The sequence below is a fragment of the Temnothorax nylanderi genome, unplaced genomic scaffold, assembly GCF_030848795.1.
Source record: "Temnothorax nylanderi isolate EJ_2023f unplaced genomic scaffold, tnyl_v1.0 TNYL_tig0033_pilon, whole genome shotgun sequence".
Taxonomy (NCBI): Eukaryota; Metazoa; Arthropoda; class Insecta; order Hymenoptera; family Formicidae; genus Temnothorax; species Temnothorax nylanderi.
This window is the reverse complement of record NW_027249095.1, coordinates 113,670-245,245: the sequence shown is the minus strand read 5'-3', so window position 1 is coordinate 245,245 and position 131,576 is coordinate 113,670. Positions and strand designations below refer to the sequence as shown.

General features: G+C 33.9%; 6 protein-coding genes across 13 annotated transcripts; 2 read left to right on the top strand and 4 right to left on the bottom strand.

Annotated features, from left to right (window-relative positions):
• Positions 1 to 14,163: 14,163 nt before the first annotated feature.
• On the bottom strand, positions 14,164 to 90,680 carry LOC139770786 (trissin receptor-like). Of its 2 annotated transcripts, none has more exons than XM_071702977.1 (5): positions 90,495 to 90,680; positions 88,458 to 89,337; positions 42,849 to 43,024; positions 16,511 to 17,168; positions 14,164 to 15,951 (listed from the first exon to the last, which is right to left on the bottom strand). In XM_071702977.1, exons 2-5 carry the CDS (start codon positions 88,574 to 88,576, stop codon positions 15,540 to 15,542), a joined length of 1,365 nt encoding a protein of 454 aa, XP_071559078.1. In that variant the 5' UTR covers positions 88,577 to 89,337; positions 90,495 to 90,680; the 3' UTR covers positions 14,164 to 15,539. The 2 variants fall into 2 exon arrangements, with proteins under 2 accessions (XP_071559078.1, XP_071559079.1); XM_071702978.1 differs by having other exon boundaries at positions 88,458 to 89,124.
• On the top strand, positions 67,333 to 73,960 carry LOC139770868 (uncharacterized). 2 transcript variants are annotated; one of them, XM_071703129.1, is made up of 3 exons: positions 67,333 to 67,445; positions 67,529 to 67,600; positions 70,433 to 73,960. In XM_071703129.1, exon 3 carries the CDS (start codon positions 70,441 to 70,443, stop codon positions 72,289 to 72,291), a length of 1,851 nt encoding a protein of 616 aa, XP_071559230.1. In that variant the 5' UTR covers positions 67,333 to 67,445; positions 67,529 to 67,600; positions 70,433 to 70,440; the 3' UTR covers positions 72,292 to 73,960. The 2 variants fall into 2 exon arrangements, with proteins under 2 accessions (XP_071559230.1, XP_071559229.1); XM_071703128.1 differs by having other exon boundaries at positions 67,346 to 67,600.
• A 541-nt stretch (positions 90,681 to 91,221) lies between the features above and the next one.
• On the top strand, positions 91,222 to 100,925 carry LOC139770785 (sodium-independent sulfate anion transporter). 5 transcript variants are annotated; one of them, XM_071702973.1, is made up of 13 exons: positions 91,228 to 92,162; positions 92,272 to 92,336; positions 92,986 to 93,303; positions 93,999 to 94,183; positions 94,607 to 94,802; positions 94,925 to 95,145; positions 95,302 to 95,446; positions 96,056 to 96,220; positions 96,624 to 96,785; positions 97,104 to 97,244; positions 97,891 to 98,036; positions 98,865 to 99,026; positions 100,015 to 100,925. In XM_071702973.1, exons 3-13 carry the CDS (start codon positions 93,300 to 93,302, stop codon positions 100,156 to 100,158), a joined length of 1,671 nt encoding a protein of 556 aa, XP_071559074.1. In that variant the 5' UTR covers positions 91,228 to 92,162; positions 92,272 to 92,336; positions 92,986 to 93,299; the 3' UTR covers positions 100,159 to 100,925. The 5 variants fall into 5 exon arrangements, with proteins under 5 accessions (XP_071559077.1, XP_071559074.1, XP_071559073.1 ...); XM_071702972.1 differs by having other exon boundaries at positions 92,272 to 92,497; XM_071702974.1 differs by lacking the exons at positions 91,228 to 92,162; positions 92,272 to 92,336 and adding an exon at positions 92,534 to 92,675.
• Positions 100,926 to 102,672: 1,747 nt separating this feature from the next.
• On the bottom strand, positions 102,673 to 105,141 carry LOC139770784 (uncharacterized). The gene is made up of 3 exons (XM_071702971.1): positions 104,773 to 105,141; positions 104,490 to 104,615; positions 102,673 to 102,963 (listed from the first exon to the last, which is right to left on the bottom strand). Exons 1-3 carry the CDS (start codon positions 104,920 to 104,922, stop codon positions 102,763 to 102,765), a joined length of 477 nt encoding a protein of 158 aa, XP_071559072.1. The 5' UTR covers positions 104,923 to 105,141; the 3' UTR covers positions 102,673 to 102,762.
• A 56-nt stretch (positions 105,142 to 105,197) lies between these two features.
• Positions 105,198 to 111,494, bottom strand: Atg9 (autophagy-related protein 9). Its single transcript, XM_071702969.1, has 8 exons — positions 111,237 to 111,494; positions 109,912 to 110,020; positions 109,428 to 109,747; positions 108,882 to 109,342; positions 108,617 to 108,801; positions 107,564 to 108,523; positions 107,100 to 107,468; positions 105,198 to 106,975 (listed from the first exon to the last, which is right to left on the bottom strand). Exons 2-8 carry the CDS (start codon positions 109,963 to 109,965, stop codon positions 106,823 to 106,825), a joined length of 2,502 nt encoding a protein of 833 aa, XP_071559070.1. The 5' UTR covers positions 109,966 to 110,020; positions 111,237 to 111,494; the 3' UTR covers positions 105,198 to 106,822.
• A 2,439-nt stretch (positions 111,495 to 113,933) lies between these two features.
• On the bottom strand, positions 113,934 to 126,377 carry LOC139770782 (uncharacterized). Of its 2 annotated transcripts, XM_071702968.1 has the most exons (10): positions 125,800 to 126,377; positions 120,351 to 120,481; positions 119,766 to 120,117; positions 119,196 to 119,394; positions 118,833 to 118,870; positions 118,548 to 118,742; positions 118,053 to 118,353; positions 117,142 to 117,683; positions 116,395 to 117,016; positions 113,934 to 115,374 (listed from the first exon to the last, which is right to left on the bottom strand). In XM_071702968.1, exons 1-10 carry the CDS (start codon positions 125,820 to 125,822, stop codon positions 115,000 to 115,002), a joined length of 2,778 nt encoding a protein of 925 aa, XP_071559069.1. In that variant the 5' UTR covers positions 125,823 to 126,377; the 3' UTR covers positions 113,934 to 114,999. The 2 variants fall into 2 exon arrangements, with proteins under 2 accessions (XP_071559069.1, XP_071559068.1); XM_071702967.1 differs by having other exon boundaries at positions 118,548 to 118,870.
• Positions 126,378 to 131,576: the final 5,199 nt, after the last annotated feature.

The window sequence follows — 131,576 nt, the reverse complement described above, 5'->3', positions numbered from 1 at the left end:
GAAGAAACCCAGACAGCACGTCCAAAATCGAGACATAAAACGTCTTGTGTCCCGATTTTGGACATGGTGCTGTTTGGGAAAGTATTTGTACAGCATATCTCGTTCGGAATATTTCTATAAGAAACAGGAAAATATTACTGTAAAATATTTCCAATAGAATACTCTGTTTTTATTCGTATTAGGCCTGTCCATATGCTGTATGTCGAGCATGTGCGTGTTGCATTGTCGGTTGTCGTTTAAAATTGTCGCAAGTCGGATGTCGGTGTCGCAACCAAAGATGATTAACTTCCATCTTTTACGACTTTTAAGACTTACGATTAACGACAAGAGTTTATTACCTTTGTTTTATATTTTATTTGCATCACAAATGTTATTGTCTTTGTTGACGTCTTCTTCGTAAAAGTGATCTAATTCATGTGTAATTTGAGAGTCCAAATTAATAATATCATAAATTGGAATAAATTACTAAGTACATTATCTATTATTATTTATGCTTAATGTGTGCGACTCAATTGTAGAATAGCTGTCGTATTAAAATCCGACAAATAACAAGCGACATCCGACTTACTGTGTAGAATGGACTTTAATTAAATACGAACTGTATATTAAATTGTGGCACATTGAGTAAAGCAATAAACGCATATGTTTCCTCTTTGTGCAAAACTATTCTACAAAAGATAGTGTGCAAATAATCCTTCTATATCGGTGTGGAAATTATTTAGGAAATGCACTGTTATATTTAAGCTCGAAAACAAAATTAAAGTTACTTTTTCGAATTATTATCATATTTAAGTATTATTTTATTTTTAAATATTAATTTTATACTTTTTGTTCTGCATTTTGATAATTCTAATAAACTGAGATATATTTAATTTGCGTTCAGTTTTCAAATTTTAATCTGGAATGCAACTTGAGTTCATACGTGATTCGAACGAAACGTGATCTCATAAAAGTTGTGCTCAGGGAACGAACCGGATTGTATAAATAGAAAACGCTGTAAAAATTTTTGGACGAAAAAATATAGTTTACTTGAAGTTAAATGAGAAAAGACGTTATCGTTTTGTCATTTAGTTGCGTGAATTTGCGTGAGTTTGCATATTCGTTCAAACATTTCAATTTTTTTTATCAAATGCCTTTATCTATTCTTCCGGATGTATTTACTTTATTTTACTTTACGTAAACGCGCATAGTAAAAATTGTATTATCCCTAAAAAAATCTGGTACATTATCGTTTGCAAAATCTCATGTAGATATCAGCCTTGAAAACAATATCTGAGAAACTATCGTAAAAATAATGAGATATAGTTTAAGTTGGTTTAAGTACGAAATGTTTCTAATGGACGAATTTTTGGATTACTAAAGAACAAGATTTATGTAACGATTATCGAACACATATGAACAGACGTGCAGATTATATTAATAATATAAGTAATTATAATATATGAGTAATAAAATGTTATTAATATAAGTGATTATATTAATAATATAAGTATAAATAATATGTTTCTACCATACAAGCAGGTATAAGCTTTTGTGCAGGGTATTTGTTATAATGTTATATTGTTACCTCCATTAAATTTCTTGTGCTTTATAGAATTCATAGGATCATCTTACCCATTGCAACGAAAGATAAATTTTGCACGCAGTCGTTAGATCTAGATAATTTAATGAGCATGTTATCTGATGCAAGTCGGATATCCCTGGATATCCTTATGCGAGATATGAGATGTGCTATTTTGCAAACGTTATAATTAATATCATAAAAATATAGCTTACAACGAACTTAAACTGCTCGCAGAGAGAAGCAAAAATTCTATTTAATTAATTAAATAGATTTAAGTGAGAAAGTGATTACTGTTAATAATTTTGAGAAATCTACGAACTATGTGTCTTATATCTATATGTTTCTAACTTCGCAATAACTTTACAATATTTATAAAAATTATTACAATATGTACGTATATTGTATATTTTGTACGAGGAAAATTATTAATTGTATAAGATATTCCATTCTATTCTGTTAGAATTGTTATACTCTGCCACGTGTTAATCTTAATCTTTCGAAATCGATTGACATATAAAAATTGCAATTATTTTTTTACGACACGCGTTTGTATCGTAAAAACGTAAAAAACTTTTAATTCAGTAGACATGTGAAGAGTCGATAGTTAATTGAGGGCTCTAATTGGTATCAAGTACCGAAGTACACGTTATCGTATACGAGAAGGTCAAGTAATACATTATCACATCGCGTGCTTTGTGTCTGAACCTTGGCATGACGACTCATAAAGAAATAACTTCGAATCTATAAGTCGCTCGGAAACGTGCGTAAATTATAATTATCTGTCTGTCTCGTGAGATAAAGAATGTAATGTGGAAAAATTTGTAATGCTTGTATATCGAAGTTTCACTTCTGTCGGATCAATTGTTGGTCAGGCAGATCAACAATTCGACGAGTCTAGAGATTCGATTCTTTCTAACGAGGAATGTCGAAGGAGAATTCTGCACTATTTTCAAAGTTAAATATCTTTAAAATTAATAAAGTTTAAAATTAAACCAAAGACTTTAAAATTATTTTTAAATAATATATAGATAAAACTAGATCATTTATTTATGTTTTTAGATCCTTGTTAGTGAAAAATTTTACTTTTAATTGTACATAAAATTGATGATACTGCGATATTTTTATTAATAAAAATGTAAATTTAACTTGTCAAACATTTTGTCACCGACAATTGATTTATTATAAAACGGAACAGTCTGTATCTCATAAATCAGAATATCTAAAAAATCGCGGAAAATATTTTTTCCCGAGGCAGATTTGAATAAACCGGAAATATACATTCTGATTAATGTAAAAAAATAAAGAGATTGGATTTAGGAAGGCAAGCTTTGTAAACGCTCGTTTTCAAGTCGATTTAATTCAGGACTCAATTGACAAGGTACTGCACGTCGCGACTTCGAAATATATGATCGGTATTCAAGTTTCATTCTAAGAAAATCGACTGCAAATCTCGAAGGAATCTCTGTTTTCAAGAGAAACTCCCTTGGAGCAGTTTCATATGTGGGAAATGAAGCGAGGAGTTATTCGCAAAGACGCTCTTAGAAATGATCGTACTTTGCACGAGAATATAAAACGAAACGTGTATTGAACTACACGTGCTCTCATATCTTTTCTTACTGATCTTAATAATGACTCTAATCTTATGGCAATCAAGATCCGTTAAATTTGACAGCGTTCCTGCAATAAGGATGTAAACTGCAATTTGAGGCAGATGATTACGGAAAAATATAAGAGTACACTTACCCTAGATTGCGAAATTGCATTAAAATATATAATAAAATATAATAGATTAAAATACTAATTTTCCGAGCATATTTAACTTCAATTTCTGTAATATACGATATTTCATACGACAACAAGCGCCTTGAAATTTTTGGTAATCGAAATTTTATAGATACTGATGTTATTATCTTAATATTTTTCGATAATAAATCGTTATTTATTAATTTATTAATTACTATACTAATATTGCTTGGAAAAAATAATTATTTTAATATAATTAATGTATGCTACACTTTCGAAATAAGCTTAAAATCAATGCGCCTTCACTGATGGTATTATACTAAATAAAAGAGAAATATTTATATAACAGTTATTTTATCCTATTTTGTTTATGAATACTCGCCTCGTAATTGAGTTAACTGAAAATTAAATTCCGATATCGCAAAATGACCGGCAGCTCGATATTGACGATATTCAATTAATAGCGATATCAACCGAAGGCAGAATGTGTAAAAGCTTTCTCGAATGCAAAAGGATCTAACAAGTAGATATTAGGCGCGCTTATACTTGCCTCGAAATAATTGGATCGGTATCGGAAAGGATATGCTATACATTCCTAGCAAGCAAATTTGAGGAATCAATTTTTTCTTAGCAAAAATTTTAGACGCCATTGTCTTAGTTTTTAACTTTAACCGTTTTGGAAAATCCTAAATAAAAGTTCAGTTAAACCTAAAATCAAATATAAAATAAATATAATTGTCAAATCTTTCTATTCTTGACGTTTAATGCGGAAAAATTCTCATTTTTGACTGTTTATAAATCAAAAACTCATCAAGACTAGCGATGAGTTGATATTCGTTAAATTAATTCAAAATTGATTAAAAAATAAAAATTCTGAAAAATTTAACAATTTAATTTAAAATCATTTTATAAACAAGGTATCATATTGTATCGACGCATAAATTATTAATAAAAAAAATTACAGAAGTGGTCAAAATATTTTATGCTAAAATGCACACTAAACGAAACTATAATACATAAGACAGCGAAAAATATGAAGCGCAAGCTCAAAAGATACACGATTTAAGTCTGATCTCGCAATTCTCGATTGTATCACGAAGATACTAAGAAGTGATTCAGTCTAGATGTTTGATTGCTTCTTCATCCTGAATACGAAACATCCGGAGGGATGCGGAACATCTCGCGCATACAGATATGCATTTGATTTAGGATTGAAACGAAATGAATTGGGAGTAAAAGAACGAAAATTTGACGCGGTCATCTTTCGTCAAATTTTTGTATTTTTATATTTTTGTAATTTTGTATTTTGTAGACTCCTATTCCAGAAAGAAATGCTTTATTATACATATGGTCGTAGAAATAACGTTGCAGGCATCTATAATAAAAATCTAATAATCGGAATTTTACACGTACATATATTTTACAGAAAATTATTAAAACCAAAAGAGCTCTCGCAATTTACCGTCGGTGATCCGTAAAGATAAACGAGATCGAATCTTTATTTGAAGTTGCAAACGTGATCTGGGGAATGTAATGCGATGCGATGGAGCGCGGTGTAAACCGAATCTTCTACTGCAGCGGGTTTCGAGAGAAAATTCGTGGCACGAATACGCTATTTGTCAGTTTGGTGTGATTTTAATTTCCGGACTGCGGGTAGTTGATTAAAAAAATTGTGGTCTGCGACCGCGTTTCAAGGCCGACGCACCACAACGCGGTCGCATCATGGACATAAATTTTTATTGATCGCATATGCAGCACGCGACCTCTCTATAGCGGAAAGATATCTCGATAATGATTTCGTTGAGATGCATTCGCGTAATATTTTTTTAATTTGCTTATTTGTAATATCTTTTTCACTGTTTTTCTACGACAATTGATTATTTCAAACGTAAGAGAAATTGAAGGACAAATTTTTGTTTGTCATATTATAAAATTATGCTTACGGTAAAATCAATGAGAGTGGCCGTTGTGTTCAGAATAAAAGGACTAGATATCAAATAAGATAGGCTTTACTTTCTGAAGAAAATTCTTTTCCAATCCTTCTTAAGTTATAAGACATAAGAAAATCTTTTCAAACCTCTTCTTTTATTAAGTCAATTTTACAAATTTTAAAATAATAAATAAAAGTAATCCGCGATATAAAATGTATAAATTGCGCTATTTATTCGGAATCGATTAGCTGCACAAACTAGTCCGATCCCGGGTAAATTAATTACTTAAATGTACTGACCTAAAAATAAATACCATATATATAATCTAGCTTTTATGACAATATTCTATATTAAACCAAACAGGAAAACACCAACGGCGGAAAGTAACTCGAGATAAGCCAGATTAACTTCTATTCAGGTTTATCTTCGTTCTGTGTGTTAAATATTAATTAATTAAATAAATACATATAAGAGATAAATATTTTCCTTCAGAGAAGATTACAGAAATGTTTAAGTTTACTCACATTAAGACAGATGTTTAATTAGTTACGGAGTTAATTACGTCTTAATTATCTCCGCGGGCTATTGCTTTATGTGAAACAAACTACCGTAATGCACGATAATGACTTTATAATTATAACTTTTTAATATTCCTTTCAACAGTAAGTTTTTATAGTGAAATGATTTGCAGCATGTTGTATAGAAGTTGCAGAAACAAAAACAAACTTTCTTTTATTATAATTTATAAACTTTCTTTTACTATAAATTTATAATATAATTAAATGCTTTTTTCTGTGTACTTATAATTTTTCATTTTTTAAATATAGATGTCAATTAGTCAATTAAAGTAGACAAAATGAATATGAAGAAAAAGTGTGGAAACAATTCTTAAAACAAAGCAATATAAATTATTTTATGTACGAATAATTTTAGTATCATTCGTATTATTGATGTACAACATACGAATCAAAAGTGATAAATTTATAACATTTGTAAAGCATTTTTCTCGAGATTAAAATACAATCTCTGGAAAAGAGGTTTTCTGTCGAAATCTGCAGAAATTTAATAAAAAATTAAAGTAATATTAAAAATAGGAAATAAACTTCTGTGACAATTCCTTGCTGTGACAAATAGAGACAGTAAAGAAAATCTTTATTAAATTTTTTATTAAATTTTTTATTAAAATTTTTATTAAATTCTTTAATATTTATTGACGTTTCAAGATCAAATTCGCATGTTTTATCTTCTTAAAATTAAAAAAATAAATAAATTTCAAATTATATGTACTTTGCGTATCCTCTTCTTCTTTGAGTGCGACTAACGTCGTACGAATTTGTTGACACGTTATACGAATGAAAAATGAAATAGGGCAAGAGGAGTAAATAATGGGCCACCGCGGGAAATTTACTTTTGTATCTCTTGCCTTGGAGAACATGCGGCCCACATTTCACCGCTTTTCCGGTCTGTTTCCTCACATAAAATCGACGGCGTTTTCGTTCGTCGAGAGAATTGCCTGTAGATAGGAAGTCGAACTTTTCTCGATCTTAGACGATGTTCTTATATAAATATTTGCGTTAAAAGTTTAAAGAGAAGAAAATTACGTTTATTACAAAAGCCATTCTAAGGAAGTCTTCGTTGCATATTTTACTCATTTTTGTATTTTTTATTCAATTAAGTTGATTTAGACAAAGTAAAAAAATAAGACAAATATAAGTTCTCTCTTTTTTTTGCTGATATTATATTCGTATAAATGAATGTATCTTTTAATTTAATAGATAATGTCCCAAAAAGGTGACCGATATACAAATTAAATACCAGATAAAACGAAATTCTGAAAGAAATTCTCCTTTCCTAAAGTTACAAGAGATCAAAAATCCTTCCAAAATAATAATGGAATCTTGAATATAAATAATACCAATTAAATTCGAGATAAACGACCCGAATTATAAAATAATTAATAAAAGTGATTCCTAATAAAACTTATAAATGCGTTATTTATTTTGGAATCAATCAATGCATAAACAAGTTTGATCCCAGGTAAAATATTTAAATGTATTGATCCAAAAACGGACAGCTTAATTTTTTCGAATTAAGACATGAGACATAAATCATATTTATTAATAAACTTTGGATGCGATCATTTATATATAGAATTCCAAACGCTAAAGATAAACAAAAATCGCAATTTGCAATCTCGCTTCGAAATATAAAGACACATAGCTATAAATCTCTCTCGCTTTATTCCTATGGAGAATTATATCTCGCCGCAAGAACAGGGACAAACGAGCCGACGCATTAGAACCTAAAGGAAAAAAAACCCCCCTCAACGGAAGGCTATGTAACGAGAGATTAAAACGAAGCAAGAAGAGAGGCAAACAATAAAAAAAAAAAAGAAAAAAAAACAGAATCTCGATGAAGTGTCCCCACGCGAACAGTCCGCACGAAGCAACCCCATGCGAATTAAGCAAACCGATGATGCAGTTTGGCGTCGTTAGAACTACACATCGAACTGCATACAGTTATACGTGACTGCGGCATTTAAACGCGGATTATATACCTAGTCTCCCTCTTTCGTCCTCCATTAATCTAATTTCCCGGAATCCATGTGTTTAACCGTTCCTCGAAAAGACGTTAATGTTTCGCTTTGTCGCCGTCACCATTACCAACGTAAATACAAATTGTATCTATTTAATCCGCATTACAGATCAAGTCTCTGTCCAATTTATTATCTGGACCAAAAGGTCAAATTTGAATCTAAATATTCAGCGCGATATTTGCCTCTCCAAGACGAGAGATGCGTCAAAATGAGTTAGACTTATTTTTTTTACACAAAGTGGTCGTAAATAGACGACGCGGTATCAAGTATATATATTTGTGGGATGCACTTTTAAAATGAAACCTTCCTTGACGACTTTGCGACCTAGCTTTGCGTGGGTGTTTATAACTTCCGCCTCAGTTGCGGTTGCATCAGGATGCACCGACGCGGTTCCGTGGTTATCATCATTCAAGCGTTATCGCCCAGCGTTTTTGCAGTTGTCGTAATTGCGCCAATAAAACTTTATTCATCGAGGAGGCGTTAAAACTTAAAAAAAACTGCTGATGGTTAATTTGCCAGTAAAGTTGTTTGCCTATTTTCTTTATGCAATAACTCGTTTGAAATAAATGTAATATTGCACAAATAAGAAATAAATATTGTATTAAAAAAGGCTATTCATTTTCTAAAACCTTTCATTACAAGTGCTTGCAACTTCGTGTTCTTTAATTCGAGACTTTCTATAAATTTGACGTTAAAATATGATTATTCAACGCGCGTTTCGATTTTAATCTGGAAGGCTGAAATGGAATTGAAAATATCGAGGATATTGTTATTTCGAATATCTCTCAAATATTTATATTTATATTTTAATAATTTGTTATATCAAATACCATGTATACGTATCATTCAATTCAATTTCCTCTGGAGCCCGTAAGCGTATCCAATTAGTTCGGAATATTGTTCTCTGCAATGAGAGAGCTGCCCGAATTGACAGGTTCCAATAAGTTTCGCTGTTAATGTCACGCGATGTAGTAACTTCATCTAAGAACTATATACCGGCTGTGCTATAACCATTGCGTATTGTATTTACTACCTTCCGAAATGTTCGGAAACGTCTGCGTTAGTCAGTTGCTGAATCATTCGCGGAAACCATAGGTTTCTAAGCAGCGAAGTTTTGCGTCGTGAAAGACGATTCGATTAAGGATTAATCGTTAAAATAATAAGGGACGGTAGAGAGCGAATGAGTGTAGGAAGTGTAGCATTTTCTCTTCAATTTTACTCTAGTCGTCTATTAATGGAAAAATATAATCGGGACCAATTTAGTAAATGGACCAACGTAGTGGGGTGAGTTGTGGCGTTGTACTGGGAATTGGGAATTCATTGACTCCGACAGGTTTCACGATCGGGCGAGATTTGGCCATGTTCAACCGATATATAATTTAAACCGAGCTTCGGCTACGGCAACATTTAGTCCTGCTCGACGTTCAGTTTACGTCTTCATCTTCAAAGGATCGTCCGTCTCTGCGTTCCGTTTTCCGTCGCGTGTTTCGTGTCAGTTCCCGTAAATACGTCCATAGGTCCGTAAATTTGTTTTACGTAATGAACGAAAAAGCGACAGAGTTTCGTATAAATCTCTTATGCGGGAGCACGCAAAATGTGCTTTTACATTATCACATGTTCCGTTGACTTTTGTACGCTAGAATAATTATAAAATGATTGAGTAGTTTACTGCTTTCTCCGAGCCATTTTAAATTTATTTTCTTGAAAAATGAAGCGATAATAATCCAAATCTCTCGAAATTTCCCAAAATTTTCACGTTAAACGTCATCAACGTATCTTGCTTAAAAGTTAACAAAATAATTTTGTCGATAACGTTTTGTTAAGTCATCTAGCGACGAACTATTTTCAAAATTTTAATTACCGACGAAATTTTTCTTTGAGGCGAAATTCAATTTATCAAGATCACTGGTATATACAGTTGGCGAATGCTTTCCTGAGTACCAAGGTGATCGATCAATATCGTTCGAGAGACGACAACTGAGGGAGACTCTTCTGCGTTCTTTTCAGCGTCGCGAAGCGCCTTGACGCTCGCAACGCCTGTCTTCTCGCGATTGCACTTTATTCGGGTCGATGCCTTTGAGAAAGGGACAGCGATGAGAAACGAAAGGAGGAGAGACGCGGATCTGGGTCCTGGAGCCGGACGCAAAATCACGCTATCAGAAAAACGGAGCACTTTTCCGCTTTATCTTTTGCAATCCTCCTCCGAGCGACTTTTATGCGTCCGCCGCGACAGATGGAATCGCCGTCACGCCTCTCCCGACTCTTGTCGTTCGTAAAGTTCAAACTGCTTTACTCTTCGCATAGACAAACATATTTCTGTATTCGTACGAAACAACATACACTTTAACGTTCACTGGACGCATTTTCTACAGATGCTTTTTAGACATTGCTTGAAAATCCCGGTAAAAGAAACGGATTCCAACTATACGCACAAGAATTGAAAACAATACGCTTAAGTTTATATGTCATCAGCGGATATTCTAATACTAAATGTTTAAACATAATTTAATAGTATTATTTAAAATTATAAAAGAGAATGTAAATTTTAAAGTATAATTACGTTTTCGTTATTGATTAGTGGTACGACGTGGCTCGACGGACAGCTCAAGTTTTTGCGTTAAAATCAATAAGTGTAATATATCTATGAAACTGTGACAAATATTGGTCCCCATTAAAATTTTTATTAAGAAAAAATTCAATTTGGTTAAATAACACGGCTATGAAGTTTCTAACGGCTTAATTTAATATCATTCGCGTAGATAATTATGTTGTTTTAAAAAATGTGACACGATGTCATTTTTCTATCGATTTTCGCGACTTTCCAGTTTAATCATTAAACATCTGGGCGATTAAAGGGGTTTAATGACACAGGCACGTATCTGAAAAATTAAACTTTGTTAGTTAGTAGCTTAATGCACCGTAATCCTTTAATTTTCGATACCGGGTAACTTTGTAATTATCGTTCGACTTAAACTTCCACTCTTACAATTAAACGATTACAAACGATTAGATCAAGATAATGACTAGCGCATTTTTCTATACTTTCTTCTTCCGAATATTTGCCTGATATTGCGTAATAGTATAAATATTGAAGAAAAATGTTTTATAAAAAGTCGCATCCAAAAATATTCTGTTTATTCGCAGAGAAGGTAAATGACGTTCATAATCGGTACATTTCGAGACAATTATTTTTCCCTGTGAAAAACAAACATGCCATTTTCTCGAAATGTGTCGTTTAATAGCGTTTTCTTGTAACAATTTTATACTTATGTAGCATGATAATGTTCTCAGATGGAGATGTTGCTCACTGGGATATAAATTGTTACGCGAGAAACTTGTAAAATTACAAATACTTTCAAGGTTCAGCGTGACAGGAGCGGTAGAAAGGAGTATGATTAATGACGCGTTGCGGCTACCAGCCCGTAGCGATAATCGCAAAATTTATAGTAAACAGAAACGCGTGTTCGAAATGATCGAATACCATTTGCAATTTCAAGTAACAAGTTGACAAAAATGTCTCGTAGATTGCAGCTGAGATAAATTTCTCTCATACTTCCTGCAAATCTCAGCGTTACAATGCAAACATTACGGAAAATATTCTAATAGCACAAAACACGAAATAAAATGTATAGCGTGATCCTGACTGCGCAATTGTTCTTTTTCTTAAATAGATGTTTTTCGATAAATCTAAAAAGTTGAATTTTTATAAAAATTTAATAAAAACTACATATCGCAACTTGTATCTATTTTAATATTCAATATTTTTGTGTCTATTTTAATATATATTCATAATTTCGATTATTAAATTTCAACAATAAATTCGTTAAAATTGAACTTTTCGAAAACCGTGGAATATCTTACTGTTTATTTAGTAGTAGTACTTTCGCAGTTAAAGTTATTATTATATTTTCAGTTATTATCTTCATCAATGTTACACAAATTTCTTCGCAATTTCGAAAAATGTTATCAACTGTAGATTAATTATGTAGCAAACGTTCTATCAGTCAAATGGAAAAAAGTGAAACATTTCGCTATCTCTCCGCGTCGTCATTTTTAGACCAATCCGGAAATTTCTTGTATCACTGCCAAACATCCATAGCGTCTCCACATTAATGCAAAATCCGTGTTATCTGTAAAGCAACGGCGAACCCTTCCGGACGAAAATAGCGTGAAACGTATGCATCGCAGTTTTTTTCATTCTCTCGCTAGACCAACGCGTTTTCGTTTTCAATCATCCTTTCGCGCGTCGTAGCTAAAGTTCGTCCTAGAATGCAATTAATCTTGAAGAAAAAAAAAAAACATTCTTCGATGACAGAATATTTCACGGAAGAGATTCTTTATGTCTCTACATAAGTCGTTCTACAAAACTACTTATTATCACTAAAAAAATTTCTTATTAGGAGTTATACATAATGTTTATATTCTTATCCCAAAAGTTTCATCACACACAAAATGTATAATATTACATTAGTTCTTATTGCTCCTCACGAATACTAGAGCAAACCATTTTAGCCAATAATTACGCTGTACACATATTTCCGTTTTATTTACATTGAGCTAATATTCTTGATGGTTTCGGATAAAATATCAGCGGCTCAAATAACTGGCGCGTAACTGTATATAATACAAAACCAGATTTATATTTGCTATTAGTTCAAATGACATGCAAAATGAGCATTCGACATATGCAGCTAATCTTTATCGATGACTGAAATAATATTTTTTTTCTGACAAAAATGTAGAAAATTTAAAATTTTATTACAAAGATATACATAATGTTAAAAATTGCAACGCGACATAATCGTGATAAAATATGACTTTGCTCTATATTCTCATTTTGAGAAAAAAATTATTTCTAAATAGATCAAAAGGAAGCTGTGTGTGTAATTAAAATGACATTCAGTGGTTTCAAGACACCTTGCTGGAAAATTACATTTATTAAAGTCATTTATTTAAATCGTTGTTATTTTACCTCAAATCAGAATTTTAGCTTATTGTGAGTATTGCGTGAGTAAAAGAAAGATATACAAGTACAATAAAATTTCCCTGCAAATTTTCAGTATATCACGAAAAGCACACGTTAACAACACGTTCGAGGGATGTGATAATCGCGAGGAACGACGCAGAAAGACAATGAGGACGCTTGCTTGTCGTGAATGTAGATTTGAAATTTGCCTTTGGGAGTGCACAGTTGAAAGTGTGTCGGGAAATAATATATATACTCAGTCAAGAGAAACTTTTCTTCTCGAACAAATTACTGGTGCTGCGTGGTGCTGCGTCGAAGCGGCATGCGGCACTGCTCTTATACTCTTCTAAAGTATTTTACTTTAGAAACCGTTCCGGACTTTTGCCACTTACAAAGCCGTGGTTCAGCACTTCGCGTATACGCGGTATTTCACGAATTGACTTGCTACATAATACAGACCTTCTAATAAAACGAGGTTGAATACTACACAGAATGTTTCGGAATCACTGGACATTTTTTCATTACAGACAAGACTCATTAAGAATGTGTTTAAAATATAACTAATTATTTTGTAATTACCTCAACAATTGACATATTAAAATTCTAGTAATATAAGATTTAGAGACTTTGTCTCATTGTTCATAAATAAAATAAATAAAATCTAAAACAATTATCACAATTTATACTCGCCAATCTTGAAATTGATAATAAATAAGAAATTAAAACATTATCATTTTTCTGGAATTTAAATTTGTTTGAGAAGTGAATTATTATTAGAATTTGTAATTAAACTTTTCAGGTAAGTTCTACTTATTCTCTATATTACACGTAAATTAAGAATATTTATATTTGTTTTAATTCCATTTTATGTAGCGTGCATTTAATGCGAGCATTAGCAAGTGCCAGAAATTGAAGGCGGTAATGCCAACTGGCTATTCCAACAGGTCAGATAAATTATCCTCTTCAATGAATTCTGGTCTCTATTAAGATTGCATCTCACGTCGGACCAATTAATTTCTATCAATGCAAATGAATTGTCGCTGTATTTCTATTGGTCAATTATTACTGCTCTATATTCTTCGTTCAGAAAGTATTAGTACTCATTTAATTAATTTAAACACAAATATAGTATTTTTTCAAAATAAGCTTCTTAATATTATAATAATTCGAGTATATCCCGATTTTTAAAATAAAGTTTTTTGAGAGTTTCAACGGTATAATAATATCTTAAACACATTAAGATTTTAATGCGCACTTGATATGTTGGCGTGATAAATATATACAAATAAAATACAAAATTTCTAATGTATTTGATGTTTAAAAATAAACCTCCCAACAAAAAATGCAGTGTAAAAAATTCCACTTGCTTTTTATGATCTTCTTTTTATTTGTCAATTACTTAAGATTAATATAATTTGATAATAAGTCCTCAATAGCTTACGATATTCATTCATACCATTCGATTCTCCCTTTTCACGCACTTTTTCGACAAGTATATATGAATCTCTCAGTAAGTACTGTTGCCATTTTGTTAAATGACGCGCGTAATTCGAGCGAGCTTCTTCCTGGAGAAGTAATTTTGTGATAAGTAGCAATTGCGAGATCTCTCGTTTGGGACTTAAAAGACATTACCAAATAGTTGAGGCATAATTTTGCAAAAGAATTATGTCAACATGACACTCGTATGCAATAAATAACAGACACAAAGAAAATGTACATTTTATGAAAAATTCTACGATATTCAAGCTCGGAAAATTCAATATGCGACGTAATCATAAATACAGATATTGACCGTGACTTGTATAATGTAGTTTCTTCTTGCGTTAAACCGAGCGCGTACGAAACCCACAATAGTTTCAGTCTGTATTATTTATGCGCCTGGGGACAAAGACTGGGAGTGGAAATGGGAGTACGTAATATGCTCTGAATAAGCTCCGATTAAGCTCGCCGTACTCAGCTATGTCGTTCACACACGCGTCGCACACACCCTGCCTAAGTTGCATGCCACTGACACCATCTGACCGCGATCGAAACTCGTCCCCTCTCTTTCTCTCCCTCTCCCCCTCTCTCTCTTTCTTTCTCTTGTACAATAAAAACTATCACTAACAAGGTATATTGTTCCCGAAACATGGCAATTCCTGCGATTGAGTAATGTGAGTGAGTGGTCGGCATAATTCGAGATTGTGTAAAATTATAACGTCACGCACAAGAAATTGAGCTGTGAGTTTTCCGCCCTTTAAAACAATACGGTTAGCGATTCGAAAATCGAAGAGCTGATTTTCAAAGTGAGTCAGATCTGAATTTTCTAAGAAGTCTATTTTTTGTAATCAAGATTCTGAAATTTATTTTGATATTGGGGTACTTCGAGAATAAACTCTTTAATTATACCGGGTTAAACAACAAGAGCTGAAAAGAGAATAGTTTATTATCACTACAAAACGTTCACCTCGTTTGAGCTATACAGAATGCTCCAAACTTCGTTCTCTCTAATATCCGCAGCAAACTCCTCGGCTAAATCGAATTCACAGTCTCGCGACACGTAGGTGTCCTTGTAGCAACGCGACACGCGACGCTTCGTTCACGTACTCGTTAATATAAACTACGAGTCAAAATAGAAAAAGATTCCGCAGGCGCTCGCGCACCTCCCCGAGAGGGATTCTGCTAGCTCGCGTCCTGGAATACCCTGTAAAGAATCGCCTGGCGATTTACACTCGTCGCACGGACGACGGTAATAATTCATTAAGTTCTCCTGGCGTAAGTGTTCTGCCGAGTGATGGTCGGCCGGGTGGTGGAGAGACTATTCTGAATGGAATTCAGCCGGATGACCGAGCTCTGAGGCAGATGGGTGCTGACGCCGTTCTCGTGACGGTTGTGGTCGCCGCTGGCGCACATCGCCAAGGCACCGCCGTCGTTCCTCGTCCCCCTACAGTGCAGCAACTCGCGCATACCCTTGCGGAAGTTGCGCGACAGGAAGGCGTACAGCAACGGATTCAGGCAGGAGTTCATGTACGAGATGAGAAAAGTCGACACGGTCAGCAGAGTGCTGAAGTCCGACGTGTGATCGTAGCTCGAGCCCCAGTGTCGCCAGAGAATGCGCGCCTGCTGAGGCAGGTTGCACACGGCGAACATCGTCACCACTGCGATCAACATTCTGGAAAACAGCGGCGAGACGTTGGCTACCATTCTTAAGCGCCATTCTGACGAATTAAGGAGCTCTGACATGTCCTTGATGCCGGATAACGATAAGGGATACATATGTTCGTTGGCGATGTATCGCGATCCATTTGGAATTTTTTTTCAAAATTATTTCGAAGAGACTAAGTACATAAATATTAAGAGAAATGCGATTTTCACTTTTAAAAAATAATTAAAAATTGACTTGCATTATTTGGCTTGGTTTTCGGCGAACATGTATAGTTAAATTAGACTGTATTAAATGACGAAACGGATTATATATAACGTTGATTGAATATATAACGAGCATTGATATTTGCCAATCAATTAATTATTCGCTTATATCTATAATTAAAATATGTATAGCATTCAACGCGTTAATAAACAAACAAAATTATTATTTAACTATTTCATCAATATCGGATTGATGGCAATATCGCTGAATTTCTGAACGCAACTCGTTCCAACGGACATAGGTTTCAGTGAGACAGAAATCAAAGGCGCTATTATGTAACGCATCCTGGAAATAGACATACCTGATAACGCCGCGTCGCGCCTTCAGTACGTTTTTGGACATACTGGACGTGTGCACGTGGTGTACTCTACCATTTTTGGTCTTGGCGACCAGACCGGGTCCTCCGAGGGTCACGCTGCTCCTCCAGAGGCCTATGGCGATCCTGGTGTAGAGGCAGCACATGAGGAAGAGCGGTAGGAGGTAGAGGAAAACGAGATTCACCACGTCCAGAACGTTATTATTGTGCTTCTTGATATTGGCTATGCAGATGATGTCGACGTCGCCGTTGTTGAGACGATTGCTGATGGTCTCAACGTAGAAAAATCTGGGCGACGCGTACACGGCCGCCAGGATCCATACTATACCGATCACTATCCTGAGGCGTTTCCTGGTCAGCATGGACCGACACTTGATGGGATGAACAATGGCCAGGTAACGTTCAGTACACACTACTACGAGGATTAGTATACTGGCGGTGTACGAGAGCGCGTGCACGAACATGTACACCTTGCAGAGGAAGTCGCCCAGCTGCCAGCTATTCATCAAGTAGTTGGTGAGCGTTTGGTAGACGCAGAATATGCCGACGCAAAAGTCCGCCACCGCCAGGTTCGCCAGGAAGAAATTTGTGATGCTGCGCAATCGACGGGAGAACGTCACCACGAAAATTACCATCAGGTTGCCTGGAACATAGAAATATTCAAGTGCCACGTTATTAGAGACATACATATCAGTAGCGAAAGAAATATAAAAACCCCATATACTATTAAATAATATCTATCGCTCTTTTATAATCCTCTTCTAATCTTTATAAAAAATGGAGTTTAAATTAATTGAAAAATCATTTAATAAAATATCTATGAGTACTGTATGCATTATTAATAGTGTCTGTAACATAAAAATGTAAAAAAATAGTAAATTTGTATAAAGCTTTCGCCCAGTGATTAATATTAATATTAATATTAATATTAATATTAATATTAATATTAGATTTTTATTTAGAACTTTTTTGTAAATCTTGATCAGCAGAAGAAATTTTATAAATGCTCGATATTATCTTAAATCATGTGAGATTTTATCTATTCTTATTCATTTTGTTAACCAAAGCACCATTTCATCTAACAATAAAGATGATCTACGATTCAATAGACATGCTTTATTATCTTATCGTGATAAATCTGGATTATGTTGGAATAAGTAGCTTTGGTAGACAGAGAATACTATCAATAATCCACAGACAACGAAATTTGTTGGCAATGTACCAGAAACGGTTTTAATATACTGGTTATTGAGAAACCGATCTCCTAAATAATTTTGCATCATTCATTATTATGATTTTTTGGCTGCTGCGTTGAATTGGTATGTTTTTCTATATGGTCTTCTAAACGTATATATCATAATCCTGCTTCAATGTAATCTCATTTTAACGTATTTTGTGTAAACGACTTATACGATATTAATCAAAAAATTATACGGCTAAATTGAGATTGAAGTATAGTAAAACAATCTCCAATAATCCATTATCGCTTGATTTTAGAATCTTAATAATTTCTAGCTAATGGATCATTAAACGACCACGAGAAAAGATATAATAACGCAATAATACTATTAAGTGGAAGTATTACGCTTCATAGTATTATTGGCTTCAACGCTGCATCAGTGCATCCCCGTAAGTGCTTTCATGACGCGTACTATCCACATATAATTTATTGATAAGATTTATCAGCCCTCACACACATGGTACGAGGTATGTATATTGAGTATGGAAAATGTCATTATCAGAAATAAAGTGTATTGGGTACGAGAAAAAATTATATAATTTTAAAATGAAATATCTCTTGGTAACTTTACGTCAATTTAAGATTTTTTTATGACATTTATCTGAAGTAAATTTTGTTAAAAATTGTAATTTGTTATTAAAAAATAAAGATTTGTTAATTAAGCTTTCTTAATTAAAAAGATTAAAATTTTATTTTACTTTTTTTAATTCATCACAGCTCGAAAGCAATTTATGCTGGATATTTTTATTTGATCAGCCCTTGACAAGAGGTATTATCATTGCACCAATTGTCTATTCAGTGTGGATATCTCTCTCTTTCTCTCTCTCTGTTTTCTAACTTTACTTTTTAGCTTAAATACTATTTTATAGCATATTTGGGTCAATTTCTTTTATGTTCTTTTATATTTGTATTATATTAGATTTCGCTGCGAGAGAGCGATGACAATGACTACTGCTTCTCATTCCTCCGCAAATTTCTTTACGGAATGTCACCCTTTGTTCTTCGTTTCCGCACTTGAGGCCGTTGCCAAAAGCAAACGTATACGACGTTGCTCCGGTTAAAGAAGCGCACGTCACGAAGGCTGCATGAAATGCAGAAAATGAGATGGCACGAGTTGAGACGGAAGCCTGCTTTTATATATGCCTATCACAAATGCTCCACCTTATTATTCTCTAAAGAAAAGAAAGAGCGAAAGCGGAACATTGATAATAAAATTTATCGCAATCGCATTGCAGTAAATTAAAAAGTTCGTCATATTTTCTTTGTCTCGCCTGCGAAATAATTCGCACGTCAATATACTTTGCGCGCGAATGACGGATGTTTGGAACTCCGTTCCTTAAGTCGTAATAAGGAATATGATAAGATGATGATGGCGATCTGCCAGCTCGAGTTCGAGGAAGCTAAGAGGCCGCAGTCTCATAGCTCATTATGGAGAGGCGAAGGAACGAACGACCGGAGTGAAAAGTTTCGGCGATCTCTGGAAGTTGAAAATTATATAACGGTCGCGACGAAAGGGACTTCAGCTTCCATATTTTTCGTCCTCCTTCTTTCTTCCTCCTACAATCGCTTTAATCCCTCTTATTTTCCTTCCGAAGATTCTTTCGTGAGATTCCACTCGTAAAATAAGAGAGCATAAAACAGCGAGGTATCTGCGACTAATGATCGGAAGATTTAAGATGTTGTTGGCAATTATATCCACGCAGCGATTGGAAGCGATCCACGGCGATAGATTAATACAAATCGAACGTGAGTTTTCTCCGGATCGTAAATCGAATCGCGCGGGAATTCGCGTCTTACGCCCGCGATTAATTATATTTTATCGATAACTAGTCATTTGTATCCGAACATTTTAATTTCAAATATATACCGGATTTATTGTCGTTTGACACACATACACTGCGGTCGCTCGAATTTATTGACACATTATCAATATAACAATCAGCATGAGCTGAGAGCGGAAATACAGATGTTTTTCCTTTCGCCTATACTCAATTAATATTACTTGAAATTATTACTTGAAAATATTACTTGAAAATATATGTAATTTATATTTAATATAACATATGTTAGGAAAAAGCTCGCAGATCACAAAAGATTTATCGTTTAAAGAGTTAAAAATGTTCGTCGATAAACGGTGATCACGTTGAGAATGACGGATCATCTCTATGATCACATTTTACTCACGAGATTTTTATGAATGACGCTCATAAACCGCGCTTCACGCTGAAAAATTAATACCGAGCATTTTTCCTTCAAGCTTGATGAACAAATTTAATTTTACAACGATCTTGAGGATGGACTCGACCACTGACTTTCATCGCTCTGTCAATTTTGCTTTTTTTAATCATATTTTATCATATAAGACCTGCAATTTTATTCTGACGTAAGATCTATAGTCAATGGCTCCTAGTGAAAAACACTTTTTTTTCTTTGTTAGATTCCTCTCATTATTGCGGTCGGCGAAGACGCATTGATCCGGATTAAGGAGTAATTATAAAAATCTTAGTCGCGATTCATTGAGATTCATTCTTTCATTTGGAGTGTCCTCGATTCATTGAATTGTCCTTTAAACGCAAATTCTTTGATTTACTCGAGGCTGATATTTTATTGAAAGTATGACGACAGTTTGCTCCTATTAAATATGATCAAAGTTAATTTTTCTTAAAAAGAAAGTTTTAAAATATGCATAATTTTCCAGTTTTGTCGCGAAAGCTTTCAAATTTTCATTTTTCAAATTGCTTTGAAAAATAAGGTACGCTCCGTGGATAGACGTCATGTTTGTCTAGCGTGTTCCGAGTCACATTAATGCGATGTCACGTCTCTGAAAATCTACGAACCAATAGCGCGCAGGTCGGCGAAATTAATTACGTAAAGGAAGAGAAGCGAGAAATTTGTTTTTCAAAAAATCCGCTCCGTATGCAAAGGGATTGAAGTGGCGCGTTTGGAAATTAATCTTTAAATACGTGGCTTAGCGCAGCGCCCTTCGAATATAAAAGTGCAATTATATCCCTCTAAATTTGCATCTAAAAGACAAGAGAAGATCCTTTGATTGAAAAATTATTTCAATATATTTACGCTGTCGAAAGATAAGCTTTATAATTACAGTCTCACAACAAGATTCGCGAAACAATCTTTTGACGATCTATAATAAATCGACGTTACAACAAAATTAAGAAAAGTATCAATTTCCAGTATTAATTTCTTAATGGGGGGGGGGGGAGGAGGGATTTGTGATAGACACTGACGCAATAGATCGAAAATACCGTGTACAGGCTCGATACAGATGATATAGAAAATATCGAGACTACAAACTTAATAAAGGACATTTTACAGCAGCACGTTCTTCCGCAATATGTACTTGTCGGCGATATTCTCGTGTCGGACAGAGTCGACTGGCTGACTATCAGAAGTAAGGACCTAAGATGACGTCGCAAGGGAAATTAATCGACCTCCAAGTATGCTCAGGCTACAAGGAGAGCCAATTCAAGGCTGATATTATGCGGATCTGAAAGGGGTTGTTTGGACAAGTCCGTGCATGAAATTCGAATCGTCGCGAGAGCTGGCGAGAGCCAAGATGTAATTCGGATTCGTTGATGATCTGGAAAATCTGGACAATACGTTTGTAATCACGAGATAAAGAAATTCTTCTTCTGAGGTAGAAACACATTTAAGAAGTACCTGTAAATTGTATGATTCAAAATTATACTAGTATAAAGTACGCCAGTTAAGTTTTTAACCGTACTTGATGTTGTATTATTCTTCTTCACAATTTCTTAATTTTCAATGTTAAATGTTTGTAGCAGCCAAATTTCAAATTAAAGCTCTGTTTAATGTCGAAGCTCTGTTTAACATCAAATTAAAATAAAGAGAATAGGGTGTTATTTACTTATACTTCGTTAATTAATAAAAAGACTCAATTTACAAAAATCTTTCATCTTCAATTGCTCATAATTATATATAATTTCATTATGTGGATTAAAAATAGAAAATGTTGCAACGAATGTGCTACATCGAAAATTAGGAACACTATATAAATTTTCTGATGGAACTTTTCGCGGAAATTATACATCACTCAGTTAGTCTCGTTAAGATATTTTTTTCTCATTGTAATTACGCAACATGACTGCCGCTATGTAGCGAATTAATATTGCGCGACTCCGCAACTTACGTTGTAATTTATTGGCACTACGTAACAAAGAGTTTCAGAGTTTTTGTCTTTCGGTGGTCAATCTGTTTTATTCAGTTTACTTTCGTCGACGTTTTTGAACTTCTCCATCCTCCATACTTTCGTGAATTAAAAAAAAAAATGATAAAGTGTTTCCGAAATATGATTTATTCTTCTCTAGTGCTTGTAAAGAAAAATGTTTGAGATACAAGCCAAAATCCTCAATCTTATTTTCGCTTAACGGGTTAAACAAAAATCTTTTATTAAAATTGATATCGGATATTCAGGCATACTCAATGACGCATATTATTTATATATTTTCGCTGATAAAAGATTGCCTAGATAAATGCAAGGATACTCGTATTTTTTTCTCAATTATACAGGGTGTTATACCAATTAATAGCTATTGGCTTACCGATGAATATTTATTGCAACTTTGCGGCTAGGAGATGAGTTTATATATAACGCTTCAGACTCGACCTCTTGTTATTGTATAATATAATCTCTTTTTGTCGTAGAGATTTCGAAACAAACTTCGTCCTCGCTCGATTATACGTGCTGTATCACTCTTAACGTCTATTACATGCCGAAAGAAAGATAATATTCGCGACATTATCGAGTCGGTTTTGACGTTCCAATTTTAATACGAACAACGAAGCGAGAAAGTTGCATCCCTCGCCGGGGAAAAGTTTAAAAGATTAACGATCTAACTTTTATGAATAATTAACCGCATCGTTGCGCTCTGCACATATGCGGTTTAAAGCAGAATAAATTTGGTAATTCCTATTAAAGTGAAGTCCTATTAGACACAAAACTATTTCAGTTTGAAATCTGTAGTTATTAAATAGTTGATTATTTCTGACAGCGCATATAACCCATTATTAAATTGCAATGTTTCTTTATCCGCCTATGATTTTTGCTCGAAATGGATATTTGATTTGCTATAGTCCAGTTTCCACTTTGGTTTCTAGTGCGTGTGCACGAATTGCGCATGCATTTGCACTGTTCACTTTTTAACGAGTTTTTCAATCAACCGCTTTCGGCGCACTGTATAAGTACATATTATAGCGAATTCGGGCGCTTGCACTGGTGCACACTGGTGCGCACTAAGGCTTAATTGTTTATACTCTGTTTTTATATTTAAGATCACTTAAATATAAAAACTTAAATATAACATTTAAAAACTTTTTAGCCAATAAAACAATCTGTACGGATCTGTACAGATCATTTTACTGCTAAGAAATATTTCAAGAAGTATTTCAGATGATCTGTAAATATAAGAATTGACTAAGAACAAGCTTTAGTGCGCACTCAGTGTGCACTAGTGCAAGCGCCCGAATTCTCTATATAGATTTACGCGCGTTTCGCCTTCGTGTTTGCGTATAATCCAAACAGTATTCGACATCGATTCAAATTCGCGTTTAGTTGGACGTTGTTGCGCGGCAGTCCAATGTCACGCATGTTTAAATCGATCTTTTAAGTGGATTATTCCGTCGCAAACGAAGGAATCCTGTACGTAACAAAGTCGTTTACCTACCCCGCAAGCTAGACTATCCACTTATACTTGTCGAACGAAGTTTGCTTCAATTTATTCGCTGATAGAGAAAGGCTTTAATTAAGCCGACTATTTCGAGGAAGTAACGAATATATTTTTACTAGATTCTACACATTCTATATTTTTTAAAATCTTCAATAGAGTTTCTATTTTTACTTAATCTTGCACGCATTTCGTTTTCCAAACAAGAGATTCGGTTGGAAAGACGTGCAGTAAGGAGACATTATTATTACCACATAGACGGTATTTCCGACTCGGGGAACTTCGCGAGGAGGATTTCCTTATCGTATTTTATGCCGAGACCTTTACTTTTCAACGGTTCTTTCCGTCACGTCGGCTTGTATGCAATTTAGATACGCGAAAAAGCTTTGAGCATCCTTCCGTTCGATAACACGGCCTCCTTCTTCACGTTCTCCTCCAGAAGCATCGTAAGAAATTTATTTATTCGCGTATCTCTGCGAGCACATACAGAGCGAAAATACCGTAGTTGCGGTAAACCGTCACGAAAAAAACAACTGCCAACGCAACGTAAGAAACGAGGCTTCTTTAGCGAAAAATATTAATAATTCGAGACAATAAAAATATATATTAGATTAAAACAGAAATAACAGCCGATTTCATTTTCTTATCTTGCTTATTCTTAATCACAAAATAAGATACTTCTATTTTGTTTCCTATAAGATTTTGTGGAATATAAACTTGATGCTTTTACTACTTGATAAGTAAGATTACACTCCCAACGTTAATCCTTCTTAACTTATAGAGTGTAAGATACTGGGCTTAACTTAATCCCGTACTTTCTATCCCACTTATTGTATACGTTATAAAATCTCGGTAAGGGAACAAAACATACCGCCATTTATCCACGGGATAATATCATTAGGGAGATAATAAAGATAATACTCCTGTACCAACAACGTGTTGTAATGAATTATGCAAAAACGCACTCACGCTCAAGTTCACGTATTTTAATTGCATTTACATAAAAGAATTGAATAAGACATATATAATTGTACTAACGTTTGCATAAAAGCTTTGTGTTCCTATTATACGATCTTCATTGTTTTGTACTGATTGTACTTTCATTGCTACACACGAACTTTGCGTTCCATTTGACATTCGCGATATCACACTATAAGTGAAATAAACGTAAACGGTACTTATTTATATTGTATGACACTCAATTTCTCACATATTCATCTTTTGATTCAGAGTTGTCTTTTCCTAGAAAATATGTCGAGGAAGATTACAAGGTTTAAATTTTTAATATTAAACATTTTTGCAAGTAATCGGCAAATTAGATATTTAAGTCAATTTTATATTTAATAAGAAACAAATTTATACTATTTGCTTAAATATATTTAATTTTTCGATCATTAAGGAACTTTTAGATAAAAGATGACTTATTACTCTAAGACACTCAATTACCTTAATGTCTTCATAAGTCTTGATTGAATAAAAAATAAACATCTGTATATTAAACATCGTTACATCTTACGTATTAATTTATAGATAGAGTTTTGTTATACTTTGTTACATTATTACTTAAATTGGGCGATCTACGAATTTATTTGTATAACGTATAGATATGGATTCCCTGTATCAGTAACTTCTTGAATTGTTCGAGGAATGGATATTAGGTTCTATCGTCCTACCGCATATATTATGTATACGTACATACGTAAAGCATTGTTGCTTAATGCGAATTTTGCTCGAAACTAGTTGCACGAATAATTTCACAGAGGAAACTACGAATGTCTAAATAAATCTCGCGAGAGCGAGAGAGAGAGATAGGGGAGGGGAATGTTTGCTTGGTATTTGCAGCGCTTTTCGTCGAAAATAACGTATTTGCCGAGTCGCAAAGTTGAAGTACGAGACCGCGATAGTTCGAGAGTATTCGAACGTGTGGATCATATTGTTGATTAATAATTTCAAAGTAAAATCTCTGAATTCATCAGAGAGCATAACATTTATAGGAAATCTTTTTATGAAGGCGAAAATCACAAATATTATATCACGAACGACAAGAGTCGTTCGTTACAGAAATTACATTAAGCGAGAGGAAACATTTGGATTTTTCGTTAAGAAAGCTTTCTGAACAATTCTGTTTTAGGACCGTGTAAAATGCTGCCTTTACGTAAACGCGCGATAACGTAAAACTTCAAAAATACGACGGCGCACGGTGCAGCGAAGTAAGCAGCACCTGCACGGTTCTACCATCGAGAACTTCCGGCGTGGAAACTTCAATTTCCCGACTCTCTCGGCGCGGCGGTTTCGCGTGAAGTATCTAGTGATGATTTATCTGGGGACCGTGAAGTATTCTTCTTTAGTGTGAAAAACATTTTACAGTCTGGCGTTCAACAATGGTGGGTGAAATATCGTGATATTGAGATACCGTAAAGAGCTCACCTGTTGATATAGTGCACTATGATATTCTTTGAGATTAACACGGAAATTGTTACGAACAGATTGTTATATAAAAAAGAGTAATTTGTATTTTTTGTTTTGACAGTGTCATTTTTGTTCGACGACAATGCATTCTAATTATTATATATGTGTAAATGCTGTACGGATACAATCAGCTAATATAGACACATTATTATTCGGATAGTAAATTTTTATTGTTACATTTTTAAATAGTTGAATTCTTATTTATCTTATGAAAATTTGGACGGTTGAAAAATTGCACCATGTAAAAAAAATTGTTGAATATAATATTAAACCTAAATTTGCCAACTGCAAAAGTACTATAAATAAATATAGTAAATATTACTGCAAAAGTACTATAAATAAATACAATAAATATTATAAAAACGTAAAATTAATTTGCCATGTTTTTCATGTTTTTCTAATTTAAAATTCTTTAATCTTCTTTCCTTTCATTTGAACATAATACCGCATTGAGGTGAGAAATACCGTACTATTCGTTAGATACTCTCTATCGGAAATTACGGGTCGGTGCTCCATTCCGCAGGATATCGCTAACGTAATCCCAGACAGACACTGGAGAATACGAACGAACCCTTTCTGTTAAATAGAACATTCCTGGCAGCTCCCGGATGCTTTAGCACCTATATCTACTGACAATGATCGCATCTCGTTAACTCAGCTAGTTTCAATCGAATGCCAATAACAAAAAGAGGTGACGTGTAACCGGCAAATTCGCATACTTTCTTAAACACTTGCTGCTATGAATAAGTAAAAGTTAAATTACTCATAAAAATTAGAAAAGTAAAATTAATTTCGAAATTAAATTATTAAGTAGTATTGAATTATTAAAAAATTGATATTTTTCTGTTGATCTATATATATGTATATCATCCTTTTTGAAATTAATAAAATTTAATGTCTCGAAAAAGAAAACAATTATGTTATTATCTGGAACTTTTCTTATTCAGATGCTATTCTGTTTATTTGTTGTAATAAATGTCTAATTTGAATAATAAAAGTTTTGCACTATTATTCACTGCTTGCGTAAATTAATATAACATTGACGATTATCGTGTCTGAAATACGTTATTGCAAAGTTTCTGTTGGCTTCTTCCTTTATCCTATTAATGTGAAATTCGCGCAAAACGAGCAAGTAGGTAGATATCAAATTGAGCGAACAAGCTTAATAAACTATCTGTAATCGAAGCGTTAATGCTTCACTAATTTTCTGAAAAGGACGAAGTAACGGCTCTATTTTTTAAATTCGATTGAAAACGTACGCCATGATGAAGAGAATGGAATATTCGCGCAGGATTGACAAATGACAAATTTTTACGGTTATATTTGACAGATTTAGTCTTGCAATTGTGTTTATTTCCACGCCGTGCACATGGATATTGCGTCGCACATGATATTGGACCACACGCCATTCACATCGATTGCACCGATGACATCTGTTAGCTTTTTCGACAAAGAGATTCCATAGATTTAATCTTTATTGCAGGATCATTCTGGCATTTATTAAAACTGCTTTCCGCGCAGCATAATTTTATTAGATCAATTTTTAGAAAAAAAAAATAAAATAAAATAGATTTATAGAAAATAATGTACCAAAAGCCCGATGTAAGAATTTTTTTTAGTATACCTACTGAAATATGAGTAAATAGGTCGATGAGGTCGGAAATAATTGTAATTATTCGTTAAATACGCGATTTGTTTCCTCATTGTCTTAATGATCGAGCACTTCATTTAACTAATATCAACCCTATTGTCATAAACGCTAATACAATTACAATTAAATTTAATGAGTTGCCTTTATTATTATAAATATTCTTCACCTATATATTATCTGAATGTAATAAATGGAAATTGAGCAATAATAAAAAGCAATTTATAAAATAAACAGTTGTGGATTTTGCAAAGTCTGTTAATAAGTAAAACATATTCCTAATTACATTATATGTGCATATAGTTTATGCAGTACTTGTGAAAAAATAAGATGGACTAACGATTCGTTCGTCAGTTAGTTTACTGGGGTAAAAGTTTACTAGGGTAAATGTCAGGATTTATGTAAATTTAGACCATCTCCTTAATAAACTCTCCATGACAGTTACTCAATTGCTTTTATACTTCTCGTCGCTGTACACATCTACACAAATATTGCGATTTCCCTAAAATTGGAAGACCTATATTCGTCATAAACGTTTCGAGAACTTTAAATATTTCTTATCTGACAAAGAGAGAAGCCGCGAAGCGAAGACGCGAAACGACAATCTTGAGTGACGTAATTTATTCGCGGCACACTAACGTTAAGTAAGTTATTAAGTATCTAAAAGTTCTTAATCTAAAATCCGACTTGGCCTCTAATTCCATTTAACCGTCGTTAAACTAAATTTATTGTCAATAGCGGTTACTTCGTTGGAATATATTAAATTGAATAAAAATTAAGTCAAAGGACGCTCCTCGAAATTAAAATTAAAAATTGGAAAGGCTGTGAGAGTCAGACGTGGGTTCTCTGTGCGTAATATCAGAATCACTGATTTATTACTTCTTACGTTTTAACATCAATCTATCCGTACGTTTCGGCTCAAGTTTGAGCCATCTTCAGCGGTATAATATTAATAATAACATTCTCCGTTTCACACGCACAGAGAACCGCGTCTGACTCTCACAGCCTTTCCAATTTTTAATATTAAATTGAGATTTAATACTCCCTCAGGATATTTATTCACTGTTGGGAAGTGTGAGAGATTGAAAAAGGAAAAGGAGCCGCGAATTGATATAACACAAAGCTTTATTTTGTCTCTTGATCTGAATGAAACGTGTAGCACTGCTCGAGGCTGGAGCCTGGAGCAAGACTGCTCCAATATTCGCGCACCGCTATGTGGGGAAGGACACTCGACTCGTCAGTCGTCACCGTGAAATAATAACATGCGATTCGGCGCTAACGTTTGTGAGTGACTTCCAATATATATTTTGGCGCACACGTCAGAAATACACGTTGTCTAAACACAAAAATACGTTTAATTTCAAAATAAATTATCGCAACACTCTCGCGCATTAAAAAGCAGCAATAAGTAAATAAGGGAAAAATAAATATTGTAGTATATAAGCTATTAAAAATCACACGAATACTACAATAGAAACATGTGTGTGCGTCAATGTTCGTTTTCTAAAATATCTGTATGAGGTTTTCGGGTTACCGTCCTTTATATAAACGCGGTGGCTCGAATATAATTTATTAAAGCTACACGATCTTTTTTCGACGACTGAATTGACACTGGTATTGTATTATTCACAATCTTGTCGTCAAACGGTATTAGCGCAATCTGAAAGATAAAAGTCGACCTCATAAAGAAAATGAAAAATGACAATCCGTGATTTAATGCCTCGTACAAATATAACAAATCAGAAGATTTATCACTATATATTTCTCGCTTTGCTCGCAATCTAACGGTTCTGGGCTTCGTATTAATAAAATTTCTCTTCTTCTCCCGCTTTAATTTTTTATTTCTCATATCGCACGGCCATTGTGTCACTTCGATCGATCACTTTCTCACTTCGTTTACTTTCTGTGCGAAGAATAAGAAAGAAGGCAAAAGAGAAAAAAATAAAGATAAGAAGGATAGAGCGAAAAAGACGGTGAACGTGGGACTAGTTCGGAAAGATAACGATTGATAAAGTTATTATCGATTTGTCCCATATAAATTCTTTACTTGCGAATAAATAATTCCACCGGCTGTTTACAAAGTTTGCGATTGGTGAATGCATTTGCACGCGTGCATATGAACATGGGCAAATATATATATGTAGGAAAAGCGAAGTTTCGCTCGCAGAATGCATCAATCGCGTTTTCCAATAGTTACTCGTTTGCGCAAAATTGCATGTTCATATTTTACGGACACTCTGGTTTCAGTTATCGCTTTTCTTTGTTGCGTTTCTCTCCATTCCTTGTGTCTCTTCCTTTATCTTTATTTTATATTGTCAGATTTTGAGAAGAAAGGAAGATCTGATACAAATATTTTATCATTTAGTACTTATTTATCTATTTACCGCAACTTTCAAATTTTCTATTAAAATATAACTCATTATTTGTATCACCGACATTACAGAAATTTTTTATTTTTAACGTTTGAGTATTTATGTACGTGTCATAAGCTTCCCTACAAAGAATTTAATATTGCTGATATAAAATTAAGTTTAAAATTGTCAAAGCATTTGTCACTAAAATTTAATGTCATGAAAACGAAACATTTTTTAAAACAATTTTTTATTTAACAATGTGTAAGTTTCTCTTTCCTGTGTGTACGTTTATCGGTTATTTTTCATCATATTTTCGTTTCCCTTTTAAATTCTTTTTCTCTCTTTCGTATCAAATTTTACAACATGTCAGAATGCAAATCAATAAAAATATTTTCTCGATGCCTCATGGAAATTACTATCTATTTGCATTGCGACTATACTGATGAGTTGAAAATGTATTCATGGATCGATAAACCGATATGTAGAAAAGTTTCGTGTCAGGCAAATTAACGGGGAAGTAAAAAAAATAGGGATTCGTAACGACAAAGGAAATCACGTTGCAAATTCAATTTACGAAATGGAGAAGTCGCGAGTGTTAAAGATGAAATATGAAACAGGCGATATTAAGAAAATCGGGAGAAACAATATTTTAGGAAAACAATTTACGATAACTATACAATACATATTTTCCTTCGCATTACATTCCTTACATTAACAATAAGTGTTTGAAGAATAAAATAAATTGCATTTTTCTAGACAAAGAAATTAAGTTATTTACGAGAAATTCTGAATTTTATTAAGCCGTTCTTTTCACGACATCATAGATATTGTCTACGCCTCTTGAAATACTTACTACGATTATGTCCATTAAATATTTACCAAGGATTACGTCCCGTTTCTCTTTTGTAATGGGAGGAGGCACCATCGTTTTAACTTTCCTCATAATTTCTATTGAATTAATCTTAGGACTTACCGGTTATACGAACTTTTTGATAGCGTAGTAACTTCGGATAGTCGTGTACGTGACATTAATCGGAAATCGTTTCGTGTTTTACACCCGCCGCCGGATGGGTCTTCGAGCGAAATTTCGCCGGAGCAATCGTGTGAATTTACATAGTGCTATCGTAAAATCGGTTGAAAACATTTATACACAAGCAGAGGATAATTTAAATCCCGCTGCTATTCGACCTCTTTCACTGTGCACCTGGGCAGGCTGCAATTAAATAATCTAACCCTCCTCTCGGCATCCTCAGCGAGATCCAATCTGGTTTCGCTTGGAAAATCGGGGATAATCAGGAGGTCGTGAGAATCGCCAAATAACGGAATACAAATTTTCGGGACAGCAGGAATAGCTGTTGTTTAATGTAAATCAATAGATAAATAAATAACTTTATCGATCCCTTATAAGGTTACAAGAACTTCCGTTGCATTTGTCGCAGTATAAAAAGCGTAAAAACAAGAAAAAACAGATGTAGGTATATAACAATTGTTGTTTAACGTAAATCGAAAGCTTATTTTAATAATTCATGCAGGCTGCATTCGGGGAGCGCGCTATTAGCGCTATTTGCTTATTCCTTCTTTGTTTTACACCTAATGAGCGATAAAAATAGAATGATGCAATAGCGCTAATAGCGCGCTCCCCGAATGCATCCAGTCTTTTATTATTTCGTGATGGGAGTTCCGGGAAACGTAGGAAAATACAAAAAAAAAAAACTGATAAAATAAGAAATAAAATAAATTTTAGAAAAGCGTAAGTTAAAGAGGAAAAGAGTGGAGTTATTTTTTCGCGGAAGTCTCCACCCTTCGCTATTTCACTGCATTTTTGCGTATCATGCGTAATATAGCTTCTTTGCACGCTATGTAATAAGATAATCGTGCACCATATGTATGTCTGCCGCGGTAGAAATAATGTTCGCGTTAAACTGTCCGTGTAGTTATAATTCCCGCGAAAACGAAGTAGACAGTAGCGAAGAAAAACTTTTCTCAGTGTCAGTCAAATATGCCAATAGAAAATATTTCAGATTGACAATATAATTTCAGTTAAAATAAACTGGAGTTTGCGAAGTCATATTTTATATAAGGATTTATATAAAAAGCTCTATTTTTTTTATTTTGAAGTTATACTGTAGTTTTTTACCTAGTTTGTTCAAGTTAGTAGTTACTTTTCAATTTTAGTTAAGTCAGATATGTACCGACACGTGAATGTATTTAAAAATTATATAACGCCATTGAAGAAAGATCAAAACGAATTATAAGGAAATTCGTTTCTTTGCTTTTATAATTTAAACTTAATTTGCATTTAAATTATGCAATGAATAATAATATCTGCGACAGAACAATATTTGAATTCTTTTACGCTTCAAAATATAATTTGTAAATTGATAATTGTAATTTGATAATTTGATAAAGAATTAAATAATCCTGTTACTTAGTTTTGTAATTCAGTTATCAACTAAGTCGGGTAGTTTCAACACTTCCGTCAGGTAGTTTCAACAATAATTTATACGTAAATGATGTGCATCTTGTTAGCAAATTTGTACTTTCTGTTCGTCAATTTACGTAGCATTTATTCGCCTCCAATTTGATGAATTATTTTAACCACAGTTCAGAACAATATTAGAATAATCTATATAGACTGATTGTGAGTTGGAAAGAATTCGTTAATCAAATTAATAAATGTTATAGAAAAAAATCAATTTCTTGAGAAATGTAACTAAATAATCAAATTACTAATTAAATATACTTATCGACGAGATAGAATAACGCTGTACATAAGTCGCACTTTTTTTTATAATAAACGTCATAAATAATAAACGTCAAAAAATAAACGAGCAGAAATTTCAATATTTCACAGAAATTTCTCAGTTAATTTTTGCTCATGTTCGGGGGGGAAAAAACTGAAGCATGCGCGTGTGTCCGATGAGCGTCTGTGGTACTTGTCCAATAAGTGTCTCCTGTTCGGATCACCTATTTCCGTCTCTGGCAGGAGCCTTCTTCATCGACATGATGCTACATAGCGACACATAGATTCTTTCGAGAAATTGATTTTCCTCGATAGCAAATATCACTGCAACCTTTATATCGAGCGCGAGTTAAAGCGTGATGCGCTTTGTGTGTTTTTGTAACAAATATCACAATGTATATAATCACGCAACGTATATCATGTAACGTACATATTTCACGATCGATAAGCACTACGGAATGTACACTGAGCGTTATTAAAGTCCTCTACTTCCGGATTAAACGTTTTTAAGCCGACATCATACCTTATATAGATCCTTTTATGGCTGTTAATTAAAAACTCTGAAAGCATATTTTATCGATTATTGTACATAGCTGGTTATTTGATTTTTAACAATGTGTTTGATCTATATTTCTGTCTGTCGGAAGTTTAAAAATTTCAAATTTTCGGATACAATTCTCAGATTCCGAGACATGATGCGTTTGAATTGAAAATATCTGGTACATAAAAGCCTAAAATGCTTACAATCAACATATCATATATTGCATAGGATTTGCATACACAATATATTTGTATCATCGCTTTTTCAAGAAAACTTTTTCATAACAATAACAGTATCGAATAAATATCCACCTTCAGAGCCACTTGCACAGTTCTCTATTTCATCGTATCGGTTTAAATTTTCATAAATGCGATGTGTTATCGACGCGATTCCAGCAAAAACGGATTCGGTTGAAAGTTGAGATTCGCAAATCCTGTTCGTTTTTCATACTGCATTTCCAGCTCCTTCTTTGGGAATATGTACGAATCGTACCGCATGACCCAGAAAAAAATGTCGATGTTTCGGAAGATGAAAGTATCGCTTTTATTATAAGAAAAAATTCGTACAAAAATATTTCTAGTGTTTTGAATATAAAATAAATTAATAAAATTAAATAGAAAGATATATTTTACTATTTCTAATATTTAATGTTTTGGAATTAATATTTTCTTTTCTAAAATGGCATAAGATATAGAAATTATTTAAGTTCAAATTGTTTGAAAATTCTATGTGCACTTTGCGACTCGCATGTGAAAATCGCGTGTTGCTTGTCTGAGACAATAGAATCCAAATTGCGACTCTGCAACTTTCGCGCGTCTCAGAGAAGCGAGAGAGAACCGGCAGATTCGAACAGCTCTACGGCGGACGGCCATAATTATTCAAAATTACAGCGTATGAACTTCTTTCTATAGTTTGTAGGTATAATAGATTTATGTTGCGGGTGGAAGTGACGACGCCTGCGACAATTGTGCAGATCACACTCGATTGTCGGGAAGAAGGAAGGCAGAGGAATATAGTTGCGGAAATATTTTGCGAATTCACGGCATGTGACAGTTGCGTGCCACTATAAATTTCGTAAAATCGCGCAGCTTGTATGTGTGTCCTCACAAACGCGAATATCTCTCACCACTGACAAGAGATTATCCGTCTTTCTATAGAAACATTGTTGAAAGTGTCAATTCTGGAAAGTGGAAAATTCGCGCGGGATATTTTTTAGTTGCACATCACGTTTGCATATTTTTAGAAAGAGTCAGAAAGTCAATTTGAACTAACCAATTTTATTTTAATATACATGTTTAAATCATACTCTCCGAAGGAAAGAAAAAGAAGAAAATAAAAAATTGTCAGCGACTGGTTAAATATCCGAAGTTTAAGTCGTGCGGTGTTCGCGTCAGAGTTCCTGAAATCGCGTGGTCAGCAGAACATAGTATAGTGACATGTGAACAGTTTTATCGCTCGTAGAATGTCCTTCGAATTTACCGCATTTCTTTTTATTCGACTGGAAATTGAAGAGAATTTTTTGGTCTCACGACAATTATGAACGACGATCCTATATCTTAAGACTTATTTCGCAACTATGTGCATCATAATTATTTCAATAGAGATCGATTGACCCATGGCGAGACACACGCTCGTGCGAGTTAAATCGCATTTCATGAAAGAGATCTCGTTCTACTGTTCGACACGAATATACGAGGTAGCATGGGAATGTAGCGTCCTCCGAATAACGTGAATCTGATTATTCCGTCGCGTGATAACCAGAGGCGTCTATGTGGCTTAGGCATGCTTACGCGAATCTTCGGGCGAACTAAATGTATTATATTTCGAACATAATGCACGAAAAGTAGCGTGTTTTACGTATCCGAGAAGTATATTATTGATGATGAGAAAAATAAGGAAAAACAAATTTAAATAAATTGCAACTGTAGGTTTTGCAAAAGTATATATAAATAATTAAATCGCGGAATTTTTATACAGTTATTTTTTGGACGGAAAATATTCGAAAGAGAGAATTAATTTTTTCTAATTAAATATATTTATATATGATAAATTCCTAAAAGCATAAGGATTTCGAGAAATATTCGCAGGAATATCCGATTATGCAAGTTTTTGAAATGCGACACAAGCAAAGAAAAAGTGCGAGAGTCGCAAGTTGGATTAAAAATAATACACTCAGCATACTAAAAAGGAGTACTGCTTTTCAGCTTTGGTTCGATAAGCTTAAAGTAGAGAGCCAAAACAGTGTTGAAGTATCATTACACGGAAGCAGACAAAAGTAAAACGCGCGTTATCGCGAAGTCTTTATCAGAGATCTCTATGATATTGACGTAAAGAGAAAAGTGAAAACCGGAAGCACCGCATCTTTTTCATCAGAGAAACATGATGAATCCCCGAATCATGGGATTGTAGCGGAAGAGAGCTGCTGGGATAAATATTCTAAAGTATCAGTTTGCTTATCGCTTATTCTCTTACAGATTTTTTGTCTACTTCTTTTATATATTGTACTTTCTCACGAAATAAATTCTTATTAAATTTTCAACGACCTCCATAAGATAAACTCGGGTAAACTTTTATTATTTTACCTCCTTGATTCTCTTCAAATTTTGATCCATATTATTATGTGTCTTTGCATTTTGCAATAAAGGATAAATTTAATACCTGAGTATTAAATAAAAAATTTTACGGTATTTATATATTTAAATTGCAATCTGTTTCAATTTTATTTTATTTCTTGTTGAACAATTTTCGAAAAATATTATAGAGATAATTGTAGAGTATTTTCTTCGAAGTTTAGCAAGGATATTTTATGACGATAGAAAATAAGGAAAAAAAGAGTGTGTTTATGATAAAAATAATGATGAAAATTCTTTAAAGAATCGAGACTGAGAAAAAGATTACTAAGGGTTGAGGTTCATTGTGTAGACAAAGCTGTCCTGAGACGGGATTCTAATGATAGATGTTAATAATGGGGGAAAAAGTTTATCTCGAGGAAAATAAATAATATTAAACAAACAGAATTAATCTGTCTTCATATTCTTGGATTAATCAGATTTCTAAATTCTAATCGTACAAATTACGCGAATTTCGCTTTAAGTTTTGCATGCATTATCAAACGCGGTCTTTGGGCAAGGATATTGTCCTTTGTCACACGTGAATATCCTATTCAAGCTTCTCTGCTGAATCGACACCAATCGGGTCTTAAGAGTATAAAGCAGCGAATATAAACCCGCAAACGGGAGTCCTTGTCCGTAGGATACCGGACGCAGTAACCGTGTCCAGAATCGCGGATGAGCGTTGAAATCGAATCCCACCAGCGGAAAATAGAATATTTTCGATTGTTGCCCTAAGAACGAATTTCTCCGATTCTATTTCCTGCGACAAGTACATAAGAGATTCCAACCGACGCGACGACGCAGAAATATCCGGACGGGTTTCAAACGGCATTTCAAACGATGGATATCATTTTAATCAAGTGGCCGCGAAAGTTATTACACACATGAGTCGCGGCGGTTCATTGTTGGATTAAATCGGAGTTTTAGAGGAAGTTTATGCAGTCGGTTTCGTTTAGTTGGAGCATTGTGTTACCGATATTTTTTGTTTGAAATCTCACCGCCGTGTAATTAAACTCTGAAATATTTTGAAACTTGCAGACTCTGCAAAACGTATTTTTCTTTTTGTCGTATAAGCGCACATATAAATATCGGAAAAAATGTAATTTTATATACGTATATATAAAATTATATTTTTTTAAAGCAATGCTAAATATGATAATTTCTAAAATATTGCAATGATAACTAACGCTCGCTAAAACCTTTTTTCTTTCTCTTAAAAATCAACAAAAAGTTTTACTTACGAAATTCTAGCTCAAGAAGAGTTAGTTTAAATCCGAAACAAATACCTTTTTAAACAATAGTTACGAGAAGTGTTTGAAATAAATCGAACCAGAAAGTAGCTGCGAGTAGATACCTACTTTCGACAGACGTAAAAAGTAAATAGAACCAGACGCGTTTAAATGGGTAGCTTTCTTCCTTTATACTTTCGTTCTTTATACATCTGATTCTGACCATTTTTATTCTTTTCTCATTAATTAAGTTAGTGTAAAGTTTGCATAATTAATTGGTGCTTTATTACTGCATGAATAATGCGGCTACCTTAGAAAGCATGATAGATATTAAAATGTTTGTTTTTTGTATACTGCACACTCTCTTTTAATAGTATTTTAATAAATGATTAGATACAAAATAAAATCAATTTAACATCTATTGTAGAGAATTAGGCGGTATTCAATTATAAAATTTGTCAAAGGATTAGGACATGAAATATTAGAGGTCTTAAATATCAATTATATAAGTCTTATAATATCAAAAGTTGATATCATAATTCAATATTATTCATATTTAGTAATTAGCAAATAGGTTAAAAATTATCATATCGTGGCGGTAGTAAGTGCGTTCCGCGTCAAACGTGTGTCACGCAGTCAGCGGTTTCTACGCAAATTGTACATTCACGTTAAATACACTGAGTATTTAATGTGGCTAAAATACGCTCTCGTTGGCGGCTATTGGGACCGTTATTCGCCGTTTTCGTCGCAGTGGATACGTCCTTTCCAGTGCAATAATTATCATAATACAATATATAAATTGTGATACATATTATCAAATAGCAATTCTGAAGCAATTAAATAATGAAAAGATATACATATTTATATATCGGCATTATTAATAATTAAGAGATTTCCATTGATATTCAAAATATTCAAATTTTAATACATATGTATATGTATCATTAAATATTATTTGCATATTATTTATATTGAATATTATAGATATGTAATTTAAAAAATGACTATAAATAAATAACTTCGATAAACATCAATGCTTCTTGTAGAGCATTCTTGCCATTAAAAAAATCTAAGATTAAAAATATTCAAATCTACCTAAAATTATATTTTAAAACCTTTCAAAGGTTTTTAAAAAAGTATTTTTGGGAACATACGTAGTAAAACGCAATCCTTCTTGTGGAATATTCTTGCCATTAAAATTTGAAATTAAAAATATTCAAATCTACTTGAAATTAAATCTATCAAAGGTTTTTAAAAAAGTATTTTTGGGAGCATACATAGTAAAACACATTTATTATTTAATTACGCACGTACATTACATATTATTTAATAATTAAATAATATGTAATGTGCGTAATTAAATAATACATATTATTTAATAATTAAATAATATGTAATGTGCGTAATTAAATAATAAATAATTAAAAGTGTATCGAAAGATATACAATTTATTGCGAATGTAACATATTTATCTCGAGAATTAATCGCAAGTTTGTTATATATTATTTTTACGTTTTCTCCTTTTAATTATATTGGTATTTATTGTGGAATGTGTTATTTTACATGTAACAGAATAAACCGTGCAGTTGTTGGTCACTACACAATTATTGGCCATTTGAATTTACGAGTTGCCAATTAGGTTAAAACTTGTGTTCATGCCGTGTTTCGATTTTCTCTATTGATAGCAGACTGCATGTCTTTGTAAAGGAATTGTAAATCATATAAGCTTGTATAATAAATCCCCAGAAATAATCCGCATAAATTCCCTCATTATACGAAAGTCAATGAGAGAACTAATAGACGCTAATGTACAGTTGTAGCAAACCAATTATTAACAATTTATAATATTTTACAATATTTATAAAGCTTTTAAAAACACATAAATATTTATTTACATTTCCCCTATATATATTTTTTTTCAATTTTCAACACAAATATTGTTCTGTTTACTCCATCTATAAAAAATGTTTTTATTTCGAACATTTTATACATGTATGTTTTCTTTCATTTAACAATGTGCATCGGTTAATTCCTCGAATTTATCTCGAAGAATTTATCAAATGGACTATTTTTATAGAACAAGTAATAGTATTTCTCTCGTGATTGGGGTAACGTCCCGTTTGATTTGACTCTTTTAATGATATTGGAACTATCAGTCTAGAAAAGTTCGTTTCGGTCGAGGCAGCTTGATTTGTTCGTTTCGTCGTCATGCGATTTACGAAACAAAAAGACGCCAGAGGAATCGACGCTTGGCCAGTACACTACCGGGATAAAACGAGTGGAGGAGAGGGAAAAAACAAATTGAAATTTCAGCGTGTAACGATCACGCGCGCACACTGTCTGGGATTTATCGCACCAACGACCGGTATTTGCATTTCCGGCTATAGTATAGATTGCACACAAGATGATAGATCCGAACATTGAGCTCGGAATAATTGAGCTCAAGAATAATTGGTCGATGACACAACGGAAGTTTGAGATAATTATGGATAACGATCAGGATCTAAAGATAATGCATGTTTACCTGATGTTCAAATTATCCTTTATGTTCTCCGTCTTCGTTACCTTTAGTATTATTACTTATTATTTAAGCGTTATTAATATTTCGATGTATTTGCTAAGAAAAAATTAACTCTAGATTATTTTAAAACAATAATAAAAAAAATTACGAAAATTATATATATTAAAAAATTTAATTTTGTTAAGAAAATATGATAAATCAACAATAGTAATCTGTATTAAAAATTGTAAATATATTAATAAAGCAATATTAATTCAAATATTGCTGAGGCATCTTCAATGCGATCGTACTGATGCGATTTAATTAGCCATTGTCCGCGTAGTCGACGGTCGACGGCGGCATTATCCGTTTTAGGACACGACAGCAATGAGAAAAGTAAATAGCCGCGTCGGTATGTTCGTAATTCGATGGATATTTAATTATTTAACAGTGGATGCATCTGGTAAACACAAACAGTGTGACACGTGTCTCGAATTTCTGGTTTTCGAAACCAGAACACATGCTCGGAAAATACTATCGCGAGTGCTTTGAGTTTTTTTGAGCTAAAACACTTCTCTAAATTTATCACACGAAATTACTTTTTATAGACTTAGTAACAAAGTATTACATTTCTGAATAAATCTCAGTCATTGACGGCTTCACTGAAGAGAAGATACTCGATACGATATTTTATACGTTATCGAAGCGCGGAGATAATCTTTTTCAGCATCTTGTTAAAATTTTTCTCGCAGGGATGACTGATCTGCAGTCATTTGGGGCTTAGCGAATCCATGTACCTGGGCTCAATATATTGCGGACACATGCATTTACAAATCATACATACCCACACTTTTGTGAGCAATAGCGCAATAAATATTTGAGAAAGAATGGAGGCAAGATGCAGCGTTAAGAAAAATATAAAAATAAGAATTCGATCCATATGTGTTTGATAAATAGCAAGAAGCAGAATAGCAAAAACTAAAGCTCGTTATACCTTTAATTTTTATCTCTTAATTAAAAAAAGAATTGTTAAAATTTATCTCTTGTATGGGCTATTCGAAACCGCGATCATATCGAACGCTAGCATTTATTGAGAGCATAAATTCCAGCCGGCCACGAAAGAAATCTCCGTTTGAAGAATTGAATCGACGTTTCGTTCAACTTCGCTATTGCCCTATCTAGCAAACTACAGTTACGTTATTTACGAGTGGTCAGGAAGAAATACGGTGTATCACGTGGACTTCGTTACAGATCGCGTCAAAAGCAATCGCGCGCGTTATATTTCACTACTAGCTTAAGCTTAACGGCGTTGCCCATCGAGGAATCCGTGAAAACATATTTTACCCCTTTTCACCCCGTTAGGAATCGAAGTTCTAAAAATCCCTTCTTAGTGAGTGCTTGCGTCACGGAAGGAATATACTTTCCGAATTTCATGTTTCTAGGTTTAGGGATTTAGGCTGGGCGTTGATAAGTCAGTCGGGACATTTGTTTATATATATATATATACATATATACAGCTTATAGAGCCTGCTTTTCCCAATTGCTATAACACGAACATGTTCAAGACTCAATAATTATGGAGCTGCATTTCTCTGTTTTTCTAAATTTTCTAAATTTTACGCTATTTTCGGTACTTTGGATTTCGTATTTTGCCTGTCTATTCACTATGCATCCTGTTTCTGAGTTTCATTAATATGCGCATGGCCATGCAACCGCATCGTGTTTCTCGATTGTTCTAAATCGAGTTGCAAGTAAAGATCATCAATCATCTGACATCGAATCGAGAGTAACGCGAAAGAGGAGATTCGGTTGTCAATCTTCCGACTTTAATTTACATTTATATTTACAGTGTGGTAACAGCATCCGTATTTTTATTAGGTTTCCATATCGTCCACCAAAAGATGCTTAGCATAGATCATTGATAACACCTTTAACCCGAGAACGGGCATACTGGGGCTACTTATATCTCAGTTTCGAAAAAATAAAGCTCACGTCACAGTAATTTTAATGTGCTTCTTTCATTTTTCAAATATTTTTCTGGTTTCTCATTACTTTTTTCGGAAAAAATGTTGAGTAAATATATATATACATATTGTCCTCAAATACTGATGAATTATAGAACAATCCTAAATATACAATACGTATAATTAATAACAATGACTTTTAATTGGGGTGTAAAAGTAATCCCAGGTGACTGTTTAAAAAAAAATGAGGCGCCGGCCCGTTCCCGGGTTAAATGCAATTTCGAAATTATCAGTGATCATAATCGAATCCCGATATTCTCGACATCCACACGGAGTTGTTATCGTGAATCTAAAATAAAGCCATTAATTATAGTCACACCGTAATGTTCGTTAGATATCATCAGTATATACGGTAGTATAAAATAGAACTGTCGGGTCCTTTCGGACGTTCATTGTTATTCGAGATGTTTTTTGAATTCAGTGATAAATTAGAAATTGATATATTCTTAAATAAAAAATCGTGACGGTACATCGTGAATAGCAAACTCTTAAAATATTCATTATCAAATACAAATTAAATAGCATCCAGCAATCGAGTCTCTAGTAAAATTTCCGTTGAGATTGAAGTAGCTATCTCGCCGGTGTCGGGTCAAATTCTTAGAGACTGCTCTGGTAACTGGCATTGTCCGGATAATTGGACGTCATTTTCATCCACACTTAGCGCGGGCCCGTAAATGCATCGACGACTCTGCTTAGGACCGGCAAATTACTGGGAATCTTCCTCCCTTAAAAGCGATCGACTAATATCTCGCGTTGATTACACTCGCGCAGCGGAAACGATTGACTATTTAACGGTGATTCCGCGTAATCGTACGGTAATCCGTAACGGTGGCTGTTCACGTCTCTGACTGGAAATGAAATCGCCTCAACAGCGACATATCTGCATTTAAGCAAAAAGGAGTCGCAAATTGCAGCCCCGTTTCGCATGAAACGCCGCATCCTTTGCTTCGGTTTGAGATAGACATTGATTAAACCTTCCGTGAATTAGCAGCGAGATTAACCCTTCAACGCGCGAAGCGTGCAAGTTGCAGAGACACTCTCATCATTTTAACTAAATTTCTTATAGGTGTAAAAACAGGAAGCATTTAAAACGTGACAAATTAATATCTTTTCAAATACAACTAATGGTACATCTTTCACAAGATAATAATATATCTTTCTGTAAAAAGATATATGTGTGTATATAATTGTACATTTAATGTTATCATCAAAATTATTGCTTAGAAACTAATTAAATATGCGAAAATATCGAAAAACTTACCGAAAAAACAGCAGACGAATACGATGGTGTATAAAGTGATGAAAATTACTTTCACATCAGTCCTGTCGAAGATGTAATCTTCACTCAATGACACATTGTAAAGCAGAGTTTCGTTGTTCGTGTAGCTTTCGTTGTTGCTGATCTCGTAAGGGATCATATTTCGATCGTTGAGAGTTCTGGAACAAAGAAAGTAAATTTATTATTCGTTAGTGGTATCAAATCGTAAGTTAAAGAAATTGTGAAAAAATCAATTAAAGTAATCTACGGAAAGAAAAGTGCATACGTCTCAGGTTCTTCATTTTAACTTTAAGTTTTAAACTTTATATTTAAAAAGATTGAGTAGAAGAAAAATTCTCTCTCTCTCTCTCTCTCTCCCTCATCTCTCTTTAATCTTGTCCTTAATTTCTTTTCAAAATAGTTGTTGGAGTAAAGCATCATAAAATTTGTAGTTTATAAACTCTATGTAACCACGTGGCAAGACAAGAATTAGTTATCAAGTATGCGCACGAGGTGCTAAGTTATTAGACAGAAACTTTCTTTATTTAACAAGTTGTACGCCATGATACCGTCGGATACCGTGTATGATATTTATTGCTAGTAAAATATTTATGTTGCACAAAAACAGCATGTCAGAATAAAATTCGTACATTCATACAAAAAGAATACTAATACATTAGAATGGGCGAAAAAGAACAATCAATCATATGCATTGTTTTAACGCAATTAATTATCTTAACAAATATCAAATATTAGTTGAAATTTTCAAATTGTTATTTATCAAGTATTATGATTTCTTCACAATTTTTTAAACTATTGTCCGCTGGCTTTTATTAATATCTTAAGATTAATTCTTGTTTTACTTGAAGTGATTAACGATATAAGTATACTTATATCGCAATATTTTTTAACTTTCTAGTACCTACAAAAAACCTACAGTTACCAAACCTACACCTATTGACTAAAATTCAGTTTCTAATATAAAAAGCTACTTTTTGAATTTTTTATGCTGGATTCTATTTTGTGAAGAAAATATGTACGTGAAACGGCTGTGAGAATAATAAAGTCATCCAGTTTAACGTTCCAGTTTCGTTTTAAAAAGAAAATATAATATACGGGAAAAATATAATATACGAAGATCAGGCAGCTCGATAATACAGCGGGGAGATCTGAAAAGTCGAATTTATGTGAAAGAAATACCCACTACACTACAAGTCCAAGTTATTTTAGCTGAAGCTCTTCTTACACATTTCTTTCCGTTTTAAATCACGTCATTTAACACGATTGAATGTATTAACTTTTAATTTAATACGATTAAACGATTATATGACGTGATTTAACACATGAAGAAACATGTAAAAAAGAGCTTCAGTCAAATGTGTCATTGTTAGACGTTTTAGACGTGTAAAAATAACACACTTGGATTTGCAGTGTAGCCTCGGTCTTTTTCATGATAATACAGCGGAATAAAATATAATCTTCAAGGGTATTATAAAACTGGTAAAAGTGCGGTAAAGTGACCGTTGAGAGAAAAACGTGTTCATCTTTTCCAATTTAATTTAATCCCAGGTTATTATAATCATAATAATAAATCATATAATGTAAAATAATTATTAAACAATTACAAATATTATCTACTATATCTTAAAATATTTTAATAAAAGAAGTTCACTAAAAACTTGAAGATAAAAATAAAAAATTAAAACAATTTATTTACCTTATTAAGGGCCGGTTGTTCCAACCAGTTGGTAAACTAACTAATAGTTAAATCATATATAGGTATGTCTTTGTTTATCCTTTACATTAGACAAAGATAGACATATGATTTAACTATTAGTTAGCTTACCAACAAGTTGGAACAATCGGCCCTAAGAGTACTTCTCTATTAAAACTAAACTTGAGGAATTTGATATAATACCATATAAAGAGAGAGGAATACTATATATACATTAAACATTATATCCTTTATAACATTATGTAACGTTACATAATAAACACGCAGATCTTGCGCTGTAGAAAATGGAAATTCAAACGTTATTTTGACGATATTGTTATGACATTTCCATTTCTGGCTTACAATATTTACGTAACGTAAAAATAAATTAAAGAATATGGCACACACGATTTCTTGCTATTATCTCAGTATAGTATCCAATTTTTATGTATTGATTATGATATCTGATCACACGATTGCGTACACCCACCATACAAATAAATTCGTCCAGGTGTTGAAAGAGACGAGAGTTTTACGGATTTATAGGGGCATCCTGAAACGAATTGGAAGATAAAAATGTTTTATCGTACCCCGATAGTACTACAATGTGTTTGCGATATATGTATAGGACGCATTCTCGTATTTCCGTTTTGCGATGAATTTTATAGAATCGCAGGATTATATAGCAGGCGAAATATAGCGCTTATACGGTTGACGACTTTTAGTGTAAATTGTGACATGCCACGTGTCGACAGAAAAATCCGGAATTTTTACAACTCAATACGAGACGTACCAATAAACAAGGTCGAGCGCTACCATGGATTTAATTATCCGTCTGCAATTGATAGCATTGAGTTAAGTCGAGCCATTAATTGTGCGAATAGATGGACAGATGGGGGACAGATGGAGAGTGCCTGACCTATTGAGCCAGTTTCTATCTAAATTCTGATCAATTTTAACAAAATCATGAAGGAATATAACATGTATAATTTTTTAGTTTGTAAATTATAAATTACACATATAATGTAGATGTTATAACATATTATAATATCTACATTTAAAACATAATTAAAAATAATAAATTTTTCAGAAAATGCATACAGTAAATAAAACTTTATTAATTCATTTATTGCTATTATTTTATATCTACAAAGATATTCAATAAATGTAAGAAAATATAAAATAAAAAACTAAAACTGAACAAATCTCTCTGTCTCTTTCTCTCTCTCTATCTATCTATCTCTCTATCTCTCTCGCGAGATCTATTAAAATTAACAATTTCGAACATTTTTTTCATTTGGAACAAAAATTCAGCAGCGCAGGGAATAATGGCGCTTCTTGTGTCCTTGAAAATCTGTATAACTGTGGATTTGTGACAGAATATGCGGCCGAGGCTATGGCGCACACAGCACCATGCATACGAAACGCGCATTCGTCAAACTCATCCTTTCCTTCTATGTAATACGCAGCTTGACGCACATGTGCCATGTAAAAGGATGCACATATGAGCCAACGGTACCGTAATTGTACTTGTTTCGTGCTTATTACGTGCTCGCACGATGTTATGCGGAAAGCGTAACAGAGAGATACGAGGTGACAGGGCTACGCTTACAAGGCAAATGTGATCGTTCAATCCTGTAAGCGAGCGGAGCGGATCGACCGGAAATAGGATTATCTCTTCCGAATGCGAGATTGGGACGACAAGGACGTGCGATAGGATGTCATTGGTTGAAGTGCGAGTCGATAAAGGGCTAAAGTCAGTCGGCCGATAACGGGACATGCGTGTTTGTTGCAGTACCATGCTGATATCTCTGCGTAATAATTGAATTACATCAGACACAACGTAATATCCATTTTTAGTTAGATAATTTTTATTTAATAAAATATTTGAAAATTGCATGCGTAAAATTGAAGCAATTTTTTATTGTAACACATGTGTGTTGCTTCATTGAATTCAGATAATCATATATTTAGAGGAATCAAACGTATCAAAACCTTCAATTTGTAGAATTTGTTTCCGCGACAATCTTGAATTTAGTATCTTCTGCTTCTCAAATGGAATTCTTTATACTGATTGCAACATCAAGCGTGAAAAATAACATTTTTATTTCTTTCGTATTCATTCCTTGAGTTCCAGTTTCTTTTCTTGTAGTTCCGTGACAAAGACCTTCGAGATATATACGTGCGCATTAAATTATAAAAAAAACTTGAGTTCTTTCTTCTTCTTCGTAGGACAGAACGGGTGGAACGTACAAGTCGCTAATGAGGATACACTTGGATAACAATTAATATTAATTAATTATACAGCGTATTTCGCAAACCTACTTCACTTCACTTTCAAAAAGCGAGAAGTTGCAAAAAGAAATACAATATAGGTACTGAATTTGTCATTATTTTACTAGTTTATTGTGCAGCTCGTAAACGCGCGTTTATTAACTGCAAGATGAATTAATCTTTTTCTAAATATATTTTACACTACCATTATAAACGTAACATTTTGTGTTACCATCGATTATTTACTGAATTCACCGATTTAAACTCGTTTTATGTACGGATTTTTCAAACAATTTGAAATTGATATTTTCAATATCAAAACGCTATTATTAATTCTGGAAATATAAAACATTAAAAATGTCAGTATTTTTTAAATTAAGTTAGCAAATAGATAACAGAAACTTTGTCCTTTACAGCTCTTCAAGTTTTTTGTTTTATTAATTGTAAATACATTAAAAAAATGACCCCTTTACTATTTTATAAAATAAACAATAAATCTTTTGTTCGTGAAACTTTACATACATTAATTGTGAAATATAAAATTTAATTAAATGTTTATTAACACAAAATTAATTTTATAAAATAAATAATATTCTAAATAAGAGATTTTTTCGGAACAAGCGTATAACATGTGTCGCAACATAAAAGAGGAAAATTCGATAAAGGAATAAGTAACAAACGCAATTTGAAATTGTAATTCTTGTTGCATATACATACGCAAACAACAAGATTAAAAGAGTATATGAGATTATTGAATTTTCTCGTAATTCATTCTGCTCTGCATTTGTCAAATTGTTTCCTAAGGCAATTATTACATCGTTGACCTGGCTAATGCAAAAGGAAAAATATATTTTTACGAAGAGAAAAGCGCGCACCCCATCGTCATTAATGACCCCAATTATTCCAAAAAGGATCGCATGCAGTATTATTCGGTTATTTAAAATCATCCATAATTCAGTCAGAAAATTAACACTCAACGATATAAATGCACAACGAAACCTGGTTTTTCGGTTCATTTCAAGAGACCCTTATCTTGATAAAAAAAAGCTAATCTACGATTAAAATATCTTAATCGCATTTATCTTAATTAACCAAATTTTTATATATTAGATAAATCTTTCTATAAAAGAATTTTATAAAGATATTTATCAATGCCTATCGCATACTCTTTACAAATTAACTGAGATTTAAAAAGCTCTTTCGTGCTTTCTTATTGAGTATAAAGCTTATTTGTACAAAGCCATGTGAGCGCGCTGCAAAATGTTCCAGTTGCAGCATTTTATAGGAAAGTCTCAAAAAGAGTCGCTTTTATCACAAGTACGTCGCAAAACGACGCAGCTATTACCCGATCGAATTTTTGAAATTCTATCTATTTTTTAATTGAAGTCAGAAAAGAGATTGCAAGAACCGTGACAAATCTTCAAATGTCCATCCATGCGTGAATGCGTTCTACTGAAAGGACCGTGCTCCATAATAAAGCTGTCCGTTCAATGCAACGTGACGATAATCCAAGCTTCTTTCCGCTTTTCTCGTCCGAAGATTACGCGTTATCTTTGAATAGCGATGACATGTATGTTGAACGAATACATAACGTTGAAGATATTTTATGGAATCTTAATCACAAGAAAAGTGCTATGGAGGGGTAAAAACCACAGTGGTGTAAGTCAAATTTTTTAAAATATTTGAGTTACACCACTGTGGTTTTTACCCCTCCATATAATCATGCGTGTTCAAAATCCATTGGAAAAACCGATAGTGACAGATCGGAATGATTGAGTTTTATTCTGTCATGTGCAAGATAAACACGATCTATACGAAAATGTGATAAGATTAAATGCAAAACTGGAATATTATTTTGCGCGACACTACGATCAAGAATATCGATTGATTTTAATCATGCGATATAAGAGATATACTTTATTTTCATTAATTGTTATTTTCGTCAAATAATAATTCACAGCTCGTGTATCTCAGGTACTGGAAAAAATATATAGATTAGAAGTGTTTTTTTTTATGCATTGCGTGAAAGTGGAACATATTTTTTCCGTTTCATAATTTTTGCGGTTGCACGGAAAATACGGGATAAAAATGGAAAGTCTTCATTCATAGAAGCAATTATCTTTCTGTTTTATTCGCGTTGTTGTCGGTTATGAAACCGAGGAACGTAACAGATATCTCAACGGGAACAAAAAAACTTTTACTTTATTTAATTAACGGATTAAGGAGTAAGACGGATGTTCATTTACTGACAAATCGAATCGATTAAACTATCGTAACTTTTGGCACTCTAGAATGTAATAAAAAGATTTCTGCGTTGCTTTAATGAGTGGATGATGTTGAATTCTTTTAATTGCGGAAGAATTTCAAATCCGAAAGTTATACGGAAAGAAAGAGAGAAAAAGATAAAGAGATTAGTGATTTACATATACATTATTTTTACCGCGAAAACTAACCGCAATAAATCTTTAAGAAAATTTTAAACATTGAAACAGTTACTTTACTAGATAGCTTTAATTTTTTCAAGGAAAATATCTTAAGAAGAATTCTAGAAATTGTGAATAAAAAAATACATTTATTTATTAAATTTATAACAATCAGATTCAATCAGTAAGATTTTCAAATTGAAAGCCTAGAATTAAAAAAAAATTTAACAACAAAGATGCTAGTTACATACATACAGTTATGTAGAGTATTGATCTCCCGTCTCTCTCACCATGGTACGCGTAATTTCAATTTACGTTAGAAAAGACCCATATATCATAGAAAAAACCCATATATTACGAGCCACAAATAATATTAAGTGGTTAGAAAGTGCAAACTGCTATCATGAAATTTAAACAACAAAAATTGATTTTTAATAAAATTCTTGTAGTTATTATTATACTCAGAGTTGGAAACGTTACTCCAAAAAAGTAACTCGTTACCGTTACCGTTACTTTTTGTAAAAAGATTATATACATATAAATAATTTAATACTGGAACTAGCACATGATATTTGTCGATGTGGAAACATTGACTGTCGTTAAATTTGAAAATGTGATCACTCTGACACATTGTTGACGTGTGACTATTTGCAGAACATCTGCTGTTCTATTCTTTTTTATATATCACATTTAATTTTAAGCAACATGTGCAAAATGTGCTACATACGTGATTGGGTTTTTAAATAATGCGATCAGAATTTTTTATTTTATGATCACATACAATAATTTATGATAATAAAGCATACAAAGGTCGAAAAAAATGGTGAATAAGCAAAAAATCACATATTGAAAAAAATGATACATTTCTATAATCATTATTTTTAAGGCAATTCTTTAATTTTAGCATAAAATAGTTTTATTTAAAAAATTGTGAATATAAGGTATAAAAGTCTTAAATGAATTTTTCTTAAAATGCAATTTTTATTTGCATCTGCTTTATCCAGCTCTTTTTTCCTGCAATTGAGAACAATTTTCCTTGTCAATTCTGAAAAATATTAAATATTTTAAAAGTTTGAAATATTTAGTGGAACGAAATATCGAATTAAAAATATGCGATAGCTTTTTTCTAAAGATTTAAAATATACAATACAAAATATTAAATTAAAAATATACAATAGCTTTTTTCCAAAGGTTTTTATGTATGACAGTACTTTTTACAGATATGTACAACAATGTTCCGACAGACGCATGTACTTGGCGTCTTTTTTGTATCTTTTATTAAAAAGAAAAGTTTTTATAAATATAAATACCTTTACGCAGAATTCTGCTTTTGCGGGGTCATTTCTTGGTATACTGCAGAAGTCGCATCGCACGCACAAAAATATGACGATATCTTTTTTTAGTTGAAGACTGTGGTCCAAGATGATCAATATGATAAATTTCGATAGAATTGTAGGGAAAAGTAGAATGTAACCGGGTACCCCTCTTTTTTTTATTTTTATTTTTTATTAAACCAAAGAAGAAGTATACATAGGCCAACCTAAAAACGCAGCCTATTGGTCGACCGGGTATGTCTATTTCTTCGTGACAGGTGCTGCTATCCTCGGTTAAATCGTGTTATTAATTGTGTTAATGTCCACGTGCGCACGATATTTTTCTTTGGGAGAAGTGCAAAGTTTTCGAACCAGAAAATCGATATCGGGGCAATAATAAAACGAGCAGTCGTAGACTCTTTCTACACAGAGCATCTGTATAAAAAAATTTGGTAAGTGCAACACTGCATTCTGTACGTATTAGAGAGTGTATCGCACTAATTTTGATCTTTACTTTGTACGGCGAAATGTACAGCCGCCGTGTTTATTATTCTTCTCGTGTTGAGGCAAAACCGAGTAGAGGAGACCGGGGCTAGAGGACACACGGGTAAGTTGTCACAAAGCTTATATCTCACTTAATAGATGAAGTGGCATATTCTTCTCTATAGTAGAGGTAGCTCCTATCGTGCTAGTCGGGTGAACGAAATAGCTCGTTTCAAGAATATCGCATGTGATATTTACGAGCACTTTTTAAAAATTAGACGTGGTAAGTAAACTATTCTTATATACCTCTATTTTTATTGTCTAGTTGGTTTTTGGAATTATTAATCGTAATTTCTTTTTAGTCATAAGAAATATTATAGTTTTAGATAATTTTTCCTGTATTTAGTTAACCGTCATTACGACATAGTTTATAAATATAATCTTCTTTGTTCAAAATTACCTTTCGGGGTAAGTTGTCTCAAATGACATGGGATTCAAAGTTTATGAGAATTACTATTCTTTTTTTTACTCTAAGTTTATGAGAGAATTGTATTATATTACAAAGTTCATGAAAGTTATTAATTTTTCGATTAATTCATGCTGCAATATATTATTAAGTTAAATCTACAAGAAACTGTCACTGACTTTAATAAAATATTAAAACAGGAACTATTTGTCGTATGTTTCCTCTATATGAAAGATACGTGATAACCAATCCCGAGTCATGTGACAACCAACCCTGGGTATGAGGTAAATTGTCACATTTGCACGATTCTACTTAGAATTATATAACTTTTTTGTGTATAAACATAAATAAGTCTAATATTTTTTTTCTTACACCTAAAGGATGTAGCTGCATTATAAAGTAGTAGTACGATATTATAAAATATTGCTAACATTTTTTTTAAATCAGTGTTTGAAAAGTGTGACAATTAGCCTTGGTTTCCCTTTTATTCTGGATCCCACACCTCATACAATGGAAAAAAAACAGTCGTCTATTATTTGGTGGAAATAATTTTGGAACAATTACTTTTACATTTACTACGAAAAATTGAAATTTTAAACAACAAATCGCAAATTTCTACTGTGAAATATGTAGAAATTCAAGGTAAATTGCAATAAATTGTAGTGAGTTGTAAAAAGTATTTAAAAATTTTTAAAAGTCTCAACAACTTTTTATGAACATTTTTATGAAAATGTAGTAAATTGTAGAAGTTGTAAAAAATGTTTATTTTTACAAAGACTGGTGGAAAACGCCCATTTCTTGGACTTCGAATTTCAAACTTTTTGTAATGGCAAATAGTACTATTAGATGAAACATTAAGCCCAGTAAAATTTCAACATGAGCATAGGCACGGTTCCGGAGATACAAGGGGGTGAAAGTAATGATTTCCAGTCAGAGTGTATTGCATAAGGAAGAATGCGTGGCTGAAGTTCACGTATTATTGAGGGTATTTTCTGTCAAATGGATCATCTACGATTTATTGTTCAGAGAATGAACGATCTACTATTGACCCCTATTTCATTTATGGGAGGAATCTATCTCGGAGAATTTTCATGCTAGACGAAAATTAAGGTCATATTTTAATCCGGCGTAAAAAAGTCCATAAGAAACGATATATTTAACGTCATTATATATTTTATTCTTTGGTATGGACACTTGAAGAATTTCGTGTACTTTCATCGATTATGAGAAACCATCACTTTCACCCCTTCGTATCTACGGAACCGTACCTATGCTCATTTTAAAATTTCTCTGAGATTAATGTCCCATCATATAGTGCTATTTAGCAAAAAAAAAAGCTTGAAATTCAAGGTCCAAAAAATGGGCAAAACAACACATTTTTGCCATCACTCTTTCTGCAACTTTTCCTAAACTTCTTTTTTAGCAATTTATAACTATTTTAGCAATACTATAACTGTTTATAACTTTCTACATTTTTTTACACAACATTAAACAAGTTAAATAAGTTTCACGTAAAAGGCATTTAATTTTTTTATGTCAGTACCTTCCTTGCGATACGTGGCTAATATACTTTTTAGCATTATGAGTTCATACAAGATTCAATACTATTTTTCCTATTTTTATGAAAAAATACAAGTCGTATAAAGTTATAATAAATCGTAAGAAATGTTCACTATTTTCTACATTTTACAACAATTATGTTGTAAATTGACATATTCCTTTTAATACTTCTTTTAATACTCATCTTCACTTCTGAAAGTGTTTTACTATAACGTAGAGAAAATAAACAGTTTGCAAGTAGATTTAAATATGTATTTTATTTACTTCAAAATACTCCAAAAATTAATTACAAAATATAGTTCATTTATTAATCGTGTAAATAACCATAAAGAATTTTACTTACATATTAAAAATTATCTACTTGCATAAATATACATGGCCTAATAAAATATAAAATTTAATAATCTTTATAATTTTATAATGTAATATTGAATATGAAATATAAAAATAAAATATTAAAAAAACATAAAAAATATAAAAAATACTTTTGTTATCTTACAAAATATATTTTTTTGTGTTAGATGCAATAGATCACACATATAAAAATAACTAAATAAGATATGCAATAACTTATAAATAATTATCTAATTTCTTAATCCTTATCAATAAGTGGCACCCTTTTTGAAAAATGTTGAACATATCGCGTATTTACATCTAAAAAATTGTAATTGCATAAAAACTTTCTACGTGAATTTATGAAAAACTACAAATATGGCACAAATCGCATAGTTTAATGTAAAAATTACGTGAAAATAATCTAAAAAGTTGTAATTACATCATAAGAAATTGTAGTTTTCACATAATTTTCGCGTAAAAAATTGTAAAATTATTTCCACCAGGTTATTTATTCTTACAATGACAATTCGGACAAAAATATTTTAAAAAATATTATTTACCCTATGATATTTACATATAATATTTTATTTTATTTATTATTATTATTTTTTTTAGATATAAAAATGGTACGAATATATAAGAAGAAGATTGAAAAGCAGAGCTGGTCTGAGAAAAGCATGGCTGCAGCAATCGAAGATGCTAAGAAGGGAATAAGCCAGAGAGAAGCTGCTAAAACCCATAAGGTTCCTTTTTCTACTCTACAATATAGGATAAACAAAGCTAAAAGGGAAGGTCTGTTTCCTGCCCGGAAAAAGAAGAGCTGGACTGAGGAAAGCATGGCTGCAGCAATCGAAGATGTTATGAAGGGAATAAGCTGCAGAAAAGCTGCTGAAACCCATAAGGTTGTTTTTAATATTCTAAGATATAGGATATACAAAGCTAAAAGGGATGGTCTGTTTCCTGCCCGGGAAAAGAAGAGCTGGACTGAGGAAAGCATGGCTGCAGCAATCAAAGATGTTATGAAGGGCATAACCTACAGAGAAGCTGCTGAAACCCATAAGGTTCCTCGAGCTACTTTGTTCAGAAAGATAAAGAAAGCTGAAAGGGAAGACCTGTCTCCTTTAGAAGCTGCCTCGAAAAGGTTAGGCAGTAAAATTTTCTCAGAGGCTCAGGAAGAGGAACTTGTGCAACACATATTGCTTTTTAAAAAAAGTTTATTTGGCCTCACTTCAACAGATATACAAAAACTCGCATTTGAATTTGCTGAAGAGAACATTCCACATATGTTCAACAAGGAAAAGGAAAGAGCAGGGAAACAATGGCTCTACAGTTTCCTCAGCAGGCATAAGCAATTATCGCAAAAGAATTTTAAAAAAAAATTTATCAATTATTTTTTTATTTATTAGAGTCTGTTTATAATGAATACCACTTTTCATGTAATGACATTTATATTGTCAATGAAACGGGCATTATAATAGTACCAAACAAATCGTCAAAAGTACTAGCTCTGCGTAGAGGAAAGCAAGTAGGCTCTTTATCTTCCAGTGAAGAAGTTCTCGTTACTGCTGAGACATGTATGAATGCTGCTGGTGATTATATGCCCAAAATGTTTATTTTCCCTAGAAAAAAAGGAAACCTTGTGTTGATGAATAATGCTTCTCGCGACTCATTTGCCGTCTATCACGAGAGTGGATTGATTCAGAAAGACAGTTTTATTACTTGGTTCAAGAAATTCATTGAGTTTTCTTGTCCCAAACCTGAAAAGCCGGTGCTTTTGCTTCTAGATGGACACGCTTCTCATACTAAAAGTGTAAAGTTTATCAAACTTGCACAAGAAAACAACGTCATCATCTTGTCCTTCCCTCCGCATTGCACACATTGGTTGCAGCCACTTGACGTATCATTCATACCTCCTTTGATGACATATTATGAAGAAGAGGTGCAAGAATGGCTAACTGATCACCCAGGACGACATGTAACAATATGTAAAGTGGCGAAACTATACGGAAAAGCTTTTTTCAGAGCAGCTGAAAGACAAACTGCTATAGATGGTTTTGAAAAATCGGGAATATACCCATTGAATAAAAACGTGTTGGCTGATCTTAATGCTCCATCAAAAACCACTGAAAAACCTATGCAGCAGGAAATCCAAGATGATGAGACCCAATCTGTGATATCTGGAAATAATAAAATCCACCCGTCAACATCTGCAATGTCCTCGATTATCCCTTCCCAAGAAGAAAAAAATATTCAGAAGAGAAACAAGAAAAAAAAAACTGCCATCCTGACTTCGTCTCCCTACAAAAAGCAGGAAATGGAGACTGCCACTCGGAAAAGGAAGTTAGAAATAGAAGCCCCTAAAGTTGAAAAATTCAATAAGAAAAAAAAGCAGAAAGACAGCTCATCCTCAGATTAGGAAGAAGATGAAGCCTGCATCTCTTGCAATGATTTGTCAACAATAATCGAGCGCTGGATACAGTGTATTAAATGCAAGGGTGGGCCTATGAGTCCGGCAACAAAGTAGAGCAAGAGGATATCTTTGTTTGTAATTTTTGTTTGCAAAATTCATATTTGTATCGTACACTGAGAAAAAAATTTCTGCATTTTAGTAAATATTAGTTTGCAAACAACTTTGATTCCATTTACCAAAATGAAGAAAAGTTTCCTTTTTATTAGCATATGTGTATTCACTAAGAAAAATGCAGAAAAATTTTTTCTCATTGTCAGTGTAATTTGACTAATAGCGAATTTGGGCGCTTGCACTAGTGCACACTGAGTGCGCACTAAGGCTTGTTTATAATCTATTCTTATATTTAAAGTCGCTTAAATACACATTAAAAAATTTCTTAGCCAATAAAACAATCTGTAATATCTATATAGATGCTGTACAAATCATTTTATAGACTAAGAAGTATTTAAGATGATCTGTAAATATAATAATTGATTAAGAACAAACCTTAGTGCGCACTCGGTGTGCACTAGTGCAAGCGCCCGAATTCACTATAAGATAAAACAAAACTTCGTAATTATATTTGTAATTGTGACTTCGGTGTTTCACATGCTTTCAACCGATTTTACTCTACCGGTGGAGCAAAACCGGATATATTAATGTCTTTAAAAAATCCTGTTATCCTTGTTAATTAAATCTTTTTTCACATAACTAGCCTTGTTTTCTCATAGTTCAAGGTTCACTAAAGACTACTAACGGCTCAGCAAAATCTTTTTGCCCTCTGATTTCTTGTAGAAAGACAAATCCAAAAAAGCACCCGGTTTTGCTCCACTTTTAGGTATAAGATTTAAATAGCCATCTACCCTGCCTGTGTTTTTTATTTGCTAAAAATTCACGACAACTTCGAATATTCTTTCGATCGTATTATGCATATTAGGAAATTAATAATGCCGTTTTATTAGTGCTTCTGTTTTTTTTTTCAAGTATGTTTGAATGCATTTTTTTCATATGTTTTATATCTTGAAGACAATAGCGATATTTATACGTCGCAGGCAATTATGCGTGACGCCATTCATACGATAAAAAGTGTCGCGTCTTGTTCGAAATTTCGGAGCAATGCAGATTGTATTGTACAGATATTGATAATACACACAAGCATTATACGAGTTGCATGCGTTCTTTCAAATCTTCTCTGATTATCTAAATCCATAGCATTTTCAACCGCAAAGTGATTATTTTCGCGACCACGCCGTGCTATCAGAAATTGCAAACATATCAGCGCTACTAATTGTATATCGCCATTGTCCTCTCTAAATAGTAATCCGCCTCTCATAACGTATAACCGTCGCGTTGTCCTTTGTCCGCTAGCGAATGAGTAATTTATGAGTTCGCATCCTCTCGTTGAACATACTTTCTTTTAACTCATCTATTAATATATTACACGGCAGTGGATATCAGTGAATAAACGCATCAACATGTATATTTTTACCTGATATATTTACTATAAAATATATATGTATAATCGAATTTTTCAAGTAGCAAAGCCCATCTAACACGCAGATCTTTCTTATTCATTGTCAACGAAAACACATGGCAATTAGTAACAATTTTAAAGATAATTTTTAAATAAATTCTAAATTTTCGTAGCTATTATTATATTATTGCAAGAGTTTCGCATAGTATATGTATATCTGATGTAGCGCATAGTCGTTCAGGCATCCCCATGTGTAATTCCGTTTCATTTTCTGTTTATACAATTTCAATACCGGCTTAGTACTTAACGCAAATTTTAATCCTTCAAAAGCTTCTGTTTCTTTCGCACCAATCTCAAATTTTGTAACTGCTTTTAGTAAATTACTCAGAGAATTAATTTTTAATAAAAAATTTTTAATAAATTTGCGAAAGTATCCAGTTAAACCCCAAAAAACTTTGCACTTGCTTCACGTTTTCCGGCTGCGAAAACGGCTTTGATTTTACTCTCACTAGACATCACAAACGCGCGCTATTTAGCTTTAATATAATATTTTACTGTTACTATTACACTATTAACCACACAACTGTCCAAATATGCCATGACAGCCGCTCATGAAAAAAAATTGTGAATATAAGGTATAAAAGTCTTAAATGAATTTTTCTTAAAATGCAATTTTTATTTGCATCCGCTTTATCCAGCTCTTTTTTTCTGCAATTGAGAACAATTTTCCTTGTCAATTCTGAAAAATATTAAATATTTTAAAAGCTTGAAATATTTAGTGGAACGAAATATTGAATTAAAAATATACGATAGCTTTTTTCTAAAGATTTAAAATATACAATACAAAATATTAACAAAACAGTAACTTCCGTCGCCAGTAAAATATTAAATTAAATTAAAAATATACAATAGCTTTTTTCCAAAGGTTTTTATGTATGACAGTACTTTTTATAGATATGTACAACAATGTTCCGACAGAAGCATATACTTGGCGTCTTTTTTGTATCTTTTATTAAAAAGATAAGTTTTTATAGATATAAATACCTTTACGCAGAATTCTGCTTTTGGGGGGTCATTTCTTGGTATACTGCAGAAGTCGCATAGCACGCACAAAAATATGACGATATCTTTTTTTAGTTGAAGACTGTGGTCCAAGACGATCAATATGATAAATTTCGATAGAATTGTAGGGAAAAGTAGAATATAACCGGCTACCCCTCTTTTTTTTATTTTTATTTTTTATTAAACCAAAGAAGGAGTATACATAGGCCAACCTAAAAACGCAGCCTATTGGTCGACCGGGTATCTCTATTTCTTCGTGACAGGTGCTGCTATCCTCGGTTAAATCGTGTTATTAATTGTGTTAATGCCCACGTGCGCACGATATTTTTCTTTGGGAGAAGTGCAAAGTTTTCGAACCAGAAAATCGATATCGGGGCAATAATAAAACGAGCCGTCGTAGACTCTTTCTACACAGAGCATCTGTATAAAAAAATTTGGTAAGTGCAACACTGCATTCTGTACGTATTAGAGAGTGTATCGCACTAATTTTGATCTTTACTTTGTATGGCAAAATGTACAGCCGCCGTGTTTATTATTCTTCTCGTGTTGAGGCAAAACCGAGTAGAGGAGACCGGGGCTAGAGGACACACGGGTAAGTTGTCACAAAGCTTATATCTCACTTAATAGATGAAGTGGCGTATTCTTCTCTATAGTATAGGAAGCTCCTATCGTGCTAGTCGGGTGTACGAAATAGCTCGTTTCAAAAATATCGCATGTGATATTTACGAGCACTTTTTAAAAATTGGACGTGGTAAGTAAACTATTCTTTATACCTTTATTTTTATTGTCTAGTTGGTTTTTGGAATTATTAATCGTAATTTCTTTTTAGTCATAAGAAATATTATAGTTTTAGATAATTTTTCCTGTATTTAGTTAACCGTCATTACAACATAGTTTATAAATATAATCTTCTTTGTTCAAAATGACCGTTCGGGGTAAGTTGTCTCAAATGATATGGGATTCAAAGTTTATGAGAATTACTATTCTTTTTTTTACTCTAAGTTTATGAGAGAATTGTATTATATTACAAAGTTCATGAAAGTTATTAATTTTTCGATTAATTCATGCTGCAATATATTATTAAGTTAAATCTACAAGAAACTGTCACTGACTTTAATAAAATATTAAAACAGGAACAATTTGTCGTATGTTTCCTCTATATGAAAGATACGTGATAACCAATCCTGAGTCATGTGACAACCGACCCTGGGTATGAGGTAAATTGTCACATTTGCACGATTCTACTTAAAATTATATAACTTTTTTGTGTATAAATATAAATAAGTCTAATATTTTTTTTCTTACACCTAAAGGATGTAGCTGCATTATAAAGTAGTAGTACGATATTATAAAATATTGCTAACATTTTTTTTTAATCAGTGTTTGAGAAGTGTGACAATTAGCCTTGGTTTCCCTTTTATTCTGAATTTGACCCACACCTCATACAATGGAAAAAAAACAGTCGTCTATTATTTGGTGGAAATAATGTTGGAATAATTACTTTTACATTTACTACGAAAAATTGAAATTTTAAACAACAAATCGCAAATTTCTACTGTGAAATATGTAGAAATTCATGGTAAATTGCAATAAATTTTAGTGAGTTGTAAAAAGTATTTAAAAATTTTTAAAAGTTTCAACAACTTTTTATGAACATTTTTATGAAAATGTAGTAAATTGTAGAAGTTATAAAAAATTTTTATTTTTACAAAGACTGGTCGCAAATTTCGCCCTTTTCTTGGACCTCGAATTTCAAACTTTTTTTCATGGCAAATAGTACTATTAGAAGAAACATTAAGCCCAGTAAAATTTCAAGATGAGCATAGGCACGGTTCCGGAGATACAAGGGGGTGAAAGTAATGATTTTCAGTCAGAGTGTATTGCATAAAGAAGAATGCGTGGCTGAAGTTCACGTATTATTGAGGGTATTTTCTGTCGAATGGATCATCTACGATTTATTGTTCAGAGAATGAACAATCTACTATTCACCGCTATTTCATTTATGGGGGGGATCTATCTCGGAGAATTTTCATGCTAGACGAAAATTAAGGTCATATTTGAATCCGGGGTAAAAAATTCCATAAGAAACGATATGTTTCAAGTCATTATATATTTTATTGTTTGGTATGGACACTTGAAGAGTTTCGTGTACTTTCATGGATTATGAGAAACCATCACTTTCACCCCTTCATATCTCCGGAACCGTGCCTATGCTCATCTTAAAATTTCTCTGAGATTAATGTCCCATCATGGCTGGGTTCGGGGAGCGCGCTTTTAGCGCTATGAGCGTGCTCTGTCCTTGTTCAACTTTCAGTAAGTAACAGAGATAGAATGACGTTGTCAGCGCTAATAGCGTCTCCCCGAACGCACCTCATATAGTACTATTTAGCATTAAAAAAAGTTTGAAATTCAGGTCCAAAAAATAAGCGAAACAACACATTTTTGCCATCACTCTTTCTGCAACTTTTCCTAAACTTTTTTTTTTTGCAATTTATAACTATTTTAGCAATACTATAACTATTTACAACTTTCTACATCTTCTTACACAGCATTAAACAAATTAAACAAGTTTCACGTAAAAGGCATTTAAATTTTTTATGTCAGTACCTTCCCTGTGATACGTGGTTAATATATTTTTTAGCATTATGAGTTTATACATTCAATATTATTTTTCCTATTTTGATGAAAAAATACAAGTCGTACAAAGTTATAATAAATCGTAAGAAATGTTCACTATTTTCTACATTTTACAACAATTATGTTGTAAATTGACGTATTCCTTTTAATACATCTTTTAATACTCATCTTCACTTCTTTAAGTGTTTTACTATAACGTAGAGAAAATAAACAGTTTGCAAGTAGATTTAAATATGTTTTATTTACTTCAAAATACTCCAAAAATTAATTACAAAATATAGTTCATTTATTAATCGTGTAAATAACCATAAGGAATTTTACTTACATATTAAAAATTATCTACTTGCATAAATATACATGGCCTAATAAATTATAAAATTTAATAATCTTTATAAATTTATAATGTAATATTGAATATAAAATATAAAAATAAAATATAAAAAAACAAAAAATATAAAAAATACTTTTGTTATCTTACAAAATATATTTTTTTGTGTTAGATGCAATAGATCACACACATAAAAATAACTAAATAAGATATGCAACATCTTATAAATAATTATCTAATTTCTTAATCCTTATCAATAAGTGGCACCTTTTTTGAAAAATGTTGAACATATCGCGTATTTACATCTAAAAAATTGTAGTTGCATAAAAACTTTCTACGTGAATTTATGAAAAACTACAAATGTGGCACAAATCGCATAGTTTAATGTAAAAATTACGTGAAAATAATCTAAAAAATTGTAATTACATCATAAGAAATTGTATTTTCACATAATTTTCGCGTAAAAAATTGTAAAATTATTTCCACCAGGTTATTTATTCTTACAATGACAATTCGGACATAAATATTTTTAAAAATATCATTTACCCTATGATATTTACATATAATATTTTATTTTATTTATTATTATTATTTTTTTTAGATATAAAAATGGTACGAAATTATAAGAAGAAGACTGAAGAGCAGAGCTGGTCTGAGGAAAGCATGGCTGCAGCAATCGAAGATGCTAAGAAGGGAATATGCCAGACAGAAGCTGCTAAAAACCATAAGGTTCCTCTTTCTACTCTAAGATATAGGATAAAGGAACCTAAAAGGGAAGGTCTGTCTCCTGCCCGGAAAAAGAAGAGCTGGACTGAGGAAAGCATGGCTGCAGCAATCGAAGATGTTAAGAAGGGAATAAGCCAGACAGAAGCTGCTAAAACCTATAAGGTTCCTTTTACTACTCTACAATATCGGATGAACAAAGCTAAAAAGGAAGGTCTGTTTCCTGCCCGGAAAAAGAAGAGCTGGACTGAGGAAAGCATGGCTGCAGCAATCGAAGATGTTAAGAAGGGAATAAGCCAGACAGAAGCTGCTAAAACCTATAAGGTTCCTTTTACTACTCTACAATATCGGATGAACAAAGCTAAAAGGGAAGGTCTGTCTCCTGCCCGGAAAAAAAAGAGCTGGTCTAAGGAAAGCATGGCTGCAGCAATCAAAGATGTTAGGAAGGGAATAAGCTACACACAAGCTGCTGAAACCCATAAGGTTCCTTTTTATACTATAAAAAATAGGATAAATAAAGCTAAAAGGGAAGGTCTGTTTCCTGCCCAGAAAAAGAAGAGCTGGTCTAAGGAAAGCATGGCTGCAGCAATCAAAGATGTTAGGAAGGGAATAAGCTGCAGAAAAGCTGCTGAAACCCATAAGGTTCCTTTTTATACTCTAAAATATAGGATAAAGAAAGCTAAAAGGGAAGGTCTGTTTCCTGCCCAGAAAAAGAAGAGCTGGTCTAAGGAAAGCATGGCTGCAGCAATCAAAGATGTTAGGAAGGGAATAAGCTGCAAAAAAGCTGCTGAAACCCATAATGTTCCTTTTTATACTCTAAAATATAGGATAAAGAAAGCTAAAAGGGAAGGTCTGTCTCCTGCCCAGAAAAAGAAGAGCTGGACTGAGGAAAGCATGGCTGCAGCAATTGAAGATGGTAATAAGGGGAAAGTGAGAAAACTAAGAGCTGCTACTTTATATAAGGTTCCTCGAACTACTTTGCGCGCTAAGATAAAGAAAACTGAAAGGGAAGGTCTGTCTCGTTTAGAAGCTGCCCCGAAAAGGTTAGGCAGTAAAACTTTCTCAGATGCTCAAGAAGAGGATATTGTGCAACACATATTGCTTTTTAAAAAAAGTTTATTTGGCCTCACTTCAACAGATATATGGAAACTCGCATTTGAATTTGCTGAAGAGAACATTCCACATATGTTCAACAAGGAAAAGGAAAGAGCAGGAAAACGATGGCTCTACAGTTTCCTCAGCAGGCATAAGAAATTATCGCAAAAGAATTTTGCAGAAAAATTCATCAATTATTTTTTGATTTATTAGAGTCTGTTTATAATGAATACCACTTTTCATGTAATGACATTTATATTGTCAATAAAACGGGCATTATAATAGTACCAAACAAATCGTCAAAAGTACTAGCTCTGCGTAGAGGAAAGCAAGTAGGCTCTTTATCTTCCAATGAAAAAGTTCTCGTTACTGCTGAGACATGTATGAATGCTGCTGGTGATTATATGCCCACAATGTTTATTTTCCCTAGAAAAGAAGTAAACCTTGTGTTGATGAATAATGCTCCTCGCGACTCATTTGCCGTCTATCACGAGAGTGGATTGATTCAGAAAGACAGTTTTATTACTTGGTTCAAGAAATTCATTGCGTTTTCTTGCCCCTCTCCTGAAAACCAGGTGCTTTTGCTTCTAGATGGACACGCTTCTCATACCAAAAGTGTTGAGCATATCAAACTTGCACAAGAAAACAACGTCATCATCTTGTCCTTCCCTTCGCATTGCACACATTGGTTGCAGCCACTTGACGTATCATTCATACCTCCTTTGATGACATATTATGAAGAAGAGGTGCAAGAATGGCTAACTGATCACTCAGGACGACATGTAACAATATGTAAAGTGGCGAAACTATACGAAAAAGCTTTTTCTAGAGCAGCTGAAAGACAAACTGCTATAGATGGTTTTGATAATCGGGAATATACCCATTGAATAAAAACGTGTTGGCTGATCTTAATGCTCCATCAAAAACCACTGAAAAACCTATGCAGCAGGAAATCCAAGATGATGAGACCCAATCTGTGATATCTGGAAATAATAAAATCCACCCGTCAACATCTGCAATGTCCTCGACTATCCCTTCCCAAGAAGAAAAAAATATTCAGAAGAGAAACAAGAAAAAAGAAAAAACTGCCATCCTGACTTCGTCTCCCTACAAAAAGCAGGAATGGAGACTGCCACTCGGAAAAGTAAGTTAGAAATAGAAGCCCCTAAAGTTGAAAAATTAAATAAGAAAAGAAAGCAGAAAAACAGCTCATCCTCAGATTAGGAAGAAGATGAAGCCTGCATCTCTTGCAATGATTTGTCAACAATAATCGAGCGCTGGATACAGTGTATTAAATGCAAGGGTGGGCCTATGAGTCCGGCAACAAAGTAGAGCAAGAGGATATCTTTGTTTGTAATTTTTGTTTGTAAAATTCATTCTTGTATCGTACACTAAGAAAAAAATTTCTGCATTTTAGTAAATATTAGTTTGCAAACAACTTTGATTCCATTTACTAAAAGGAAGAAAAATTTCCTTTTTATTAGCATATGTGTATTCACTAAGAAAAATGCAGAAAATTTTTTTTTCATTGTCAGTGTAATTTGACTAATAGCGAATTTGGACGCTTGCATTAGTGCACACTGAGTGCGCACTAAGGCTTGTTTAAAATCTATTCTTATATTTAAAGTCGCTTAAATACACATTTAAAAATTTTTTAGCCAATAAAACAATCTGTAATATCTATATGAATGCTGTACAAATCATTTTATAGACTAAGAAGTATTTAAGATGATCTGTAAATATAATAATTGATTAAGAACAAGCCTTAGTGCGCACTCAGTGTGCACTAGTGCAAGCGCCCGAATTCACTATAAGATAAAACAAAACTTCGTAATTATACTTTGTAATTGTGACTTCGGTGTTTCACATGCTTTCAACCGATTTTACTCTACCGGTGGAGCAAAACCGGATATTTTAATGTCTTTAAAAATCCTGTTATCCTTGTTAATTAAATCTTTTTTCACATAACTAGCCTTGTTTTCTCATAGTTCAAGGTTCACTAAAGACTACTAACGGCTCAGCAAACTCTTTTTGCCCTCTGATTTCTTGTAGAAAGACAAATCCAAAAAAGCACCCAGTTTTGCTCCACTTTTAGGTATAAGATTTAAATAGCCATCTAGCCTGCCTGTGTTTTTTATTTGCTAAAATTTCACGACAACTTCGAATATTCTTTCGATCGTATTATGCATATTAGGAAATTAATAATACCGTTTTATTAGTGCTTCTGTTTTTTTTTCAAGTATGTTTGAATGCATTTTTTTCATATGTTTTATATCTTGAAGACAATAGCGATATTTATATGTCGCAGGCAATTATGCGTGACGCCATTTATACGATAAAAAGTGTCGCGTCTTGTTCGAAATTTCGGAGCAATTCAGATTGCATTGTACAGATATTGGTAATACACACAAGAATTATACGAGTTGCATGCGTTCTTTCAAATCTTCTCTGATTATCTAAATCCATAGCATTTTCAACCGCAAAGTAATTATTTTCGCGACCACGCCGTGCTATCAGAAATTGCAAACATTTCAGCGCTACTAATTGTATATCGCCATTGTCCTCTCTAAATAGTAATCCGCCTCTCATAACGTAACCGTCGCGTTGTCCTTTGTCCGCTAGCGAATGAGTAATTTATGAGTTCGCATCCTCTCGTTGAACATACTTTCTTTTAACTCATCTATTAATATATTACACGGCAGTGGATATCAGTGAATAAACGCATCAACATGTATATTTTTACCTGATATATTTACTATAAAATATATATGTATAATCGAATTTTTCAAGTAGCAAAGCCCATCTAACACGCAGATCTTTCTTATTCATTGTCAACGAAAACACATGGCAATTAGTAACAATTTTAAAGAATTTTTAAATAAATTCTAAATTTTCGTAGCTATTATTATATTATTGCAAGAGTTTCGTATAGTATATGTATATCTGATGTAGCGCATAGTCGTCAAGGCATCCCCATGTGTAATTCCGTTTCATTTTCTGTTTATACAATTTCAATACCGGCTTAGTACTTAACGCAAATTTTAATCGATCAAAAGCTTCGGTTTCTTTCGCACCAATCTCAAATTTTGTATCTGCTTTTAGTAAATTACTCAGAGAATTAATTTTTAATAAAAAATTTTTAATAAATTTGCGAAAGTATCCAGTTAAACCCCAAAAAACTTTGCACTTGCTTCACGTTTTCCGGCTGCGGAAATTTCATTACGGCTTTGATTTTACTCTCACTAGACATCACAAACGCGCGCTATTTAGCTTTAATATAATATTTTACTGTTACTATTACAATGATAACCACACAACTGTCCAAATATGCCATGACAGCCGCTCATGAAAAAAATTGTGAATATAAGGTATAAAAGTCTTAAATGAATTTTTCTTGAAATGCAATTTTTATTTACATCCGCTTTATCCAGCTCTTTTTTTCTGCAATTGAGAACAATTTTCCTTGTCAATTCTGAAAAATATTAAATATTTTAAAAGCTTGAAATATTTAGTGAAGCGAAATATTGAATTGAAAATATACGATAGCTTTTTTCTAAAGATTTAAAATATACAATACAAAATATTAACAAAACAGTAACTTCCGTCGCCAGTAAAATATTAAATTAAATTAAATTAAATTAAATTAAATTAAATTAAATTAAAAATATACAATCGCTTTTTTCCAAAGGTTTTTATGTATGACAGTACTTTTTATAGATATGTACAACAAAGGTTCCGACAGACGCATGTACTTGGCGTCTTTTTTGTATCTTTTATTAAAAAGATAAGTTTTTATAGATATAAATACCTTTACGCAGAATTCTGCTTTTGCGGGGTCATTTCTTGGTATACTGCAGAAGTCGCATCGCACGCACAAAAATATGACGATATCTTTTTTTAGTTGAAGACTGTGGTCCAAGATGATCAATATGATAAATTTCGATAGAATTGTAGGGAAAAGTAGAATATAACCGGGTACCCCTCTTTTTTTTATTTTTATTTTTTATTAAACCAAAGAAGAAGTATACATAAGCCAACCTAAAAACGCAGCCTATTGGTCGACCGGGTATGTCTATTTCTTCGTGACAGGTGCTGCTATCCTCGGTTAAATCGTGTTATTAATTGTGTTAATGCCCACGTGCGCACGATATTTTTCTTTGGGAGAAGTGCAAAATTTTCGAACCAGAAAATCGATATCGGGGCAATAATAAAACGAGCCGTCGTAAACTCTTTCTACACAGAGCATCTGTATTAAAAAATTCGGTAAGTGCAGCACTGCATTCTGTACGTATTAGAGAGTGTATCGCACTAATTTTGATCTTTACTTTGTACGGCGAAATGTACAGCCGCCGTGTTTATTATTCTTCTCGTGTTGAGGCAAAACCGAGTAGAGGAGACCGGGACTAGAGGACACACGGGTAAGTTGTCACAAAGCTTATATCTCACTTAATAGATGAAGTGGCATATATTCTTCTCTATAGTATAGGTAGCTCCTATCGTGCTAGTCGGGTGTACGAAATATCTCGTTTCAAAAATATCGCATGTGATATTTACGAGCACTTTTTAAAAATTGGACGTGGTAAGTAAACTATTCTTACCTCTATTTTTATTGTCTAGTTGGTTTTTGGAATTATTAATCGTAATTTCTTTTTAGTCATAAGAAATATTATAGTTTTAGATAATTTTTCCTGTATTTAGTTAACCGTCATTACAACATAGTTTATAAATATAATCTTCTTTGTTCAAAATGACCGTTCGGGGTAAGTTGTCTCAAATGACATAAGATTCAAAGTTTATGAGAATTACTATTCTTTTTTTACTCTAAGTTTATGAGAGAATTGTATTATATTACAAAGTTTATGAAAGTTAGTAATTTTTCGTTTAATTCATGCTGCAATATATTATTAAGTTAAATCTACAAAAAACTGTCACTGACTTTAATAAAATATTAAAACAGGAACTATTTGTCGTATGTTTCCTCTATATGAAAGATACGTGATAACCAATCCGGAGTCATGTGACAACCAACCCTGGGTATGAGGTAAATTGTCACATTTGCACGATTCTACTTAGAATTATATAACTTTTTTGTGTATAAATATAAATAAGTCTAATATTCTTTTCTTACATCTAAAGGATGTAGCTGCATTATAAAGTAGTAATAAAATATTGCTAACATTTTTTTAAATCAGTGTTTGAAAAGTGTGACAATTAACCTTGGTTTCCCTTTTATTCTGGATTTGACCCACACCACATACAATGGAAAAAAACAGTCGTCTATTATTTGGTGGAAATAATTTTGGAACAATTACTTTTACATTTACTACGAAAAATTGAAATTTTAAACAAAAATCGCAAATTTCTACTGTAAAATATGTAGAAATTCATGGTAAATTGCAATAAACTGTAGTGAGTTGTAAAAAGTATTTAAAAATTTTTAAAAGTTTTAACAACTTTTTATGAACATTTTTATGAAAATGTAGTAAATTGTAGAAGTTGTAAAAAATGTTTATTTTTACAAAGACTGGTGGCGAATTTCGCCCTTTTCTTGGACCTCAAATTTCAAACTTTTTTTCATGGCAAATAGTACTATTGAATGAAACATTAAGCCCAGTAAAAGGGGGTGAAAGTAATGATTTCCAGTCAGAGTGTATTGCATAAGGAAGAATGCGTGGCTAAAGTTCACGTATATTGAGGGTATTTTCTGTCGAATGGATCATCTACGATTTATTGTTCAAAGAATGAACGATCTACTATTCACAGCTATTTCATTTATGGGGGGGATCTATCTTGGAGAATTTTCATGCTAGACGAAAATTAAGGTCATATTTCAATCCGGCGTAAAAAAGTCCATAAGAAACGATATATTTCACGTCATTATATATTTTATTCTTTGGTATGGACACTTGAAGAGTTTCGTGTACTTTCATCGATTATGAGAAACCATCACTTTCACCCCTTCGTATCTACGGAACCGTACCTATGCTCATTTTAAAATTTCTCTGAGATTAATGTCCCATCATATAGTGCTATTTAGCATTAAAAAAAGTTTGAAATTCAAGGTCCAAAAAATGGGCGAAACAACACATTTTTGCCATCACTCTTTCTGCAGCTTTTCCTAAACTTTTTTTTTTTAGCAATTTATAACTATTTTAGCAATACTATAACTATTTACCACTTTCTATATTTTTTTACACAGCATTAAACAAGTTAAACAAGTTAAACAAGTTAAACAAGTTTCACGTAAATGGCATTTAAATTTTTTATGTCAGTACCTTCCCTGTGATACGTGGCTAATATATTTTTTAGCATTATGAGTTCATACAATATTCAATACTATTTTTCCTATTTTTATGAAAAAATACAAGTCGTATAAAGTTATACGACTTATTATAAATCGTAAGAAATGTTCACTATTTTCTACATTTTACAACAATTATGTTGTAAATTGACGTATTACTTTTAATACTTCTTTTAATACTCATCTTCACTTCTGGAAGTGTTTTACTATAACGTAGAGAAAATAAACAGTTTGCAAGTAGATTTAAATATGTTTTATTTACTTCAAAATACTCCAAAAATTAATTACAAAATATAGTTCATTTATTAATCGTGTAAATAACCATAAAGAATTTTACTTACATATTAAAAATTATCTACTTGCATAAATATACATGGCCTAATAAAATATAAAGTTTAATAATCTTTATAATTTTATAATGTAATATTGAATATGAAATATAAAAATAAAATATTAAAAAAACATAAAAAATATAAAAAATACTTTTGTTATCTTACAAAATATATTTTTTTGTGTTAGATGCAATAGATCACACACATAAAAATAACTAAATAAGATATGCAATAACTTATAAATAATTATCTAATTTCTTAATCCTTATCAATAAGTGGCACCCTTTTTGAAAAATGTTGAACATATCGCGTATTTACATCTAAAAAATTGTAGTTGCATAAAAACTTTCTACGTGAATTTATGAAAAACTACAAATATGGCACAAATCGCATAGTTTAATGTAAAAATTACGTGAAAATAATCTAAAAAGTTGTAATTACATCATAAGAAATTGTAGTTTTCACATAATTTTCGCGTAAAAAATTGTAAAATTATTTCCACCAGGTTATTTATTCTTACAATGACAATTAGGACAAAAATATTTTAAAAAATATCATTTACCCTATGATATTTACATATAATAATTTATTTTATTTATTATTATTATTTTTTTTAGATATAAAAATGATACGAAAATATAAGAAGAAGATTGAAAAGCAGAGCTGGTCTGAGGAAAGCATGGCTGCAGCACTCGAAGATGTTAAGAAGGGAATAAGCCAGAGAGAAGCTGCTAAAAACCATAAGGTTCCTTTTTTTACTCTAAAATATAAGATAAAGAAAGCTAAAAGGGAAGGTCTGTCTCCTGTCCAGAAAAAGAAGAAGTGCTGGTCTGAGGAAAACATGGCTGCAGCAATCGAAGATGCTAAGAAGGGAATAAGCTACAGAAGAGCTGCTAGAAACCATAAGGTTCCTTTTGCTACTCTACAATATAGGATAAACGAAGCTAAAAGGGAAGGTCTCTATCCTGCCCAGAAAAAGAAGAACTGCTGGTCTGAGGAAAACATGGCTGCAGCAATCGAAGATGTTAATAAGGGGAAAATGAGCATTGCACAAGCTGTTGCTTTTCATAAGGTTCCTACTATTACTTTGTACAATAAGATAAAGGAAGCTGAAAGGAAAGGTCTTTCTCCTTTAGAAGCTGCCTCGAAAAGGTTAGGCAGTAAAATTTTCTCAGAGGCTCAGGAAGAGGAACTTGTGCAACACATATTGCTGTTTAAAAAAAGTTTATTTGGCCTCATTCCAACAGATATACAAAAACTCGCATTTGAATTTGCTGAAGAGAACAACATTCCACATATGTTCAACAAGGAAAAGGAAAGCGCAGGGAAAGGTTGGCTCCACGGTTTCCTCGGCAGGCATGAGCAATTATCGCAAAAGAATTTTGAAGAAACTTTTCCTGCAAGCGCGAAGGGCTCTAACCGTACAGCAGTTCAATCATTTTTTGATTTATTAAAGTCTGTTTATAAAGAATACCACTTTTCACGTAATAACATTTATATTGTCAATGAAACGGGCATTATAATAGTACCAAAGAAATCGTCAAAAGTACTAGCTCTGCGTAGAGGAAAGCAAGACTCTTTATCTCCCAGTGAAGAAGTTCTCGTTACTGCTGAGACATGTATGAATGCTGCTGGTGATTATATGCCCACAATGTTTATTTTCCCTAGGAAAAAAGGAAACCTTGTGTTGATGAATAATGCTCCTCGCGGCTCATTTGCCGTCTATCACGAGAGTGGATTGATTCAGAAAGACAGTTTTATTACTTGGTTCAAGAAATTCATTCACTTTTCTTGTCCCCAACCTGAAAAGCCGGTGCTTTTGCTTCTAGATGGACACGCTTCTCATACCAAAAGTGTGAAGTTTATCAAACTTGCACAAGAAAACAACGTCATCATCTTGTCCTTCCCTCCGCATTGCACACATTGGTTGCAGCCACTTGACGTATCATTCATACCTTCTTTGATAAAATATTATGAAGAAGAGGTGCAAGAATGGCTAACTGATCACAGGACCCCAGGACCAGGACGACATGTAACAATATGTAAAGTGGCGAAACTATACGGAAAAGCTTTTTCTAGAGCAGCTGAAAAACAAACTGCTATAGATGGTTTTGAAAAATCGGGAATATACCCATTGAATAAAAACGTGTTGGCTGATCTTAATGCTCCATCAAAAATCACTGAAAAACCTATGCAGCAGGAAATCCAAGATGATGAGACCCAATCTGTGATATCTGGAAATAATAAAATCCACTCGTCAACATCTGCAATGTCCTCGACTATCCCTTCCCAAGAAGAAAAAAATATTCAGAAGAGAAACAAGAAAAAAGAAAAAACTGCCATCCTGACTTCGTCTCCCTACAAAAAGCAGGAAATGAAGACTGCCACTCGGAAAAGGAAGTTAGAAATAGAAGCCCCTAAAGTTGAAAAATTAAATAAGAAAAAAAAGCAGAAAGGCAGCTCATCCTCAGATTAGGAAGAAGATGAAGCCTGCATCTCTTGCAATGATTTGTCAACAATAATCGAGCGCTGGATACAGTGTATTAAATGCAAGGGTGGGCCTATGAGTCCGGCAACAAAGTAGAGCAAGAGGATATCTTTGTTTGTAATTTTTGTTTGTAAAATTCATTTTTGTATCGTACACTGAGAAAAAAATTTTTGCATTTTAGTAAATATTAGTTTGCAAACAACTTTGATTCCATTTACTAAAATGAAGAAAAGTTTCCTTTTTATTAGCATATGTGTATTCACTGTATTCACTGTATTCACAAGAAAAATGCAGAAAATTTTTTTTCTCATTGTCAGTGTAATTTGACTAATAGCGAATTTGGGCGCTTGCACTAGTGCACACTGAGTGCGCACTAAGGCTTGTTTATAATCTATTCTTATATTTAAAGTCGCTTAAATACACATTTAAGAATTTTTTAGCCAATAAAACAATCTGTAATATCTATATGGATGCTGTACAAATCATTTTATAGACTATTGTAAGAAGTATTTAAGATGATCTGTAAATATAATAATTGATTAAGAACAAGCCTTAGTGCGCACTCAGTGTGCACTAGTGCAAGCGCCCGAATTCACTATAAGATAAAACAAAACTTCGTAATTATACTTTGTAATTGTGACTTTGGTGTTTCACATGCTTTCAACCGATTTTATTCTACCGGTGGAGCAAAACCGGATATTTTAATGTCTTTAAAAAATCCTGTTATCCTTGTTAATTAAATCTTTTTTCACATAACTAGCCTTGTTTTCTCATAGTTCAAGGTTCACTAAAGACTACTAACGGCTCAGCAAACTCTTTTTGCCCTCTGATTTCTTGTAGAAAGACAAATCCAAAAAAGCACCCAGTTTTGCTCCACTTTTAGGTATAAGTTTTAAATAGCCATCTAGCCTGCCTGTGTTTTTTATTTGCTAAAAATTCACGACAACTTCGAATATTCTTTCGATCGTATTATGCATATTAGGAAATTAATAATTCCGTTTTATTAATGCTTCTGTTTTTTTTCCAAGTATGTTTGAGTGTATTTTTTTTATATGTTTTATATCTTGAAGACAATAGCGATATTTATACGTCGCAGGCAATTATGCGTGACGCCATTCATACGATAAAAAGTGTCGCGTCTTGTTCGAAATTTCGGAGCAATTCAGATTGTATTGTACAGATATTGGTAATACACACAAGCATTATACGAGTTGCATGCGTTCTTTCAAATATTCTCTGATTATCTAAATCCATAGCATTTTCAACCGCAAAGTGATTATTTTTGCGACCACGCCGTGCTATCAGAAATTGCAAACATTTCGGCGCTACTAATTGTATATCGCAATTGTCCTCTCTAAATAGTAATCCGCCTCTCATAACGTAACCGTCGCGTTGTCCTTTGTCCGCTAGCGAATGAGTAATTTATGAGTTCGCATCCTCTCGTTGAACATACTTTCTTTTAACTCATCTATTAATACATATATTACACGGTAGTGGATATCAGTGAATAAACGCATCAACATGTATATTTTTACCTGATATATTTACTATAAAATATATATGTATAATCGAATTTTTCAAGTAGCAAAGCTCATTTAACACGCAGATCTTTCTTATTCATTGTCAACGAAAACACATGGCAATTAGTAACAATTTTAAAGATAATTTTTAAATAAATTCTAAATTTTCGTAGCTATTATTATATTATTCCAAGAGTTTCGCATAGTATATGTGATGTATATCTGATGTAGCGCATAGTCGTCGAGGCATCCCCATGTGTAATTCCGTTTCATTTTCTGTTTATACAATTTCAATACCGGCTTAGTACTTAACGCAAATTTTAATCGATCAAAAGCTTCTGTTTTTTTCGCACCAAACTCAAATTTTGTATCTGCTTTTAGTAAATTACTCAGGGAATTAATTTTTAATAAAAATTTTTAATAAATTTGCGAAAATATCCAGTTAAACCCCAAAAAACTTTGCACTTGCTTCACGTTTTCCGGCTGCGGAAATTTCATTACGGCTTTGATTTTACTCTCACTAGACATCACAAACGCGCGTTATTTAGCTTTAATATAATATTTTACTGTTACTATTACACTATTAATCACACAACTGTCCAAATATGCCATGACAGCCGCTCATGAAGTAAGTGCAACGAGAGAACTAATCGGCATCACGGAAAAGCGACATAAATACTTCGATAGATTCGAGTATCGATAACATGCCCTTTTTAGACGAGGAGGAGGAGAGGATACATTCAATATCATCGGTATAATCGGTAATTTAAATATACTGGACACCACAGACGCGCGCTTCGCGCGCGCTATTTAGCTTTAACCTTATGCTATTACTATTACACTATTAACTCCTTGATACACACAAGTGTCAAAATATACGGATGATAGCTGCAAATGAAGTAAGCGCAGCGAGAGAACCAATCGACATCGCGGAAAAGCGACAACAATAAACTTTGATAGATTCGAGTATCGACTTTACATCTCTTTTTTAGATATGGATGGATTAGAGAGGGACTCTTTTTTAGATATGATTTTTTGTTACAATCTTCTTGTTGCAATGTTCTTTTCCGAAAATTTGGAGAACATCAAATACACATCGTAGCCAAATAATAATACGTGAATAATCTTACAATTAATATAATTTATCAACATTTAATAAAGGTAATCTAAGTTATCTGTGAAAAACATTTAAATAAATTTTTTCATATACGTGGAATAATTCATTTTTTTCATTTAACAATTCAACTGTTTATCCTTTTACTTATTGGAATTCATCCGCTCAGATAATCAGATGAACGTTTTCGTGTAGTCTTTTGCAGAGGTTTATTATTAGTCCATATGTAATCCTTTATTAAGCAGAACGCTGCGTGCATTGTTATGCAGTATGGCTGTTCACAATGATAGCGATCGTTAAGCCACACAGAAACTGCGCTCCATTTTATGCATGTTTACCATAACGTGCAGCTGTGTACGCATATGCAGGTGTTGATTTTGTGACCCTAAGTATTCCAGATATTTCGGGCAAAATCTGTATCGCGAACAAGATTTCGAAAGACCTGGGGAGGAAAGAGAGAAATTACGCGATAAATCTATCTGTCTTCGACAAGAACGGAATGTTACTCAATATTCGTAGCTATACGATCGGAAAGCTGATAAAATTTGTGGCCGGTGCATGCTCCGCGTAGTCCGCGTATCTCGTGAAATATGTATATGCAATAGTGAGACAAAGGTAGATATGCATCTCTTTTTTCTTGCTAAAGATTCATCTCTGAGAAAATGTGGCTAGAACTTATGCAGTTGGTAACTTGTATTATAGTATCGACTGTTCTTTGGATTAAATTCGTGACTTCTGCGAGTTATGTGATATCGCCGTGAGTGTTTCAAAGTTTCTTACTTTTAAGTGATAAAGTATTAGAATATCTATCTTAAAAATTTAATTTGTGAGAAACCATAAATTTTCAGTCGCTTAAAACTCGAAGTTATCGTTATACCTTTGTCTCGATATACTTTTGCTTTAAATTTAATAATTCATCTCTGAAGTTCCAACATTACAAGAAACCAAATTTTTAAATATTACATGTTATTTAGATAATTTAGTTCAGTCAGTTGCAATCTTAATTGCAATTCCATATGTTTCACTCATATTGGTGTTGATTCCTGCTAAAAATGTTTGACACGTACCTACAGTAATCTCAAGTAACTCAATTTAGCTTTATTACTTCGGAAAATCATTTCGTGTTTCATTATTTTCATAGCAATATTGTGTAATATTTTCTTTACACTTATAGTTGTAGTCGCACCATCGCATCAACGAGTTAAAACCCGATTATATGTTATTGATAAAGCATCAATAGTCTTTCCACCGTAGCTACCGTGAGACATCACTTTATCGATTGCTTCTTATCGTTGAACTTTTTATTAAAAGCTCACGAAATCCGTTATGGAATGCAAGAGAGATACAATAATGTAGGAGGGATTTGCTCTCTTCATTTCTAGTGGTGGCCTTAACCCGTATCTATAAGCAATGTGAGTTTGTTGAACTTACCGTGCAATTTCAACTAAAATACTCTCTGAAATATATAAACTCTTAGTTTCATTTAATTCTGTAGATATTTTAAAATCTTATATGTTTTTAGAGAGGTGTTTCAGTTTTGACGAATTAACTTAATAACAAAATTTTTTACAAATTTAAAAGCAGAATTTTTTTACTTAAAAGGAATAGGAATCAGGAAAAATCATTATTTGTTATAGCTCTTTAATTTTCGATAATATCATTAAGGCTAACAAGCAAATTAAATTTTGCTAAAGGTTATTTAAAATTAATTAATTAATTGAATAAGCTCTTGTTATTTATTTTCATCTCAAAAGTTTAATTCGCGTAAAGCATTTTCGTGTGTTTTTGATTAAAATAGATATTAACGCTTTGACAATTTCCGAAAAGATTTTAAATTATAAAAAAATATAACATTCTGTGTGTGTGTTAAAATTTGTAAGTTTAGAAAATTTGAAATAAGTTTTGACTAAAGAATTATGTCTCGTGTATAGTTTCGTATTTAAAAAGATTTTAATTGTAATGTATTTGAACTTTGTTTTCTCAACTAATATAGCTCATATTTTGTTTTTCGGAAATTACATTTTCGGAGTTTCTGTACTTTATTTGAATGCATATATTGGTAATGATCAGAAAATAAAACATATAAAAGGCAGGACATGTATATAAATGCAAATTTACTCCTAACTGCGAATTTACAACTGTAAATAATAAGCTCCCTAAAAGTACATGTATGTTGATTTTTACCTTCTATCACTAGTAAATAAGCGGGTTTTACTTTTGCAAAAACATGTACATGTGTTTTTTAATTTAAAATATAATTTTTAATATTTTTTCCGGTAATCGAACAGAATTAATATTTGTTAAAGAGAAATTGAAAACTACGAGAGGTTAAACATGTAAGCTATTAATAAATTCTAAAAGCACTCGTCATTATTATTAACGTATTCATTTATTCATGAGACCGTGAATTTGCATAAAATAACTTGATAAATAAAGGAAGATATTGAAAACTGGTATCGATAAATTTCGATATTCATTGATAACAATCAATTCGTGCATTCACTGGATAATCGAAAATCTTTTATTTGCGAAGTATATTGCAATCTTCTAGTTAAAAAATATGTTAAATATGTTAAATATGTTAGATATGTTAATTATAATGAAATATATATTTCACGTGAAATATTCTCTATGTAATATATTACATAGAGAGAAAAGATAAGAAGTAAAGTCTCATATAACATAAATTCACGAAAATCTTGCATAATTATACAATGTAAATTGTACAAGATAAACTTTTAACATCTTTTTACAAAATTTGCTATAAAGTGGCGATGTGAAAAGCAAAGAATGATTTTTCCCGAAAATAATCGTTGATTAAATCAGAGAACGTAAGAGATGTCTGCGCACGGAAAATATGCGTGCTCAAGAATAGATTGTGTTATTCTTGAGCTTAAGCAGAAGATGAATTTCACATATAAACAGATTATCTCCCTCGTGTCCACCGACGCATATCTCTGCCCAAGTTCACGATATTTTATCACTATTAGAGCGACAATGTTTTTCACACGAAGGTTTCGCCTAGCTTGACACGTTTCATACGTCATTAGTCTTTCTTCTTCGGAACTGTGTAGGTTGACAATGATAATCTTACCCACCCACCGTTGGTGACGTCGGTATTAACTTTTTCGTGGCGAAGGCCTTTGTTCCATAACTAAGCTCGTGTTCTATGTGTCGACCTACGTTTCATCCAATTAATACGACTTCGTCGCGTCAAGTTCGACACACGATAAATCTGTCTGAATACTTGAAAGGTCGGATTCGACCGTACTCTTCTATGCGCTCACATTTGTTTATTTGTTTAGCGTGTCGCCGTTTAAGGATGTATTATCTATACCTTCCCAGCCAAAAGTACAGTAATCTGAGAAATCCAATTATATCGGTTGTATGCATACTTTAACGGCTTACTACTATTTAATATCATAACAAGGATATTAATGTTACTGATTTAAGTGATTTTAACCAGTTTTTATGATTATTAACAGCGTATTTGTAAATATTCTTAAGGATCGATGTATGTCCGTTCAGTCAAAATAAAGGGATCAAGCTGAAATTTACAGAGATTGTGCACTTATATGTCCTAAAAACCTGTGTTAAATTTCAGATCGATTGTCTGACTCGTTTAAAAGATATTAATTTTTTAAACTTAAATTAACTAAAAAACAAAATTAAAAAATTAATATCTTTTAAACGAGTCAGACAATCGATCTGAAATTTGACACAGGTTTTTAGGACATATAAGTGCACAATCTCTGTAAATTTCAGCTTGATCCCTTTATTTTGACTGAACGGACATACATCCTTAAGAATATTTACAAATACGCTGTTAATAATCATAAAAACTGGTTAAAATCACTGAAGTCAGTAACATTAATGTCCTTGTTATGATATTAAATAGTAGTAAGCCGTTAAAGTATGCATACAACCGATATAATTGGATTTCTCAGATTACTGCACTTTTGGCTGGGAAGGTATAGGTAATACATCCTTAAACAATAATGTACAACTAACATTTTTGGAAAAATTTATATTTTTCACGAGTATATGAATTTACAGACAAAAAATGATTCCCTTATATTGAAACGATTGGTTACTTTTTTCAATTTGCGATTTCAACTCTTTTCAATTTCAAGTTTCATCTCTTTTCAATTTCAAGTAAATGAGCCCAATATACTTCAGTTATTTTATACAGTCTTTGCGTATTATTGTTCTCCAATATCGTATCAACCTTCTTATAACCGACTTGTAGAAGTTTAACGTTTTCTGTCGTTAGAAAATATGTATCCATATGATACATATTTCTTAACGATATATGTTTATGTACATATGTATGAAAATATCGATTTACCTTCTCCTTCCGTTTTGTCACGAAGAAAACAGCATTCTTATGGAAAAGCAATAGTATTGTTATGGAGATACTGTTCTCTTGCGTTCCGATATTCACTGCCAGTACTGAAAATCTATAGTTTACGTCACGTATATACCATAGATTTTCAGTATTTTCAGTAGGTATCGTCGTGAGACGAATGGAGAAACAAATTGCTTATTCGATTCGCGGTCCCCTACTCCCTATAAACTAAGACGTCTAAGACAATGTTACTTTTTTCCTTTTTTTCGTGCACGAAGGTATTTGTGTATCTATGTCACTAAATCTTGCGAAGTTTCCATCAGGATTGTCTGAAGTTATCTTTCTCAGCGATAGATAGGATGTTGCGTTGGCTTGGCTGTCTTAAAGCTTTGTTACGGTGCTCGACTGTTTTGTCTCGTTTTAGAATGGATCACCGAACCTTGATAGCGTGACGCCTTTCCGATGTTCTTTTCTAGCACGATTTTTCTCTCCTTGTGTACCTGTACTAAGGTATTGATTCTCGAAATAATTATTTCATATCTTTTGAAGCGTATGGAGACAACATCTAATATTTCTATTTCAAAAAAATATTTTATTATATAGCAGTGCTATCCTCAAAAGCAGTGCTCATTGAGGACAGTTTTATGTGACAAAATTATGCAATTGTACAAAGCGAAAGAATATAGACTCTATTTATAAGAACATGATAAACGAATTAGAAAACTATTCTCTTTTATATTAACTATTCTCTTTTGTCTCAATATTTTCCAAATAAATAATATTTAACATAAAAAAAGAAAATGTTCACTTTTTTAACATTAATAAAGAAATAATTTTTATAAAATTAAACCATTTAAACAATTTTTTATATTATTTGAAAATTTTTTATTAATAATTTATTTTCCCGAAAAATATGCATCATCTAATATGATCGAATATTTTTTTGAAAAAATTCTATATTTGAAATATATGGAATATTCCTTTTTGAAAACAGAAATATCAGCAATCTTGCTCCCTGGATATTTCACCCTTTCAAGGCAGTAATCCCCAAGAGACGAATTAAGTCTCTAGAAACATAACCCACCGAAATCCTGCAGAGACTGATTCATCTTGTTTCCACCCATATACCTGTGTTTCGTGTAATATCCGACAAGCAAGCTACCCACATAGCTATACGACCTACGTGTGTCGCACGAATAATTAAGACGTCGTAAAAACTTATCACGTATCACGTATCTCACACGAGTAGCGGATGAATCAAACGTGTAGGGAGGAAAAATAACGAATTTAAACATATCAATGTTTATGCAAGATTAATTTTCTATAACGAAATCAAGAAACGAAAGATATACATATAAAATATTGAGAAGAAGCAGGTGTATCATTGCCTGGATAAAAATGGAACGTAAAATAAAAATTTCCGCTTCATTAGCGGCAATTAGCGATAATAAATCTGTTTCGTTTTGAAGCAAGTGCACTATATGACTATATCGATAAGAAATTGGTTCACTAATGCAGCGGATATAAATATTTGCATGGCCGATAAACATATAATTTCCTATAATGTCGATTAATTGGTATTCTAACGTTCCGCTTGATCAAGTTCAGTTTGTGCAAGCCGATAGAGCCAGTCTAATTATGCGATCCATTCGTCAATATAATCCCTAAATGAATTTACAGACAATTAGTGATTAAATGAGATCACTATAACAATCCGAACGGATGTCGGGTTAACGTCAAATTTAATTTATTATCGGAGTGTAAGCATTTCCAATCTGAATAATTTCGTGCGTGGGTAACACTTGATATCTGACAACATATATCTTCTTTGGTGACAATCTTCCTGTATAAAGATAGATCATTAATCTATTTGATAAACTTACACCCGGAAAAGAAAGCAAATCGAAAGTAATCAATTTCATATCTGAAAAGATTACATATAGATGTGTGTAAACTTGAATTTAAGTATTTAACTATACTTCAGTAATTATTTAACTTGATTTATGTTTGATTAATTTATCTTAAAAGTCGTTCATAATTATGACTCTTGAAGCTTTCCTGAAAAAATTTTGCATTTATGACTATTTGATTTTCAGATACAGAATTAGATAGATTTAATTGGAGATGTGCGAAATATGTGCAAAATATAAAATTATTCCTATATCATTTATCTTATATATCTTATATATCTTTCTGCGTGTGGCAATGACAGTTATTATCAAATGATTTCACGAGAAGGTTGATGTTTATTTACTTTCTATTCCTTCACGATAGTAACTCAATACAAAATAACAAAATTATTTTAAGAAAACACGAGTTTTTAAAGCTTTTATCTCATCTCAAAGCACGTTTAGAAACAATTCCATTATCTTCTGATGTAACTGTAATACAGTTACTGTATGTAGTTGGTTTTATTTATTCTCTAATATTAAGTAAAAAAAAGTCGAAATGTATTGTTTTCTAAAAAAAAGTATTTTTTCCATTTACCGCCTCAATACGATACATATTACTAAAACTTAAGAAGTTGACTGAACTTTTTAAAATCTCAGGCTGATATACTTGCGGAAAAAAGTTACAAAGTTTATTATAATTTTAAATTCCGGTTGGTTCACCGGCTGTAAAGCATCCGCCAGAAGTCCGAACGTATCCTTTTTACACTTTCTGTTCTTTTACCGGGATTGAACCGTCAACTTCGTCCATTAACTTTTCCCATCCAGACAGATTTTTAAGAGAGACGGAAGAAGAAGTCAAGTAAAGAAACCGATGCAAACGACTGGAAAAAACCGAGTTCGCAGTTTATCTTGAACTATCCACTTGATCGCACTCTAACAGGTAAATTTAATTAATCTGACAGACGTAGTACGCCCTTGTAACAATTTCGACCCTTGGCCAATTACGTGTTGATTTTTTCTATTACGAACGCAGCGTTTGTGCTGATGGTGGTACACAATAGTGAATTCACTTCTCCGTGTATGTGAGGAAGTTGTTTCGCCACATTCAGCAACGTTTTGTAGCCAGCATATCGAAATTATCCCTCGAATAAAAGCTTACGTACTTTGTATTGCGGATTTAAAATAGTAAAATTTTAATCATAATTAAAAAAGCACGATTAATTTTATGTTGTTGCTTCTTTAGTTGTGCTTATATTATATCATTTCTCGAGCATCAAAACAAGCAAATAATTACCAAGCTAACAAATTTATCAATATCATTGATTACGATCATTCGCTGACATTATGGATACCTGATACTGTTTGTGATCGATATAGCCGTAAACCTAATTTCGTGACTGCAGGCTACAAAATGGGAGAATTTATGGCACATAATAGATCTTCACCGGTTATAAATTACGCCAGTCGTGATCTTGATCTTGAGGCATTAAAGTTCAATATTAAACATATAAAATTACACGAAATATTTGTATGAAAATAATTACATAAAAATTTTGTCAATTTAACGAATTATCTTTTTCACTTTAAAGCATTAATCATTATTGACAAATAGCTTTCTTTTATTTCATATAATAAAATGATAGATACTAGTATATTATATCCATCACAAGGGAATAAGGAGTTTAATATATTCTTATAGAGATCAAATATTTTTTAAGTAATCGATGGTAAAATAATTATGTTTTCATTTTTCTTGTGGCGAACACACACTTGCTTTTACAAACATCACGTGCAGTTAATGCATATATTCATAGCATCATAAATCAAATGTCTGCGTGGTGGACGTACGTTGAAACGAACGCAAATCAATTGTTACGAATTTGCATACTGATCGGAGACTCGGCATATACTTTCAAGATTTCTCGATCACGGATGGTGCAGGTCGAGAACGTGCCGTTGCATGGATGGCACACGAAATCCCATATGAGCATTGCAAAAATGATTGGAGTGGTACGCGCGGAATTAATTGCGCGCTGCGCCAAGATAATCAGTGTAGGCGCCGTGCTCTTTGAAATCTAATTGTTCCATCAAAATGATAGTAATTAAATTCATCTGGCGGAAAACCGTGTAAGGGAAGTCGGGAAAGCGAAGCAAGAGCTGACGCGGAAGAAGCATATTAGTCGTAGTAATTAATTCTGAACTCAAGTGAGTGATTTGACAAAGGACACATTTACCGCGGTCGAAGCCAAAAAACGAAGTGTGTCGTGTAAAACACATAAAAGGGATGTACTTTGCAGCGTATTCTATTTAATAACTTTCATGTAGAACGGTTGGATCCGATTTCTTTTAATAAATTTATGTTATTTAACTGTGAATAATGTTTATCTTTCTTTTATTCGGTTTCTCTTTGTTACTGAAATATATAATTTGTATTTTAGTTTTAACACAATACTTCTTCACAGCTAAGATACTTCTTATCTTTATAAATAACGTTTAATTTTTCTGACAACTGGGTGCTTAGGTCTTTTAGATTTCGCGAATCCATTTTATCTCTGGTAGGCTTTAAAAAAACTCTTGAATATTTACTTCTTACATATATACATTCTCAGGCGATGGGGAATGCCTAAATTTTTGGATACTTGAATATTTAGACTCTGAATCTTTTTCTGAGATAAAACTTTCATCGTGGATAACTCAATCCCAAATTTCGCTAAGAGTAGAATCCTGTTAGTGAGATTCATTTTCTTGAGATACCTCTCGCGCGTACTATATAAGATAATAATATTATCGATTTCATATCGTTGTCTACTATATTTTGTAATTTGGAGCGTGTTACTAAACAAACGTAAAAGAATGAGTACCGCTAAGGAAGGCTGTCACTACTATGGTATTTTTACGTAAGGAATAAATCTTATAACAATGTATAGTTTTTTAAATTCATATAAATGTAAATATTATTTAGCGCCTTAAATAGCATTATTATAATCCATTTGCAACTTTTGATTTTACATTGCATCATTAATGTTATGAAGTGAGAATTAATATTACTGTATCGCTAATCATGTTGTGTATTAAGTCAATCTATTCGTTATATATGTTTAATAACGCAAATAATTAATAATAATAACTATGTGACTAGCAATAACTATCTTACTAGCAATTATTGATAATACACGTAATACACTAATTGACGATGTGAAAGTTTGACGACGAGATCAATCTTAATTTAGCTCTATTGCCTGACTGGGTTATTGACTAGATAGTTCCATCTTCTAATAACTCAATAATGTGTAAGACTCGTGTTTTACATGTATCTTTTTCAAAAAGTAAATTACTGCATTCCCATGCGTAGAAAAAAATAATAACGGTCATATCACGTTTGACGTTTTAACGGATGTGTTCATTCGAAACGTCAAAAGTTATCTAGAGCTTACGCAGGACAAGCTCGATAAACTTCGCTATGGTAATGACGGTATCACTTTGTATTGTTACTTAATCTCTGACATAAATAAAGTAAGAGAAATCCGATACAAAAAATTGAATCACTCATCGTATCAGGTTAAAAAAAGGTCAATTATGAAAAATTTCAAACATTAAAGCAAAGTAGGTATAACATGAATAAATTACTAATTCCATTGTAATTTAAATTTATTAATTTTTATTATTTTATTCTTATATTCATCATTGTTGAACTATAAATAAAAATTAAAAAGGAAAGTTATATTTTAGTTTTTGTAAGATTAAATCTAAAGAGACTAAAACAAAAGCCATGTTTCAAGCTCTTAGCTTTTTTCAAACTCCTTTTTTCCTACGCAAAAACAAATAAAATTGTGTTTTTAAGCAAAAATAGAAATAATAGCTTAGAATATTTATGTCTTACTTAAAGTTACACACAAAACAGTTCAAATTTGAGATCATTAATTAATATCAACTAACATGATTAATTTTTAACAGTAAATAAGATATATATATATATATATATATATGATATAAGAAATTAATAGCAGATGCTATATAAAAATTAAGATATTGAGATAGAATAAATTTTAACATAAAAATAGGTAAGTAAATATCCGTAATGTTATATATTTTCATGTCTGATTTTAAAGGTTCGAAAAACATCGTTTACAAATGAACGCTTCGCATTTGCTCTCAAGCAATTTCAACTGTATGCAAAATTATTCCGTAGAAAAGTTTTAAAACCAATATAAAAAATGATGAAGAGGTAAAGTTGGAATACTATTGGAGAACCATATCTCGCGGTTAGTTAGAATTAAATTCAGATTGTCTAACGGAAAAGTGGATGACTTTTTATGTAACAATATTGAATCAGATTAGCATGATTGGATAATTTTATACAAATTTCAAATAATATCACAGGTATAATAACGAATAAATGAATAACGCATAAACGTAGGATATAAAACATGTATAATAATTTTAATGTATTTAATTTTTACGTTTAAAAATTAAATGTTTTATAATTTTATAATTATTCCAGTAACTTATCATTTATCTATTTATTAGTATTATATATGTATATGTGAATAATTTTAATAAAATAATATAAAAAATCTTAAATTTATTATATTATATTATATTTTTTTCTATATTTTTAATTGTTTAAAGAAAGAATACAAAGTATAGATAGTTAATATTAAAAACTTGTGGTAAATAATTGATCTTCTGTTCATTTTATTAAGAAAAATCCGACTCTCAAGATTAAATAATAAAAAATCAGAATTAAATAAATTTGCTAAGTACTTTAAAATAAAATACTTCGTAGATAATTTTAGAATCTATATAGAAACACATACTATATAAAAGATATGAAAATACTCCAGATGTAGCATATTAATTAATACACATAATGTATTACCCTCCCATTTTAAATCAACACTTATTTTCTTATTTCGAGAAATTATTTTTATTTGTGATTGCGACGAATGACAATGATATGCTATGTAATACTCCGGTAAAATCAAAACTCCCATAGAAAAAAATGTAACGATAACTATTTTGATACTGCGAGATTAAACTGAAATATACATATGTGACTGTCATAAGCCTAAGCCTTGTGTTTAAAGCCTTGTGAGATCTCAGAGCGATTTTTAGCATCGTGGACACAAGGGTTTAAACACTGCCTACCCTAGTTTCCGAATACGTATCTTAATCTCCCTCAGAATCTGCAAATGACATTAGAAATTTTAGCGTTTAATAACCTCATTCTGAAAATTATGATCCCTACAGCCCCATAAATTCCATGTAAAAACATTCCCGTTCGTTATAACTTGTTCTGAGTTTTACTGTAAATGATACGATATGCAATTTGATGAATTGAAATCCCGGGCTACTATGAATAGTTATGAACCGGATTTTAATTAAAATATCCAATGTTAAGCTTTATCATGGAATAAAGTAATTAGGAATCTCGTATGTAACTATCATTACTTTTATTACTTAATAGGATTCAATGAATTTCTATTTTATCACATTTCAATAATATTTGTGTGTTTCGTATAAACATCACTGTTTTGAGAGACGATATATCTTGAATTGCAACGGGACAAAAAAAATGGCAAAATTTTTCATATTTGTATTTATTTGTTCATTATTTTATCATTAATTCTCAGTGACAAAAAGTATACATGCTTGAAAAGAATTTATATAATGTAAAATTCTGCAATGTAAATATTCGAAATCTTTTATAAATTTTAACAAAAACAGACTAAAAATTCGATATAAAAAAATCAACAGAAAAAATTACGATACTATGCCGCGCAATAAACTCGAAGCGATAGTAACCCGATAGTTTTCTATAAAATAACATTGCTTTTGTGACATGTGGACATGTGTAATAATATTTTTATAACTTTATTTCCAGATAAATATACGAAAATGAGACAGATGAAAAAAATCATCTTCGTAAACTACTGTGTCGATAAATTATGTCTTTTATTATCTATATTTTATATCATCTTTTACTTATTTATAACTTCTATAACTTTTTACAACATATTTTGCAAAATAATGTATTAAACATCTGGGAAGTCAACGTAAAATTAGCATTCTCTTTACTAAAACTTGTGCTAAAGTTGAAGCAACTTCTCACATATGCGAATATTAAATGCTGGTTTAAGACATGTATTATCTCTCTTGTCTGCAGTCGTTATTTAATATGCAGTGAAGCAACAGGAGTCTTAATACTGGTTAAATGTCGCACACTTTTGTCTAAGAAATAATGCATAATGAAATAGAAAACAGGGATTGTACTTCCGACTTTAATATCAAAAAAATTAGAATGGGTGATGCAAATTCTTATACGAATATATAGCACAAGCCGAATACATAACATATTACTCTCTAAGAGAATATTTTTTGGATTATGAAAGATTAAAAATCTCATTTTATTAATCTTCTACAAAGTAACCTCGGTTTAACACAATTACAGCTTAATTAATATAAATATAATCAATTAATGTAAATATTAATAAACACTAATTGACATAAATATAATATATTACGACGGATGTAAATATAGGAGTACCGTATTAATCCGGAGGAAGAAAAAAGATTAAACACAATAATAGGAAACATAAATACATAGAATAAATTAAGTTAATAGTTATATAATCTGACAATAATTGGATAAGTAACAAAAGACTCTCAATAATGAAATTAACAAGTGACAAGAGTAAAGAGGGGCTTTGAAAGTTCAAAACAAATAAGAAAAAGTGACTTCAAAAAAGTAACTTTAAAATAGTAAATAAATAGCGTAATTTCCTGCGAGAAAATCCAAATAAAACTTGGCTAATGATCAGTTTATTATATGATCGAAATCAGACAGTCATAACTTGAGCAGAAAGAGAAGTGAAGTGTCACTTACCCACCACCTCAGAGAGAACGCGAGAATAAGCATATACTACTAAATTTAGAAGTTACTCACTTATTTCTCGCCGGAAAACGTGAGATTTTGATTTAATTGTTACCGCATCGCTGAAGATGACTCAAAGCAGAGCCGAAACGGAGTCCGATTTACAATTATGGCTCCGTTCCGATATTCACTGCCAGTACTAAAAATCTATAGTTCACGTCACATACACTATAGATTTTCAGTACTGGCAGTGAATAACGGCACACAGCCTATGTAGCCTATTAGTTATTAAAGATTGATATAACGTTAACTTACGCACCGTTAATCGCGTCTCAAAATTTCTCTTTACTTGGCACTCGTTAATTTGACATTAAGAGTTAATTACGAGTTAAGAAATCTGGCTTACCTCGTCGCATCCTGGCCGACAAAATCGATCTGCGTACGTGCCATTACAGCGTTTTGCTTCGCGGTCTCCCCCGGCGATCCCTGGTACTCACTTTGAACAATGTACATTAGGATGCTCATGACGAGGAATTTCGAGATCGCGGGTACAGACGAGAGACGCTGCGCGACATGACAGCTTGTCTCACTTTCGTTCTGCACGTTTTACACCACCGTCCCGTTAATTCGTCACCGATGCACTTCGCCGCGGCGAGGTGTAGAATAATGATGAACGAAGTCGCTTTAATGAATTTCTTCCGCCGACAAATAGTACGGCGAGAGAAATAAGGCGAGCACGCCACTCACCAAGATTAAAATCTCCTCGTTTCTCTTCAACTGTCTTATTAGCGCGTCGGGACTCGCCGAATGCATATAGAACATTGGTGCATATTGCGTTAACGCGCACTGCGGTAACGACGGATTTAATTGTTCGCCGCGTGTAAATTTATTCCCCGCAATCACGCCGGTGAAGCGGTGTCGTTATCATATTTGTTATCGGGCACTGATCGTTATTATATCACCATATCACGATGAAAATTCTGCATTAATTCATTGGTTATTGAGCCTCTTCTTATCTTTCCTTACTTCCCTTAAACGATCGCACACGAGACGTTTCAATTCACACAGTTTTTCTGTCGGAGAAAACGCACGCAGGAATGATTAACGACGTAATAAAAAATTACGTCGTACCTCCATTATTACGTTCCGCACATTGTCCTTCGAACGTGATTATTTTCTTGGACGTAAGCGTTCCTTAAGCATCTCTTTTGCGCACTTTGCATTCGATGCGGTTGGCCTTGCAGTCACCGCAAATTTGTAGCGAATAATTTTGTCGTAGCACAATACTATTCAAAACGACCGATCTCAAGTAACGTACTCCATCAAATTTATGCGAGTAATTTATAAATTCAATGATGTAGCACCTAATATAACATTTTTGTGACATAAATTTCTTGAAAATGCTGAGACATTCTATCTTATTTATCACTTTTTGCCATTCTCCTACATTGAACTTCCACGTGATCGACAAACGCTTTATTAATATTTAAGTTAATATAAACTATTTCTATTTCTTGCCTAAAGTTTCAATTTACTTATAAATTATAGAAAATTTTATTGTATATAAAATTTTCAAGACTTTTATGTCAATTTTTAGTGATGTAGAAAAGATTTATTGTTTTAGAAAAAATGCAGTCATAAAATTGTAATTAATAAATGTCTGAATAAATATCAGATATATAATAATAATAATTACGTACAAAAAATAAAAATCTCATAATTTTTGTTACATATTCCTAGCAAAGATGGAAAATGATTATCATTTATGTAGCAATTAAAAATTTCTACGTGATTAGGTTAATGTTGTAAATTAAAATATGATTTTTTACAATCTTGTCAAGGAAATTACTTCAATGTGAGAATCTATGATTGCATGATTATCAAATTTCTCACGTATCAGCTAAGATACGTGACAAGATGAGTGTTGCGATTATCAGTCAATGTCAATACACAATTAAATAAAATACATATCTAATTGATAAATGCTATAAATATGTATATTAATTTTTTAATGTATGTGAAAGCGATAATATAATTATGATATAAGATTGCAATAATCTCAAACAGTAGCCAGGAAATAAAAGAACATTTTCAAGAGAGTTAATAAATCTTCTATTAAATATCGAATCAATATATCAAACAAAAATTATGTGATTGATAAATCAGATTTCAAACAAAATGCTTAGGTTTTCGTATTTTTTTTAATCGGTATGGTTTTATCAGTTTTGTCACGAAATAGTGTCAAAAAGCAAAATTAGCAATTTAGCGCGATCATGTGACAAACGACAAACGCACTTTTGTGATGTATTAAACCGTAACAATTTTTTATAGTACTCTCAGAGAGGATTATATTGATGGCTGAAATCGTGAAATAAAAACTCGTAAAATAAAAATTCGGACTGTGACTATATAGAAACTGACGATTAACGAGTGCAATTTATACCTGTCGCACATCAAGCTGGTATTTTTACGGCACGATAGTCTCGAATTTTGTGCTCATCGACCAAAAATATCAATATTACTGAATCGAATAGGATTGCAGTTGCCGAAAGGCTCACAATTCTCTCGACGTGACGGTACGTATGTAGATATATTTTATTTGCGTGCGGGATAGCGTCGCGACGATGAGTTTCGCTGTTTCGCGCGGCACTGAGGAGCGCCGGTTGCTCATTCATCGTCGGCACCCCCGTGAACGCACGCCAACGATGTCGCGCAGGCGTTGCACCCTCGTCGTCGCAACCTCGTCGTTGCTTGTCCTTCGGTCTCCCGGTGGCGTCGCGACGCGTCATTCCGCTGTGAAGAGGACACCGAGAAAGAAATCGAGAGCTCTCGCCACCCGCGTTTTCTATGGAGTGGCGCGCGAAACGACACGATCAAAGTGGCAAGCCGTGATGATTTATCGCCGCGGCGTCCCCGTATGAAAAAGGCGAGCCAGAACGGTATTCGGTCACGATTTATGGAATCCGAGCGAGCAAAATTTCTCCGCCGCGTTAACAACTCGACGTGGAACGTCATGTTTTGTCTCGCATAAGTGTAGAGGATTGGAGTGGAGCAATAAGAACCGCGGGAGAAATCGAGTTCGAGAACCCCCTTCGCGCGAGCGGAAGGTCGAAACGGAGATAAAAACCGGTGTGATATTTACCCTTGATTTTTGCACACGAGAAAACTTAGCTGTCATTTCTTCGCTGTCGGCAATAAAGAATTCAGAACGCGTAATCTTTTCGCAATAAATTTGCATGTAGTTTCTTTTATCTTTATGTAAAATAGAAGAGAGTTTCAATAACAAGAATTATAGTATGTTTCTGATTGCCCTATTAATCGCTTTGCACGCGCTTATAGTTATCTCAAAATTAGCTCAATAAAATCCGAAACGCTCGCGAGATATCGCAGATAACTAGTTGTAATGTCACGGTATCATAGATTCACAGATATATATTATAAACGGATTAAATATGTATTCGCGTTATCGTAACTATTACATAATAAATAATCGAAATTCAGTTATCTCGTTGCCCGTGGCGAAGTCTTGCGTGAGTTTCGCTTAATATAACGGTCATCTCCCCTCTCTGAGCAATACGCTCCCGTCCGCGGTAGACGGCGGAACTGCGGAAGGAGAAACAGAGCCCAGAGCCGTCGTTCTTAAACAGTCTGCGATATCGCAAGTTTAAACTCTATTCCGACGTGGCACTATAACTCCGACGAACATTCGTGTATAGCGTGCGGCTTAAGCTGGTTTCACATCAGTTATATCATAATTGTGCAGCGGTTGAAGCTTCCTTTTCGCAAGAACGACTCGATCGGAATATTATATCGCGATTCGCGAGTGAGAAATTCAATTTCAGGAAAGTGTATTCAAAGTGTTTCTATGCCAAGTTTATAATTTATTTTTGTTTTGAGTATTGAGTCACAGTTCACTCTCAGACAGAGTCAGAATCTAATATATATGATTTTTTTCTTTATTTCTATGAACTGAAAACTGAACTCCGACTTGGATATCTCTGTGTTGCAATATTTTGTAGCTCCATTGTGAAATGGACTTTAAGATAAGCGATAAGCCCCGGCTTCTGTGCATTCCCATCGCCGGTCGCGATTAATTATATTAGACAATGAGGTATTTTTATCTAATAAGAGACGATGTCCGGTGATAATCATATAAGCCGCGTTTACATAATGTCGATCTGACAATACAGTAATATACTATTACTTCGGGGGATTTACAGTGCAGCCGAATGCAGTGAGTCGGCATGAAACATCTGTCAGTGGAATCACACGTTTAGTACTGATTGTGAGTGTGCGCTGTGCGTGTTCTGTGTAGAATGAAAAACCTGTTCAGTCAACGCTATACTCCAATAAATCAGCTCGCATCTTCTTTTAAATCGTAGTTTATATAATATACAGAGAAAAACATTTTTTATTAATTGCTACGGATATTTTATATATTTTATGGTACGTGAAATATGTATAAAAATTAGAGCTTATAATTTAATTAAAAATAATAAAGTAATCCGAGTTAAAATTGAAATCGACAATCATTAAAAAATTTTTTGATTTATTGAATTAAATAAAAAAAATTGATTGATTGTATTGAAACCACATTGACGTTTCAAGTGTGTAACATATCAAAGTAATTGAATTTTTTAAATATTTTTTTCCTTTTAGTTCCTTTTCATACTTTGCGTCAATCTTCTTAATTTATATGTCATATCATTTGTTTATTTCTTACTGCAATGTATGAATCGATAAAATGTTTATTATAATTATAATTATAACACTGCAGCAAGTTAAATTCAGATGTCATGTTTTATTCATTTTTGTAACAAATTTAAACGAATATGCTCTGTTTATTATATGACACTGCTGTAAAAGTTAATTGCTGTTAATGCTATTCGACGTCGAAATAGTCTAGAGGAAATTTGCTTATCATCCATTTTCAGAACAAATTGTACGGAATTGTTGTGACAACACGTGTAATTTATCCGCACGATCGAAAGCGGATATATTATTGGACTAAAGCGGGACGATTTACGGTGCAAAAGTGAATAAGCAAAGGAATTCGGATTGTGTATAATAGAACGAGATCGCAAATAGAGCGGCTTATTTTCCCCCTTCCTCTCCCGCTCGCATTTTTCTCGTCAAAAGTGGATTACATCGCTCTGCATGTGCAGATTTGGAAAGCTAGCGAGTCTCGAGGAACCCGTGTTATTCTCGCTTTTTGTTGTGTCAAGATCTCAATTGAAGAACTAAGTGGATGAGTAAGTGATATGTTATAAGTTAATGACTTGAGCGAAAATTGAATCCATGGAATTTTAAACAATATTATTCCACTAAATAAGGCGTTCAAAGTACAGTTTTTTCGGTATATTATTTTTCTTCACTTATTAGTAACTCAATTGTTTTTCGCGTAATGTGTTAGATATCAACAAATTTCTTTCTCTTTTTCTACGCACTACTTTGAAATTTAACAGTCTGTAAAAATTGATCAATTAGCAATTTAACTTATAGAAAAACTAAAAATAGAGAGTAGAGTTTAAAAATAATAATACAATTTAGAGTTAGATTGTTCTATTTTAAATTTATAAAATTGTATAATCAGAATAATATAAAATAAGATTACTGCTGTTGTTTAGAAAACTATTATGTTAAGAAATTAATCAATTTTTATTTCTTAAAGAAAATGAATATATGTATAATTAATTAAATCATTCACTTTACATAAGAAAAGAAAACTTTAGATATAATGGATTAATAGAGATAACTAATATTTTTAATTAATGTATTCTTTTGATAAACTAATTTTTAAAAATTCCACGAAGAAGAATGTTCGCACAAAAACACCTAAGAAAAAAAAAGAAAAAGACTGATCACACCTTGTCTTACTCAACGTCATGAGTAGCCGCGGTAAAGTCGCTTGCATCGCGAAAAAAAATCAGGCTAAATCTGCTTTCAGTGGCCAAATGGTATGAGAAAGATAAATGCGGCAAGTATGTTGTGCGAAGATTGCCGATTCTCTCCTGGCTGCCGCGATACAGACCCGCGTGGATCTTGCAGGATGCATTGGCTGGCATCACGGTCGGTCTCACCGCTGTTCCGCAAGGCATCGCTTACGGTATTGTCGCCGGTTTAAATCCCGAGGTAAAAATAAAAAAAGAGAGCGACCGCCGCATCAATCTTGTATCGTATCCTGCCGTAACACATAGATAAACGTTTCTCTGTTGCAAGTTTCAGAGAGATAAAACGGAATTTCTGAGAGTAACTCTGATTGTGAGAAAATAAATCGAAGAACAAAAAACAAGTCCGTTTTCAGCACGACTCAAGAATACTTTCTGTTTAATTTAAATCAAAGTATTATTTAAAAGAGCGTTATTTTTTAAGTAATATTACAATTTTGTTTAATTTTTAAGGGAGAATATATATATTTCCTTAAAATACATTGCTTTTGTATCTACTAATGCCGTTTAATTAATATTTACGTAACTCGATACATGCACGATTATTAATTAATTTAAATGATATCTTTTTTAAATATAATTTCTCTGTAATTTTATGATCTTACAGTATGGACTGTACGCAGCATTTATGGCATCATTTATATATATCATTTTTGGTTCATGCGAAAACATCACTATTGGTCCAACAGCCATTATGGCTACCATGGTTCAACCATTGGTCGCAAAATATGGCGTTGACATGGCTATACTAATTGCTTTTTTGAAAGGATGCATCATTGCGCTTTTAGGAATTTTACACTTAGGTATGTATCTTTATATATTCCAAAGTAAAAGATATATGTCACAGATATATCTAAATTTAAAAATAATTTATAATCACGAAATATTGCTGCTGCATAAATGCATCCTTTCCGTTTTTTCCAAGGCTTTTTATTGGACTTTATATCGCTTCCTGTAATTACTGGCTTTACATCAGCCGCGGCGATCAACATAGCGTCTTCCCAATTTAAGTCACTCCTGGGCATTCCTGGTAGAGCCGAGAGTTTTCTGGATGCTTTGATAGCAATCTTTAAGCATCTCGATCAGATCCGATATCAAGATACATTGTTGGGAATTGGTACAATCATTGTGTTAGTTTTGATCAAGGTATAAATTCCATCAGAACAAGCAAAGGCACAATTTTGATTTTTCTTTAAAAATCGAAAGTTTAATTTTCGTTCCAATCAAATTTTATATCTCGAAAAAGGCAATAATTCTGTATAATAGAAGGGAATTATTTATTTGTATTTTTTCCAACTATAGAATATACCAGGACGGCGTACGGGAACAACCTTGCAAAAAATAGGATGGCTTCTTGGTCTGTCTCGCAATGCGTTAGTCGTAATTGTAGGCACTGTTATGGCATATATTTTTTCCACTAATGGTCTAAACCCGTTCACATTAACGGGTGAGTAGATAAATCATTTAATATTGGTGTTTTTTTAAATTATGGTTACATAATATTATAGAATTTGTTCTAAAACAGGCTTTGATAACCAAACGCAGCAATTAATCACCAGATAACTTTAATCAATTATCTTTTATTTGACGTTTCTCTATGAGTTCCAAACTTATGGAATTGAGTTTAGAAGATTTATCGTATTATCGGTACGCGTTGTGGAATAAATTCATGATAATAAATTTTGTTGCCGCCGATTAATTTTCGAATTTTGCACCTTCAATATTTTCTTTCGTATCGAGAATTGAGATCGATTTTTTAAATATATGCTTATTGGCGTCAAAATTGCTCGAGATTAAGTCACAAACTTTTAAATTATTATTAATATTTATCAGTTATAATATCCATTTTTTTTTAAACAAAGCTCAATGTTATACAGTAATTACAATAAAGAATAATTTTCTGTTTGTTCAAATCGCGGAATTGCTCTCGTTTCAAGATTTTGATGATGTATTGTTAAAAAAAGATCTCTGGCTTTATATGGACAGATATCACGAGAAAATATATATTTCACACAGCGGGTTGCATGAAACGAGAATAACAAACAAAGCGTTTCAGGCACAATGGGGCAGGGTTTGCCACCGATCGCACCTCCGCCGTTTTCCACTACCTTTCAGAATCAAACGTATAACTTTCTGGAAATGACTACCGCAATGGGAACGACGCTGTTCACGATACCGATCGTATCAACTATCGAGCACATAGCCATTGCGAAAGCCTTCGGTAATTAAGTTTTTGTCATTAAATTACTGCTGTCGCTTTCACACAATTTCAGGAAGTAAAAGCTTTATAGCGAAAGAGAATTTTTCGTATGAAATGTACTACGCATTTCTACGTCACGCTTTTACTTTAAAAAGTGCGATTTTATACTACTATAACTTTTAGACTTTAGAACATTGTTATTTTTGATTGATACGAAGCAGAAACCAGACCTAACAAATGAGCGCGAATATACGAAGTGAGGCCGTTTGCAAATTCATTAAAACAAGTGGTTCATTCTTCTTTCTTTCCGCTCGTTTGCTTGGTCTGGATACTCTGGATCCGATTTTATATGCATTGTTATTTCCGAGAACTAATTAAAGTCGAGTCTGCCTGCTCGAGGAGGATAATAGAATAATTGTTTTAGCAAAGGGTAAATCTTTGGACGCCACGCAGGAAATGATCGCTTTAGGAATCTGTAATATTTTCGGGTCGTTCGTTCGCTCGATGCCAGTTACAGGATCTTTCACGCGAACGGCGGTCAATCATGCGTCGGGCGTTAAAACACCATTGGGAGGAATATTTACAGGTACGTGAAAAATTTTATCACTTTCGGATTCGATGTAATTATAAAATCCTAATCAACTTGGTTACGTAAACGTATTATTTGAAAATGTCTATATAATATCTAATAAAATAATTAAATTTTTTGATAAAAATTAATATTTTCTGACTATTTAAATGTTAAATTTACTGTCTTATCGTAAAATCACAATTAAATGAAAAGTCAAATATGTTTGGTCGGTCTTTCGGGAGATTGGAGAGCAGAAATAGTTTAATTTTTCAGCGAAGCGCGAAGATATCTTTTTATTTCACAGCGTTTTTTAATTAATGACAATCTTTTCAGGTTGTTTGGTATTGCTCGCGGTCGGTCTCTTGACCTCTACTTTTTACTTCATACCGAAGGCGACGCTGGCCGGTCTCATCATATGCGCCATGTATTACATGCTCGATTTCTCGACGTACAGTTTGCTGTGGAACGCCAGAAGTAAGTTCCACAGATCTCTCCTTCTTTCTTTTTTCTTTCTTTTTCTCTCTCTTGTTTCGATTCACCTATACGCGATCTAACCAGCGTGGCGTCATCGCGTCAAGCGTCAATGGTGCACGCCGCACAAAAGGAGCTGCCGTCAGCGAGAGCACCACCCACACTCGGGATGCATTCGCGGTGCATTTGTTCTCGAAAAGCCCGCGTGAAACAATAATGCTCGAGCGCGCCCTTGGTGGCATTTATTGTTAAGACGGAGCAGTGCCACCCGTTCCCGTTAACTTTTGTCGCGGGCTTCATCTCGAGCTCATCTGCAGCTAATTCGTAATAGATCCGGCGATATCGGTACCTACGCGCCCGTTTGCGAATGCGATCGACGTCATTCCTGCGTGGGTAGAACCAGTAGGTAATTTCGCGTATTGAATTAGGATATTTTAAAAGATTAAATTTGTTATTAATTAAAATTGAAGCCTTGTTACTACAGAATTTATTAGTCTCAAAGAAGACGAAGATTCTTATAAAAGAATAAAAAACAATTAAAATAAATATAGATAATATAGATGTGATTAATAAATACATAGATGCAAAAGTAGTTTAATTTTATTTTGAAAGATTATAGTAATATAGAGGTGTCTGCAAATGTTTTTAGAGACCGATTTCTTTGTGATGATGCTGACATTGGTCCCAAGCGTTTTTCTTGGCTTGGAATACGGTATCTTAATTGGTATCGTAGTTAATCTAGCGGCATTGCTGTATTTCACAGCGCGGCCTTCCGTTCAGATGAAAATTGAACAGGTACAGTGATACAAAATTATTTCATAGATCCTTCGCTATCAAATAATTTAATATCGCTAATTTAGTTACTAATTTGAAATTATCATCTTTCAGTTCATGCATTATTTGTCGAGTCTTTTTATCAGCAAGCAACCTTATCAAAATTTTATCTTATTATATGAAAAAAATGTAACTCTATTGAGTAATTCTGAAAAAAATATTTTCTGTGTTCTAATGTATTCGGAGGGTAGTATTATACATTCGGTTCGCAATAATTTTAATGTCTAAAATGCCGTTATTTTTTTGACATAATACGAAAAAAAAGAAATATATTCAACAGAGATTATTGCAACGCATAAATAATGCTGTCGTCTTAAATCGCTTACGCTATATTTTCAGTTTAATCCAATTTAATCATGCTGTTATCGTTCAAACGTAATCGAGACCTATCATTCTTTGTCAGATTAATCTACTACGCGAACCGGTGAAATCAATACACTCCTCGATTCTTTTCCCTTTCGGGCCTTGCTGGGGTAATAAATCCTTCTTTTAAAAATGTCTTAAAAATTCTGCTCTCAAGTATTTTTTTTATATAGTGTGTTGTGTATTCTACCGAGTAAACTACTTTGGCGTACTTTTTCAAATTCCTAGTACACCAATAGCGAAACAGATTTTTATGTACTTAAATAACAGATCTTTTTAAACTGGCAGACAGCCAGTTTAAAAATATCGCTGCTGAATGTACGTGTTTTTTCAATGGAAATATCCGTCTGGAATATTTTCCTATTACACAGTGACTAGCCACCAGTATGAACAAACGGTATCTTGTTTTCTTTGTCTCGAATGCAGATCGAAGGGGACACTGTAATAGTCGTCATGCCCGAAGAAGCTATATCCTTTCCAGCGGCGGAGCGTCTGCGTGCTAACATAATGAAGCTTTCCGGAGAGAGTGAATGTAACGTGATACTCGATTGTAAAAATCTGAAAAGGCTCGACGTTACGGTTGCTAAGGTAAGCAATCAAGTTCGGCGTGAAAAATTACATAAAATGCTTCTTTAGATAGACTCGAAGAAAAAAACGCGAGCACGAAAGCAACGATAATAACCGAATGGTATCAATGACTTGCATTTCTTTATCGATTGGAACAGAACGATTAAAATTAATTCTCTTGCTTTTAGCGTAACTCTACAGCTACGTGTTAAGATTACGCATTAAATAAATGATTCAATTAGAATTATATTAGCGAACGATGCATTAGCAATCATATGTATTGCTACGATTATTAAAATGCAAATAAGATTTTTTTCAAGTTAATTCTGATGTTGTCAAGAGCTTCCTAAAAAATTAAATTGGTTTTCTGAGATTTCTATTTAACAAATATAGTTTTTTTTCTCGTAAAAATGTAGTACTGTAAAATATTAAATCACACGTTAGATTAATTTTTACAGAAATAAATTGGGGATTTATAAAGTCATCTTAAAGAGATCACATGAAGATTTCATATATACATTTGATATTAAATAATTTGATAAGAAAATTGATCATTTTACTGGCGAATAATCTACTTGTTCGTACAATCATTTGTATAAACATGTAGCTGTATGAGTACACGTGGGTCGATCTGATGCGGTGTCGCGAGGTTTATTCAGCAAACAGCACGCTGCACGTGCCAACGTGCTGCGCTGTTATCATCGTTCTCTAATTTCTTATAACTACGGAGGGTATTGTAATACAGTACACCGTGTGAATATTACAAACAGAATTTCCCAGCGTTAACTTATGGAGAAGCAATGTATGTTTAAGGGGAGTTTTAAGAATGGATACGTTGTTAAGTTTTTGAAGAATCGCGCTCGCCGATCCACGTATCATATTTTCTGCCGAGCGAATTCAGTTCTAATTTTGTATATTATTATATTCTCGCGATCGCGCGTATTTTATTTGTACGGAGAACTTGTGCGCTCCGCGTCGCGTTTTAATTAACATGAAATCGATCTTGCAGAATGTCAAGCTTCTGGCGAAGGACCTTTCAGTACGTGGACAAACAATTGTCTGCTGTAATTGCTGCGAGAACGTGAACGCCGTTCTAAAGGTCGTAGCACCGGAATTATTAAACGTCACGGAAGATAGAAATAATTATGACTGAGGATCGTTTTTCTCACGTTTATACAAATTTGAATGCGACCGCCAAGGTTTATAGATATCACGTGAGAGGCTCTTTAATAAATAATAAATGACTGCCGGTTATTATTAAACTTTAACCCGGATCAAATCTCACTAATTACGATATCGTTCCTTTCTAAAAAAAAAACAATGAAGTTCGCAACTCATTAAATTTCTTTGCGTCATACGTGCACTATTTAAAATGAAATATGTGTGTAACCCGCTCGAGAAAAAGAGAGAATAAAGTGTGAAGAAATATACAAGAGGCAAATAGAGATTATACACTTTTATTTATCTATATTTTTATCATGGCAGTCTTGCTATATTCGTCTTTAACAAACGTTTATTTATTTCTTAATTTTTTCTTAATATTTCATAAAGCTTGATATTTTTTGCATGTTTTTCGATGCAACATAGTCATGGTCGCACGAAGCTCACTCGACGGAACTGTCGCGCGTTTGCACGGTCTCCGACCATTCGATTAACATTCGCGAATAATTGAAACTCCATTTTAAACGACAACGAGTATTTATGTAAATATAACAAACAGATATATATATAAATCGACTCACCGGAAGTGATATGCCCATATGTCGCCACTGTCCACTCGCCGACTGCTCATCCATTGCTCCGAAGAACAGGCGCCGCTGGAGAAAGAAATCGTGCTCACATTTTATAACTTCATTTTTATGTACATGCGTATAATAAGACAAAATTTGTTTAATAAAGAACGTTATATTTCTATTAAAATGAACGACGCATTTGACCCTTCTTTAAATGTCTTTTTAGGCTTAAATTATTCCAATTTTTAATTAATACTTTTTATAAAGCTTTGTTACGCAATTACACTTTGTGGACGTAACGCGGAATAAAACGAAACAATCATTTGCGTAACATGGAACAGAATCTTGGATATAATGTGTTACCCTGGGAATATCCGTGGTTATGTAACTCAACGCGTACGTTTTGTGCACATAGAGGCGCCAGTGGACGGATTCCACACCGATTCCACGTCGAACGTGACCGCATATTCACTCTCATGCTTCTCTTTCTCTCTCTCTTTTTCTCTCTCTGCTACTAATATTTAGAACAAAAGTGTGTGGAGCTTGGAACAATTACGCTTTATTCAATGCTTCGGAGGTAACGGCCATAACGATAACGGTGTGAAGTCGCTCGCGGGGATTTCAAAGTTTCCCAGAGATTCCAGAGAAGGTTTCTCTCTAGTTCGCTTTCCGAGCTCCGAGCTCCGGCGCTGCGCGGCGGCCGCGGCGCAGTGATGCCACAGGACGCGGCTAACGGCTTACCCGAAATCCGAAATTCCCGAAAAACGGGCGGTGAGTGGTGGGGATACGGCGCGCGCCGCGGCCCGCGCCGCGCGCGCACCCCCACCACCCCGATCTTCGCCGTTGCTTGTCGAAGCTAGCCGAACTTCTGCAGGGTGCACACGTACCGACTACCGGCACGTACGCAGCGGTCGCGGCGACTACGCGTCTTCCCGGCCTTCTCGTTCCCGCCTTCTCTAGTTCTCTCTGTGTACGTATGTAACGTATGCCGTAATTGCCGTAATATCGTTGTTTTTCGGGTCCTCGTTCTGGCAAATTGTGGCAAGTAGAACAATATATAATATTATACTGATATTGTGTACAATATTGGACATTGGACTGACCGATGAAAGTACGAATTTGGATTTTTGTTCAACGGTCATGTGCGACGAACGGGTGTCTGGATACGAAAATGCCTAACTCGGAAGTGGAATTAATGATGTGTTTAGTGAACGTGTTTTATAACGTATTATCTACTATTAACTCGCGTTGTGCACGCGATGAAAAGCGGAAGTGCCGTGTGTCGTTGTATTACGCTGATTAGCAGGCGGGAGCGCAATTAACCTAATTTCTTTCCGATTCGCGTGCGAGAGTATCCGAAGCAATAAAGCAGGGGCCTGGGGCGCCCACACGCGCACAATGATGATAAATTTATTTGTTCATCAGTGATAAAAGGCTTGCGCTGCCAACGCGAGAATTATAGTTTCGCAATTCGTCGATAGACGTATAATTTCAAATTGAGAATAACTGCAGCAATTAATTAAAAAAAAAAAAAGGATATTAAAATGAAGTTGATTCGAGGCAACCGTTTCAAATTTTACAGCTTGAAATAAATAAATTTGTGAGTTTGGGAAAGAATCCCTACGAAAGAGAGAGAAACGCATTATTTATTCCTTAAATAAATTATCCGCGCAAATGCAAATTATTTCCCCTTTCCCCCAATTCCTTTCGAAATCATCCGAAACTCCGACAATCGTGATTTTTTAATACAATTTTCGAACAACTATTCACAGTCGCCAGAGACCTGAATGATGTGCACGACAAGTAAATCTCGGCTGCAAAGGTAAAAAAAAAAACACATATAATGTTTCAAAGGCGCAAAGAAAATGTAGGAAATATATGAGACGTATTTGTAGGGTTAAGACACCGATAATATCGACCGAAACGGAGAACCATCGTCTTTCATAAAATATTTATTTTATTCCTACTTTTGTTCAGATTAACACAATTCGGAATATTGACGTTTTTAAGCGGGCTTTCAGGTACTAGAAGCTTATGACCTCCGGTATAGTTCGGTGATGGTTACCGATGTGCCGTTCCATCGTCTCGTTTTCACGCAGAATCCAGTAGCATATCTTGCAGTATCTCTGGCAGTGAAACTTGACGTGAGTCGACAGGGAAAACAAAGTGGCAATCGGCTCCTGGCAGAGATTACACGCGTATCCTAAAGTACGTCGATCGGCAACCTGAAAAAGTTCAATGAAATCTTAATTATTTTCGATTTTTCCCAAAGATCAATTGATTTTCGCGACATTAAGATGGAATAACGTTTCACTTTCCCTCTCTAGAGCTAAAGATTGAGTTGCTATTCACTTATAATTTATTTCTTTTATTTATTTTATCTACATGTATCTCAGTATCTGTTCGTAAAATGGTATGGAACGATTCGATTAGATCTTCCGCTAATATTCTTGATTATCTTATCTCAGCAAGATTCTCGTTATCAAAAATTATTGATGATACTTTATTAGAATGTTTGATTTGATTATAGAATTCTTTATTATATGTTACTGCAATAATAACTTAATGACACGCATATAATCGAGAGAAAATGATCTCAATATAAAGGTATGAAAAAGCGGAGCAACAACAGAATTTTCTTTTGATATAATTACTATAGGGCAATGGTATGATAAAAACAAGTACGGCATACGTGTGAATTTCATAGTTTCAAAAGATTTATTGATCGCTTCAAAAATTTTCCTCGATTCGTCTGACTAATCGCGCTGCGTCATTGACACCCATGTTATTTTCGCTTTTCCGCGGAATCGTTTGTAAGAAATGTCGGGAAGAAAGAAATTCGGGGGAATCGGTGGGGAAAAACGTTGACCAAGACTGCTGGCTTCAAACAGCGAATGAACTGAAGGAAATTATAAAAACAATCGGGATACAGCTTAACGTCTTTCAGTTTTTATCCCGCATGATGTATTACGCTCATCGACGCGACGCTCTGGTCTTCTCCTTCGTCACGTCTATGCTATTGTCAAGTCTAATGCGTTCGTTTTAAGAATGAGGTGGAGGTGGAACGGTAAAGTTTCGCCAAGAAATAGAAAGAAAAATTATCCCGTTTTTCTCCGTTTTTCCTTCCGTTAGTATAGCACTATTGCTAATTTCGAGACACTAAATGATGTAAGGAACAAACGATTTTTTGTTGTAATTTATTTTTTAAGAGAGTCTTTCTCTCTCTCTCCGTCGACGTGGCAAAGCTCACATGGTGCTTTCTTCAAAGCAAGTTAAATGTTTATACTGATTTTTACTCCCGACTGCTGCCAACCGAAGGTATGTGTTTTTTAATCAGCTGATGTTATGCACATTATTTTGTAAATTAACTTACCTAATACATGTGCAATTTTAAATATGCTCTTTTATATTTTTTATTACGATTTTACATTTCATAAATTTATATTTGTGAAATAAACTGAAAGTTGAACACTAGAATCAAAGTGGAAGTGAATATGACATTAGAATTAAAACTCTATACATATAGAATACCAATATACAATGCAATAGGAAAAGTGCATAATATTTTTAAAATAATGTAATTTTTATTTGATTTGAATTAAATATCTTTCGATAAATATCTAAAGAAGAGGAATATTTGAATACTGAATGGCTCCATTTTACTTCTTATAAAACTAGATTACGTTGATTAGACAAATAATAAAAAAATGAATAAAACGCCGGGAGTTTTTGATAAGTAATATCTACTTACAACAGTTGCATCACCGCCGCCACCGAGGTCCATCAATTTCTCAGAAATTACAGTGTAATGCGGCATTCTTGTGCCGGCGGCCTCTTTTCGTCGTAGTAGGATAATTGGTTGTTTTTGTATCTCGAACTGTAAATTGCGAATTTTAATCTCGACGTACTGTGCATTTTGGAAGTTGTCAATGAACAATACATGCATGAATAATACATGCATGCAAACTTTCTTGAAATTATAATATTTAAGAATGCTCCAAGGATAATTCGTTGCTGTAAGTAAGGAAAGATACCTTTCTCATGGTCTGCACCGGTGTAGGGATGTCATAGATAAAGTCCTTCTTCGTCATTTTCTCACTGATATTGCGATTACATCGCAAATTATACTTGGAGGCATCCAACAACTTGGCAGTTGACGTCGCAACCTCTTGGCAAGCGTTCATATTTGCATTTTGCTAGTCATTTTTCTCGTGCTTATCCGACTTCGATTATTCTTACAAAACAAAAGCTTTCCAAGAAATAATTGAAAATCAGGGACGATTCCATTCTCGTATCTTCTGAAACCTTAACTTTTAAGACTTTTACACTTCAGACACTCTAAGAATAAGATAAATATAGGAAACGAATAGAGTTTTAACTGTTTAAAATAAATCTGGCATAAAAAATATAGCGGTAAACTTTTTGTTGTTGATTTTGATTTTTGTTAAACGAAGACCAGTTTATTATGAAATTTATTTTTATTTTTGTTATAATTATAATTACAGATGTTTCTTACAGCATAATTTCTCATCTTGTGAGAATCACATCGATATAAGATTTAGCAAAACGTATCTTCTATATTTAACATTACTTGTTACATGTTAGTTCATTTAAAAATCATCGATCTCGCATTAAGTTATTAGATGTTACATATATAAACAGAGAATAAGAGATAGTCTAAATTTTTGTCTTAAATCTACTTCGTAACAACCTCTGTTATGTCAAAAGACAAGACGTAGCTCATACTTTTAACTTTTATTTTGTTGTCGCGGTTTCTGAAAACATCGCGATATTATGTACATGGGATTCTACCCTAGCCATCAAATTCAGCCGCCGTTATATATATATATGTATAATGTGTGTATGTGTTGTGTATGATATATACATAACGTGTGTATATATGTATATATATATATATATATATGTATGTGTGTGTATATATATAATATATATTATATATATATGTAATATGTATATATAATAGTCAATAAAAATAAAATGTTAAAAATAAATAGAACCATTTTACCTCTAAAAAGAAGTATATTACGGCGCGACATTAATTTCGTATGACTAGAGAATTGTGGCATTGAGAGGTGATAAAAATTATCAAACGAATAACCCTATTGAACGAAAAGATCATTTTGTTTTTTTCTTTTAACATTCCAAGGAACTATACTAGCTTTTATGTTCAACTCATTTACAATTGAAATATCCTAATTGTCACTGGACTTTTTGACATATGCTGTATTTCTAGCATAACAAAGCTCATTGGATTAAGGGATTAGATCTGTACAGAAATTAGCATAATAAAAAATATATCTTTTCATATTAAAATAAATAATTTTAGGACTTTAATTATTATAAATTATTACAAAATATTTTGTAATAATTTTGTAATATAGCCTCATACGATATTTACAATATTCGAATTAAAATAACAATAAAGATTTTGCAGTAATTTAGAAAAAAGCTCTAAAATTATGTTGTTTTAAATTCCGAAAATAATGTGATGCTTTCATTATAGAAACAGCTATATATCAATTTAATGATGGATTTTAAAGGTGCTAAAAATTATGAATTTATCTAGAAAATATATATATCGATTACTTTTTTACAAAAATGCCAAAAAGTTTTTATTAATGCTTTATTGGATCTAACCCTTTAAGTCAACTGTACCTCTTGTATATGAAGTCTTGCTCATTATGACAAAATATAAAATGTAATAATGTTAAATGTGGATATTTTACATATAAAATGTAAGCTTTTAAATAGGCCTTTGATATTAAAAATAGGCGTTATTAGATCGTTGGCCACACACAGAGAAAGAAGAGAGAGAGAGGGAGAGACAGAAAGAAGCATATGCTCTCTCTATATTCTGTGTAATTAAAAATATTTAGAAGACATATAACCTCTATATAATATCGAGATGATCAGACGATTCCACTCTCGGATATATTGCGACTATTTACTTATTGTAAAATAAATCATGGATTCGTCATAATAAAACAGATAAAAATCATTTTATTCTTCTAAAAATGATGGTTATTGCGCGAATCAGACGCTATCTAAATGAAATTTCTAGGGTTAGGACTCTCTATTTTTCCTTAAAGAGGAATCTTGATGCAACAGGAGCGGTATTCTTTCTTGTCTAACCTCGGGAAGTGACGCTAGCTCTTGAACCGGACTTCGCTGCCATATACTTCTCGTTGCCATTTCTTGGTAACCCCTTCTTCTTACCTAAAGATCGGACATTTCTATTTTTGACATATCTGAGCACTCTTTTCTAAGTCGATGGTAATGTTTTTCGTTACGTTGCATTTGCAAAGTTTGTTACATCATGAAAATAGGTCAAGATACTTACTTGTCTATGATGAAGCTCATGCAGGTACAATGTAGACAAAGACATGTCGGCAGCGGTTAATTCTGTAGGTGCATATGGATCTGTATGCGTCTCCATAACGTAACTGTGGCCCGATCCGAATACAGAAGCACCTAGCGACTGATTCGATATACCTTGCTGCAAATCATATAGGAATCCTTTATCATTGTGCAACGGACCTTCCGTCCTGGACACACCTCGACGTAAAACGGTAGACTTCGTGGCAAACGATTGATCAACGCCGACCGATGTGGCCGATGTACCCGGTTGATTTGTGAATATGTTACTCATGCTAGGTACACTCACTTGATTTATCGTGCTTCGAATAATATTCGACACGTGATCTCTATACTGTAACAATATATTAATATATTAATGTATTAATACACGAAGCAAACAACTCTAGCAAAATTATTCAGTGAGCAAGAGAAAAATCAAACACTTACGCCAAGACCGGATAAACTGTTCAAACTAGCTATCAGAGGATTGTTATAAGGATCAGGATCGGCAGTAACTTCCTTCTTAGCCCTTTCTCTCAAAGCAGTTACGAAATTTTCCGCGTGGGACGGCGGCTTCCATTCGGGATTCGTCAAAGTGAAATGTATGAGGGACAACTCGGTCTTGCCGTCTTCGGCCTGGGTATAATGATTCGACATCGGCAAGTGGTACTTGTCTGGACCGATGCCATATTGATTGTCGTATCCCGCACTATGATCGTCCGGCATTGGAGAGACTGTGGGACTGTGCGCTACAGTCTGCCACATGGGATTGCCGTGTCTACGTACGTCCATCTGAGCGAAGCTACACACGTCACCAACTCCAGCTACTTCAATCGTGAAGTTACGAAAAAAGTCTACAATTTCTAAGGCTCGGTGTCTCATACGGAAGCACAAAATGTACGTCGTCACGAATGGAGAAACCAGCTCTTCTAGGAGATGCACCGCGCGATATTGGAACAGTTGTGCCACTTGGGCCCTGGTGGTATGCGTATGAGCGGTTCCTCGCCAACTGTCCGGTCTGTAATGCGTATGGGCCAGTACAGCAGTTAGAAGAGTCTCGGGACACCAAACCAGATTCTCATCGGGTACAATTGCCTTCGCGGCTGCCGCTACCGCGCCCAGCATGGTCATGTAGGCAACCACGCGCTCCATCGAGAATATCGGCTCGTAGATCAATGTTATAACCAGTAACACCGCCAATACGCTACCGGTGATGAACGCAATGTGCTTCGCAAGTATTGTCATTATCGGGGACGTGAAGCTGCTCATATACTTTGAAGCGGGACGGTACGCGCGACTGAGACGCGCGTTCATTTCGTGATCGAGTTCGTTGAAATGACGCAGGTACAACCGACCGTACAAAGACCATGTCCGCATTGCTAGAACGCTTGGCTCCCGTTTAATAGTCTGTCGATAATATTATTATTGTATGTCATATGTTAGTATTGATTATCATGTTAAAAACTTTATTGATTACCACAAATAAGCACAATTACTCACCTCAGCGTAATTGAAAAACGTATACAGAACCTGCCACAGGAGTATAAGAAAACACAAGACGAAATTTGTGATACCGACCCATAGAATGTGTTTAGATAACGATCGTGCGAGTTCTTGCCTTTTATTCAGTTTTTTAAAATCCTCTTTAAGATGCCAATTATTTTCGAATGGCGACCATGGTCCCCCTAGGAAAACGATTAAATTAGTTATTTCCAGTAAAGTTATACGTACTTATCATACTGTACTTACAAAAGAGTATACTTACAAAATAGTAATAATTCTATATTGTATTTCAATCCACGTGTCAAAAAAATGACTTCTCCTATAATGGGGACTTTAAGTCGCACGGGTAAGAGGGACTTGTTGATCATAGCTACCATGTAATTCTTATGTCTTAATATCCTATGGTAAATATCTAATTCCGTAAGTTCTCTTTTGTGAATGCACATCTCTTGCTCCTTTTGCACTTCTATCACACGCTTCTGAACCTCGTGCCACGTAAAATTGTCTAGCTCGCTGTCAGCGATTTTGAGCGCTGTATTGAAGAACATTTTGATCTCCCAGAACTGCGTTAGGTGATACAAAACTTTGAGGAATTGGAGGATAAAGAAAATTGTCGCGACTACGAGGAGACTCCAATAAAATGAAGAGATCGACTTTATACAGTCTCCCATGCACATTATGGCATCGCTTTTGTGGCTGGTTTCGTTAGCATCCCCACCACCACTAAAAATATAGAGCGTTAATTAAATATCTCTCAAGATGTATGTATCGCAAATTAATTCGCGTTTAAAGAAGCTTTCCGATATACCTATATAATTTGCTGTAGTCGATGCAGTGGGATAGAAAGGTAACGAATGTAACTACAAAAAAGAATTGCAGTAATTCCAAAACTTCTTGGAGCATCATACAGACGAAGCCGTGCTGCTGGTGATAGTGGTACATTCGCGTGAAGAATGAATCTAGGTCTTCGATGTGATTCCATCGTGCTTTGTTACCCTCCGGAACTACATGGATGATGACGCCTGATTCTTGAGGCGCTTCCTCGCGATCGTCTTCATCGTCTGCGTCTTCCTCCTGCCCCTCGTAAGGCTGTATACGTTGATAACTACTGTCCAATACCGTCGTCATCTGTAAACGCGATTTACATAGAGGTATCATTTACAATGATTATATCTTCACTAGATAAATATCTAAATTAATAAATTTCCAAATTATACACAATAAGAAATTCTCTGAAAGAAAATGTACATTAAAATTAGAATGCAAAAATAGAAGTAATCGTCATATCTTACCGTTTGTGCTCGTCGGTCAGGCTCTACGCAGGTAATGACAGTTTCTCGTTTCATTCTTTCATGTCATAAAATTTATTTAGCTACCAGTTGATGGTTGCTCCACAAGCATCTAGAATAGAAATCAATTATTAAAATAATATTAACGAAACAGCAGTTTTTGATTGCTATACATTTTATTTCATAAAAAAAATATATAAAAAATTAAAGATGAATCTTTACAAGAAAATATTTATTAATACAATAAATCAATTAATAAGCATTAAATCTTCGTGAAAGATTATAATTGCCTATTCACATCGATTATAAGAGATTTTATATGCATTGTCACTTGAGCTTTCTCGAGTTTAAAATTATCTTTCGAGAGAACTGTTACTCATTAAACGCTAATTTTAGCACACAGGTAATAACAAAGGTAACGATAACAACAATCAACTGTAGCACAAAGAAAGTCACTTCTTTATGAATAACTTTCCTCTCTTATCGCGAATCCAAAACCAACAACTGCTATTCAAGTAGTGTTCCGAATGCATGCCGTTTAAATAAAATTTTTTCTTTATCATCGTTTCTTTCAAAATTCCCTTTATTGCGCGCCTTATCGCGAGATTAATTCTCCATCGATCAGCCGATTACTCATCGAATCGTACATTTCACCTTGAGCATTTCCCTAGCGTTACATTAATGTACGACACACTTCTTTTTCTCTCGCGCCCACTTCCTTCTCGAATAAAGTAAATCTCTCGAGACGATTCAAAGAGGCCAAGACTCTATAAAACACCTGCAGCGCGAGACCTGAGCCTCTCGAGCGCTGCGAAATTCGTCGACACTCTTTCGCACAGAGACGCGACAAAGCTTTACGATGCTCCGAGACGAAACGCGACCATGCGACTTGGGGGACAAGAGCCTGAATTGCGCTCTTTTAGAAAAAGCGCAAAGGAACAATGGACCTCTTCCCTCTCTCTCTCTCTCTCTCTCTCTTTCTCTCTTTCTTAGCTATAGGATCCCCGCGGTGGGGTCAGGTTTCTTCCTTTTCCATCTCATTTTTTTTTGTTCCCTTTCCGAGAGAGCTCTTTGGAGTTGTCCGCCCGGACAACGACGGTGCAGCACGTCACACGTGCGAGCAGGTCGCTCTTTGATCGCCTCGTCCTCGCGATCTCGCATTCGGTTTCGGCTGACCTTTATCCGACGAAAATAGCAGCGTGGCCCGCTGCGTGGTCGCGAGTCGCGAGTCGCGAGTCGCGAGGGCGCGCGAAACGGGAAGGGTGACGCGATGTTTGGGGACACAGCTGATCTTCATAAACAAAGGCACATCCTGCGCCTCCGCGTACCTTCGTGCCGCGACTCCACGAATCCCGACGGTCCCCCCGGGTCCACGACGAATCCTCCTCGGCTCCGGCGCGACTCAATCCCAGCTGCGGGCTACGCGCGACTGCCCGCTCGCATATCGGCCGCCGTCCGCGCGATTATTCACTGGCGATTTAGACATCAGGCAGGACGTCCGCGCGTCGGGACTACACATCTGTCTCTCCGCGTTGCACCATCTTTGCTGAGCTCGGCTCGGTCGGGTCCGTGTCGCTGTCGGGGTCTCTCCTTCTCCTTCTCCTCCGTTCGTGGGAGATCGGAGATAATCCAGTCATCGGTCGGTGGCGACGACGAGGAAATAGACGGCCGTCGGCGGAAAATGAATCGCGAAAACAACCGCGACGATTATCGACGGTCGACGATGGAAAGGTAGACTTTGAGAGACACTAACCGCAGATATAGAAGCTCGCGACATGCAACGTTATACATCATCCCGTAAGAAGCCTTCTCTCTGGTAAGAAGCACGATAAATCTCAAAATTAAAACGTTCGAGGAAGGAAAAACATCATTATCGCGTGTCTCGTGCATAAAATCTGTGCGAAATGATTATTTTAGACAAAATTACATGGCGTCTTTTTTTCATATTTGCGACGTACTTTATGTATTGCGTGTTATAATTTCGATCGTAATATTTTCGAACAACCTATAGCGCGTCGTAATTTATTCATTATTAATTACAGGGATTTCAACTAAACTCTATTTAACTTAATTAATCGAGAATTTTTCCATATGTAAAACAAAAAATTAATAATTCTATCCGTATTAATAAGATAGTGCAGGTTGATAAATTAATTTTGACAAATTAATCATCGATTAATTTAATATTTAATCGGACTTTGATCGATCTTTGGTCATTAAATTGACTCACGCCGTATCGCGCGGTATTGGCGTGAAATTGTCGTTATATTCGAATTTCTCGGGAATTTCAGTAACAAAGTGTGTCGCAGAGACTGTTACGTGCGAGACGCAGCGTATTTTAAAGCATTGAAAAAGATAAAACACCGTCTTCCTCTTGATCAGGCTTTACAAATAAACATTTTATCAAGATAAATCATAAAATGTGGAAAAGAGCGACGAGTGTAGCACCGCCGCGTCGGTAACCGCGCCTACCGCGAGAAGTTGGCCGCGCGTTTTTCGAACGCCTTCGCCTGACCGGCCTGACGAGCGTTCCTTCGCCATTTTAGATTCGCACGGGTTGAGATGCGGAACGTCGCGAGTACCGTAGTTTCGTACGTCTCGTATTTAAATAGGTTTTTCGCGTTATTTCTTCGTTGCGATACGCTAAAACGCGCGTCGCGTCGTCACGATAACGAAGCGATATTAGGAGCGTCACGCAAAGCGTCGTACGATCGTATTCCGGTGATTATTTTGCGCGCGTCGCGTACGCCAAGGATGCCGTATGAAACATGGCGCGTTCGAATTTTTCGGGGATCGTTGTACGCGTCGCGTGCGATCATTTCGGGAGTGCCGTGCAAAGTATCGCGCGATCAAAAATTTTGCCAGTTATAATACGCGTCGCGTGCGATCATTTCGGGAGTGCCGTGCAAAGTATCGCGCGATCAAAAATTTTGCCAGTTATAATACGCGTCGCGTGCGATAATGTCGGGAGTCACGGGAGTGCCGTATAAAGTATCGCGCGATCGTATTTCGGTGATTAGGTTTCGCGGTAATCAACGGGCGTAATTTTCGCGAGTGTCTTGCCGGTATGACTGCCATGCAGGAACAACGACATGGAAGTACGAGAGGAGGAGGAGGCCTCGGAGGCATCGGGCCACAGCGGGGCAACCGTCAGGTAAGGAATTATTTATTTATTAATTATTTCTTGTTTGTGAAATTGATCGTTTATCCGTGAGTGATGAGCGGGTGTAACATTTCATTGTAAACTGTTTAAAGGATGAATACAAAGATGCATGCAATAATTTTTCAAAAATTAAAAGTTTTTCAACAATTAATTATTTTGGACACTATTTTAATTTGAATTTATATTTATGTTTTACAGACGTCATGTACTCGTACTGCAACTCCGCTGCTGCGCATCGTATTGGTAAGTGTTTGATTATTTATTATCTTTATATTGATACAATAAATTTTTGTGAAAATTTTGAGATTTAAAGCGTGTGCAAAATATGAAATATTAAGGAATTACAAGTCTTTCTAACAATTACTTGTATTATATTAAATTTAATATAAAATATAAAAATTTTAATTTGCTATGATATATTCAGTAATAAAATATTTTGAATTACTTTTATTTAATTGCTTGCTATCTGAATGCATTATTATGGGGAGATATCTCCAAGTATACTAATTGTTCACATTTTATTATATTTACTTTATCATATCTCATATCTATCTTATATTTAAAAATTTAGAAATCACAAGTGTAAGAATATTTTGAATAAGTATAACATTTTATAAACACATTGCCCTGAAATAAATTGGCTGGGATAGTTTAATGCCATTATTTAATTTTATAATATTTATATTTATCCGTCAATTTATTGCACAAGAAGCATAAAACAATACATTTGTTAAAATCAATTTCTTATCATTGTCCAAATTTACTTTCAATTTATTTTTATTTATTCCGCTGACTCCCAATAGCTAGAAAACATTAATCTTGAACATTACATTTTTGGAGGAGGTAAAATTAAAAGAAAATGTAACACAATTAACTTTATGTTTAATTGCAATATTTACAGTGTATCTTGGAACATTGTAATTACAAAAGTACCCTTACGCATTGCACACGCAGTAATAATCCTAGAAATACATCCTCGGGAGAGGATGTTATTACATATGTATATGTATATCTATGCATGTATCACGTTAGAGATAGTACTTCGATAACTTCGCAAGCGCTAATCATTAAATAAAACTCACCGAATTAAATATACGATAGTTACAATTATCGCAGCATATATAGACTTGAAAATACTTATTTATCTCGTTATTGCGTTGGGTTATAATTATTATTGTCATCCGCGCGAAGATGATATATATCGTGCTTATAAATTGGTTTAACATAGTAAATGGGTCGACCGATAGCTTACGATAAGATCGTTGATCATATTATTAAGATAGTCGTTGAACATCTACGCATAATTCATCGTCTACTTCACCTAAACTTTATACGTGATTTCGGTAAACAGTAAAAAGGAACGTCCGTCACAATCTTACAAAATTATAGTTCATGGTAATGTTTTTCATTCTTATTTTTACTAACAATGAATCTGTCGATAAAACAATTTAATGTATCAATAGTTCAAAATTGACAGAACGTTCATAAATACCAAATTAATTTCATGAAGTAGCATTATCTCATTTAATGTTGATTGGAAAGCACTAATTCAGATGTTTCACATATTTACTATGTCGTATGATGAACGTTGCGTTCGACGCACGTTCAGGGGGCAATTAAAACTGTATTACAAACTTAATCTTTTAAGAGAAGCTGTTCTCGTAAAAGACACTATGTACACCTGCCGTTTTCGTCGTAACACGCGAGATGCCATTTTATCGATGAGAGAAAAATATGAGGGAAAACCGTTACGAGAGAGGGAATATTGGAAGATCTTGCTCCGAAATTGGCATCCGGTGTATCATTTAGTGAATTGAGCGAACGACAGGATGCCTAATTTATACTCTTCCGTCTTCGTATCTCGATTAGTCACAGGAATCGTCATTCGGATCCTTGGTTCGCGGAGTTCGGAACGTCGGTGTCATCCTTTATTCGCGGGCGGCTATCTGACCTGGACGTCGGGCCGGTATCCTGCGTCGGGGTGCCAGGAGGCCGCTCAGACCGCGCGTCTCCTCGTGCTTAGTGCTGGCCGCCGTGCTGGTCTCGGCGAAGACCGCCTCGGTCGGCTCGGTTTCGCTGGCGGTGGTTTCCTCTTCGGAAACGGTCTCCTCCTGGCTCGATTGGGCAGCTGGAGTCTCGGTTACCTTGCGTCGCGGTAGCAGCGGCGATCTCCTGATCGCCGGCGATAATGATGGTGACTTTGTCGTGGTCTTCGGTTGCACCTGCAGCCGATTACGGTTGCGCAGTTTGTTCAGAGGATTCGATGTGGTAGCTTTTGTCGGTGGGCTAGTTTCTGCTGGCGCCTGAAGAACAAAGAAGGTGATTAGTCGAATAATTTAGGCGAGTAATAGTTGCTATTTCTCGAAATTTGACGTTCTATCGAAACTTGACTGAAACGTGAGAAAGTAACTTCTGAATTTTGTTATTACTAGAATTTTTGGAAAGAGAAATGCGTTACAATTAAAGAATCTATTTGAAAGTAAATAAATTTCTCAGATTATTGATATTTTTTAAAATAAATTATGAAAGATATACAAAAAAAAATTCTGTTTTTTTAAATTAGTCTATTTATCACAATGAAGCTTTATTCTTTGCTATTTTCCTTTTCTTTCTTTCTCTCTTTTTTTCTGTTTCCATCTTTCGATCTTTCATTCTTATCAATGCTCAAGTATTCATAATTCATGACCGCGAAGTTGTAAAGTCGAAAGGTGAAAAGCGATCGCGAGCCGTCTCTCGCCGTCGATGACATTTCGAAAGGCCATCCAGTGAAAGTAAATTTCAAGAGAGAACTTTATCGAGTGACATCACGTTGTCCTCGTAACTAATCTTGCAAAGTATGCAGTTACCTCGCGATACAAATACACGTACATATTTGAGACAGAATTTCAGAGTTGACCTTACCTTTGGCATGCGGAATTGTTAGATCGAGAGAAAGAGATATCTGCATAATTATACGACTTGTTCAGTAATAGATACACATTTGTTGAAGTATCGGTGTGTATAATTCGATTTACTTAGCCCAGAAATAAGTTATTTTATAGACAACAAAAATATCACATTTTTTACAATTTCTTTAGTTCTGTCTATAAATTTAAAAATAAATCTGCATAATCATCAAGCTTATATTTATAAATCATATGTTTTATGAGAGAAACACTAAATGGTCATATTCTTCAAATAGTTCAATATTCAATAGAAACTTATAATTTTGAAGTACATTGAAAGATATATATTTTTATATATGAAAAAAAAAGAAAGAGAGAAAGAGAAAGTACAATCTTTCGCACATATAAAAATGCGAAAACATAAAATTAAGTATTAACCTCATGAGTCTCCTCCTCGGTTCCTTCTCCGGCCGGTTCCTCGACGGATCCCTCAGGGACTTCCGGTGCGAGCGTCGTCGTGGTCGTCGTCTGTCCTGGTTTCTGTCTCAGGTTGACTCTGCCACCGGGTCTTATGGCCGGTCTGATTGCAGGCGCGCCAGGAGGTCTCGTGCGAACGGCGGACTTCGGGGTTGCGCTTTCCGGCGCGGTCTGGGCGACGGTCGAGCCGGCTTCGGAATTCGTTACACCCTCCTGAGGTTCCTCGCTTCCCGGCGCGGCTGTAGTCGGTCGTCCCCGTCTCCGGTTGATGTTTACCTTGTTGAAGGTAGGCCGTGCCGCTGCAGGCGACGTTGCGTTCGACGGCGCCGACGTTGTCGTGGAAACGGCGATTCTGCCGCCGGCAGGTGTGCGGAATCTGCCGCGACCGGCTAGCGGTTTTTCCGCGTTCGCCGAGCCGACGGTCTCTTTTTGCACAGTGTCCTCTTCGATCGGCTTGTTACCACCCGGTCGCGGTCGTTTGAATCCACCGTTCGAACCATTACTGCCGAAACGCGCTCGAGTTCTTTGAGTCGGCTCTGCGGATGCTTCGGTCGTGCTACTAGTGCCGCTGTTTGACTTGAATCTGATGGAAATTGAAGGCAAAATTATATAATTATCATTACTAAGAGACTTGTAAGAGAGAATTGTTAGAGCAAAAAACGTCAAAAAGAAAGAAATTAGAAAATACTAATTCTGATAAAAATATACCGATTTCTCGAGATAGCTGGGCCGCCAATTCCAGGTCGTCGGAATTTCCCTCTTCCTGCGGGGGCTTGAGTGGTGGTGGTCGGTGGTTCTGTGGTCGTTGTCGTTGTGGTCGTCGGTTCAGTCGTCGTCGTCGTCGTTGTCGTCGTGCTAGTGGACTCATTAACGATCGTAGAATCCGCAAATTCCGCCGTTGTCGTTAAGTCGGTCGTATTCTCGTCGTCGGATAAAGTCGTGCTGTCTCCAGCTGTTTCACCAGCTTCGCTGCTGGATGCGTCTATCAGATTGCTTTGTCCTTGTTGCAGGAAGGCATAAAGGTCCAGGGCAACCTTGTCCATGACCGACGGATATTCCGTCGTTGGGTTATCTGTGGGGTCAGGGCTGACGCTGGGATAGATCGGCGAGGTTTCCGTCTCACTAGGCACTTGCGCCCTGTCCTCCAATGATACGCGTTTGTTGCCGGATCTTTCCGGTGCGGCATCTTCCTCTTCATCGTCATCTTCGCTGAAACGCACCGGTTGACCTCTGCTCAGTTCCACTCCGGTCTGAAAAGTCCGTGTAATTTAAAATTCCTTATTTTAGTATTGCAGAATATCTCCGTAACATGAAAATATAGTTTCAATTGTAACGAACTTATAGCTCTTGTAATGAAATATTTGCGAATCTAATTAGACATTAAAAATGCATTTGATCACGAAGTACTATCTGATATTTATTTCTGAATTGGTTTGTTGCAGATTGTATTGTATTTTAATTATTTAATGTTAATGTTAATGTTTCCATTTTTGTGATCAATTTGATGTACTTACGTTAGAATCTGATTAATGATTGTTCTTAAGGTTAGGATACAACATTGCATTTAAATTATTTTTTCCAATAAAACAATTTATTTTAATATAGGTTAGAATAATTACCTCAGTCGATGCTGTGCTCAGGCGTCTTCTAGGTGTCGGTGAATCATCAACAATTTCTTCGACAGGAGCGGGTTCTTGAACTCTCTGTGGTCTTGCGCGATTTCTGAACAAAGGTTCATTGTCCTCATTAGGGGTAACACCTAAGAATCTAACAGGTCCTTTCGGCAAGGTTTGCGGAAACTCGGGACCTTCTTGATGAGTCCGGAAGCTACTGGAATCAACTAGATCTAGATTCGGTCGCGGTCGATTACTACGACCTCGTGAAGGTTCTGTTGTGCCTGTGTTGTGATTTGATCGTGATCTGTTAACAATCAATCGTATAATTAATCGTATTTTACATTGAAATATAAAGTTTTTGATGGTAGAAAGGTTAGAAATGTTAAACAGAGAAAGAAGATAACTAAAGAGAAAATATATTTCTCGAAGATATTTTATTATACTTAAAGGAAATATTGCATTTTTTAAAAAGATTGTTATTGTATTATTAATAGATACCTCGGTGGGAAACGAGTGTTCGTGGGCAGTCTTTCCTCGGAAACGTCTTCAGTTTCGACCAGCTGTCTGCCTCTATTTCCATTTCTATTTGGTATAACCTCGTTATTGCTAGGTTCCACAGTGCTCGACCTCTCCACGGTACTATACTTGCTCCTGTTATTGGGGGTGTTTGCTCTCCTGGGCGCCGACGTTGTTCTGGAAGGAATGTCGTAAGAATTCGTCACAGCCGAACCCGCCGTACCTGCTTTGTTTTCATCCTCCTCGTCGTAGTAATAATACACGTACTCGTATTCGTAATCCTTCCCGTTCGGTCCTTTCTTCACCTGTTAAATATAAAAGAAGCCAAGTTGCAATTTGATCGAAAAAATGTGATTTCTGAGAGAGAACATAAAAATAGAATTAATAATACATATGGCTGCGTTCGGAAACTTCACTCCGGTGCACACCAGCGTCGCGCGCGCGTTTTGTCTTTGTTTAATTTATAATAAGTAACAAAGATAGAACGATGCTGGTGTGCACCCGAGTGAAGTTTCCGAACGCAGCTTGTTTATATTCTTTGAGGAAAAAAAATTCTCGTCGCGCATTTTATTCTATTAAACCAAATATAAGTGTAAAGAGAATGTATAGTTCATTAATTGTATAATGTACCTGAATACGAGAATTCGTACCAGCCGGTACCAAGCTCACGTCACCCAGGTCTCCAAAATTCGCGTCCGAAAAACGCGCATAGCCATCTTTGCTATCCTCGCGAATAATGTTTACGGGAACGAAATCAAAAAGGCTGTCTTTGCTACGTGCTTCACGTGGAGTTGTTAGGATGGGCAGCATAGTTGTTGGATATTCCGCGCTAAAAATAATATCGCGTTATTATTGAAATACAAAAAAAAATGTAATTTTTTATATTTGCATTAAATGTGAAAATAGTTGTACTAAAAAAAAGAGAGAAAGAGAAAGACAGAAACATATTTGATAGAAAAATAGACAAAATCACGTTATTCTTTTAAATTTAAACAAATGCAGATAAATCAGAATGTTTCATGGTTAGGATATCGATAAAAATTCAAAGAAATTATTATTAAGAAACGGTAAAAATTAAGATAAAAATATTTAGTTTCAATTAATTACTTATCGGTTATTATGGATTGTCAGAAATTTATTTCATCGCGTTTTATTTATGGAGATATTCGTGATCAAACGAGTTGCACAAAAATGCCTCACCTGACGTAGACTCCCGGAATAACCTCATCCTGTTCGATCGGCCGCGGCCTTTTAGAATCAATTTTCTTTATTCTGCCTTCCTGCAGAACCTTTCCAGTGTCGCTAAAATTTTCGAGCTCGACTCGTGCTTGTCTTTTAGCGGTGAGACTCTCCAAATCCTCCTCCTGGGTCAAATCCAAACGTCTGGCAGGCTCGAGGGTAACCACTTTTTTCTCGTTATTCTCGAATTTCTGAGTGACTTTCTTAGTTTGTTTATTGTCTTTCAGCGCGATTTTCTTTTCGTCAATGTATTCGTCATCGTCGTCTAATGGTTTTGCTACGTTTTCTGGCAATTTATGGGATGTCACAAACTCTGAAAAATCGTTAAAATTTATAGTATTTTTTTAGATTTTGTGCAATTGTTTAAACATTCTAAAGAATTAGTAGAATGCAATAATTCTCGCTCGATAAAACAAAATAAAACAAAAACTCATTGTTCTTGTTTTATCTGTTTAATGTTAAATTAATTTATCTTTCATTTGATTGAACTTTGATTGAGCTGATACGCGGTTTCTAAATTTTCGTTTAAATTGATGTGCAATATACCTTCAATTGCGAGGGCTCGTGGTGGCTGATATGTCGTTGCCGCGACATTCTTTCGAGTCAAACTGTCACCGGATATCTGCACGACATCCGATGGACTGTCTGCTAGCGTGCCCGCAATGACGCCGCATATTCTGCAAATTTTAATACAAAGACGCATTAATAAATCTAACGTGATTACTTTTAGATGTCGTAAAGTATAAGGAAAGTTCGAGCATTTGTAATGATTAATTTCTACGGTAGATCTATGTTATACAAATGTATGATTAATATAAAGAGAATATGAAAGAAAGTTATCGTATCATCATATAGTTTAATGACACATCTTCAGCGAAAGTGATAAGGCGCGTGAGATGCAAGGAGACGAAGTGTAAACGATGACGGAATGTGTATAGCTAATGCAAGACTTGATTCGTGGTGAAAGTTCACATCTGGTTGTCGAATCGCAAGCTGCATTCGACGCTCGTCCGGTTCTCTCGATTCTTCTTCACACCCGTTGCGCAAAAATTAAAGTTTACCAATAACGCAAAACTCGAATGTCGTTCGCAAGAATATTTCAGCAATCTAAAGAATTTTGTAATTTAAACTGGAGAAAGTATAGCTTACTTTTATTTTATAAAAAATTTTATTTTGCTGAAGTGAGAGATAATTCGCAGAAGCGAATAGAATTATTTTAATATCTGGAATAATTTTATTATTAATCTAATTTCTTTTTTTTATATTAAGATCTAGTTTTTTCAAATATTAAGATCTTTAAATATTAAGGCGATCCCCCGGATACCAGCATACGACCTCATCCTTTTTTTTCCCCAAGGTTGTCGAAATTGGCGACCACGGGACACATGATAGCTTCTACAGTTGTTGACTTTTAACGCTATTAACATTTGCCTATTTCTGTTATATCACGTAATGTTTCTGTTATATCACGTAACAGTAATAAAATCTTGACATTTATAAAATATTTTCTACATTTCTCGTAGAAAACATCTTTCTAAAAAAAGCAGAGAGACAAGTTTTGAACGAGGTCAAAGAAAGAGTATATAGTGAGACAATAAGTTTCTTGAATTCATGGCGTTGCATTTGCAAGGACGATTGGTTACAATAAATTTCCTTCATGAACGAAGGAGAGCCGCTTCTGAAATTAACACGAATACCTAGAGCTTTTTTTCTTCGGTAAAATGTAGCCGGCAAGGGCACTGTGTGGTCACGGAATTGTCATTTTAAAAGGTGATTTCTCTGATGCAATTCTATATGTGTATTTTTAAAGCAAAGTGTTAGGGTAACTTATGCATTTTAATATCGTAGCGGTTTTGCATCATTAGTTATAATTTGCTTCGCTATATTATTTTTACGTTTACAAAAAGCAAAACTTGATTTTCCTAATATATGATTTTCTTAATATCACGGTTTTTGCTAATTATTCTCCTTTCTATTATAATTATAAATTTTTTTATATATAAGAAAATAATCTATTTTTATCACGTCAACATAAGCGTATCGTATATTCACTATTTTGTAATTAATATGCTATACTTATGGAAGAGAAATAAAAATAACCTACGACATTTACAACAGGAAACTGTTGTTTGAATATGCACCGTTCCGTTTGAGCGATCTTCCGGTACAAGAATAATTTACAACTGGAATACATTTACAAATAAAGTAGAACAAATTATAAGTCACGTTCTTTTCTTCCTACGCGATCGAATCAGCTATAGGATTGATAAATAACACTGTATTTTAATAGAATTTTTAAATCATAGCTTTTTCCATTCTTTTGGAGAATAATTTCTCTGATTTAAAATTTTTCTCTGCAGCAATCCAGAGTTTCAGGTTTCCGCTTCGTATAGTTTAAGAAACATTATTGGATAAATGATATAAATATAAATACTTATATGTATACATATATAAAATACTCTGGCATATTTTCTATATTCTTTATCTCGCTTCAGGAATTCTGAAATTCTCTGTCGCCAATTATATTTAATTATTTAATATTCAATTTTTAGAATTTTCAAATTATAGTTTAAAATTGATGTAGAATTGTAGAGGTATCTACAATAGATTTAACTTTGGATATTTATAATTTGCCAATGCATTAGACATTAGACACTGTGCTACAAGCTTAGATTTTTAAATAATTAAATCGTTACATGCTTACATATTATGTTTTTGCATGACCAATAAAAAAGTTGACAATCTACAGATTTAGAAAAGATTAAATCTTTACATAGACAAGGAAAATATTTAGAAGCTTGTTTTAATTTTTAAAATTATCTTTTTTTAGCACAAACAAAATTAATTAAAGATTATACTATTCTGTATGTTTGTGCAAAATTTCAAATCTTTTAAAATTTTTAATTTATCAAATTTCTACGAAATATAATATAAGTAAGAAATTCAAAGTTTGATAATTAAGAGATCAAGGTGTCATAACGGCACATCCCACAACTCAATCTTAGATCGAAAATGGATGCTTAATGCAAGAATTTATCGCGAAACCGTATGGAGAAAGCGGTCTCGCTTACAAGCGTATCTGCATAAATATACTGCGTACGTAGGTATCTCCAGTGGCACGAGACAGTGGCATTACGTAAGTCACAATATTACGGCAAAAGCCTATTACCGACCCGTAAATGTTTTTTTCGTACCGCCTACGAAACGTGGCTCTCTACGCATAAATTTGCTGAAAGTTTTAATAGGAAAAAAATGCAAAATTTCGATTACCTAGAATTTTTATCAATTTCCTTCTCGCTCTTTCTTATCTAATATCATTAATTATAAAATATATATTATATCATGTAAAAATATATGTAACAATTTAATTATTTATAGATCCATTAACATAGCAATGCATAGTTTCCAGCCAGTATTAGTAAACCATTTTTGTAATGCATTGAAGTTAATTCTTAATAATTTTTCAGTAATTTAATTTAGTTATTTTAAACCAATAATATTGTATATAATAGCTTTATTTAATATTTTAATGTCATAAAATTATCAACGAATTTGGCGTCAAATTTTTCTTGACAATATTGGAATATTTGCTGCCATTTATTGCGGATAGTACCATAAAATTGAAAGGCGAATAAATGAGGCATTAAAAAATACAGTGATCTACTAATGTAAACTTTCTTTTGCGTACCACCAGCAGCTCTGTATCTGTTTAACATTATATATATTTATTATATAAAAGAGAAATAATTTTTTATTAAAAATTCCACGTAATTTTATTTCTAAAGTAATATATATTATTAAATATAGATTATATTAAAAATATTTGTTTCATAATAAGTCAAAGAATCTACGCTCGTCAGAAGCAAGAGCTAATAATATATTACGGCCTGTATTACGAGCGGTTTTTAGGTCGAAACGTTGGCTTTAACAATTAAATTTATTCTCACGGTTATTGTAAATTTCTTTAATAACACCTAAAAACCGCTCGTAATACAGGCCGTAATATATTATTAGCATTTGTTTCATATATTAGTATAATTTTATAGGAAAATAGCTTTTTTAATAATGCAACATTATCATTAACTACACCATGAAATCAGAGTACATCTATACGAATCGTGTATTTCAGTAAAGCGTTGTAAATTCATATTGTATTTGCCATACTCTCGCCAAACATGACAGTAATGCGGTTTCAAAATGCACGTCGTCTGACAATTACTCACTTGTTTTACTTCGCGATGAATCTCGCGCGTTTAGAAAAATCTTAGATAAATAAAACGCTTAAAAATCTAACAGTAAATTAAGTGCATATGGAATCGATTTTATTTTAATTGCTCTTCAGTGCATATTTTGTGAAATGTATTAAAATAAATAATTATAAAATATAAAATACATAATCAAATAAAAAATAAATAGCCAGAAATTGGTCAGTAACTAGATTCCTGGCTCTATTCTTTTTTATTTATTTATCTTCTACTCAAGTATATATATTTTAAATACATATTATAAATTTATATATACATATATATATATTTCTCATTTATATTAATATACATATTTTTTAAATTAGTTCTCATTTTACATATTTCACAATTTATACATAATTGAACATTGTAAGTTATGATCCAGTTGGACTAATTTCTTTCTTTGATCGACAGTTTGAAATTGAGGACACGTTGAGAGGTTTCTCCCAAATAAATTATACACATTCGCTTGAATGAAACTATAAGTAATTGGCGTATCTAAGAGAGTGAATCGTTGATTGCGCGCACCTTTCGCTACGATAGGTAGCGATAATTCTCGTAATGCAGAAGCGTAATATCTCTTTTGCCCATGAAAAACCGCTCTTTCCTTCATATCGATAATCATCTATACATATATCATTAACCGTGATTTTATATGAATCGCTTAAACAAGAATTTTTTTCATTATTTCCGTAAGCTAAGGTAAAACTGATGTAAGTTAATGTAAGTCTTGCAAATATTGCATATATATTAGGATAATTTTCTTGATACATTAACACATAATTACTGAGTTCTTGAATAATGGTTATAAAACATATTAGTTGTAAAAAAATTGGGATAAAATAGCAATTAAAATTTTATGCTAAATTGACTTTATTCTATTGTTCGTTTTCCGAAGCAAAAGTTGTATAATTTTTTTATTATGCGCAAAAGTACTATAATAGAATTATAGTGCCAAGAAAGGACATTGAATAAAAAAATAAATATGAAATATTCAATGGTATTTATACAAAAATAACACGTAAATAGGAACTAATTTAGAAAAGCAGTGCATAGCGTGTTGTTACATCAAAGATACGCATGAACCGTTAACTGAAACTTAATTATCATTTTTAGTGAATGTGGAAAGGAATTTTGATAGAGAAATTAAGATTCAAACAGACAAACTGTGTCGAATCTATATTATTATTCGTGGATAACCGGTATTCGGTAATTAAGTTATAACTTTCTGAATTCTTAATATATATTAAAAACTTTTAGTATTTAAATGTAATATTTAAATTAGAAACGGTATCACGTGTCTCTCTGTTTGATATAACTTCCATTTACGTATCTTTTGTTGTATTTTTAAATATAATTCAATCCGTTATCAAAGACAAGTAAAATCTCCAAATTTTAATCAATGAATTCTTGGATTGTCAGTTGAATTACTCACTTTTTATTTCAAAAATCGAAAATATATTTTTCTGTACTTTATTATTTCTTACGCAGATTTACATTTGCATGTGTAGAAAAAACTTTATTATACATGCAATGTTTTTAATATTATCAAATTATTTTTCGCGTTTCTTAGAAAATAAGGCTTTGCCGTCTCTTCTATAAATAGCTAACTCAATTACGCTTAATTTTCTCACAAGTAAGATTTGATTTCACAAAGATCTAATTCTCACACGCGCCCGTCACTGAGATTGCTCTCTCAGATAAAAGAGAGATACGGAGGACTACTGGTGACTGATTTCTCGACTACTCACAGGAGCACGCTTCTTAGCCACATGTCTGCACTGCACACAGTTCTCTTCCTCGTCCTGCTCGCCTTTTCTCGTTTCACTTCTATCGTGGTACGTGAACAGCTGCTTCAGATTAACGAAACTCTTCTCAATATCAGTATATACCCGGCATATATCGGCACTCTCAAGAATATCGAGAATATATTCTCTCTGCAAATACTATCGATGTTGACGATGTTCTGTATATGTATAAGAATTGTCACCGGACACTCGCGATCATCTCTGTCCTCTTCTCGACCGTTCGCGACCGGCACTCAGGGATCTAGTTCGCTGATATGTTCACTGGATGAGCCGATTCTCCAGGATGTAGCGTGTACGTACGTTTCGGTCGACGTGACCTCCGTCCAGCTTCGTGACGCGACTTCGCCGACGAGGCGCGAAACGAATGAACGAATGGCAAAAGCGAACGCGCGCCGATAGACGGGGAAAAAGAAAGATCAAGTGAGAGTGTGCATACGTGTGCGTATATAAGACAGAGACAGAGAGAGGGGGGAGAGAGAGGGAAAGAGAGAAAGAGAGAGGGGGAGAAAAAGAAAAGATAAAAAAGTGGAAAAAGGGGCACTAAGTAAAAGTAAGAGGTAGCCGAAGGACGTGGTGAGGGTATGAGAACGGTGGCGAATGCAGGCCTCTACTTATACCGCCACCCACCACGGCCACCCGGAGTGCACCCCACCAGCCCATGAAAAGTGGACACCACGTAGTCGAACTCGACTCGACTCGGCTTGATACACTCGATCTACACACCGGGGGCCACCGGAGATCTGAGAGATCCTGGCTGGCTATGGCTGCACGTTCGCCTGCCGGCATGTATCTCAGTCCAACCACCACCTGATGACTTCTCACGACGTCTGACCTGACTTCGCGAAGTACTGTTTCTCCTGAGTGTATTGAGAGGCTCGATTCTCTCTTTGTCTTGCATATATTGTCTCATGTTTGCACCGGGAATTGAAAGCAACGTGCGATTTCGACGAGTTGAGATTCTGTTTTAAAGCGAAAGATATACGAAAATAATATCTTATTTGAGAAAGTGATTAACAAGTCTCAGACGCAATATTTGCGGGACTTTCGATGCTGTTGATTGCTTTCCGCTGCTATTAAATGATTTTAAAATTTCTCCTCACTACAGTGTAAAGTTAACACATGTAATTTTGCTCATCCGAACAAATATCTTCTCGACCCCTTTCTTTTTAAGTCTCTTCTTGTGAAGGAGTCTTCAGTTGCACAGAGAGGAATCTCACGAAGATTTCGAGGAAGCCTCGAGGATTGTCTCGATTAGCACGGATGCTTTCGTAATATGCAATTTCGCCTGAATCACTCCAAGTACAATACATCGAAAAGGCGGTTCTTGCATTAGAAATGCGGAGCTGATCGCGTCAAAGAGATCCTCCTCCAGAACGGTGACAAAATAAGAAAAGGAGCACGAGACCGTGAAATGTAAGAATCGCTCTTCGACGAGTTTGTCTTTTCCTCGCAGCGACAATCAGCGAAGCGCAATTCCGCCACGGATACTAAGAGCGAAACGTGCTTGAAAGGATCGATAATCTTTATTGGGGCCATTGCATAAGTCGCTGCAGCATCTTCACTTCCTCCTACACTCAACAAAGAGATATCTCTTCTCGAGTTCTATCTTCATCTCGTTCAATTTTTATTGCCAGTCTATGAAAGTTACAAACTTTTCTGTCGAGTGTTAATTTTTTTCCCAACATAAGAACATATTTTTTTTCTATTTTCTTAATAATCTCTCTTATCTCGTTTAATTATTTTATATGAGAAATTAGAATTGTATTAGTCGAATTGTATTGCGATCTAGAATAATTAATTTTTACTTAACTATGTCGCCCAGCAAGTCTTAAAATTAAAAATATCACTTTAGTTAAAACAGACGAAACGATTCAAGTACAATCCAATGAGATTTGATTCGTTAAGATCATCATGCTCGATTCATGTAACCGTTGGCGAGAAATCATGCAAGACTTTTCTAACAATAATTCGCAAAGATGGTGCGCGCTGATCGTCGCCGTAGGTGTCAAGGCCCAGTGAAACCGACAACGTGTATAAATTATCCAGCCTGGAGCGTCGCGCCAAGAACCAGAAGGCGGCTGCGGCGTTAAAGGTCTTTGCGTCTCGTTGCGCAAGAAGAATGTCGATCCATTAGGACCAGGCCAGGCTATGATAATTTGCGAGCGAGTGTTGAGAATATATCGAACGGTCGTGTTAACGGTTTGTTTTTTCGGGGGAAAATTTAATAGGACGACGTGTTTTGAGGGAAACGTAGTCGTTAATATTCGAAATCTCGAGGTATTCCCCGTGTCGTTAGCATGGTAGAAGAGTGAGGAATGAAAATATAGAGATTTTATTAGATTTCTTAACACATATGTACATACATGCGATTTTATGAACTCTTTGCGCCTTATCATCATCAATACGATATAACTTCATTTATACGCATTTATCCCACTGCACCAATTATTCTGATTAACTATACAATAATTATTTTGTATCTGTATTTATATAGCAGAGAGAAGTAATTAAACTCAAAAGCGTTCAATTCAAGAATGTGAAAGTGAAATTTTACATAAAAATCATTCATGAAAATTTTGCAAACTTCTTTTTAAAAATCGAGATTTCCGACATATATCTTCTTGCTTCTCAGATACGCGATAATTAACTAGATAGTGAACTACAAATCACGAATCATTGACCAGATTCTTCAGTCAAGTGTTTCAATAACTACTTATACTCGCGGATACGGATCAGAAACAGTGATTCTCCGTAGGCGTATGCGTATACATGTGTAAGTAACCGATACGTGTGTACGTATACGCGCGGGCGACTGTGTGTACGTGTGCATGTACACGTGCATATGTATCTACGAGACTTTCTCTCGGCAAGGAGAGCACCCGTGCGCGCCCCTCGAATAGGCAGGCACGTGAAACGCGAGAGAACAATGTCTTTTTTGCCGCGCTATTACACCGCGAATGGGGTGACATAACGCGGAGTTCAATTGTCGGAACAAGCTCTTCGCCACGTAGGCGAACGTAACATTCGAATATTGCATTGTGCACCAAGTGGAACGGGTCGTCCGTCGCGCGCAGAAAGTTCGTAAAACAATATTCAAATCGCGAGATCTCGTCTACTCGTCCGGCAAGAATAGTGAAGCAACCGAGTGGGAGAGTAAGAGCCCGACTATGTAGAACATGATCGTTACTCCGCTGCCGTCAATATAGCCGCGGAGTATACAATCTTCACCTCGGTTCTTTCGCAAGAGAACTAACCGCAGTGCCTCGAAAATCCGCCTAAACTCACGGCTCAATTCCTATATCTCGCTGCAAGCCACGTGCCGCAATAAAAATACAATATCAGAATTATAACGAATCTTTCGAAACTCTATCCGCAAGATGTATTTTTGTTGACTGAAGTGAGAGCATCAAAGCAAGAAACAAATTATAACCCTTGCAAACAATCAATGTAATAATATCTTCGCTCTCGCAGCTTGTTCCGATTGTTTTTGCAATAAAGTTATTTAATATTTAAATACAACCTTACGATTCTATAATTATAAACAGCAATAAACGATTACGACAAGCATCAGCTCTAACATTGATATTAGATTATCGAGCTCTAACTATTACATAATCTAAAAAAAGGCAGAATTAATTTTTTTACGTGGTAATTTTTAGATTACTTTCTTGGCATCGCTTAATTTACTAGTCTGAACAATTTTGATTTATAAATATATGAACGTTTAGATACGAGGTATGTTTTTTGAAGTGTTCATTCGATGACAGGAAGCTACTTGTAGCGTACATGATCACAATTTGTCTATAGGCATTGAATCAGTTCGAAGACGATTGCCATTCATCGCGGCGCGAGCGATATCCGCTGCAACGACGACGGACCTTCTATATGCGAGTCGAAGGCTAAATACGATCGGCCATTGACTGCTATGTGCGAACATGCTTCTGCGCACATGTGAAAATCGTCGGTGTCCAGCGACCTTGTCGAATAATAATGATCCTTCGCTGACCGAGATCGCGTCGGGGCAAACGGGAATCGTGCGAACGAAGAAAAGAAGTTGAGAAATTTCAGGGACGACCTTTCGAGTGAAATTTCCGTCTGTCGCTTGTCTCGCGACTGTTTTATTGCCGATGTAAAATCGCGTCAAGTGTACAGGTACTTGAATGCATCCATCGACGCAAGTAGCAAAAGACGTGAATGGACGGATAATTAACGGCACAATAATTGAACGTTGGGTCTTTCTAAGAAGAAAAACTTAATTTTATAAATTATTTTTTAAGTATTTATTTTTTTCATATTTACTATTAATTCAAAAAAGAACAATATAACATTTTAGAATAGTCAATAATGTTTTTAATTTTGGTAATATAATAAGAGATAATCCTTATTATTTTCGACTTACTTTCCGCTTTATTCGCGAAAAAGTGCTTCGTACTCTTCGTAGTTCTAAAAGGCATGCGAAATGACCTGATGCACTTTGCATCTCGATCCGTAAGAGTGACGTGCTATTTTCCTTTCTATCGGATAGCGGAGGAACTCTCGTAGGTAGCCAGCACCGCTTTGGAACGGTTCTCGATCTCGATCGCGTGTCTCTTCGAGCCGAGGTCATTGGTACACATACGCGCGCATTTTACAGGGTGTGTATATAGGGTATATATACAGAGATATATATATACACGTGCACATAGTATATTCGCGGGAAACGGAGAACCTTGACTGCACTTTCGCGGAACTCGCGCTGCATCCCAATCGACCTTTAAAGGACCAACCGACGTTTTCCCAGTACTTTCGAAAAGCAGTTATAGCTCGCGAGTTCGCATAATACCTGACTGGAATTCTTGACGCCATCGAGAATAAAGACACTTTAAAATATTTGCGCCGAGACTTTGAAGGCTCTGTTGAGTTGAGTGAAAAGTTTTGAGTCTGTTCTCTATTTGCAATTCCTTTTCTTGTCGCTCGTCGCGTTTCATTGTCAAACGTTTAAACTATGAAATTGGCTGCTCAATTATTCTCTAAAATGGGTTCCTATTATCCATAGAAGGATCTCGGTCACAACATCGTAATTATAGGTATGCGAATGTGGAGTAGATAGTATGAAAGCACTTTCCCACACAGGAAGTAGGTGAGATTGTTTATCTCATATTGGATCTAGAAGTAAAAAATTTGTGGACTCGTTTGCCGATAGATAATTAATAAGTGGTCTTTATGATATTATTGTACGCGTTGGTAGCATATGAAGCTTTTCATTTTCTATTCTATATTTTACTTTTCTTTAACTCGATTGGAAAGTACTTTCAGCTCAAAGATTCTGATATTGTCCCACTTTTGATAGATACTGTTTATCTATTTTCACTAAGAAGAAGATTTTCACTAGTTGAGAAATCTGTCATTAGAATGTTACAATTAAGATCAGTACATAATGGATATGTATGTTGCAAGATATTAAAAAAATGTAGCTTTTTTATATTTTTTGTTATAAACTGATGATATGCTTTAGGACGATTAAAAGATAGAAGAAGCCAATAGGTGCTAATCTTTTTTGTGAAATATGTTTTCTACAATAAAATTAAGTCATGGGAGACTAAGATTTTCTAGTCTTATTTAGATTTCAAAGATTTTTCTAAGGCAGAGTTCTAGAAGAAACTTTTATTAAGCTTTTTACCGAATTTATATTGAAAAATTCTTGCAACATGTAGATTATTATATTCTATCTTCCTGTATTG

Coding starts and splice junctions, on each gene's coding strand:
- Atg9 (XM_071702969.1), bottom strand. CDS start 109,965: ATGAAACGAGAAACTGTCATTACCTGCGTAGAGCCTGACCGACGAGCA. Junction 108,802..108,881: donor TATAGAATTATTACTATTTT/GTAAGTATACTC, acceptor TCGTTTTCCTAG/GGGGACCATGGTCGCCATTC. Junction 108,524..108,616: donor CGTTTTTCAATTACGCTGAG/GTGAGTAATTGT, acceptor TATTATCGACAG/ACTATTAAACGGGAGCCAAG.
- LOC139770868 (XM_071703129.1), top strand. CDS start 70,441: ATGATACGAAAATATAAGAAGAAGATTGAAAAGCAGAGCTGGTCTGAG.
- LOC139770784 (XM_071702971.1), bottom strand. CDS start 104,922: ATGAACGCTTGCCAAGAGGTTGCGACGTCAACTGCCAAGTTGTTGGAT. Junction 104,616..104,772: donor CGGTGCAGACCATGAGAAAG/GTATCTTTCCTT, acceptor CGCAATTTACAG/TTCGAGATACAAAAACAACC. Junction 102,964..104,489: donor GCGGCGGTGATGCAACTGTT/GTAAGTAGATAT, acceptor GAACTTTTTCAG/GTTGCCGATCGACGTACTTT.
- LOC139770782 (XM_071702967.1), bottom strand. CDS start 125,822: ATGTGGCTAAGAAGCGTGCTCCT. Junction 120,118..120,350: donor ACGAGCCCTCGCAATTGAAG/GTATATTGCACA, acceptor ACGATTTTTCAG/AGTTTGTGACATCCCATAAA. Junction 119,395..119,765: donor ATTCCGGGAGTCTACGTCAG/GTGAGGCATTTT, acceptor TATTATTTTTAG/CGCGGAATATCCAACAACTA.
- LOC139770786 (XM_071702977.1), bottom strand. CDS start 88,576: ATGAGCATCCTAATGTACATTGTTCAAAGTGAGTACCAGGGATCGCCG. Junction 43,025..88,457: donor GTCGGCCAGGATGCGACGAG/GTAAGCCAGATT, acceptor TCTTTGTTCCAG/AACTCTCAACGATCGAAATA. Junction 17,169..42,848: donor ATTCGTCTGCTGTTTTTTCG/GTAAGTTTTTCG, acceptor TCTATGTTCCAG/GCAACCTGATGGTAATTTTC.
- LOC139770785 (XM_071702973.1), top strand. Junction 94,184..94,606: donor TCGCCGGTTTAAATCCCGAG/GTAAAAATAAAA, acceptor ATGATCTTACAG/TATGGACTGTACGCAGCATT. Junction 96,786..97,103: donor ATTGGGAGGAATATTTACAG/GTACGTGAAAAA, acceptor CAATCTTTTCAG/GTTGTTTGGTATTGCTCGCG.